The sequence below is a fragment of the Pelodiscus sinensis genome, chromosome 14 (genome assembly GCF_049634645.1).
Source record: "Pelodiscus sinensis isolate JC-2024 chromosome 14, ASM4963464v1, whole genome shotgun sequence".
Taxonomy (NCBI): Eukaryota; Metazoa; Chordata; order Testudines; family Trionychidae; genus Pelodiscus; species Pelodiscus sinensis.
This window is the reverse complement of record NC_134724.1, coordinates 39587059-39731237: the sequence shown is the minus strand read 5'-3', so window position 1 is coordinate 39731237 and position 144179 is coordinate 39587059. Positions and strand designations below refer to the sequence as shown.

At 45.8% G+C, this 144179-nt stretch overlaps 2 protein-coding genes across 2 annotated transcripts; both read left to right on the top strand.

Moving 5' to 3' along the window:
• The first annotated feature begins 18042 nt into the window (after nucleotides 1-18042).
• Nucleotides 18043-32716, top strand: CRABP1 (cellular retinoic acid binding protein 1). The gene is given in 4 exon segments (NM_001286888.1): nucleotides 18043-18163; nucleotides 18569-18747; nucleotides 21113-21226; nucleotides 32396-32716. Coding segments are annotated over 4 exon segments (414 nt in total). The 5' UTR covers nucleotides 18043-18093; the 3' UTR covers nucleotides 32447-32716.
• Nucleotides 32717-63961: 31245 nt separating this feature from the next.
• Nucleotides 63962-124012, top strand: IREB2 (iron responsive element binding protein 2). Its single transcript, XM_075897605.1, has 22 exons — nucleotides 63962-64086; nucleotides 67649-67738; nucleotides 72790-72955; nucleotides 74663-74800; nucleotides 79503-79724; nucleotides 82649-82718; nucleotides 85865-86048; nucleotides 87800-87939; nucleotides 90396-90567; nucleotides 93617-93717; nucleotides 94197-94313; nucleotides 98207-98366; nucleotides 100358-100493; nucleotides 102344-102428; nucleotides 104453-104609; nucleotides 105050-105174; nucleotides 105333-105437; nucleotides 105599-105741; nucleotides 108284-108431; nucleotides 111122-111244; nucleotides 120575-120760; nucleotides 123172-124012. The coding sequence occupies exons 1-22, from the start codon at nucleotides 63981-63983 to the stop codon at nucleotides 123280-123282; spliced, it is 2985 nt and encodes a 994-aa protein (XP_075753720.1). The 5' UTR covers nucleotides 63962-63980; the 3' UTR covers nucleotides 123283-124012.
• Nucleotides 124013-144179: the final 20167 nt, after the last annotated feature.

The window sequence follows — 144179 nt, the reverse complement described above, 5'->3', positions numbered from 1 at the left end:
TTATATTTTTCAAGACAGAATTAGGGAGGTAAATAGACTCACAGTCTGCAAAACAAAATGCTTTTGCTGACTAACTAAATGGGTCAGTGAGCTAAGACAGAATGTCTGAACTAATTAAGATCAGGGAAGAGAACACCCAGGGAACCTTTTACAAAGAACAAGATAAAATGAATAAGTTGGAAATGTAAAAATGAGGTAAAGAGTAGGTCAAACACATAGACCAGTGTTTCCTAAACTTTTTGAGAGCATGGAACACCAAACAATAGTATTTTTTTATGTGGAACACCTATGAAAATTTTCTTCAAAAAAAATTGTCGTCAGACAAAAAAAGACAAAACCAAAGTAACAAAAACAAAGAAGAGGTCGCAGCACACCTGCGAGTTGTTCACGGAATACTAGTGTTCTGCGGAACATAGTTTAAGAAACACTGGTGTAGACAAAGGATGCTGTATGGGGATTGACTCCTACAAAGTCTGTCCTCAGATGTAGAATGCAGTGTATAGTAATACAATAAGATATGTAAATGTGTGTAAAGGGAGAGGGTTTCTGTGTAACTTCAGATCTGTAATGTACCCTGCATCCACCACCTGCATCGAAGTCAAATCAGTTTAGCATAGCATTGCTGTATGCCAAATAAAAATACCTGAGTGACAAGTCTAGTGTCAGTTTGAGCACTTGTAAAGCTGAGTAAAATAAAGTCTCGGAAGCAATCCCAACATCAAAGTGCTGTGAATCAGCCCCAAAAGACAGATTTAATCAGAAAGCTATTTATCTTATAGTTCAGCTGTGTGAAATATTGATATTATTGTAAATATTTCAACAAAAACAAATGTGGTTCAGGTGAAGTTAAGGTCACATGCACATAATTTGCAGTTTGGGTGCATGTTACATTTTTAAAATGATGGAATTATCCCCTTTTACAAATATTGGGAATGCTAATTAAGATTGTACTTCAGACAAGGCACCAAAATAATCTTACCTTTGCCGCTGTAGAGATGTCTGCTTATCAGCTTCTCTTTACTTTCAGTATAGAAAATGTGCACCGTGGGACACTGGGTTTACAATCTGTTTTACATACAATTGTTTTCAGTAGCAGGTGTGGTAATTAGCACCATCTTGTCTGCCTTTTGTTCTTTTCCTTTAACGGCTCTAAGCATGTTATGTAAGCTTTTATATATACAGACATGTTAGCTCTTTAGCTAATGATAATTGAAGGATGGGCTGCCACATGTAATTTTTTAGGACTTGATGTTGAGAGGAGCAGAGCGTCATAGAATCATGGAATCATAGAATCTTAGGGCTGGAAGAGACCTCAGAAGGTCATTGAATCCAACCCCCATCATCCATAATGCACTGTGTTCCCCAATATCAAGGGTATTTGCAAATGCTGAGCATTCTGAAAATCAGAGCACTTTCATGTAAGGTGTAGCTGGAGTATTGTATCTAGTTCTGGATACCACATTTCAGGAAAGATGTGGAGAGATTGCAGAAGGTCCAGAGAAGAGCAACAAAAATGATTTAAGGTTTAGAAAACATGACCTATGAGGGAAGACTGAAATAATTGGGTTTGTTTTGTTTAGAAAAGAGAAGACTGAGAGGGGACATGAAAGCAGTTTTCAAGAACCTAAAGGAGTATTTTAAGGAACAACCCAGGAAACTACAGACCAGTTAGTTTAACTTCTGTGCCAGGGAAGATAATGGAGCAAGTAATTAAGGAAATCATCTGTAAACACTTGAAAAGTGGCTATGTTATAGGGAACAGCCAGCATAGATTTGTAAAGAACAAATCATGTCAAACCAATCTGATAGCTTTCTTTAATAGGATAACGAGTCTTGTGGATAAGGGAGAAGTGGTGGATGTGGTATACCTAGACTTTAGTAAGGTGTTTGATATGGTCTCGCATGATATTCTTATCAATAAGCTAGGTAAATACAACTTAGATGGGGCTACTATAAGGTGGGCGCATAACTGGCTGGATAACCATACTCAGAGAGTAGTTATTAATGGTTCACAATCCTGCTGGAAAGGCATAACAAGTGGGGTTCCGCAGGGGTCTGTTTTGGGATGGGCTCTGTTCAATATCTTCATCAACGATTTAGATATTGGTATAGAAAGTATGCTTATTAAGTTTGCAGATGATACCAAGCTGAGAGGGGTTGCGACTAATCTGAAGGATAGGGTCATAATTCAAAATGACCTGGACAAATTGGAGAAATGGTCTGAGGTAAATAGGATGAAGTTTAATAAAGACAAATGCAAAGTGCTCCACTTAGGAAGGAACAATCAGTATCATACATACAGAATGGGAAGCGACTGTCTGGGAAGGAGTATGGCAGAAAGGGATCTAGGGGTTATAGTGGACCACAAGCTGAATATGAGTCAGCAGTGTGATGCTGTTGCAAAGAAAGCAAACATGGGTGGGGGCGCTCCGTGTCTCCCTAGTCTGCTGGGGGGGGGGCACCCCAGCAGACCAGGGAGACACGGAGCAAAGCCATGGAGGACGTGGGCGGCAGGACCGCCGAGATGCGCCGGTCCCACCGCCCATGTCCTCCGTGGCTTTGCTCCGCGTCTCCCTGGTCTGCTGCCCCCTCCCCCCCCCCAGCAGACCAGGGAGATGCGGAGCGGCTTTTCTCGCTGCGGAGAACGCGGGCGGCGGGACCGCGGTGCGTCTGGGCGGTTCCGCTGCCCCCGTCCTCTGCGGCGAGAAAAGCCCCGTTCGTATGTAGGGATACGACATAAGTCGGATCCACATAACTAGGGGACTGCCTGTACATTACTTCTGAAGAAGTCCTGTGATTTCAATGAGAATACCTGAGGAACTGGGTACTTACTACCCGCTGTGAGTGAAGATGGGAGAATCTTGCCCTCTGTTGTTAAATTTAAAAATCCTCCAGATGAGCCCAATAGTACTGTTCTCAGATCAGTCTACTCTTTCAGAATAAAGTAACAGGAACAGATGTCAACTTATTAAAATCTGCTACAATTCAAGTATCTTGGAAAGAGCCAGTGAAGAGAAATCTTGACTTCCATTTCTTCCAGTTTCCTAATAACTTGGGTCAGCAAATTATCAGGTAGACAAATTATATTTGAGTTTATTTGAATATGTTTAGAGAAGATTGCAGTATTGTTCTGTAGCTGCTTTATTGTATGTTCAAAGCTAGTTCTTCTAAAGAGACCTAAGACCAGGTCTACACTAGGGGGCAATGTTGAACTAAGGTACACAACTCCAGCTACTCCACAACTCCAGCTGAAGTCAACATACCATAGTCTGAGTTACTGCAGTGTCCCCACTCCAGGAAGTTGACAGGAGAAACTCACGTTGACTCCCCTAACTCTTCTTGATCCGGTGGAGTACTGGAGCTAACAGGAGCAGATCATTGGTTGATTTAGTGGATTCTTTACTAGAGCCACTTAATTGACTACTGGAAGATTGATCTCTGCAATGCTGATCTCCCAATAAATGTAGACAAGGCTGAAATAGAGTACAGCTCTGCTGTTGGACCATTGCAGCAACAGCAAACAGCCTTTTAAATATATTATTCAGACCCATAATCCAAGGTAACTCCCAAGATGAGGCCCAGCTGGCTTTATACACTGTTTAAATTCCATGTTGTACATACATTTCAGAATTGCTAGACCATGGCTTAGATCTTCTTACCCAGCTGATAAGTTGGGGCAATGATGGGAACCCTTTTTTAATGCAAAATCCAAGCCAAATCGTTAGACTTATATGCTGCTGTATTATTTTTTGTTTTCTCTCCTTTCCATCTCACCCCATCTCTGTTTGGAGTGGCTAATAGTAATTGTTCATGATAATCTTAGAGCTGTCTCAAAAATGAACATTAATGAGCATTTAATTAAGTGCCATGAAATGAATTAGAAACAGTCATTGTGGCTCTAGCGAAGCAAACAAACGTTGAGAGATGATTGATAGTAGCTGTTTTACTGAATAAAAACATTTCCAATAAATCCATGATTTGGGATCTTTCTAGACTAGCAGCTGAAATGCATTGTTTTGATACTCTGCATGATGAGAAGGCGCTTTCTAGTGATGTGAAGTGAAAGACCGTTGCATGTAAAATCTGAGGTGCAAAAAGACACTTAAGTTCTTGGAATCTACTGAAAGTGCTATACGTAAATCACTACCCACTCATTCTGATCTCTTTGCCCTTTGAATATATTTCCCCCATTCTGGTTGTATTAGAAGTTCATTCAGTAATGGCTGCCTTCTTAAATTGGTGGGTGTAAAGGTCCACATCAGCAGGAGGCAGCGCTGACTCCAGCTATTGTCTGTTAAAGAGCAATTGCCATGTCCCAAGTCTATAAGTAAGCAGTTTATTAGGCCCAGCCCTGGGTCAGGCCGGGGCAGAAAGCCAACAGTTTACAAGGGGCGTTCAACAACAGTTCAAGGGTCCAGCTGAGTCCCAGCCAGGCGGGGGTCGGGTCTCCTAACTGGCGGAGAGCCAACAAGCGCAGGAGTTTTGTCTCTCAAGGGGGGAATGACATTGGCAGGGTGGCGGCCACTGGGTCGGCAGGGATCTGGCCTGCAACACGCCAGCCACATCTGAGGGTCAGTGGGAATCCAAGCTGCAATGCGCTGCCCACCCAATCTCCATCTCCTCAACCACCCCAGGGTCAGCAGTTCCCAGACCACTTCCCAGTTTGCCATGGGGGCCTACCTGGCTCAGGTGCTGCATCTTGGGGTCAGCCAGGGATGGAGGTTCTGGGAGTGTGTCCATTGATTCTGGCTCCAGCTCAGGCAGGGGCCCAGGGGGATCGGTCCAGTCATTGGAGCCCGGTGGGGATCCTTTCAGCAAGTCTTCGAGCTGTGGTAGTCTCTGTGGCCCGGGCAAATTGGCAGGGGCTGGTGTAATGTAGAAAGCTCCTACTTGAAAGATTGCGCTACTTACTTCCTGCTATTTTCTGAGCACTGAGCATGAGCAGACACACTGAGCATGCTCAGCAGTTCTCTTGCAGCCATTGCCCTTCTCTGTGCCCACACGAGCTGTAAGTTTTTGCTCACTGCATTTTAAAAGCATTTAAAAAGGAAGACAAGTGGCTCAACAGAGGAGATGACTTAACATTGACATGGCAAGGGGGTAAAGCAGATGCAGGCAAGGTTAGGATCTGTTCTGGGTAAACTCAGCTCTGATGGGGGGAAGGGGCGCCAGGTAAACTCCACAACACAGTGTGCAAAGCCCCCGCACAGGCAGGGCAGAGTGATAAAAACAGCCTCCCCAGTGGGAACGAGGCACAAGTCAAAGGGTGGCTGTGGCAAGGGGGCTTTTTTATTTGCGTAAACATATTTTTAATCATTTATTCACCTTGAAGGCACTGAGCATGCTCTGTAGTGCTGCAGACACCCCTGCACTTTGCCCTGCCCTCTCTATCTATATGTTTTTGCTCACTGCATTTTGAAGGAGGTTCAAAATGTAAGAAGGGTGCTAAAGACAAGACATGAAATTTCATAACATTTCTCACATTTCTCTTGTCTTATTCCTGGCGCTCTCTGAATTGCACTCCCATCTCTGCAACCCATTTTCATTATTTTGCTCCTTGCACATGTAATATCTTGTACTGTAATTACTCTGTGCAATGCACAGCGTTGGAGGAAAAGATACTAAAGTCAAAGTACTGCTACTTTGAAACAAATGTAAGTAGTAAAGTCAAAGCAACCTTCTATAAAACTACTTGAGTAAAAGTACAAAAGTATCACATCTTAATTGTGAGCTCATTTAAATCATCTGATATCATCACTGTGGGCAAACTTACCTTGTATGATTCTGTAAGAAGTGAAACTTCCTGCTTTGGGTATAGAACCCTGAGCTAAGACTGTGTCATCACTTAACATTTGGCTGTTGAATTGGGATTTGTTGTTGTTGTTGTTCTTAATTGGTGATAACTGACTTCAAAGGGAGCTGGAGGAGGCTCCCCCCAGTGACCCAAACCATTTTCACAAACCTAGAAGGATTCCTTCTGCCACCTGGAAGATAGCTAAAGTGACACCGGTATATAAAAAAGGGCTGTAGATGTGATCCTGGCAATTACAAACAGTTCTTGCACAAGAACCCTTGCACAGGATGTTCTTGCGCAAGAAGCTGCCAGTGTACACATAGCCAAAGTGTCCACAGCATTATGTGTTTCTACTGGTGGTGCACATCCACGCATGCTTTGGCGCACATAACAAAATGTACTCTGCACATAGATGAAAAAAATTAGAGGGAACATTGCTACAGACTGTAGCCAGACAGGAACCCTCCCTGTAACATCCATCTTTGCTTGCCTGGAAGCATACAGGGCACACAGAGCAGTAAAATCAGCATAGTCTTTGAAAGCCTTGACAGGAGGCCTAGATATGCCAGCTCACCCAGCCACCCAGTGCTGGCTATACTGGAGGAGCAGTGATAATGCATCTCAATGCCAATATATATGAAGAGAGCTGTAAGCAGAAATAAGAGGGTGGTCGAACTAATCGCTGACCAAGAGGCTGCCGAGGAGTGCCCTTGACTGAAACCCATATTGATACGATCACACACTCGTCCGGGGGAGGGGGGAGGAATCTCCCGCCCAGCAAAGAATGTCCAGTACTCCTAATTTAGTTATCTCTCTCCTATAAGTGTAAATTATTTGAAACTCCCTTGTAAGAACTGGCGCCACAAAAACGGACCAGTACAATTTGGTATCTTAGATAAGAAAGAGGATATGGGCCCCTAGGGGTATAAAAGATGGGTCCAGCAGCACACTCACTCTGAGCATCGATCTGCCATCTACCTGCTGGCCATGGGGATGCCCACCTCGTATTCGTCTTTCCGAGGAAGAGGGTAAAAATTGTACCTGTATATGTCCTTTTTTAAAGTATATACATAGTGTTAGAGCTCTTTAAAGATTAAGCTGTCACTTGGTACCATTATTTTCTATCTTCCTTTTTCCTTTGTAACCATTTTAAGATCTATATTTGCTAGCAGTTAAGAAGTAGAGCAATAGCCATTGTAACCACATGCTTTATAAGCCCTGTTAATAAACCTGTAACTGGTTAAGTTTTAACCTGACTCCTTCAGTTGGTGTAACAGAACCAAGCATAATTTAAAAGAACTCCAGCCAGTCATAAGGGACAGATACAGGCAGAGCTGGGCATTTGGATCGTGTGGCTTCCAGGGGACAGATCAGTAGGGGCATCTCTCAGCCTTCCCTAGGCTGCCCGCTGCAAAGGGATCATGTATCCTAGCAGTCAAAATCTGAGGTGTAATAAGCTCTCCCTGTAAACTCTGGGGCGTCTGTCAGCCTATTGGCTGCCCACCACGATGGGACCCCGGTCCTAGCGGTTAAAGACAGGAACGTTAAACTTTGGGGCATCTGTCAGCCTGTTGGCTGCCTGCTGCAGAGGGACCCTGGTCCTAGCGGCCAAAGACACGGACGTTAAACTTCTTGGGGTGCCCGTCAGCCTCCCTAGGCTACCCGCTGTGATGGGACCTTGCGTCCCAGCAGTTGAAGACTCGGGTGTAACACACACACACACACACACACACACTGCCCTGACCATCGGCTGACACAGACTCATCTGATGGTCTTTATGTTTTATGCACTCTCCCTCATGCTACATGGCCGAGATATTCATCTAGGGAGAAATTCACCCCTGGGAAGAAAGCTAGCACATGCACCATTTCAGACCCACATTACCCCAATAACTGGTGAACAAACCTTATGCTGGCTCTCTACAAGGGTGACTTTCACCCTCCAGCTATTCCTGAACAAGGATAGAAGGGAAGGTTCTTTCTTTTGTGTGCTGGGAGATTTTAAATTTAGAGGTGCACTTGAATCTTCCTTTGTTGGCCAGATAGACAGAAATAGTTCTTTTGGAACCTGGTGAGTCTGATCTCAGTGGTCTACTGATATAAGCTTTAAAAGGGCTTTCTACTGAAAATTTGTATTACATGTTGGTCATAAAGCAATAATTATGGCTCTTCATCAGCAGTTTGACTAAATCAAATACCTCAGCTGTTTCAAAGTACAGAATTCTGCTCCCCTATATGGGCCCCTTTTGACAAGTCCTTAGCCCTAGTGGTCAGTGTCTTTCTTCATGCTAGCCAACCCAACCTCTAACTTGAGGACACCTCACTCAGCATTGGTATTCTGGCTGTCACCTGGAATTGCTGGCTATACTGGCGGAGCAGTGATAATGCATCTCAATGCCAATATATATGAAGAGAGCTGGCAAAGGAAGTCTGTACAATGCCTGCAAGCATTAAGCTGGCTCTAGCCAATGTTATCAGTCCCTTATTGTCTTGGACTCAAAAACACACTAACTGCCCCTCCCTTTTTTAATGCACATTGTTTACCCAGCAGGTGGCTGTAGCCCCTGAGAAAGTCAGAGCAGGGGAATGGCAGAGCAGAGATCCCACTGAGCTGATGCCTTATCCCTGAGTTCACTGGAGAGCCCACTCTACCCCTTCAAGGGGTGGGGTCCCTTTTTTCTGCTTTCCAAATGCAAGAGAGCCAGCTCAATCCCTGGGGCAGCCTGTGTTGGCTGTCCAACCACTCCTAGAGTGGGTGGGACTTGAACCCACCACTCTGTCTTCTCCAGGCAAATTCTTTATCCCCTAGTCCACTGCAGGGTGGGTGGGATTTAGGCTGCTGGGAGAAGGGAAAGACCTCAAGCCCACCACCCTGTGCTCCCCAGACAAATCCAGAACCCACCCCCTTACCTTCAGGGCATCCCTTATCCTGCCTTCCTAATGCAGGAGCCAGCTCCATCCACGGGGCAACTGGTATTGGGTGCTAGGCTGCTGCTTGACTGGGGGCTGGGGGAGACTTGAGTCCACCATCTTGTGCTCCAGATGCTGATACCCTATCCCACTCCAGAACCCCCACCACCTCCCTGGGATAGCTCTCTGGCTGCTTTCAGGGTCAGTCTTGAACCCACCACCTCAGGCAAATGCCACTCAAGAACCCAGCCTACTGCCCTACCTTCAATGGGTCCCTTATCCTGCTTTCCTAATGTGGGAGCCAGCTCCATCCCTGGGCAGTCTGTGTTGGCTGTCCTGCCACTCCCAGGGTGGGTAGAGTTAGGGGAGGAACTTGAGCCCCCAACCCTGCACTCCCCAGGCAAATGCCCTATCCCTAGGCCACTCCAGAACCCACCCCACCTCAGAGTGTCCCCTACCACACTCTGAACCCCTTGGCCCAAGACCAGAGCCTTTACCCCAGCCTGGTGAAAGTGAATGAGATTCGGGGGAAGGGGGATGGGATGGAGTTAGCAGGGTGAGACCTCAGAGAAGGGGGGGAAGGAAGCAGGGCAAGGGTATTTGGGTATGAGGAGGATCTTACCTTGCACTTAACTAGAAAAAGTGATCTTGTGGTTAAAAAGGTTGGAGACCACTGTTTTACACTAAGGCTGCAGCTACTTTTGCGCAAAATCTTGCCGCCTGTCTACACTGGCCACGAGAATTTGCGCAAGAACACTGTGGTTCTTGCGCAAATACTCCGACGCTCCCGCTCAGAGATAAGCCCTCTTGCGCAAGAGGGCCAGTGTAGACAGCTAAGTTAATTTCTTGCACAAGAAAGACCGATGGCTAAAATGGCCATAGGAGCTTTCTTGCGCATGAGAGTGTCTACACTGGCATGGATGTCTTTTGCGCAAAAGCATCTGTGCCAGTATAGACACTTTCTTGCGCAAGTACTTTTAACGGAAAAACTTTTCCATTAAAGTATTTGCGCAAAATCTTGTCAGTCTAGACGCACCCTAATATAATTCCATTGACTTCAACTGATTTATTCTGATTATACTCTAATAAAGCACATGAGTGTATGACCAGCTCCATGGGACAGTTCATGCTTTAAGTTAAGCATGTGTTGAAGCTTTGCTGGATCACAGCTAGCATGCTCTGCCTCTTTTGAACCCAAGCACCAAGTGCAAAGACAATGAGGCTCTCTGTGCTTAAGGTTGAAAGACACAGTACACCTGTATTTTATTTTATAAACACATATGCAATTTCATTTTATTCCACTGGCACAAGAGGGAGTAGATTGAAGGAGCAGGTGATCAGTTTGAGGTTCGACTTCTGAGAGAATTGGGGTCAACTGCAGTCCTGTTGGAGGAGGAGGTGACATGGGGAGAATATTGGGAAGGCCACAGCCATGAGAGCAAATAATCACATTTATTTTTCCATTCATAGTGTAAGCTTATAATAGTATTTTCAACTGATAGACTTTCTACTGTTCAAACTCTAGCAGTGCAGTGATCCACCCACCTTTCGGCAATAAGCATTGTGGGTGGGGAGACTCTCTTGTATCCTATCAGCTGTTGCTAAACACAAAACGAATGATGCAGTGACATTTTAATGAAAGAGTAATATGCAATATAAGGCAGAACTGAAGAAATGCTTTTTAGTCTGCATATTACATTTCAACTATAGTCACACTTGGAGTCCCCAATGTAAATTAAGTTGGCACATAAATTTACGACAGCAATTTGCCTTCCAGATGTATAATTTATTCATGTCAGAAATAATGTATTATATACTCCCTCAGACCAATCTTTTTTTCCAGTGCCATCTTAGTAAATAAAATTTATCTTTTCTACTGAGCCTTATGTGACTTCTCAGTGGTAAGTCACTAATCACAGGGAGATAGTTTTGGTTATATTATTGGTCACTTATTTGGATGGATGATGGAGTACTGGCCCCATCTGTACATATATTGCTTTCTTTTGTCTTAGGGGCACTTTTGGAAAGATTAATTAGGTGCATCTGCAAGGAAAGCTCAGCTTTAGGGAATTCAGGTAGCTAAAAAAATGTCAATGTTGATAGTAACATTTTGAAAATCAAAGCTATTTTCCATGTCATTAATAGAGAAATATATCTACATAGATTGAAAGAAAAATCAATCTATGTTTCTTAATCAGAGTCATTTAACAGCAGCCATGATAAACACACTGTGCTAGGGTAAGGGTCTGTGCGCGTGATTAGAGTACTTCTCAGCTGGTATAAATCAGCATAGGTCTACACTATTGTCAGTGGAGCTACTCCCAGGCCACATCATCTGAGAATCTGAGCCATTACCTGTCAAAGACTGAATGTAAACCAATCAAGATCCTTATTTAGTATGAACTGAATGTAAAATACATTAAATTAGTTGCAACTTAAGTAATAGCTAACTGCATTGCTTGGTCAAATTCTGGAGCATCTAAACAACACGGAGGAAAAGGCAAAAGATAATTTTCCTCAGCAAGGATCAACTGTATTGTGGATTTTAGAATATGGTAAAATTGTTGTATTGTTTGAAGGACATTTTGTTAGAATGAAATAACTGTATTTTTACATTTGGGGCAGATTCTGCCCTCAGTTACTTTAATATTACTCCTATTGACTCTTAAGTGAATTAATGAAGGCAGAAGAATATGAAGAGGAGTTGATTAGAAAGGAGAGTGACAGAGAAAGGAAGAAAGTAAAGGAATTCAAAGGGAAAGGAAAAGCATGAAAGAAGCAAAGCAAAACAAACAGCAAGAAGGAAAGGGACAATTCCTGACAGCATTTAATTTCAGTGCTCCATCCACCTGGAGAATATTTGAGGAGGAGGATAAAATTTGCTGTGGAAATTCTGATGCCAGTCTCCCTCTCTGTGCTATGAACAAACCCTCCTCATTCTTAAATTTAGCCAATTCATAGGGTGTCTGCCTTTTCTACAAATGAGATGCTTGCCTTTGAATGTGTAGACCTTGCCACACAAAGCTAATTAGATAGTATATCTGGGTCTGAGGGAGTGAGAGGAGAGCCTGGCAGTGCAGGGGTTAAACAAAGCCTTTTTGCCCTATTAGCCCCACCACCTTTTACCTGCAGCCAATGCCAGGCCTGAAGGGAGGATAAAAGAGAGGAACCCCCCCCCCCCCAGCTAGGGGCTGACCAGTGAGGAGCCAAGAGTTGGTTCTGCTGTTTGCAGGACCTTAGCCAGAACCCTCTACTGGGTCAGCCACTGGACCATGTAAGCCTCCAGCCCTTCCCCTTGTTGCAAAGCCAGAGAACCTACAAGGAGCCTTCCCAGAGGAGGAAGAAATTGGATTCTTGGGGCCACACCCCAAACTTAAGAACCAGACTTAGATAAGTGGCTGGAATTCCTAAGCCTGGGGCCCCAGTGGCAGAGGCCTACACCCCTTTACTGCCTGCTAACTCTGGGATCTAACCACTAGACAACTCTGCTGCCCAGGAGACCTGGCCACACTGGGCTTTTTTTTTTTTTATGAACCACACTGTATAAATGCATAGGCACCCAGAAGCCTTACATAACATAAGAACGGCTGTACTGGGTCAGACCAAAGGTCCTTCTAGCCCAGTATCCTGTCTACCGACAGTGGCCAGCACCGGGTGCCCCAGAGAGGGTGGACCGAAGACAATGATCAAGCGATTTGTCTCCTGCCATCTCTCTCCAGCCTCTGAAAAACAGAGGCCAAGGACACCATTTTATCCCCTGGCTAATAGCCTTTTATAGACCTAACCTCCATGAAATTATCTAGCTTCTCTTTAAACTCTATTATAGTCCTAGCCTTCACAGCCTCCTCTGGCAAGGAATTCCAAAGGGTGACTACACGCTGTGTGAAGAAGAACTTTCTTTTATTAGTTTTAAACCTGCTCCCCATTCATTTCATTTGATGTCCTCTAGTTCTTCTATTTAGGGAACTAATTAATAACTTTTCTTTATCGGCCCTCTCCACACCACTCATGATTTTATATACCTCTATCATATCCCCCCTCAGTCTCCTCTTTTCTAAACTGAAAAGTCCCAGTCACTTTAACCTCTCCTCATATGGGACCTGTTCCAAACCCCTAATCATTTTAGTTGCCCTTTTCTGAACCCTTTCCCAAGGCCAAAATATCTTATTTGAGGTGAGGAGACCACATCTGTACACAGTATTCAAGATGTGGGCGTACCATAGTTTTATACAGGGGCAGTAAGATATTCTGTGTCTTATTTTCTATCCCTTTCCTAATAATTCCTAGCAACCTATTTGCCTTTTTGACTGCCGCTGCACACTGCGTGGATGTTTTCAGAGAACTGTCCACGATAACTCCAAGATCCCTTTCCTGATTTGTCGTAGCCAAATTAGCCCCCATCATACTGTACATATAGTTGGGGTTATTTTTCCCAATGTGCATTACTTTACACTTATCCCCATTAAATTTCATTTGCCATTTTGCTGCCCAATCACTGAGTTTGGTGAGATCTTTTTGGAGTCCCTCACAGTCTGCTTCTGTCTTGACTATCCTAAACAGTTTGGTATCATCTGCAAACTTTACTACCTCACTGCTTACCCCTTTCTCCAGATCATTTATGAATAAGTTGAAAAGGATTGGTCCCAGGACTGACCCTTGGGGGACACCACTAGTTACCCCTCTCCAATCTGAAAATTTACCATTTATTCCTACCCTTTGTTTCCTGTCTTTTAACCAGTTCGCAATCCAAGAAAGGACCTTCCCTCTTATCCCATGGCCATGTAATTTACACAAGAGCCTTTGGTGATGGACCTTGTCAAAGGCTTTCTGAAAATCCAAGTATACTATATCTACTGGATCCCCCTTATCCGCATGCTTGTTAACCCCTTCAAAGAACTCTAATAGATTAGTAAGACAGGATTTCCCTTTACAGAAACCATGTTGACTTATGTCCAACAAATTATGTTCTTCTACATGCTTCACAATTTTATTCTTTACTATTGTTTTGACTAATTTGCCCGGTACTGAAATTAGACTTACCGGTCTGTAATTGCCAGGATCGCCTCTAGAGCCCTTTTTAAATATTGGTGTCACGTTGGCTACCTTCCAGTCATTAGGTACGGAAGCCGATTTAAAGAATAGGTTACAAACCACAGATAATAGCTCAGCAATTTCCCATTTGAGTTCTTTTAGAACCCTTGGATGAATGCCATCCGGTCCCGGAGATTTGTTAACATTAAGTTTTTCAATTTGTTCCAAAACCTCCTCTAATGACACTTCAATCCGGGACAGTTCCTCCGATTCATCACCCAAAAAAGACGGTGCAGATTCGGGAATCTCCCCAACGTCCTCAGCCGTGAAGACTGAAGCAAAGAAATCATTTAGTTTCTCCGCAATGGCTTTATCGTCCTTGATTGCTCCTTTTATAGCTTGATCATCTAGGGGACCCATAGGTTTTTTAGCAGGCTTCCTGCTTCTAATGTACTTAAAAAACATTTTGTTATTTCTTTGAGTTTTTGGCTAGCTGTTCCTCAAAATCTTTTTTTGCTTTTCTTATTACATTTTTACACTTGATTTGACAGTGTTTATGTTCCTTTCTATTTATCTCACTAGGATTGGACTTCCAATTCTTAAAAGATACCTTTTTGTCCCTCACTGCTTCTTTTACTTGGCGGTTAAGCCACGGTGACACTGTTTTAGGTCTCTTGCTATGTTTTTTAATTTGGGGTATTCATTTAAGTTGGGCCTCTATTATGGTGTCTTTAAAAAGTTTCCATGCAGCTTTCAGGGATTTGGCTCTAGTCATGGTGCCTTTTAATTTCTGTTTAACTAACCTCCTCATTTTTGTGTAATTCCCCTTTTTGAAATTAAATGCCAGGGTGCTGGACTGCTGAGGTGTTCTTCCCACCACAGGAATGTTGAATGTTATTATATTATGGTCACTATTCCCAAGCGGTCCGGTAACAGTTATATCCCGGACCTGATCCTGCACTCCACTCAGGACTAAATCGAGAAAAGCTAAATGTACATAAATCCATGGGTCCGGACTTAATGCATCCGAGGGTACTGAGGGAGTTGGCAAATGTCACTGCCTGCAAATATCATTGAGGCGCCATGGCAAAGGGGGGGCCCCGCAGAATTATGCTGCCCGGGGCCCTGCAAAACGGTCATCTGCCCCTGGGCCCAGCCGCTGTGCTCCATGCCCCCTGGCCACTGGCCCCAGCAGGGCTACGCTGCCAAGTCCAGCCCCAGCCACCAGTCTCTGCACGCTTGACAGGACTGCACTGTTAGTCCAGCTGCAATAGAACAAGATATTTCTGAAGGAATGCAGGAGTGATGAAGCTGCCTGGCTGGCTCTAGCCACCGGGCTGCCTGCACCTGGGCTGACAGACCACAGATGTTGCCGTACCAAAGAGGTTCAACCAGTATCATCAGAAATTTCAATTATTGTATCATATATATTTCCAAGCTAATACTGAATAGGCTTTGAGGCATCAATTTAACTCTCTCATTCTGTTTGACCCAATGATTTCAAAGTTAGAGAACACACCTGGACACAAAGAATTTCCTAACAGTGTATTGAACTTGAAAAAAAACACATATATGAATTGCACCAGATCAAAGAAACTATTAGCCTCCAAACAACATCTGGCAGCAACATTGACAACCAAGTTGGAACGTGTACTGCAAGGAACAAAAAACACCCGAGGATTCATTTGTATCACTCTCTTTTGTAAACCTTTGTCTTTACCCTTCATATTAATTCCTTTTTCATAGCTTTAGCCATGTAAGTTCTCAATAGATAATGGCAGTCCTCCAAGCTCTGATAGAATACATTCACTCATAAGGGTCCCAGTCGTCTCCTTCAATGGTATAATCCCCTCAAAAATGTTCCTTTGCGATCACTTCAGCGTTATACTCAAGTGCAGATTTTGATGCATCAACAAAACAAATGATCATTGTCATCTGCTCGATATGACTCACATCTGGTATACAGTTCATAACTATTGAAAAGTATTTTGCAGAATGGTCAGCTGCTAAAAATTTCTCTTTAATAGCATTTGTTAGGAGTTGAATCAGCTCATTATGAAGAGTTTTTCCAAGGAATTGAATGTGAGTTTCATAGTCACTTATTTTACACAGCTGCTCCTTCATGACTGTATCAAACAAAGCTAGGTAATCAATACATTTTAAGAAGTTTCCATTACCTGCACTATATGAATTTTCATATATCCTGCAGAATGCCAGGTTTTGCCCACTGAGAACTCTCACTAAAGCAACCACAAATTATAATAAATACACAATCTTAATCTTAAGTACTTGTGATTCTCCTTTTGCATTCTTGTTAAAACATCTTACCAAATGTTTCAAGTACAACACATTACAAATTATTTGCAGGCACAGCATCTTTGGGGTCATGGTTCATAACATGGTAGATCAGCTACTGTGAGTTGCTGACTGGCCTTCACTATGTGGCAAGGAACACTGACTCAAGTGTATGATTGGCCTATACTGGTCTACTGAGAAAGTCTGACCTGCCAGACTCGATACCTACGCAGCAAACCCAGGTAGTGCTGTTCTGAAGCTATGTCATGGTGACACATTTTAACTGTATTTACATGCACAACCATGCTCCACAATCTGAAATAAACAATATAACTCAGCTTCTGACATAGCAATGATGCACTGTTTTACAAATACAATATTTGATACTTTTGTTTATAAAAGATAACATATTCATAAATTTTTAAACAGAGAAAAAATCACTTCTGTTTAATGTGGTGCCCCTTAAAACCAGGTGCCCTAGCCAACCTCCTCGTTCACCTATATGGTCAGGACGGTCCTGACCCCAAATAACCAAATTATCATTTGACTTTTTCAGAGTCAGAGTGGCTGTGAGTGTACCATAAAACAGATTCAGCCAAATGGTTTGCATGGATGTGGGTCAAACTTTAAGAGTCCTTTCTGCATGATTAGAATGTATTTTTATGAGAAAGGGGTCTGTAAATTTACAGCATATAGTCAAAAGGGGGGTGAGGTAATATCTTTTATTGGACCAATTTCTGTTGGTGAAAGAGACAAGCTTCCCAGCTTCTTCAGGTGTGGGTTCTGTAAGCTCCAAAGCTTATCTCTTTCACCAACAGAAACTGTGCTCACCTACCTTGTTTCTCACCTACCTTGTTTCTTCAATATCCTGGGATCCATATGGCTATAACCACAGTCCAATATTTCATTCATGTCAGTACTCCTGTTGCACTTATAAGGTGAGCAGGCTTTGATGTGGTATGAGAAAGAGAAATCTTTTGTTCTTTTGTTCTTGCTATTAAAAGCAGTGGCAATGGAGAAGGATCCATGAAAGACCCCAGAGAATGCTTATCTCCTGCATACTGTATGGACATACTACTGTACCAAACTCACTTTTCTTCCAAATGTCTGAGAAATATGTGCTTGTAGTGTTTTCTTTTTTCAAAATATGTGACTCTGCAATAGCCACTGCAGTTTCTGGTGTAGCCATATGGGAAGAAGAGATATGCCAGTGAGTAGAGGATTAATTTCAGTTGCTACCTTTGGCTAACTCAGTGTGTTAGGTGGGTAAGAGTGATTTGTTGCTTGATTATATGTAGTCTCATGAATGGGATGGGATTTTATTTCGACATGAGGGAATAAAGGATTTTTTTTCTGTTTAGGGACCAGCTGAAAAATCTGGAAGGAAATTGTCAGTTTGTTTTGAACTGAAACTGAATTTCATTAGTTCTCAGTGAAACAAAAAACTGGGGAAAATCCGTTTGTGTTTGACGTTTTGGGTTGTTTCTGAGGTGTGTTTAACCCTTTTCTTGGTTCTTTATATTTAGCTATGTTTCTAAATCAGGGCCCATTTCCATGTATAGGTTTTCTGGACCAGAAATATTGGGACAGGCTTTCCCATTACCCCAGGAATGTGCTTGGCCCACACACCAGCAAAATTATAAAGGGGCCTTTCCCCTTTTGCGAGGCTGAGGAGCTGTCACCGGAGGAAGTAATGTATCCCTGCTTACAATGCCCCAGTTAAAGTCCATCCTGAGCACTGTTCCTCTTCGGATCCCCTCTGCCACTTGCTCCTTTCATTAGCTTGTGAGTCTCCAGCCGGCTGGCAGCTGCAGGGCGAGTGACAGTTGGGGTCTCCCTTCGGGGGACCCCCCAGGAGCGGGAGGCAGGGCGGGATGATGGATGGCTGGGGGTGGGGAGTGGATGGCTGCTTGCGCCGCTGCTGCTGCCGAATCCCCCGGGAGGAGAGGTGGGGAGGGCGAGTGACAGTCCCACAGCCAGCGCCTCAGCCCGCCCGCTCACAAGGTGCCAGCGCCGGAGCCGAGAGCAGCCAGAGCCCGGGTCGCCCCTCCTGCCGCCTCCGACATGCCCAACTTCGCCGGCACCTGGAAAATGAAGAGCAGCGAGAACTTTGACGAGCTGCTGCGAGCGCTGGGTAAGGAGCGGGCTGCGGCGGGTCCCTCGGCAGCCGGGGCTCTGCGCTGGCGGTGCGGGGCCAGGTGCCCGCTGCCTTCTCCCCGCAGCACCAGACGCGCCCCCCGGAGAGCCCGCGGCAGCTCCAGGCGAGCCGATCGCCGCGGGCATGGCTCGGGGCGCAGCCTCCGCACCTGCCCCGGGCAAAGCCAGCGCGGCCCTGTAGCTCGCCCGCCTCGCCAGGGCAGAGCCGGCCCCCCTGCCCACAGCGCCGCGTGACCCAGGCCCAGCGCCCCCGGGCAAGGGGATGCAGCCCTGCTCGGCCCCGCTCTCCTGGGCGGTGCCCACGGGCCGCCAGCGCACCTGCCGCGAGCGGGGCCCGGCCCGCCGGCGAGTGGCTGCGTGAGGCTCTGCTCCCTTTGCCCAGGGGTCAACGCGATGCTCAGGAAGGTGGCAGTGGCAGCCGCGTCCAAGCCGCACGTGGAGATCCGCCAGGACGGGGACCAGTTCTACATCAAAACCTCCACCACAGTCCGCACCACGGAGATCAACTTCCAAGTAGGGGAGAGCTTCCAAGAGGAGACTGTGGATGGCCGAAAATGCAGGGTAAGGCGGAGTGGGTGAGTGTGTGTGTGAGCGTACAGAGCCTTGGCTGGTGGCGTGCTCCCAGCGAAACTCTACTCGGGTCCTGCTCTGGTGATGAGAGTGTTGTAAGAGGCTGAATAGGATACAGCAGACCAGAGGTCTGATCCAGCAACGAAACAGCTTCCCCTATGTCCTAGGAAAAGCCCGTTGCTCTCCCAGGTTGGATTTCTCCGAGATCTCTGCAGATACATTTCCACTGCTTGTATCTTGATGCATTGTGATGCTTAATTATGTGAGTGTAAACTTCCACAGCTGTCTATTCTGATTACACCACTTTCTTTGTTCAGTGTTCTCTCTGAGATGCCTCATCTGGTTGGGGTTTTTTTTTTTACACATTCTGCTGAGAAACTCTGGACCTGATGTTCCCATTGCTCTTTGCCTTTTATAGTCATTTGCACTTGTGCAAAGTGGGTGTACATTACTACATTCTGATTTAGTTACACCTACTTTGCATTGATATGAATACAAAAGGCATAAGGAAATAGAGAATTAGGACCTCTATGGTGGGAGGTGGGGGTTGTATGAAAAAGGTTCACAAAGGACCCGATTCTGATACCACAAGTAATTCCACACTGCTCATCAATGAAGGTGCTACTCAGTGTGAATGGTGGCATTGATATCAATGAAACAACTTTCAAAGTAAGGTGCAACGCAGTGCAAGTAAAGGATATCAGAACCATGCCCCAAACAAAGAATAATATTTAAAAAGGCAAAATAGAAGCAAAATATTTCTGATCATCCAGGACCAATTTCTGTGTTCATTTGCATTGACGAAAATCCAGAGTAATGTCATCAGGTTTAGTATAATTGTTATGGATTTAAACTGGTGTAACTGGGAGGCAGATCCTGGGAGATACTAAGCATCCTCAAATTGTTTTGAATCTCTAGGATTAACAAAATACATAGTTTAAAGGTTTATTCAAGAAATATCTCTTAGGCTTTGTTAATTTTTTTCTGTAAGGGAAAGTAAAACTGAATTTGATCATCCAGAATACGTAAGTATTTGACTCTATTTTAAATAGAAGTTTTTTGCTGTATCTGCAAAGACAATAATTATTGCTGTCTTCTTTGAAAACAGGCAAATTTGTAAAATTGAGTTTTGTGATGCAGTAATTTTTTTAAGTATGAAATTATGAGTAAATTATATTGCTGAGCTCACTATAAAATTGAGCTGTAACTATGATAAAGAGATGGACAGAAAAATGGCGTGTCATAATATTGTTTGCAATACCTGACAAAATAGCTGAATTTTTATAGATTCTGAAGCACTTTACAGGAAGAGGGATCTGACTTGATCTTTTTCACTGAAACAAGTAAAGAAGCACGATATTTGAAAAGAAAAGCATAACCTGTATAACAGTCATGTTGGTTTTAAAAGGCTATAATTTTGAAGGAAACATTTTTTTAAATAAAGGGAATAGCAAATGTTTATATTAAAAGATTTTCCTTTGGAAATTCAAAGGAGTGTTGACTTTATTTTTGTTTTATCATCACAGACTAATGAATGCTCCCCTTGTAAAGTGATTACTTGTACATTCATTATTGGGCATCCTTCTGCACAGCTGTTCCAATGCATGGTGGAATAATAATTTAGCTATAGGGAGAAAAGCAAGGGAGAGCCTGGACTTGCCTGATTGTTAAAACAATATGAAATTCCATGATTTCTTGCCCTGAAATAGCTTTATAGTAATAATTCTAAAGTGCTCTGAAAAAATATCTTAAGTGTATTTCAATTTCCAGGCCTCCTCCATCTTAATTTTAAAAAAACCTGAATGCATCCAAATTCTAGTATTATTACTGTTATTTAGCTGCTATGTATGCTGCTTGTTAGAAGCATCCATTGAACAAATAAGCAATCTGGAAAAGTGCCATATGGAATAAAGATTATGTGGCAAATATTGCATTATTTATTATTCCAAAATGTTACATTTGATTCTAGCTGCTTTTATGCCACGAGGTGGTAAATAACATGCCAGATCTTTATAAAGATGCTAAGTTATTACATATTAATCAAGTGAAGATTGTCACCAGTAAGATTTGTATGAGAATTAAAGGATTTATTTTGGACACTTGAAATAATCAAGTTACAATGAGAAATCAAATTTGCAATGATTCTTGTTTAAATGTATGGATCTCTAAAAGGGTCATTCACAACCTTCTTTTTGATTTTACCACTTTCTGTTTATATGCTTTTTTCCCTTGCTGTTATCTACCATGTGTTGCTCTTTTACAGCAGCAATTATTCTCTGAAGTGTTCATTGTTGTCTCTCTGCCTCATGCTGCCAGAGGCTATAATTAATGTTACTAATGGTTTTCTTGCCTGCAGAGTTTAGCCACTTGGGAGAATGAAAACAAGATCTATTGCAAACAAACTCTTATTGAGGGAGAGGGCCCTAAAACATATTGGACTCGGGAATTAGTTAACGATGAGCTGATTTTGGTAAGAACCTTTCACCCTTCCAGTGCATATATTGTACTAATAGGTTTGTTGCTGTGCAATTGGACTCTTAACTCTCCTAACTCTCTTCACTGCAATTCACACACAATGGCTTTTTTAAATGGTTACTCTCAAATAACTTACCAAATATATTATTTCTACTGTTTTAGCTGCCTCTAAACACTTAGTCATAAAATAACCATAATGGGCCAAATCCAGCTCTGTAAATGTAGAGTAATTCCAGAGGGTTGCAATTGTAGATTTTTATCAATCAGAACAGAAAACTGCTAGCTTTGATTTACCTGGAAAGGTATCCTTTTCCTCCTCTTTTTTTGCTTTGCGTGTAAAAAGTTGTATCTTATCACATGGTATGTAACAAAGTGGTGGCTGACATATACTGTTAGTACTATATAACCTCCCTCTAATAAGTAGGAACATATCACCCCATCCTCTGACACTTCTGAATCCCTGTTCATTTCTGAACTTTATTCAGAATTGCCCTGTTTTCAAGATTCTATGGGCTCACTCCTCCTTATCTACCCATGTCCAGATCCAATCTATCTGCTTTTTCAGTCCTTGCATTCCCTCTGTCCACTCCTATATAACACTCCAGACTCAGGCAGAAGAAGGTCACCAGTTCTGCCTCCAGTATCTGGAACTGGATCCTTCTACCTGAGCCAACAGGGCTGCATCCACACAGGATACACCAAAACCCATGGGCCAGCAGCTAACTATCAGCTGGTTTGGATTTACAGAGCTCATGCTGTGGGGCCAAAAATGCTGTGTAGATTTTCAAGCTCAAGATGGAGTATGAGCCTGGGGACCCTCCTTTCTCCCAGCAGGGGATAGTAGATGTACTCTCAGTCACATTCAGTCTATTAGTTTCTCCTGTAGTTATTATCGTGGTATTGACATTTCTTCTCTGAATCTTGCCTCAATGCCCAGACCTTCCACAACTGTAGCTGTAATCTGTACCTGACTAAAGATATTGTCACTTTAACCTGGTTACAAGTAGCACCATTAAGTTTGTGCCTTTCCCCCACCACAGCAGTTTGTACATCCAAAGCCACATTAAGTTATCTCATTCTACTCCTTCTTTTCTGAAAGGAAGAATTTTCCAGTGGTTAGAACACTAGTCTCCACTGTGGGAGATCCAGGGTTAGTTCCTGCTGTGCTACAGACATCCTGTGCAGCCCTGGGCAAATCACTTAGCCTCTCTATGCTTCAGTTACCTATCTATAAAATGGGGCTGCTAAGAATATTATGAGGATAAATACATTAAAATCTGTAAAGTACAGGCAGTCCCCGACTTACGCGGATCCGACTTATGTCGGATCCGCACTTACGAATGGGGCTTTTCTCGCCCCGGAGCTCACGGGCGGCGGGTCACCACCCGTGTCTTCCGGGGCGAGAAAAGCTTCTCCCGGTCTCCCTGGTCTGCTGGGGGGGGGGTCCAGCAAAGCCGCTGGACGCCCCCAGCAGACCAGGGACACCCGAGCAAAGCCGCGGCCTGGGCGGCTTTGCTCGTTTGCCCGGGAGCAAAGCCACCCAGGCGGCGGCTTTGCTCGGGTGTCCCTGGTCTGCTGGGGGGGTCCAGTGGCTTTGCTGGACCCCGCCAGCAGACCAGGGAGACAGGGAGCAAAGCCACAGAGCATGCCCGCAGGGGGACAGCTCAAGCGCACTTGGGCTATCCCGCTGCGGGCGTGCTCCGCGGCTTTGCTCCCCGTCTCCCTGGTCTGACCAGCAGACCAGGGAGATGGGGAGCAAAGCCTCGGAGCACGCCAGCAGTGGGACAGCCGCGGCGCGCCTGGACTGTCCCGCTGCCCGCGTGCTCTGCGGCTTTGCTCCGCGTCTCCCAGGTCAGCAGACCAGGGAGACGGAGCAAAGCCGTGGAGGACTTGGGCGGTCCGCCACCCCGGTCTCCCTGGTCTGCTGGGGGGGGGGGGTGCAGCTAGTGCCCCCCCCCCCTCCCAGCAGACCAGGCTTTTCTTGCCTACCCCTGGGGTAGAGCAGCTGGGGGCTGCCGGGTTGGTCCCACAGCGCCACTCAGGACCAACCCGGCAGCACCCCAGCTGCTCTGCCCCAGGCGTCCTGATTCAGCTGCTGCTGGTCAGTTTCAGCAGTGGCTGTATCAGGACGCCTGGGGCAGAGCAGCTGGGGTGCTGCTGGGTTGCTCCAGTAGCGCCAAGGAGCCGCGCTACTGGAGCAACCCAGCAGAACCCCAGCTGCTCTGCCCCAGGCGTCCCCAAGTCAGCCGCTGCTGAAACTGACCAGCGGCTGACTACAGGAAGCCCAAGGCAGAGTTGCTCTGCCCCGGGTTTCCTGGAATCAGCTGCTGATCAGTTTCAGCAGCAGCTGACTTGGGGACGCCTGGGTTTCTTAAGTTGAATCTGTATGTAAGTCAGAACTGGCGTCCAGATTCAGCCGCGGTTGAAACTGATCAGTTTCAGCAGCGGCTGACGCCAGTTCCGACTTACGTACAGATTCAACTTAAGAACAAACCTACAGTCTCTATCTTGTACGTAACCCGCGGACTGCCTGTACTCAGATTCTACAGCAGGGGTGGGCAAAAGGGCCTCCTCAGGCTGGATCCGGCGGCTGGATCCAGCCCGTGGAGGCCCTGCTACTTCCCCGCCCCCGGGCCAATTAGGGCCTGGGGTGGGGGAGCGGGCAAAGCCTCCTTCTGTCCTGCCAGGAGCATGAGGCACTTAGAAGCACCACACGCTACTCGCGGAGTGGGGGAGTGCAGAGGTGGTTTCGCGCACTCCCCCGCCTCCAGGCCTTATTTGGCCTAGGGGCAGGGGGCTGTGGGAAGTCTCCTCCCACACCAGGGGCATGGGTACATAAGGAGAACGTGGGGAGAGGGCAAAGGCGCTCCCTCACTCCCAGACCACTTATTATCTGGGGGTTGGGAACCAGGAAGTATCTTGTCCCTGACCCTTCCCATTCTATGTGGCCCAGAGCCACTTCAAAAATTTCTGAAGTGGCCCCCAGCAAAGAATTATTGCCACCCCTGTTCTACAGTTATGGGAGTCATATAAGTATCATTAAGTCTACATTGCACGTCTACACTGCACACTTATTTCAGAATAAGCTATTCTGGAAGAAATACTCGGAAATAGCTTATTTCAAAATAGTATGTCTACGCTTCAGGCTCACCTCAATTTAGAGACCCAGGAAGCACTAAGGAATAATTACTTTGAATGGCCCTGGGGAGGAGCTATTTCAAAATAGCAGCAGTGGAGCGTCCACACTATAGCTATTTCGAAATAACTATTTTGGAATAGGCGTTATTCCTCATGGAATGAGGTTTACAGAAGTCAGAATTAGCCATTCGTTACTTCAATATTATTTCAAAGTAATGGAATTGCTGTGCAGATGCTCACATTGTTATTTCAGAATAACAGCCCTTATTCCAAAATAGTGCTGCTGTGTAGATGCAGCCCTAGATAGAAAGACAGAATAGTGCCTCAGCCAGGGAATAAAGTGTCTGGAGAACATGCTGTCTGGGATGGAGGCAGTCAATTGACTTATAGCTCGCACAAAAATGGGGAGAGGATTTTTAGTCTAGAACACTGAGGCACTCTGCTCTTATGGAAGATACCAATACAACCTAACCTTCATGAACTGCAGGCACGAGCTCTGTTTTTTAAGGTCTCATCTGAAAGGGGGAAAATACCCTGATCTGAATGTTAATGCTATTATTTCAAACAGTGAGGAACAGTGCTCTCAGGAACAGCATGGTTGTTATTAGTGAAATCACACTGGTTTCCATAAATATGAGCACCCACATCATTGGTTTGTTCAGCCCTAGAAAGACTTTATGTTACTTTATGTTAGGAACCAGAAAGCTTTATCCGCTATTTCATGTCGTTTTTCTTTGGTTTTATTGATACAAGTGTCATTTTTCTCTCTCTCTAACAAAGCATTTATGGCTTTTGTTGTCTAAGCAACCTGATCGTGAGATGGCTACAAAACCAAGGCCAACTCTTCAGTACAAGCAGGAAATTGTATTGTAATGCTGTCACCTCCTGCACCCGTAACACAAACAGACCTAATTGGGAATGGAGAGTGAGGTTAGGGAATGCAAAATGGACTCATAGAAGGAACAATTGTACTCGGCTAGTCTAACCTCCTCTATAACCAGAGGCCATACTGCTTCCCAGAATTAATTCCTATTTCAATTAGAGCAGTGGTTTTCAATGTTTTTTATCATTTGTGGACCCCTACAATTTTTAATGGAGGTGCAGACCTCTTTGGAAATCTTAGTCTGCAGACCCCCTGGGGTCCACAGACTAGAACAGGGCTACTCAACACACGGCCCGTGGGCCTCATCCAGCCCACAGCCCGTTTGCAGCCCACGGTGTGGTTTGGGTTTATACGGGGCTCAACACACAGCCCGTGAGTGGGATCCTTTGAACATGGCCTCCACTGGGAACACGCTCCACAATGGTGAGGCATCTCCCAGGCAAGGTGAGCATTGAAAGACGCAAGCGGATGGGCTGGCTGGAACAGACAGGTACAGGGTGTCAGCGTTTCTAGCCTCCAGGGAGGAGGTGCCAGGAGCGCCAGGGTGTTTGTGTAAAAGAAGCTACTTGCATATATTTGCATATATATTTGCATTTATAGGCAACCACACTTAGCTGCAGCCCTCAGCATGTGCTATGAGTATCATTGTGGCCCCCGGGGCCTCTAAAGTTGAGTAGCCCTGGACTAGAGGTTAAATACCATTGAACTAAAGCATGTTTTTTGGGAAAACATCGAATCTTGATTTTAAAAGGTTTTCTCTCTTGAGGGTTTTTGCTTGGATCATGACTGGGAGTTGAAACTCACCCTGGTGTAATTTTCTGCATGCATCAGTTTACAGTTCCCCAGCTCTAAACTCCCTCCTCTTCAAGAAACACCTTCTCCTGTAACCCTTGCCATAGTTCCCCAGCCAGCTTACCTCTGCTGGAGGGAGCCTCACTCCTGTGCATCTTGGGGTCTCTGTAGCTGGGACAGCAGCCTTGCTCGGAGCAGAACCTGTGCTGTTGTGTATGAGCTCTGCAGGGCTGGTGTCTGATTGTCCAAGAAGAGACCATTGTGAGTTATTTCAGTTATTGCATGGGGGGGATGATTGCATCTGTGTTTTGTCTTCCCTAAAAATCATCTTTGCTCTTTGTTCATCTTCTGGGATAACTTGGGAAAGGTGTTTTTGGTATGTCAAGAATAAATCTTGTTTTTCTGTAGAGGCAGGATCAGGCCCATTTTGCAGAAAGGCATGTTAGTACTTTAACAAGAGATTTAAAGATGCTTTTTCTACTTTTATTTATAGTAATACCATTGGAAGTGTAGCAATGGAGCCTTCATATTTAATAGCATTATTATTCTCCATCACAGATTTGTTAGGATACTGATGCTCATAAATGTTAGGATGGGAGCAGGATAGGTAAAGAGGGTGTTAAGTCAGCTGCAGGTCCCACCAGTACTGATGGAGAGAGACAGAAAATATGGGACAATTTGCCCATTTTTAAGAAAAAGTCAGAACATCTGCAGGAGGGCTTAAACATGGGATTGTCCCTTTTAAAACTGGATTCTGGTCACCTTAAGACTAAACATCAGAACAATGCCTCTGCAGTTAAAAGTTTATTTCCAGTATGAATTTGTCCAGCTTCAACTTCCATTCACTGGATTTTTTGATATTGGGCTCTTCAAATAGCTTTCCCCCAGAAGGAACTTACAGACTGTGATCACATCACCCTTTCATCTTCTCTTTGTTAAGATAAGTAGATGGAGCTCCTGGAGTCTATCACTGTGTCACTAACATCGATTTCTGAATCCCTGCCTAAGCACTCTTAATTCAGACTAAGCTATTCAAAGATTGTGACTGTTTTCAAATATAAGCTTATTAGAGTCCAACGTCTCTTGCCAGTCCAATTATTTTTGAAAATCCTTGCTTCTTACAGTACAGTGCCCCCACCTTACAAGAATGGCCTACGTTCTTTGTTCCTAGATATATGGATTTACATTTGCCTGTATCAAAGTGTATATTGTTTGTTTGCTCCCAGTTTACCAGCCAAGCCAGATTGTTCTCTATCAGTGGACCTGTCCTCTGTATTATTCACCATTTATAATGCCCATCAAAGACAATGCTCAGTACTTCTCAAATTCAGACCACTTATTTGTGTGCCTACGTTTAGGGTGCCGAAGTCTGAAAATTGTTGACTGTGCAACTTGTCCAATGTCACACAGGAAGTGACAAAGGGAAAAATAGAAGCCAGGTCTCCTGGCTTGCAGTCCAATGGTCTAGCCAATGGCCAATTTTATCTCCTAACTTGTATTACTAAATTATGTATCAGTCAGTCATCTGTATTACAAATGGTATTGCAACTGGATGCATATTCAAATAATGCTTTAGGTGTCTCTAGTACTTAAACTTGTATAGATACTGGATTCTGGGCTTGATCTTGCTTTCATTGAAGCCATAGGAAAACTGCCATTGACTTTAGTGGGAGCAGCAATGCTTAATTTGTAATTAAAGAGGTGCTGGGGCTCAAGCAATCTTTTTTACTCTCATTACTAATGCAGCAAGCCCAGAGTTGCTGGAACTATGAACAGCCAAGCCTAGAGGTTCTGGGGCTCAGCCCTGGCACGGCCCTGCAAAAATTAAGCACTGGGGAGCCGATCCTCTACTTGAGTACTTTTTTAAAAAAAAGGAAGCATTAAACCTTTAAGTGGTTTGATTCTGTTCAAACCCCACTTTGGCACTCAGCTGTGCAGTCTCTCTCCCTCCCCAATCTGTGTTGGACCTGCCGTGTTTCATTTCAGAATCCAGAAATATCATTTAAAAAATGTTCAGTCATTCATCTATGCTGCACAGTTCACCAGTTCCATCAACTATGGCGTGGTTTTTCCAGGGAGAGGAAGGGGAATGGAAACCATGCTTCAGACTCCCACCAACTTCTGATCTCTGACCCTTGCTATAATTGATTCTGAGAATCCCTGTGTGACATGTGAACTGTGCAAAATGTAGTCTGACGCTGTTTTTTAGAGTCATGCTTCAGAAATCATCTATTATGTAGTATTCACAGTATAAAACATAGTAAACATTATAAGGGGCTGAGCAGTCATGAAGGAAGCAGCATCCAAAATACAGAAGATAAATCAGTCTAATTTGAACAGCAAACATTTGAAAGCAGCATCCTCTAATTCTGGGTCACTGCAGACCTTTTGTTTGCATGAGTGATTGACAGCTCATTAATGTCACAGAAAAAGTCCAACAGCAGCAAAAAAACAAAACAATAGAATCACAATTTGAGAGTAAGGGGGAAAGACCTACATTTTTAGATCTGCATATGAAACACATATGTTGGGTCACACTCTAATCCTGATTATACTGGTATAAATACAGAATAACTCCAGTGAATGGTGCTCTGGTGTAAATTAAATTAGAATACATAGACAGGGCCAGACTTCGATATTCTCAAGGTAAGAAATCTGAACTTTGACAAGTTCCCCTCTCGTTTCCCTTTTTGTTTACACATCCAATTTAACCCTTTACATCATTTTTTATTAAAAAGTATTTGAAAACCTTCCAAGGCTTCAATCTTAAAAAAACCCAAAGCCAAACACCCATCTGCCCTTGGTCCTGCTCAGGTTGCTCTGTCCCCAGCTGAGCCATCTCTCTGGTTGGGTTCCCTGAGCCCTGGTGCACAATGCATCTGTAGGGTTTAACCCCTTCCTACGTGCACTGTAGCTGGAGGCAACTGAGTTATGGCAGTGGCCAGCAGTAGCCTGGAGGTGTGAGCTGCCTTTTGACGCTGCACGGGAAGGAAAGGACAAGCTGCTTCTAGCCACACAGAGGAGGAGGGGGAAAGAGAAGCTCTGCAGACAGAGGCCAGGTCATCCCTTTCCTTCCCCTGCAGCGGGAAGCAACTCCTATCTCTTCCCTCCTGCACAGTGCTGAAAGGCTGCTACTGGGGGGCATGTGAGCTGTGTGTGCCTTCCCATGTGTTTTCTTGGGAAGACACCGCACCAGGGCCAGGAGAGGCAGATCCCACCCAGGGACCCAGCCAGCCATGGTGAACAGAGAGTTTTGAGCAGGGCGGGTCAACCCTCCCCCCATGTGAGAGGCTCAGAGTGTATGTGTGTCATGTCTCTCTGCATGAGCCCTAAAGCTTTAAAGGTAAGAACATAAATAAAAGGAGCCCAGCTATTCAATATTTCTTTTTAACAGGGGCTCAGTCAGCTCCTCATTAATGTGAATGGTTGTACTGTATAGGTTTGTTTGATTGCTATTGAACACACTTGACTAGGAGTAGTTTTACCAGGTGTCCCATGTTTAGCATAGGGAAATAAGGTCACTGTAGTTGATCTATGAATGACTGGGGTGGAATCTCCATCTCTTGCAGTTTAAAAATCAAAAAGGGATGTTTTATAAAAGATTTGCTCTAGTTTAAATAGGAATTGTGCTGGTGAAGTTGCACAGCCCACGTTATGCAGGAGGTCAGACTAAATGAGCATAGTGGTCCCTTCCAACCTAGGAGTCTATGTAAAAACTGGTTTACATGCAGACGTCTCTTGATTAAAGTACTGGGGACATGAGCTATTGTCCACTGATGTCAATGGGAGCCCATTAATTGACTCTGAAATGCACTGGATCAGGTCCCAGGTGAAACTGCAGAGTACGACCCATTCTGCCAGTAATCCAGGCCTGCAGCAAGCTATGGTCCAAGCAGCCTCATCACTACAGCAGGCCTGTGAAGCAAAGTCATGTGTAACTTCAAAGAAAGGGAGTGCAGCAAGTATGTCCTTCCAAGTTCCTCTGCTCAACAATATGTTTTAGTGACATTTCAGTAATAATGCTACTGTTTTAGTGCAGGCTTTTCAAAATTTTCCAACATGTGAGTTAACAATTTAAAGCCATACCTAAACCGTGGTCTGCACTAGGGAGTTATTTCAAAATAACAGGTGGAGTGTCCACAATACCAAATTTTGAAATAATGGGCTGGTTATTTTGAAATAATAACCCCTGCTTCCCAAAAGGAATAATGCTTATTTCAAAATAATTATATCAAAATAGCAGTAGTGTGGATGCTCCACTGCTGCTATTTTGAAATAACTACTCCCCAGAGTCATTCAAAGTAATTACTCCCCAAAGCTTCCTGGGGCTTTGAGTCAAGGTAGTGCGTTCACATTCTGGGAGCCTGACTTGGATTAATTTCAAGGCTTCCCTGTAGTGTGAACACACTATTTTGAAATAGTTATTTTGGGAGTTATTATTTCAAAATAAGTTATTTTGAAATAATTTTTTAGTGTAGACTTGCCCTAAATAAGTAGCTCTACTTTTAATGGGGCTGGAAATCAGGCCTATTATTTAGGTGGCTAACTTTAGGCACCTAAGTTTTAAAAATATGATTTTTACCTGTAAAATATAAAAGATCAAAGCTAAAAAATGCAATACACTCCTATAGCATCTATGAAGCCACATCATCTAGTCTGGCTCTTCAGAGAAGGAATAATTTATTTGAAAAGTGTTATCTCAATGGCACTTGATAGGTGACTATTGGCAATGAGTCTTGTAAATTCTGTGCAAACATGTGTTTGATCTCTTTGCATGTGTAGCTGGGGAAGAAGTCTATACTATTTTTGTCCCCTAACTCTTGCAGGAATCTGTGCACAGAGTCTGCTTTATTGTTTTTAATTTCTATGAGCATGATTTGTATTATAGAAGCACCTAGAGGCCTATTGTGTTGGCACTGTACAAACACAATAAAGTTGCTTCCTCGATATTATTATAATCAAAATAAAATGTCTTGAACCATCTCAGCTATAAAGCCCTTTGGGGGCACCATTCCGACACTCCTTTCTTTAGCATAGCTCCCGCTGAAGTTACTTGGCATATATGTATATTTTTGCAAATGTTATCAGGAAGCCATTCTAAGGTGGGGTAAATCTTTTGGTGTATGAATGAGTGATTCTGGAATTATATGGCAGTGGGAAACTGGATCCTTTAACTGTTCATCTCCAGACATTTAGGTTTTTTAAAGGGTATAAAGGTTTATATGAGAAGCTATTTATACAGACGAAAACGTTTTTCCCTCCTTGCTAACCCTCTACTTCCCCTTCCAAAAACCTATTAAATGGTCTTCCTCCTCATCGAAGACTACAGAATAAAAGCACTTCCAGCTTTTAGGCTGTACAGTCTTAAACTGATGACCAGCCAAAAAAAGCATTGGAAATTTATTTGTACTTTGAAAGTAAACCACAGCTAAATCTTCATAGCCCTTGATCTGAGCCTAATTGGTTAGCTTCAATGGAGCTAAATCAGTTTAAACCTCCTGAAGAACCTACCCCATAACTTGCTATATGTAGGCCTGAAAAATCTCCCAGTTCAGGTTACCAAGGGCATGTCTACATAGCAGGGCAAAAAGTCGAATTAAAATACGCAACTGCAGCTACGTGAGAGGCAACAGCACAGGGCAACAGGCAGCTGGTCTGTGAGGGGGGCTGTTTTTTAAACTGGCTCCCCTTGCGGACCAGCTCCTGCCTGGCCCCCATGCTTCTGCCTCTGATACAAAGGCAGCAGCACAGAGTGGCAGGGAGCTCCTCCGGAGTGGGGCCAGATCACACTGGCTGCCAGCCCGCCCCATCTCCACCGGGACTATAGAATAGTCGAGTAACCAATAAGAATTCATGAGGTTAATCGACTATTCAATTAAGTGATATTTAACATCCCTTGTCAAAGCAGTGCGGGGATACTTGGAAAAAGAGGATTTCATGTCTATTCTGTCAGCATCTTACATTCACAGGTTTTATATATGTAATATATATGGACCGGATCTTCAGCTGGTATAAATCAGCATTATTCCATTGACCTCCCTGGAGCTGCACTGATTTGAACCAGCTGAGAAACTGAGCATTTAAGCAGTTATTCTTGTACAAGCTAATCTGAATCCCAGCCTAAGCACCCTTACTTCAGACTAAGTCATTTAAAGATTGGGACTGTTTTCAAATATAAAAGTCTATTACAGTCCAAAGTCTCTTGCCAATCACAAATGCATGCCAAGAAACTGCAGAAAAATTATGAGGTTCTGGGCTATTTATCTCTATTGTCAAATTAATATACTCTTAAAATTGTATGTAATTTTTGCTTATTGCCTTTCTGCTGATTGATTTGTATTTCTTTTCAAGACTTTCGGTGCGGATGATGTTGTGTGCACAAGAATTTATGTAAGAGAATGAAGAACACCAATTGACTTGTCATCTAGGATGGAGTGGAGGATTTGGAAGCAGCTGTTGTGAGAAATCCTGCATAATTAATATCTGTGTGTACTGTTACTAATTCACCATTGTATGTGACCAAGTGAGGCATATCAGAATCCCTATCTGCTATTAGGTGTGTTTAGCTTTTGTTTTGATCCTTTTGACTCTTATGCCATCACTTTTCTGTCTGTTTTGTGTTTTGTAGTTACAAATTTGTATAGTTTGACCAGTTATTAAAAGTATTAGGCATAACTCACCACTGTTTTGTTAAGTATTTTTGATTGAAAGCCCAACAAGATCTCTATGGTAGGTCTGAGCTAATTGGGCACAGCCCCATATTTGGGGCAGTGAAGTGGCCTGCTGACTCTGGGAAGCACTGGAGGTGCTCTGCCTGGCTTCCATAGCTCCCCACTGTGTAAGGGTAGCCCACAAACTACTACCCCTTTTCAGAGATGCCGCATGCTCCCATAGAGCCATGGCTCAGCTTACTCTCTACCCCTCTATGCCCCTTTGGGGCACCCTGTGGGAACAATCTCTGTGCTGTTTTGAGTGGAGGGACTGCCACTCTGCCTCAATCCATGGCATGTGGGGATAGCTCTTACACAACATATGCACAAGATAGGTCAGTGGGAACTACCATTTTAACCAGGATTGGGCAATAATTTTTGCAAGGGGCCACTCCATAAATTTTGGAAAGTCGTCAGGGGCCAACTAGACCCCAGAAAGGATGGGACCTTAGGTGGAAGCAATGGAGCTGGAGACGAGAGAGAGAGAGAAGGAGACTGTGTATGTGTATGTATGTGACGAGAAGACTTTGTGACACAGATTGTGTGTGTGTGACTGAAACTTGGAGAGCATGCATGGCAATCGTGTGTGTGTACAGTGACTACGTGTGAGGGCAGAGAGATAGTGTGTGACATAGACTGTGTATGTGGCTCAGAGATTGTGTATGTGTGAGGCAGACACTAGGGATTTCACAGACTGTGGGGGTACGTCTACACTACAGCGCTAGTTCGAACTAACTTAGTTCGAATTAGTTAATTCGAACTAAGCTAGTTCGAACTAACGCATCTAGAACTAAAAACTAGTTCGAACTAGCGTTTTGCTAGTTCGAACTAGTAAGTCCACATTGAGTGGACTCTGAACAGGGCTTAAGGATGGCCGGAAGCAGTGCCGGCAGGGCATAAAAGGAGGACTTAGAGCATGGAGATACTGTCTCAGGCTAGCCGAGGGCTGCGCTTAAAGGGTCCCGACCCCCACCCCGGACACACAGTTCTAAGGGGTGCCCCGCTTGCAAAGAAGTTCTGGCTTGGAGTGCCCTGAGTGCCCACACTGGGCACATCACACCACTCGGCCATCAGCCCGGCTGCACTTGCCGCAGGCTGCCATCTGGGGAGAGGGAGTAATTGGGGGGCTGCAGGAGAGCTTCCACCCCCAGAAGCCCGCAGAGCCAGCCCAGTCCTCCCCATCGGGGGCTCGTACCCCATTCCTCCCTCACCTCCTTCCACTTGCCCTTCCCTAGCCCCCCTTCTTATTGATGTACAAAATAAAGATAACGTTTCTTCCAACATTGACTCTGTCTTTATTGAAAAAAACTGGGGGAGACTGGGAAAAGGAGGTGGGAGAGGGGAAGAGAAAGGCTGGGAGAGGGGAGGGCAACTAACATGATCAGGGGTTGGGAACAGGTCCCAGATGAAGAGAGGCTACAGAGACTGGGACTGTTCAGCTTAGAAAAGAGGAGACGGAGGGGGGACAGGATAGAGGTCTCTAAAAGCAGGGGTTGGGTGGAGAGGGTGCATTCAGAAAAGTTCTTCCTGAGTTCCCATAAAGAAGGACTAGAGGACACCAAAGGAAAGGAATGGGTAGCAGGCTTGAAACTAGTAAGAGAAAGTTGTTCTTCTTGACAAAGCAAATAGTTAACCTGTGGAACTCCTTGCTGCAGGAGGCTGTGAAGGCTACAACTAGAACAGAGTTTAAAGGGAAGTGAGATCAAGTCATGGAGGTTGGGTCCATGGAGTCCTATTAGCCAGAGGGTAGGAGTGGTGTCCCTGCCCAAAGTTTGTGGAAGGCTGGAGAGGGATGGCACGAGACAAATGGCTTGGTCATTGTCTTCGGTCCATCCCCTCCAGGGTCCCTAGGGTTGGCCGCTGTGGGCAGACAGGCTACTGGGCTAGATGGACCTTTGGTCTGACCCAGGACGGCCATTGTAAGCTCAGGGCTCAGTGTCGGGGGTCTCAGTGGACCCCCTTGATTTTCATGCACACCTGGTCCTGGGTGGCCAGGCTGGCAGCTCTCCTGCCCTAGACGGCCACTTTCCTGTGCCTAGTGCGGAGATCGTGGACGAGGTCCACGATGTCCGCACTAGCCCAGGAAGGTGCCCGCCTCTTGCGGTCCAGGGCAAGCTCCCGGGAGCCGCCAGCCTGGTCCCGGCAAGAGGGGGTGGGCTGGGGGGCATCGGGTGGGTGGCTCTGTGCCGTGCCAGGTGCAGGGTCTGCTAGCTGGGTGCTGGCAGGCTTGCACCTGGCACGGGCACCGTAGCCAGCCCGTGCCCCTTTAAGGGGTCCGGGGCCGGGAGGGGGGCATAGAGTTTCCCTGGTGTTGGCCAGAGTGGCCACCAGGGAAACCTGGGGAGGGCTAGCCTCCCACTAGTTCGAACTAAAGGGCTACACAGCCCTTAGTTCGAACTAGCTAGTTCGAACTAGGCGTTAGTCCTCGTAAAATGAGGTTTACCTAGTTCGAACTAAGCGCTCCGCTAGTTCGATTCAAATTCGAACTAGCGGAGCGCTAGTGTAGCGCATAGGAAAGTTAGTTCGAACTAACGTCCGTTAGTTCGAACTAACTTTGTAGTGTAGACATACCCTGGGTGTGGGTATGTGATACTGTGTGTCTGTGTGAGAGAGAGAGATAGAGAGAGAGAGAGAGACTGTGTGTGTATGTGACACAGAGACATTGTGACAAATACAGTATGGGTGTGCTTATACCTTCAGAAGGGAGCTTTTGACCCTATACTAGTGCGATGAACAAAATAAGCAATAGTGGCATTTTTTGTATTACTAGGGTGCTATGGCTCCTGCTTACTACACTCGCCAACCCCCCTCTCTCTGGAGGTAAGTGTCTGGCCAGGAGGAAGGGTGCAGGAGTGGGCGGGGGGCAGGGTGTCTGGCTGGGGGAGAGGGGACAGGAGTAGGCTGGGGGCGTGGGGTCTTGGTGGAAAGGTTGAGTGAGGGGCCTGAGGGTGCAGGGTCTCAGTGGAAGGGGACTGGGAGTGTGGGGTCTGGGCAGGGTGGTGACTGAAGGGGCTGGGAGTGCAGGGTCTCAGCTTGGGGAGATATGAGTGAACTCTCTACACACCACCAGCTGATGGTGGGAAAAGTGTGGTGCTGTGTGAGCAAGGACTGCAGCTGGTAGGACTATGGAGGAAGAGGCCAGTCAATGTGGAAGGGGGCTGAGGCCAGGGGGTGGGGGCAGGAGCTGGTGGTGGGTAACAAGAGAGGTTTCTACAGGCGTGTTAGCAATAAGAGGATGATCAGGGAGAGTGTGGGACCCTTACTGGATTAGGGAGGTAACATAGTGACAAATTAGGTGGAATAAGCTGAAATACTCAATGGCTACATCTAGATTGCATCCCTTTTTCGTAAAAGGGATGCAAATTAGACGTATCGCAATTGCTACTGAAGCAGGGATTTAAATCTCCCCCGCTTCGTTAGCATAAAAATGGCTGCCGCTTTTTTTCGGCACGGAGCTTTGCCGGAAAAAAGCGCCAGTCTAGACGCGGATCTTTCGGAAAATAAAGCCTGTTCCGAAAGATCCCCCAAGAGGGATAAGGGATCTTTCAGAAAAGGCTTTATTTTCCGAAAGAGCCGCATCTAGACTGGCGGTTTTTTCCAGCAAAGCTCCGTGCCGAAAAAAAGCGGCAGCCATTTTTATGCAAATGAAGCGGGGGGAGATTTAAATCCCCGTTTCAGTAGCAATTGCGATACGTCTAATTTGCATCCCTTTTACGAAAAAGGGATTCAATCTAGACATAGCCAGAGCTTTTTTTTGCCCCTGTCCTTGCAGACAAGGTCAGTTCCCATACTGCTGCACTTGGCAGAGCAGTATGGGGAGGAGGTGGGCAGCCATTGGTGGAGAAAGAACAGGTTAAGAACTATTTAGAAAAGCTAGACACACACAAATCCATGGGTCCGGATTTAATGCATCCGAAAGTACTGAGGGAGGTGGCAAATGTTATTGCAGAGCCTTTGGCCATTATCTTTGAAAACTTGTGAAATTACAGGAGAGGTCCCGGATGATTGGAGAAAGGCAAATGCAGTGCCCATCTTTAAAAAAGAGAAGGACAATCCAGGGAACCACAGACCAGTCAGCCTTACCTCAGTCCCCGGAAAAATCATGGGGGGAGAGGGGTCCTCAAGGAATCCATTTTGAAGCACCTGGAAGAGGGGAAAGTGATCAGGAATAGTCAACATGGATTCACCAAGGGCAAGTCATGCCTAACTAACCTGATTAGCTTCTGTGATGAGATAACTGGCTCTGTGGACTTGGGGAAGGTGGTGGATGCAATATACTTGTTTTTTAACAAAGATTTTGACACGGTCTCTCATAGTATGCTTGCCGGAAATTTAAAAAAGTATGAATGGACTATAAAGTGGATAGAAATCTGGCTAAATCATTGGGCTCTGGGGGCAGTGATCAATGGCTCAATGTCAGGTTGGCAGTCGGTTTCTAGCAGAGTACCCCAAGGATCAGTTCTAGGGCCAGTTTTGTTCAACATCTTTATTAATGGCCTGGATGAGGGGATGGATGTTTGCAGCAAGTTTGCAGATGACACTAAGATAGGGGGAGAGGTAGATACGTTGGAGAGTAGGGATAGGGTCCAGATTGACCTAGACAAATTGGAGGATTGGGCTAAAAGAAATCTGATGAGGTTCAACAAAGACAAGAGCAAAGTCCTGCACTTGGGACGGAAGAATCCCAAGCACTGTTACAGGCTGGGGACCAACTGGCTAAGCAGCAGTTCTGTAGAAAAGGACCTGGGGATTACAGTGGATGAGAAGCTGGATATGAGTCAACAGTGTGCCCTTGTAGCCAAGAGGATATTGCCATATTGGTGCTTTAGTAGGAACAGTGCCAGCATATCTAAGGAAGTGATTGTTTTCCTTTATTTGGCACTGGTGAGGCCACATCTGGATTATCAAGTCCAGTTCTGGGCCCCCATTACAGAAAGAATGTGGGCACATTGGAAAGAGTCCAGCGAAGGGCAACCAAAATGATTAGGGGGCTGGAGCACATGACTTACAAGGTGAGGCTGGGCGATTTGGGCTTATTTAGTCTACAGAAGAAAAGAGTGAGGGGGGATTTTGATAGCAGCCTTCAACTACCTGAAGGGAGGTTTCAAAGGGGAAGGAGAGAGGCTGTTCTCTGTTGTGATGGGTGGCAGAATAAGGAGCAATGGTCTCAAGTTGCAGTGTGAAAGATCTAGATTGGATATTAGGAAAAAATATTTTACCAGGAGGGTGGTGAAGCACTGGAATGGGTTACTGAGGTTGTGTCTATACTGTACTCATTGCTTGAAATAAGCTATGCAATTTGAGTTACATAAATTGCGTAGCTTATTTCGAGTCAATTTCAAAATAACTAATTTCATAAATGGCCCTGTCTACACACTGTCTTGTAATTTGGTGCTGCCTCGATGACCTCCTGAGGTCTCTTTTTAGCCCTATGGTTCTAAGATTTCTGTGCACTGCCTGCTACTCTAGGAAGCATATGGGTGAAGTGGAAGTGAATTAGGCTTTATTATTTGTATTATAGTACATCTTCTATTAATTGCTTTTGCATCGCTTTGTGCTTTGGGTGACCCTTTAAGCTGCCTTTCTAATGCAAGAGCCAGCTCCATGCCTGGGGCAACTGGTGTTAGCTGTCCCCAATGGAAATTATATGCATTTGGTGTTGTGGATATATTATCTATACAAAAAATCAGACTATAATATTTAGAAACACAAAAGGGTGTCATCTTGCTTGTGAACAGAAGTGGAGTTTATCATTTCTCCCACCGGGATTTTTTTTTCCTTCTTGATAAGTATTTGGGTGAAAAAAAAACAGCATTTTAGGAGCAGTTAGAATTCTGTGCAATAAATTAAAGGCCTGGGAAAGGCTCTGTTGAATGCCTTTAAATGACATCATCTAATAAACCATCTTGTTAGTCTTTAAAGTGCTACATAGTCCTATACATGTAACCAGAATGCTGGATAGCTCCCTAAACGGTTTGACATTTCCTCGTTAGGCAAACTGCTGCTTCATCTACTTTTGACCCTGATATCTTATGAAAGAGCAAGTTGCTCTTGACTAAGTCTAAACAATTGCATGTTCTAAATGCTTATAATAAGTGCAGTGGCCTGTTAAATGAAGTTTGAATTTATTCAGGATATGTTAATTTTATGAATACTTTTGAATAAGTAATTATGATCTTTTTGCTTGAAGCTTTTCATTGACTTGTCATAAGGTGCCACTTAGCTAGTTTATATTTGTGTGGCTACAGCACACCAAAGGGAAAGAGTAATGGCTAGGTGAGAAATATGCAGTTATATCCTGGGAACTTGGAGCTGAGAATTAGAAAACATTTTATCAGTAGGCAAAAGAGTGAATGAAATAAATTCCTGGAGCTAATTAAAGGAAGAGATGGTTGAAGAGTTCTGCTTGCTAAAAGCACTTATTGCAGCTGAGTGACCTGATGCCGAAGCACCAAGTAGAGTGGTTGGGATCAATTCTTTCATGTGGAATGGAGCATTACTGTCTCATGGTAGCTCACTGGCAGACATCTGGTAAACAGGAGAATTCACATGAGCTGGTCATAAGCCGATGAGATAAGCTCAATGCCTAGAGAAAAGGGTGAGAACCTGAAAATACTCTAATGCTCACTGGCTGAGAATGTCATTTACCTCCTTCCTTTATGACCAGTGCCAAGGTGTAGCTAATAAAACCTGACAGCCTATTTTTAACAAATGCTTGTTGATTTTTATTTTGTGCTGTAATAATTGAATTAGATCTCTTTCTCGAGCTTCCTTTGTCTATTAGCCATCTGACTAAGGCCTCTATCTAGCAGCCTTTTCAATGGGTATTCACACAAGAAGTTCCACAGTAGTAGAGTGATTTGCTCTATACCATTGAAGGTGAGTAAGCATTGCACAACGAGGACCTTATATTACTGAGGTGGGGGTCTTTCTGTTAAGAGTCCATTTGTAATGTTTGTAAAGTACCATGTGCATAGGGGGGGCTGACAAAAGTGATTGCCCCCTGAGCAAGGCGGGGGGACAGTTCTCTGCTCTCAAAAAGGGTGGGGTCTTGTGCAGAACAGGGAGGGGTTGTGGTGGGAAAGGGAGAGGGCTGGGAAGGGCATGGCAGGTGGCCTGTTGGGGAGGGCATTGGGAGAGTTACTGCGGTCCTTAAGAGTACCTCTTCCGCAGGCCCTCCCGGATGCACACCCTGGCTTGATGGGCATAGTGGATGGCAGCTGTCCCCGGTTGCTTGAATGCTTGACCCTTGTGGCCAGCATCTGCCCCCCATCCTGGGAGGAAGGCCTCCCTCTTCCTCTCCACAATGTGTGGGGGACACAATATGCCATTACCACCTCGGGGATGTTGTGCTCCCCCATGATGAGGTGGGTCAGCAGGCACCTGAAATGCGCCTTGAGGTGGCCGAAGGTGCACTCGACCTGGATCCGAGCATGGTTCAGGCGGGCATTAAATAGGTCCCTGCTGGGGTCCAGGTGTTCAGTATATGGCTTCATCAGCCATGGCATCGGGGATAGGCCGCATCCCTCATGATGCACAGTCTGCACCTCTCCAACGGCAAAGTCCCACTGCGGGGAGAATGTGCCCGCCTCCAGCTTGCAGTACAGGCTGGCATTTCTAAAGACTCGGGCATCTTGTGACCTGCCCAACCACCCAACAAAAATGTCTGTGAAGTGTCTACGGTATTGACCAGGGCCTGCACCACCATAGAAAAGTAGCCCTCGTGATTGATGTACCGGGCTGCTCAATGGTCCTGGGCGCAGATTAGGATGTGGGTCCCATCGATTGCTCCCACGCAGTTTCAGAACCCGAGGGTAGTGAATCCAGCCACGATTGGGTCCAGGTCTCCTAGATGAATGACCCTCTACAGCAGGAGTGAGTTGATGGCCCTCACCACCTACAGAAGGAGACAAAGAAACACACAAAACAGAGAGTTAGCGAAGGAGTGCCTGAGCCCTTGGGCAGTGCCTGACCCCCTCTCCTCTGCTCCCCTCCCTCAAATACCCCAGGAGCCACCCTCTATGAGGCTGCTCCCCAGCAGTAGGGCTGTGTGAGGGTGGGAAGGCACAACCACACAGGGATGGGGCTTTCCCCCAACCCCCATTTTACCCCCCACACCTCTCAAGCCCTCCTTTCCTGAGGGTCCCCCTTTAACAGGACTCCCTCCCCATGCAGAGACTGCAGCCAGAGAGTGCCTTACCTCCACAAGGAGGGGCCCTGACGGTGGACTTCCCCACGCCAAACTGATTGCCCACTGACCAGTAGCTGTCTGGGATGGCAAGCTTCCCCCCACTTCTCCAGGGGGATGGCAGGCCGCAGGTAGGTGTTGTGTCTCTGGAAGATGGAGGTGATCTAGGCACACAGCTCCAAAAAGGTGGCCTTCCACATGTGGAAGTTTTGGAGCCACTGCTGGTCATCCCACCGCTCCATGACCAGCCGGTCCCACCAGTCCAAACTGGTGTCCAGACTCCAAAAACGCTTTTCCACGGTGGGGTGTTGTCATAATCAGGAGTGCTGACCAGCACCCAGTGACTCAGGGGTTAACTAATATCTCCTGTACCTAGCCATGTATTGGGTGGTCAGCCAATAACAATGCAGGTAGGAATTCTCTCTCTGTTCTTTGTTTGAGAGGCAGAGTGTTTTTTCCAAGTACTGAGGGAGATGGGAGCCACTTCTCTCTCCAAGAATGGAATTCTTACAATGTGTAAATAGGGAAAAGTTTAGATAGTCCATCAGGAGTTGTTGTTTTCCTTGTTTGGGGATTTGGCTATAAGGTCTGAGCTGTTAACTGTGTTTTTTTCTTTTGTAACTAAGGGTATGTCTACACTACAAAGTTAATTCGAAATAACAGCCGTTATTTTGAATTAACTTTAATAGTGTCTACACAGCCAAACCGCTGTCGATAACTTATTTCAAATTTGGTAAACCTCATTCTACAAGGAATAACACCAAATTTGAAATAGCTAATTCAAAACAAGTGCTGTGTAGATATTTATTTCGAATTAGGTGTCCTCCAGCCCTTCCCAAGGAGCCTTGGTGGCCACTCTGGGCACAACCAGGAAAACTCGTCTGCTCCCCCCCATCCCCAGAGTCCTTAAAGGGGCAGACTCTGGCCACAGTGCCTGTGCCAGTTGCAAGCCTGCCAGCACACAGCCAGAAGACCGTGCACCTGGCACTGGATGAGGCAGCAACCCGCTGCCACCCAGCCCTCCACCGCTCCCCAGGACCAGGCTGGCAGCTTCCAGGATCCTGCCAGGGGCCGCAAAAGGCAGGTGCCCGCCTGGTCTAGTGCGGAGATCGTGGGCCTCATTGAGGTTTGGGGGGAGGCCTCCAATGCCCACGATCTCCACGTTAGGTGCAGGAATGTGGTCGTCTACAGCCACATGGCTGCCAGCCTGGCCACCAGGGGCCACATGCACAGCCAGGAGCAGGTGTGGAGTAAAATCAAGGAGCTGTGGCAGGCCTATGCCAGGGCCTTCCAATCAGGGTCTGACCCGGAGGCCTGCCCGCACTATGAGGCCCTGGACCACATCATGGGGGGGTCAGATGGTCCATGCCCTCATGGTCGTCATTGACCCTGGGGCAGAGGGGCCTGCCCCTGACACAGGGGAAGAGGAAGAAGAGGAGGAGGACGGCAGCCAGGAGCCTGCAGAGAGTGTGCCCTGCACCCAGGACCCCCAAGCTGAACCGGAGAGCCGGTCAGCAGCCTCATCCGAGGCCAGGGAGGCCTCCACATGTGAGTTCCATCATGGTCCCCTTATGCGGGGCGGGAGGGAAGGGGGAGCCCAGGGACCGTGCGCATGGGCCTTGCTGACCACGGATCAGGTGGCAACTTGTGCATCTGCTGTGCCAGCCAGGACATGTGGCCCCAGCTGGGTGCCATGCAGGGTCCCTGGCCTGTTCCCCACACACGTCTACGAAGGCACATGACAGGCTCCTGACCCCGGGGAGAGACACTGCACACTGTCCTCCCACCAGACACCCCCCTCTACACAGAGGCAGGGCTCATCTCCCCTCTCACCCCATACACACCACACTATAGGCAACACAGGGGCCGGGGTGCAGTCCTGGGCCAGCTCACACTCCCGGGGATACAGCCATGCAGGGCTCTGCATACTGGCCAGCCAGGCGGGAAGCCTCTGCCATCCAGGTTGGCAGGAAAGCCTGTCCCCTCCTCTCACATAAATTGTGGCACACACAGCATGCTGGCACCACGTACGGAATATTGTGCTGGGAGAGGTCAAGGTGGGTGAGGAGGCATCTAAATCATGCTTTCAGTCGGCCAAAGGTCCCCTCAACCACAGTGCGGGCCCTGCTGAGTCTGGCATTGAAGGCCTGCCAGGAGGGGTTGAGGTGTCCCGTGTAGGGCTTCATCAGCCAGGGCTGTAGGGGGTAGGCCCCATCCCCCAGCAGGCACACTGGCATGTCCACATCCCTGACCCTGATGTGGTGGTCAGGGAAAAAAGTCCCAGCGTGCAGCCTCTGGCACACAGAGGAGTTGCGGTACACCCACGCGTCATGTGCCTTACCGGACCAGCCCACACTGATGTCCGTGAACTGGCCCCAGTGGTCAGCCACGGCCTGCAGGATCACAGAGAAGTACCCCTTCCTGTTGATGTAGAGGGAGGCCTGGTGGTCTTGGGCACAGACGGGGATGTGCGTCCCATCGATTGCCGCCCCCCCCCCGCAGTTGGAGAAGCTCAGAGCGCCAAACCCCTGGATGACCGTGTCCAGGTTGGTGAGGCGGATGACTCTGTGGAGCAGCACCCTGTTGATGGTCTTGACCACCTGCAGAGAGAGACACAAAACCGAGGGTCACTGGGGTGGCTGGATGGCTGGGAGTGTTCGCTCCCCGCCACTGCCCCATGCCCCACTCCCAGGAGCAACCCCCGCTGCAATCCTGGCCACCGTGGGCAGTCTGTAACGTGGCTGGGACAGACCGAATCCTCCCAGGGAGGGCACTTACACCACCTCCCCCTCATTTTCCCTGGGGCAGCCCATGTCCTCTTTGCAGGCCCCCCTCCTGGCCCAGTGGCCAGTGGGTGCTGTAGGAGCATGTGCACTGCTCCGACGGTGGATCTCCCCACGCCAAAGTGGTTCCCCACGGATCGGTAGCTATCCGGCGTGGAGAGCTTCCATAGGGCGATGGCCACCCACTTGTGGAGAGGAATGGGCGGCCTCATGCGAGTGTCCCATCACCACAGAGCAGGGGCGAGCCACTCGCAGAGCTCCAGGAAGGTGTTCTTCTTCATCCTGAAGTTCTGGGTCCACTGTTGGTCTCCCCCAGCACTCCAGGACGATGTGATCTGACCAGTTGCTGCTGATGTCCAGACGCCGGATGCGGCAGAGCATGCTGGTGTTTGGGTGCCGCTCCTCAGGCTGAGAGAGGGCCAGGGGGCTGGCCTGCAGCAGAAGGTGCCAGGCAGCCTCCAGCAATTCTGCCAAGCTTACAGCAAGACGTTCAACATGAACACCAGAGTGCCCAGGGGTGGCTCTGGCTCCATGGTGCCGAGTGCTGTGGTCTCCCAAATGAGAGCGACCAAAGCAGGAGGAGAGGAAAATGCTTTGCTGTCCCTCAGCGAGGTAGGCAAGCAAGTGGGAAAGCTGAGAACCAGCTGTCCGGGGGGGGGGGGGGGTCCCTTTAAGCATGAGCCTCAGATAGCCTCAGACAGCAGCCACACAAAGCAACTACTGACCTGATGCCCTGCTGGAACCGGTTTCAGCTGCCCTTAAATGCGACCCAGCGTCCAATCAGTGTGGACGTGCTATTTCGAAATAGCAAAACGCTGTTTCGAATTAGATTTTGTGTCTAGATGCATTATTTCAAATTAGCTTAATTCGAATTAACTATTTCGAAGTAAGTTAATTCGAAATAGCGCTGTAGTATAGACATACCCTAAGTCTTTTAGCCCAGGGGGTTTCCCTGAGTATCTATATCAATTGGTGGCTCTTTCTATCTAGTCACTTTACTATGCTTGCAGCTGTAGTTTTGTTTTGATAATAAGGCTGTGTCTAGACTGGCCAGTTTTTCCGGACAATCAGCTGCTTTTCCGGAAAATCTTGCCAGCTGTCTACACTGGCCGCTTGAATTTCCGCAAAAGCACTGACTTCCTACTGTAAGAAATCAGTGCTTTTTGCGGAAATACTATGTTGCTCCCGTTTGGGCAAAAGTTCCTTTTGTGCAAAACTTTTGTGCAAAAGGGCCAGTGTAGACAGCTCAGATTTGTTTTCTGCAAAAAATCCCCAATCGCGAAAATGGCGATCGGGGCTTTTTTCCGGAAAAGCGCATCTAGATTGGCATGGACGCTTTTCCACAAAAAGTGCTTTTGCGGAAAAGCGTCCGTGCCAATCTAGACGCTCTGTTCCGAAAATGCCTTTAACGGAAGACTTTTCCGTTAAAAGCATTTGCGGAAAATCATGCCAGTCTAGACGTAGCCTAAAAGTTTGTTCTTTCTTCTAATTAACCAGTATTGGTTGATTGTTGTGTCTTCAAGACTCAGCGCCTAGATACAAGAGCATTGTTGTCTATGGATTCCCTCTGTTTTTCCCAACTCCAAGTAAAACAGAGGTTGGGGCAGAGGGAGAATTTTACCTTAGGGAGGCGATTTCCCAATTGGTCTCGTCTCTGGTTTTTTCTTGGAATTACTTGGGATTTCTGCAAAATCTGGGTATTAGGATTTTCTACCAGAGCCTGTCGAGGCAAGGTTTTGGAGTGCTCTTGTGGGCCCCCAACTCCTGCATTCATTGTGCCAGAGTAGGGAACTGCCTTGACAGGTGCGGTTGCCAGAATGTAGCTCCTGCTCCCAGGGAGAGGGTCCCCAAAATGAGCTCAGAGTCAAGTTCATGCAGGACCAGGAAGGTAGCTGGCACAAAGTGCTGCAAAAACTGTATCATGGCCGTGTGGGACCATCGTATGCCCAGGAGCAGCTCTGGCTCCATGGCTCAAAGGAAAAAGCTGTGGCATCCAGAAAACAACAGGGCAGCCACAGCAGGCACTGCGAGAGCTTTGTTGTCCCTCAAAGAGGTAGCAAGCACGCAGCAAAAGCAGAGAAACGGCTGTCCAGGGGGGTCCCTTTAAGCACGTGTTTCTGCAAGGCTCTGGCACCAGCACTCAGAAGCAACTGGTGACCTAAAGCCCTACGGTGGTTCCAGGTGGCCTTTTATGTGAAAGAGCGTCCAATCAGTCTGGTAAATGTAGGTACGATCAGTCTGGACACTCACGTTCGCAAAAGCGCATCGCTTTCGATGTGCGTTTGTGTGTGGATGCTCCCTTCCGAAAAAGCTTCTTCTGAAAGAAGCCTGAAGTCTAGACATAACCTTATTTCTGATATTCCTAGGCTTGAGGGGAAGCCATAGAAAAGTCTCACAGTTGAAGTAAACAGACTATTGTTAGATCATACAAACCACAGAAAATGGAGGAAGGAAATATCACAGGATAGCTGGTCCCCGTTCATAGACTAGGTCCAGCAGCCCTGCACCAGAACAAGTGAGTCTAACAAGTGAGCCAAGTGAAAAGGGCTGAGCAACACCTGGGCCCATAAAAGGCTTCTGGGGACAAGGATGAGGAGAGATAGTTCAAGACAGGTAACAGCTGAGGAGGAAAATCCACTGTGGAATAGCATGGAGTAATGTGCAGTGTTGTCTTGAGAAGGAGACCAAGTGCTGACTAGAATGCATCCCCAAAATTGCTGCCCCAGAGCAGTAAGTAAGAACTGAGTTAAAACTGTTTTACTGTTTGTTTGCTAGCTTTTGTTCAGAAAACAAACCTTCTTGCAGGACAGTGGGCATGACCGTGTATATTTTGGAGTAGGAAAGAAGCCCTGCCTGCTTATAAGAAACCTATACATTCCTAGTAGAGAAGTTAGCATATGTTTTGAGCCACAGAACTGATGGGTGCATGTGAATTTTCCAATCTTACAGTCCCTGCAAATCCAGAATAGAGTGTGGCTCTCATGAAACAAAAATGTCTGCAGTAGGGAAAATGATCTATTCCTTACAGAGCTTGCCAATCAATTAGTATCTTTTAATCAGGGCTTGACAAATCAGGCAATCTACTCGCCCGTGGTGACTAGATTTTAGCCCGGTGCGGCTGCGCAGCGTGGTCAGCGCATGCACATCGCCGTCTGTGCATTCGCAGCGTGCGCTTTCGCTCAGCTGGTGAGCAGGGCTTGCTGCCGCTTGGCGAGCCCTGCTTATAATTATCCCTTCCCAGCCACACGCTAAATTACAACCACCAATGAGACTATCTGTTTCATTTCTATGCCTCCCTTCTCAACTTTTCATATGGAGTGGTGTGACAAGGTATCTGCCCTGCACTGGCCCTTTAAGTGCAAAACCTAGCCCTGAGTGAGGGCTGCGAGCAAAGCCCCAGCTGAGGCAGTTATTGCTAATTTGAGCCCGCCTTGGGGCTATATAAAGAAGGGCTCCTGCAGGGCAAGAGGAGGACTTACTTGAGCTGGAGAGCATGAGGGACTTGGCTGTCTGGGAAGCAGCAGGTAGCATAGTGCTGAGGCAGGCGGGTGGGCGAAGCTCTGGCCATGCAAGCTCTGAGGCTACAGGGCCTGAAGCTAGACCTGAATGAAGGAGGGCTGCAAAGAGCCAGCTGAGGTAGGCAAAGGAAGCAAGTCCACACCCCCTTGCCAATGATGAGTGGCCATTACAGATGCAGTTTGTCCCTAGGGGCTAGATGAAGACTGGCAGTGGGTCACTGAGGCAAGGTGAGTATAGGGGAAGTGGGTGTTCCCTGGGAGGGGATTACCCTGGAATGCAGAGACTGATAAGCGTTCCCCCCAAAGGGTGTCAAGAGACACTGAAGTGGGCACTGCTGGAAGGCAGGGTCCCGACGAGGGCATCGTGGTCCAAAAATGACATGGGTCCGGGCTGGAGAGTGAAGTGAGGACACGGGGAACACACCAGCCAGAGAGGTGTGTGGTGAGCAGACACAAGCTAATTCCTAGTGCTGCTATCAGGAGGTGCCCTGGCAGTGAGTGCACCCCGTAACAAGCTGGGACTTCAGCCCATTAGTACCTCTTCCATTTTCTGGGTCTATAGACCTTGCCCATTCCATGCGATTGTTTGGGGTCTGAGCACGGTGCCTGCTTTGCATGGAAGGGAGCTACGCTTAGTTTTAAGTAATGCTGAGTGCATTCACCTAGTTCTGTGTGCTCTGGTTGGCTGAGTAGGTCTGCTGGGCTTCATGTAGTGGAAAACAAATGGCCCAAAGCGATAACTGGTGCTTTTTAATTGCCAGGCCATTTGAATCAATATGAAACATTGCATGTTAGAATCTGTAGTCTCTATGGATTTCAACCCCTTTATGAATTGTTGAGGGCAGCTGTGACCCTCCCTCTGTCCAGCCCTACCTCAATCAATACCTGGCAACATTTAAGCCCCAAAAGGTGTGATTAAGCTCCTGCTGCACCAAATTAGGATTCCCTTCTTTATATTATATGGGCTGTAATGAAATGACCTGAAAACCTTAGCTGGTCCCAGGAGGGTCAATGGCCAGATGTCCCTGGAAAAAAGCTCATTCTTCCTCCCCCTTCTCTTCTCTCTCCTTCCAACCCCCCCCCCCCCCCCCCGGGCTCCAATTGTTACTATAGCTGGTTTCCCTATGCCTTAGCAAGTTGCATTGAGCCCTCTTCTAGAGTAAGTTACTCTGCAGCAATAGACCCAATGAAGTTACATGCAGATGAAAAAGAAACTAGCATCCAGATCTTTATAGTGTAATATACACCTTTTGTGGATGCTCCTGGAGGCATCACATACCTTTTGAATTTGTAAGTACTCGAAAAATTGCCTGGGGTAGGGGGAACAGAAATATTTCTTTATTAATCCATGGGTAGGAACTCTGTTTTCCAAATCCATTTTCAACAGTATTCTCTCTAAGTCTAAGGAATGGGAGCTTGGGCTGTACCAACAAGTCTCTAAGGGTATGTCTACACTAGCCCCCTAGCTCGATCTAGGAAGTCTAATGTAGGCATTCAAAGTTGCAAATGAAGCCTGGGATTTAAATATCCTGGGCTTTATTTGCATCTTCCCGTCCGGGCGCCATTTTTAAATCCCCTTAGTCCGAACTAACTGCCCACGGCTACACGCGGTAGCCAAATGTTAAGTCCTTAGTTCAAGTTAACATTTGACTGCCACATGTAGCCATGGGCAGTTAGTTCAGACTAAGGGGATTTAAAAATGAAGATGCAAATAAAGCCCAGGATATTTAAATCCCGGGCTTCATTTGCAACTTCAAATACCTACATTAGCCTCCCTAGTTCGAACGAGGGGGCTAGTGAAGACATATCCTAACTGTGCTCTTCTCTCATGAGTCAAGATCTGGGAACTTGCAAGCTGAACATTCTCTGCTCATTCTCTAAAGAGGGGAACGAATGCTGTGGAAGGCAAGGAGGAAAGGCTCTGGGTTTACCATGGCAGACAAGATGGGAGGGACCCCAGACAGGTGAGGAGAAGGGTTGGTTTTGAAAAATGAATAAACAAACCACAAGTTGCAAGGTATGCTAAGTGCAGCTTGTAGTTGTAGTCCATTTAGATATGTTGAATACAGTACCTGCACATTCTTTCCAAAAAGCTGTTTCAAGATCATGATTTCTCCATGGGAATTAACAGACTGCATCAGGTTAAAATGTTTTTTTTCCATTATATTATCATCATCAATGATTGAGATCAAAGAGGCTTTGTGGATCCCAAAACCAAAGGAAGAGACTGAGTATTCTGCATGGTTAGTTTATTATTGACTATGTCATTCCACACAGAATGTGTGGCTGGATTGGTATATTGGTTAGCATAGGAAAGCTGGTGTGCATGGTAATTGCTGGAGCATGATTAACAACTAGATAAATGGCTTGCAGTTATTTGTTTTATTTTTTTACTTTATTAAAATTCTGGAAAGCTGGAAGAACTACATATACGTCAATAGTTCTGCAGCCAATGGCAGATATGATCTTGGAGAAAGAAAGGACCTATGAATATTATGGCTCAGCTCCATGACTTCTGCTTTGCATGTGAGTCTTTCTGCCTGCTGGTCAAAGACAGACACACATGCAAGGCAGAAATAAAATTCATGTGCAGATCAAGGAGTTTGGGGATGAATGCAAGCCAAGGTCAATCTGGCCAATAGTTAGGCTCTGAATTAGCTTCTCTTGAAATGCAATGAGAAATTATTTGCTGATAATATGTGGGAATGCTATCTAGGTCATGGCCCAAGAGAGAGAATATTTGAAGAAAAGAATGAAGGCAAAAGGAATTACATCAGATATCTGGAGAGGAGATTATATTCCGAGTCTAAGAACTCTTCAGTCTAGACACAGCCTATCGGAAAAAGATACGCCAATTGCGAACTGCAATTTTCGTATCTTTTCCTGTTTTTTTTTTTTTTTCCCAGAAGAGGCTCTTCCGACACAGGGCCAAATGTCAGAAAAACCTCCTCTTTTGGAACATACCTTACCTGTGGCCACATGCAAACTTGAACATGTTTGGTGAGCATCAAAAACAACACCTTTGAGGTGGCTGTCTGCCTTCTTTGGAAACAAATACTGTGGCACCTTAGGGTATGTCTACACTTGCACCCTCTTGTGATAGAGGGGAGCAAATGAAGACATTCGAAAGTGCAAATGAAGCTGGGATTTAAATATCCCATGCTTCATTTGCATATTCATGTTATGGAACTATTTCGAAATAGCGCTATTTCGAAATAACAGACGCTGTTAAGATTTGGTTATTTTGAGAGAACACTTCTTTTGAAATAACTGGTAAACCTCATGGTATGAGGAATAAGGGTTATTTTGAGAGAAGGGTTTTCTCTTGAAATAACTGCATCTGTTATTTCAAAATAGCGCTATTTTGAAATGGCGCCATAACGCAAATATGCAAATGAAGCATGGGATATTTAAATTCTGGCTTCATTTGCAATTTCAAATGTCTTCATTTGCATCCCTCTATCAAAAGAGGGTACAAGCGTAGATATACCCTTAGGTTGTGTCTAGACTGGCCAGTTTTTCCGGAAAATCAGCCGCTTTTCCGGAAAAACTTGCCAGCTGTCTACACTGGCTGCTTGAATTTCTTCAAAAGCACTGACTTCCTACTGTAAGAAATCAGTGCTTTTTGCGGAAATACAAAAGTTCAGGCAAAAGTGCCTTTTACACAAAACTTTTGCGCAAAAGGCCAGTGTAGACAGCTGAGATTTGTTTTGCGCAAAAAAGCTCCGATCGCAAAAATGGCGATTGGGTCTTTTTTGTGCAAAGGTGCGTCTAGATTGGCCACGGATGCTTTTCCGCAAAAAGTGCTTTTGTGGAAAAGCGTCCGTGCCAATCTAGACGCTCTTTTCCGAAAATGCTTTTAATGGAAAACTTTTCCGTTAAAAGCTTTTCCGGAAAATCATGCCAGTCTAGACGTAGCATTAGAGACTAACAAAAGCAGGTCAGATTAAGGTCCTCATAGGTCCTAGGCACTCTCATAATCATAGGCCTTTAAATTAGATTATATATAAGGGAGAAATGCCCTATTGCAGGAGTTCTCAAACTTTGTGATACTGCAACCCCCTTCTAAGTTGCTCGTGACTCCCCGGGAGGTCGGGACCCACAGTATGAGAAACGTAGCCCTATCGTCTATATGCCTAATAGTTATATATATGTTATAACTGTATATTGTTTGTTGACTAAAGATAGCAAATTATTACGTTTAATTTAGCAGGTTTTTTTGTCGTATTTTCAAGTCAATTATGAATTTTTTTAGGCCCTAAATTTTTTCATAGGCCGTACGCACTGTGCCTATTGTGCCTAATGCATAATCTGGCCCTGAACAAAAATATATATTATCCTGAGTTTTTGTGGGCAAAACCCACTTCATCAGGTGAGTAGCTGGGAGCAGATCGTGATGTGGTCCTTATCATTGACTACAACCCACCTCTAACATCACATATAACAAATGTAAAAGCAGTTCAAGTTTCTGACCAAACATTTAGCCAGTTTTCTTTTCTTCCACCACTGCTGTTAATTGGTTCTCTACATTTTTTTCAACTATTTATTATTTGCTAAACATACACACAAAATTTATTAGGGACTAGCAAAAACACTTTGAAGTTTCTAAAACTTAGATGTTTCAGTATTCATTTTAGGTTGATCCATTAGAGCCTTGCAAATCCATGGGTATCTGCACATATCTGCAGCTCATTATTATAAATTTTGTATCCACACAGTACTCTATTGATCATTGTTAATTATTTGACCATTGTCATTACATATATTATAGGAGATAAGGTGGGTATGGTAATATATTTTATTGGCTCAACTTAGAAGTTACCTCACCCACACCGTGTGTCTAATATTCTGCGACAGACATGGCTACAACATTGCTTATATTATAGTCACAGAACTCCCTCTTGTGGCCACCTGAATACACAGTTAGATCCTTACTGCTCTATGCTTGCTACTCACTCCACAAATCCTATAGTTCAAGTAAAACCCTGCCACCTTAACCTTTCAGCGCCTTCAAAAAAGAACAGAAACCATTGTGTTTTCATGTCTTCTAGCTACTTTTTGTCTGTTTGACTTTAAACAAACATAGTCTGTTAGGCTATGTCTACACTATAAGGTTTTTGCGGCAGAGAGTATACTAATGACGGACTCATTAGCATGAGTCACAATGTCATTAGCATATTTTCTGCAGATGCTTTTTGTGCAAGGAGTTTTTGCGCAAAAAGAAGCAATGTAGCTGCTTCCATTTGGTGCAGCCCCCCCCCTTTTGCGCATGATCCTTATGCCGCTCCCAGAACACTGCTTATTTTTGCGCAAAAACCCTTGCACAAAAAGCATCGGCAGAAAATATGCTAATGACATTGCAACTCATGCTAATGAGTGTCATTAGCATACCCTCTGCCACAAAAACTTGTAGTGTCGACAAAGCCTTACACACAGGCGATGTCCAGACTGCAAACCTCTTTCGAAAAAGCGCGTCTAGACTACAACCAGTACTTTCAAAAAATCAAGCCAATTTTTTGAAAGAGAGCACCCAGGCAGTCTGGATACTCTCTTTTGAAAAAGCCGTTTGCATTCCATAGCGCCTTTTTTCGAAAGAGCACTTTTGAAAAAAGGTGTTTATTCCTCGTAAAATGAGGTTTTCCACAGTCGAAAAAACTGACACGTTCTTTCAATTTACTTTTGAAAGAACGCAGTTGCAGTCTAGATGCAGGTGAAGTTTTTTCAAAAAAAGGCCACTTTTTTTCGAAAAAACCCTGTAGTTTAGACAAACCCACAGGGACAAGTATTACAGCCATGGAGTCATGCTGAAAACCTCTCTCTGAGTCTAACAGGTATTTTGTAAGGGCTAGTGTAGACCTGTGGCTTATCATGGAGAGACACCAAGACCAGCAGAGAACAACTTAGAGTAGCAGGGTGCTCACACAAATTTCCCACCTCCCATTCTTAACAACTGTGAGCAGGGTTCGACAAATAATACAATCTACTCGCCCAAGGCGAATGATCTGCACGTGTGCAGATCGCCAGACCGCGCGGCCGGAGCGTGGGGCTCGCCACGGTTCAGCAAGCCCTGACTGTGAGTATAGCCCCGCATCCATATCTGCAAAGATGAGCTGCAGAGATCTATATTCATAGAGGCTGATATGAAGTGGATAGCTATGGATTTGCAGGGCTCTAACTTTGAGTCCTACTGATGTGGAGAAAAGAAGCTTCTCAACAATTCCTTAGATCCTGGTCTAACCCTTCTGCCTAATGCAGGCATGTCCAAAGTCCAGCCCGCGGGCCAATTGCGGCCCGTGTTCCGATTTAATACGGCCCCCGCTTCCTACCCCTCTCCTGGCTCCCCGGCGCTCTTTTGAACTGGAGCGCCCAGCGCGCCGCTGCCGCCACCCATGGCCTATGCGGTCCTAGAGCCTGCCCTGTAGGGCACGTCCGCAGCCCCACTCCCCCGCGCAGGTGTGGGTTTGCCCTGCCCCCGGGCCGCCGTGAGGCCGGCGTGCCCTGCGCTCTCCGCCCGCCTCCGACCCTGCGGGCCCTCCACCTTGGGGCTGAGAGTGCGGGGACGGCCCTCACGCATGTTCACTTCTTCAAATCTGGCCCTCTTTGAAAAAAGTTTGGACACCCCTGGCCTAATGGAACCAACAGCAGCTAGGAATGGGTTCAATATCTAGGGGTTCCTCTCCATCCATGCAACGCAGAACTGGCTTGAGCCCCACACAGTAACCTGGGGAATTGACACGTCACCCCTGGATATATTCTGAGGGGCAATGCTTCTCCACTTACAAGCACAGTCTGAGTATAAAAAAGAAACTTTTAATAAAAGGAAGGGAAGTAGCTTGTCCTGATGAACTGGTGTTTTCCTAAATTAAACATAAACCATGAGAAAAAGTTCCACCCAAAGTAGGTCGGGCAGTATCCTTTCATCTCAGATTCTTAAGTCCAGCAGCGTAAGGGTGTTTCTAGACTACATAGCTCCGTCAACGGCCATGCCGCGCTGTGCTGACCAGCTGATTGTCAGCACAGCATGGTAGTCTAGACGGGGATCAGCCAACCCCAGATCCCTTTGTCATCAAATCCTTTATGTCTCATGAATGCTCGTGCCCCATTCCTCTCTCACCTCCTTCCACTTACCCCTCTCTAACCCCCCTTCCTGATGTACAAAATAAAGGACACGTGTGGTCAAAAATAGAAACTCTCTTTATTGAACAAAACTGGGGGAGACTGGGAAAAGGAGGTGGGAGAGGGGAAGAGAGAGGGTGGGAGTGGGGAGGGCAACTAAAATGATGAGGGGTTTGGAACAGGTCCCATATGAAGAGAGGCTAAAGAGACTGGGACTTTTCAGCTTAGAAAAGAGGAGACTGAGGGGGGATAGGATAGAGGCCTATAAAAGCATGAGTGGTGTGGAGAGGGTGCATAAAGAAAAGTTCTTCATTAGTTCCCATAGTAGAAGGACTAGAGGACACCAAATGAAATGAATGTGTAGCAGGCTTCAAACTAATAACAGAAAGAAGTTCTTCACAAAGCAAATAGTCAACCTGTGGAACTCCTTGCTGCAGGAGGCGGTGAAGGCTAGAACTAGAACAGAGTTTAAAGAGAAGTTAGATAAATTCATGGAGGCTGGGTCCATGGAGCGGTATTAGCCAGGGGGTAGAAATGGTGTCCCTGGCCTCTGTTTTGGAAGGCTGGAGATGGATGGCACGAGACAAATGTCTTGGACGTTGTCTTCGGTCCATCCCCTCCGGGGTAGCTGGTGTTGGCCGCTGTTGGCAGACAGGCTACGGGGCTAGATGGACCTTTTGTCTGACCCAGTACGGCCGTTCTAAGCTCAGGGTTGGGGTCTCACTGGACCACCTTGATTTTCATGCAAACCTGCTCCTGGGTGGCCAGGCTGGCAGCTATCCTGCCCTAGACGGCCACTTTCCTGTGCCTAGTGTGGAGGTCGTGGATGAGGTCCACGATGTCTGCACTAGACCAGGCGGGTGCCTGCCTCTTGCGGCCCCGGGCAGGCTTCTGGGAGCCACCAGCCTGGTCCCAGGAAGAGGCGGAGGGCTGGGTGGCAGCGGGTGGCTGGCTCGTGCCGTGCCAGGTGCAGGGTCTGCTGGCTGGGTGCTGGCAGGCTTGCACCTGGCACGGGCACCGTAGCCAGCCTGTGCCCCTTTAAGGGCTCCGGGGTTGGGAGGGGGGCAGAAGAGTTTCCCTGGTGGTGCCCAGAGTGGCCACCAGGGAAAGCTGGGGAGGGCTAGCCTCCCACTAGTTCGAATTAAGTGGCTACACAGCCCTTAATTCGAACTACTTAATTCGAACGAGGCGCTAGTCCTCGTGGAATGAGGTTTACCTAGTTCGAATTAAGCGCTCCGCTAGTTCAAATTAAGTTTGAACTAGTGGTTTGTATGTGTAGCGCCTATGAAAGTTAATTCAAACTAACGTCTGTTCCCTGTGGTAGGGGGATGGGGTGCATAGTCTGGAAGGATGCTTGGATGCAGGAGAAGATTCTGGCCTGGGGGAGGGATGTAGGAGGAGGCTCTGGGTCGGGGAGGGAGTTGTGACGTAAGGTAGGGAGGTGCAGAGGGTTTGGATGGTGACCTGGGGGAGGGAGCTGGGCTGTGGGAAGGGCAGGAGTGCCAGAGGCAGGCTCTAGCTGGGAAGTACTTACCTATGCATCTCCTGATCTGCAGCACCCCCCAGGCAAGCTGGGCTCCCTTCCTGCTGCAGCCCCAGACCGCTTGAAAATACAGGCTGTTCCCTCCATGTGGATCTCAACTGCAGGTTGGGAAAGAGGCTCGCGCTGCCCCCATATCCCAGGCCAATCTCTCCGCTCTGATTGGCTTGCTGTTTCCAGTCAATAGAAGGTGAGAGATTGGCTGAAGTCAGTTATCTGGCCAATAGGAGCTGAGGATTGGGCTGTGGGTGGGGAGATCACACAAATCAACCCCGCTCCCTGCAGCAGAGAAACATAGGACCTGTACTTTAAACTGCAGCAGCTGTGTGCCTAAGACTCCTGGCAGGGTGGTTCATGGGCTGGATCCAGCCCCTGGACAGTATTTCACTCAGCTCCAGGTTAACTGGCTAAACAATATAATTTTACCCATTTAATGGGGTAACTATTTTAACGGTTTGCCTTGACCCCCACTCCCCAGAAACTTTTCCACCTTACTTCTGCAGATATTATGGAGCAAACGCAAGCAGTTACAACAGTGGGAATGTGGCTTTCACTGAAGTCGAACTTAGTAAATAAACTTCAGTACCTTGTCTTGCATTCTGCATTTGTTCAGCCAGTAGTTCCACGTGCAGGGCCAGGTAGGCAGGCAGAACCTCAGAGTCTCCATGTGTTGATGAGACAACGGTATAAGGAGAAGGGGTTTAGATTTATTAGGAACTGGGGAAGCTTTTGGGAAAGAGGAATCCTCTACAGGAAGGATGGGCTCCACCTAAACCAAAATGGAGCCACACTGCTGGTACTTAACATTAAAAAAAGTCATAGAGGAGTTTTTAAATTAATGGCTGGGGGAAAGTGGAGGGGTGCGGAGAAGCACATGGATCAAACAGAGACATCTCTTGGGGAGGGTCTATTAATAGAGGAGGAGAGGATGGAAGATGATAAATTATGGGTAAAATCAGATGAGAAACAAACCAAAAAGAGTCTAACGCATCAGGAAATGGCACACAGATAAATAATGATACATTTTTAAGTACTTATACAAAAATGCTAGAAGTCTAAATAATACTGTAAGATGGGTGAATTAGAGTGCTTATTATAAAAGGAGGATATTGATATAATAGGTGTCATAGAAACTTGAGGGAATGAGGACAAGTCAATGAAACACTGTCACACCAGGGTACAAAATATATTGGAAGTACAGATCATGCTGGTGGGGGAATGGCACTATAAATAAGTGAAAGAAAATATAGAAACAAATGAAGTAAATAAACCAAAATGTTCCATAGAATCTCTATGGGTAGTAGTTCCGTGCTCTAATAATAAGAATATAGCAGTAGGGATATATTATCAACCCTCTGACTAGGACAGTGATAGTCAGGGCTCGACAATTAATGTAATCTACTCACCCGTGGCAAGTAGATTACAAGCCGGCACAGATGTGCAGCGCGATCTGCACATGCGCACCGTGCCGAACTGTGCGGCCGGCGAGTGGGGCTCGCCACGGTTTGGCGAGCCCTGGTGATAGTGACTATGAAATGCTAAGGGAGATTGGAGAAGCTATCAAAATAAACTCAGTATTAGTGGGGGATTTCAACAATCCCCATATTGACTGGGTTTATGACATCTAAAGACAGGATGCAAACATTAAAATGTCTTGATACCTTAAATGACTACTTCTTGGAGCAGCTAGTACAGGAACCCACAAGGGGAGAGGCAATTCTCGATTTAGTCCTAAATGAAGCACAGGATCTGGTCCAAGAGATAAATATAACTGAACCTCATGGAAATAGTGACTATAATGTAATAAAATGTAACATCCATTATTACAACATAATGTAATAAAATGGGAAAAACAGCACAGCAGCCCAACACTGTGGCACTGAATTTTAGAAAGGGGAACTACACAAAAACGAGGAAACTAGTTAAACAGAAATTAAAAGGTACAGTGACAAAAGAAAAATCCCTGAAATCTGCACGGAAAGTTTTCAAAGATACCATAATAGAGGCCCAACTTAAATGTATACCCCAAATTAAAAAAAACACAGTAAGATAACCAAAAAAGTGCCACTATGGCTTAACAGTGAACTAGAAGAAGCAGTGGGAGATAAAAAGGCATTGTTTAAAAAGTGGAAGTTAAATCCTAAGGAGGAAAATAGAAAGGAGCATAAACTCTAAGTTTAAAAATATGAGAAAATTCAAAAAGGAGTTTGAAGAACAACTAACCAAAAACTCAAAAAGTAATAGCAAAATATTTTTAAATGCATCAGAATCAGGAAACCCGCTAAACAACCATTCGGGCCCCTGGATGATTAAGACACTAAAGGATCACTAAGAGATGATAAAGTCATTCCAGAAAAACTAAATGAATTCATTGCTTCAATCTTCACAGCTGAGGACATTAGAGAGATTCCCAAACCTGAACCATTCTTTTTAGGTGACAAATCAGAGAAATTGTCACAGATTGAGGTGTCATAGGAGGAGGTTTTGGAACTAATTAATAAACCGAACAGTAACAAGTCACCGGGACCAGATGGCATTCACCCAAGAGTTCTAAAAGAACTCAAATGGGAAATTGTGGAACTATTAACTGGTTTGTAACCTATCGATTAAATCAGCTTCTGTACCTAATAGAAGATAGCTATTGTGAAGCCAATATTTAAAAAGGGCTCTGGAGGTGATCCTGCATAAATGGCCCACCTTGATAGAACCTGTAGGCTACTCATAGGGCCAGGGCAAGTCACCCCTTATGTCCCTAACTCCTCTTCTTTGAGGTGCAGCCCTTGTCTTGTGAAGTTGTGTCCAGAGCAAATCCAGTATCTACAGCAGGAGTAGACAAAACACCTCTCAGCAGGCTGGATCCAGCCCACCTAAGGCTTTGATCCAGCTCAGGCAGCAGTTGCAGGCCCTGCCTCCTGAGAGCTGGAGATGTGTGAGCCTTTTCAGCTGCTTCTATTTAAAGGGCTTGCACCGGCAGCCATGGGGAGGTCACAAGCCCTTTAAATAGGAGCAGCTGAAAGGGCTTGCATGTCCTGGTTCCCAGGCAAAGTGCTAGTTGCACCAGAGCTGCAAGCCCTTTAAATAGAAGTAGTTAACAGGGTTCCCCACTCCTAGGCTTTGTCTACACTGGCGGGTTCTTGTGCAAGATCTCTTGTGTAAGCAAACATCCACACTGGCCAGAACCGCATCGTAAGAACGCTGAGCTCTTGCACAAGAAAGCGTCCACGCTGGCGGGAAGCCCTTGCACAAGAACGTGTCTCTGGAAGAAATTTGGCCATGTCAAGAGGTCACCAGCAGTGCCTGTGGGCATGCGCCAGAGCCCCACTGGGAAAAGTACTTAAAGGGACTCCTGGACGGCTGTTTCCTTTGTGAGGGAGCGAAAGCCACAACAGCACCTGTCACCTCTGTTCCTAGAAAGTGCCCCTGGGCACCCTCACTGCCACCGTCACAACCATGGAGCCGAAGGAGGACCCCAGCCAGCAACATCCCCTCATGGCCATGAAAAAGACTGTGGAGCTCCTCCACCAGGGAGTCACATTGCTCCAGCAGGAGCTGGAGAGTGGGCAGCAGGTGCAGGACCTCGCCATGGCTGCAGCTGGGCTCGGACACCCGCACTCCACCACTGACAGGCGCCTCTGGAGCTACGACCCCAGTGGGAACTGGTGGGAGTGGCTGGTGCTGGGACAATGGGGTGACCAGCAATGGGTGCAGAACTTCCGGATGCGCAGGGGGACGTTCCATGAGCTCTGCACCTGGCTCACCCCTGCGCTCGGGAAGCAGGGCACCCGCCTGCGCCCCGCCATCCCCGTGGAGAAGAGGGTTGCGATTGCCCTCTTGGAAACTGGCCACCCCAGACAGCTACCGCTCAGTGGCGAACCAGTTCAGGGTGGGCGGGTCCACCGTCGGCACGGTCGTCCGGCAGGTAAGGCCCTCCGTGGACCACAGGCTCGTCCTGGGGGAGGGAAGGAGCCAGACCAGGCGGGGAGAGGCTGTAGGGGCAGGGGGAAGCCCCACACCCAGGGGGTCATCCTGTCCCTCCCCTGGGACCCTGAGGGGGGGAGGAAATCCCGGGGAGCAGAGGGCCCTGGCCTCCATGGGGGGAGGGGCCATCAAATGGAGGGTGAGCACACCCTAGGGGCCCATGTATGCACTGTGTCTCATTCCATGCATCCCCTGTGCTCCCAGGTGCCCCTCTGCAGGTTGTCCAAGCCATCAATGATGTGCTGCTACAGAGGGTGATCCGCCCCCATGATATGGACATCACCATTGCCGGCTTTGCCAGCCTTGGGTTCCCGAACTGTGGGGGAGCCATAGACAGAACCCACATCCTCATCCGGGCGCCAGAGCACCAAGCGGCCCAGTTCATAAACCGGAAGAGCTACTGCTCAGTGGTGCTCCAGACACTAGTGGACCACCAGGGCTGCTTCCAGGACATTTATGTGGGCTGGAGGCGGGCACCTACTTCCCCTAGTGGGAATTCACCATTGGAGATGCCAGTCTGCATCCTGGCTGATGCGGCCATACAGGCCACTTTCAACAGCCACCTGGACCGGGCCCGCAATCCTGTGGAGTGCACCTTTGGGCATCTGAAGGCACGGTTCAGATGTCTCCTGACCCGCCTGGACATGGGGGTGCAGCACATCCCGGAGGTCCTCTCGGCATGCTGCGTGCTCCATATTATTGAGGGGAAGAGGGAGGCCGCCTTCCCAGGCTGGATGGCAGGTGAGGGCCAGGCCTACCAACCACCATGGGGTGCGGGTCCAGGAAACCCTCCGGGTGATGCTGGATCAGGCCCCACAATAGGCCGCCCCTACACCTATGACCGCAGGGATGCCCCTGTGCCCCCAATTCCCACTCCCATCACCACCCCTTCCTGCCACCCTTCCCTCACCTTCCAATAAATAAAATGCACTGGCTTTAGATAAGGCACTTTTATTTACACAGGAAAGGGAGTGCACTGTGGGGAGGAGGGGACCCGGAACTGGGAGGAGGGGGGAAGAGAGGACCCTGAACTGGGAAGAGGGGGGAGGAGGGGACCCTGAACTAGGAGGAGGGGGGAAGAGAGGACCCTGAACTGGGAAGAGGGGGGAGGAGGGGACCCGGAACTGGTAGGGCCTCATGATTGTGAATGGAGGCCTCTCCCACCCCCATGGGTGCAGGGACACCTCTGCCCCTCATGCCGGGCTGGGGCAGGCTGCACCAGGAGGTGGCAAGGCAGGGAAGACCTCGGGAGGGGGCATGGGCAAGGCAGGGGGAGAAGCGGAGGAAGAGCTGAAGGTGGCATAGCGGGGCCTGGCAGCATTGGGCTGCTGCACAGGGTCGATCGGGTCTGCAATGGTGCCCAGGAGAGTGCACACATGGTCGCAGCACTCCAGGTACTGGCCCCACACCCGCTCCCGCCACTTCGCATCTGCGGATCTTCTCCATCAGAGCGTGCTCCATGAGTTCAATTGCGCAGACGTGGTGGCAGAGCAGCTGGTGGCGGTCCCGGGAGCGCTGCGATGGGCCCTGGATCCTTTGCGCCGGCGGGATGGGGCTGGAAGATCCCTCGCTGCCAGGGGGTCCCACTGCAGGAGAAGCAAAGGAGAGCAACATGGTCAGTGAGCCCTGCCCCAAATGGTGTTCCAGAGCCCCGTGCCCTCCTCCCAGCACGTCACGATGCCTGGGGACAGGTGTGGCTGGTGAGGGGGAATTCCCCTGGGGCAGCGTGAGGGGAGTCCCAAGGTGGCCCAGGAGCCCCCAGGGGGGCCGCATGTGCTTGGGGGAGCCTGTTGTCCCTTTCCCAGGGGAAGCTACAGTGTCCCAGGGGTGACCATGGATGTGTGCTGTGTGCAGCACCCTTTAGGCTGTGTGGGGTCAGGCCTGCAACCTTGGGCTGGCCTACTCCTGGTCAAACCCAACTGCCCCTCCCCCAGTCTGGTCGAGCGGAATCCCCGGGGTCCCAGGCGTGTGCTGGGGCGAGCTGCCACTTCTCTGTGCCACTCGGTCTGGCTGCACGTAGGATTGTCGGATGGTTTCAATAAAAATACCGGACACACTTGACGTTACATGACAGTCTACATTACACCTTAGTTAGAAAATCCCAGACATGTATATTTTCTCATTTATATCCCCTCAATTTGTTTCCCAAACAGAAAGCTCAAAGACTGGACTGTCCAGTTCAAAACTGGACACCTGGCAACCCTGGCTGCACAAGGTTGCACGTGCTGCATGCCTCTGCGCAGCATGTGGCCAGGCTGTGCCATGTACTGCTATCTCTCCCCCACCCCTTCTCCAACACACTTGCGAATGGTAGCCACTGCACTCACCAGACAATCCGTTGCCAGCTTCAGAGGATGCCCGGGACACATCCTGACTGATGGTGATGTCAGGATGGTGGGCCAGGATGGTGAGGTCTGGCTGCTGTCCTCTGCCACCTCCTCCTCCTCATCTGAGGACCAGTCTCCCTCCTTCTCCTCCTCCTCCTCCTCCGGTTGCCTACATCAGACCACTGGGGTGGCCACCGCTGTGTCCACGTGGGCCAGCAGGGGACTGGCCCCTTTGTCCAACAAGATCTGTTGCAGGCGGTGATAATGGGGACAGGCAGTGGCTTCGCCACCCCCACGCTCACTGGCCCGCACGTAGGTGAGGCGCAGGTCCTTCACCTTGGCCCACACCTGTTCCAGGTCCGGGCTGGGTGTCCCCGCACGGCCAGCGCCTGGGCCATCTGTGAGTATATGTGGGCATTCTTCCTCTGGGACTTGGGTTCCCGGAGGGCCTCCTCCTTTCCCCAGAGATCCAGGAGGTAGTCACCTCAGCGGTGCTCCAGCATGAAGCCCGCCACTTGGTGCCCCTTTGGGCCTGCTGGGTGCTCTGGGGTGGCTCCTTGGTGGGGGTCTGAGGGACCTGACTGAGGCTGGGCAGCTACCATTCCTCCCTCTGGCTGCTATCCGGGCCACACGTGGCAAATGGCTGTGCTGCATGCCTGTGCCTTTAAGGGGGGAGGCAATTGGGGGAACCGAGTGATGATTGTCTGTACGGAGTGTCAGAGAGGCCACCTGTGTTTTTGACTGGAGGCCAATTCTTGTGCAAGTACGCATTTGCCGAACGTTCACACTGCCCTCTTGCGCTAGAGCTTACACCTGATAGAAAACAGCGTAGCTCTTGCACACGGAGCCGTCTCTTATCACGCCATACTGTACATTTACTTGCACAAGAGCGGATGGGCAGTGTAGATGCTCTGCGGATTCGCAAGAAGCCGCAAGTGCAGACGTAGCCCTAGAGCACTGCCTGGGAGCCAGAACACACAAACCTTTCCAGCTGCTTCTATTTAAAAGGCTCGCACCTTTACAATGGACGCCAAACAACGTGTTGCCCAAAAGAGTTCTTGCGCAAAATCATGCCAGTGTAGACGTAGCCATGGTGTGAACCCTTCAAACAGAAGCAGTTAAAAGGGCTTGCAAGTCCTGTCACCCTAGCAATGCACTAGTGGTGGTGGGAGCTACCAGCCAACTTAACTGCTTCTATTTAAAGGGCTCACACGTTCCCCACAGATGCATTACCCGGCAGCCACTCAGCAGGTGCAAGCTCTTTAATAGAAGCTATTGAAAGGGCTCACTGCTCCCAACCCCATGCTAGTCCATTGCCTAGGAGCCAGGGATGCATGAACCCTTTCAACTGCTTCTATTTAAAGGACTGTCACCTTCCCCATAACTCTCAGGCAACAGCCCTGGGGAAGGGGCAGCCCTTTGGACAGAAGCAGCGGAAAGGGCTCTAGCATGCCTGGCTCCAGGCAATGCACCAGGAGCAAGGCCAGGAGCAGCAAGCCTTTGCAATAGCAGGGATTGAAAGGGCTCGCAGCTCCCCTGTTAATGTGATGCCAGGCCCCCTCACGCTCGCATCCAGGCCAGCCCAACCATAGACAAGCCACCACCCCCTCCTGGAGTGAGCCTGGAAGTATCGCGAGAGCTGCCTCGCTCCGTTCCCCCCCTCCCTCCGCCGTAGGTCTCGCGAGATCACCGCTGTTTTTCCTTTCTTGCCCTGACCCAAGGTGTTGCGCTCGCTGTCAGCTAATCAGATGGCCGGAATCCACGGGTAATCTCGCGATGTTTGCTGCTGGCGCCGCCCCCCTCCGCCTCCCCAGTCTTCCTCCGCGCCCCCCTCCCCACGTAGCGTTAATATGGTCGCTCGCGATGGACCCTGCACGGCCAGGTGAGTGCGAGCGGGGCTCGATCCCTCCGCCGACGGGCCCCGCGTAGCCGCGCCCCGATTCCCCGGTTCGCAGGCGCCTGCCCCGCTCGCCGCCCCTCCCCGATCCGCCGCCCTTTGTTCGGCCCCTCGCCGGTCACGGCTGAATCCCGTCTCCCCTGGGCGTGTAGATCTAACGGGGCTGCGTAGCGGGCGCACCCCGCCCTGGTAGCGCTCCGCCTGCGCGCTCCCGTCGCGGCTTGTCTGCGCGCCGGGCGGGGGCCGCCCCACAGCTCTCCCCCCCCACAAAATGGCCAAGCCCCGCCCTTGCGACACGGGCGGGGGGTGACCCCCTTAGCGAAGGGTGAGCTGAGCAGGGCCCATCACACACCTGCCAAGCATTCGTGCCGCGACACGGGCTGGTGGAGTCCCCACGAGCATGATGTACTGGGCCCCACGTTTCTCTGGGCAGGCATGTCTGTCACCGAGGGTACGTCTAGACTACCGCGTTTTGTCGACAAAACTTCCGTCGACAATTTGCGTCCAGACCCATGGAGTTCTGTCGACAAAGCAAGCCGCGACAGAACTCCGTAGTCTGGACGCAACGTTACAGGCAAGAAAGAACACCTTCTGTCGACAGAAGGTGTTTTGCCTCGTAAAATGAGGTATACCAGCGTCGACAAAACCGCGGAGTTCCGTCGACGTTATGTCGACAGAACTCCGCGGTAGTGTAGACGCTGGTATTGTTTTGTCGACAAAAGTCCACTTTTGTCGACAAAACTAGGTAGTCTAGACACACCCCAAGTCTCTCAGGGTGTGTCTAGGCTACCTAGTTTTGTCGCTTTGCAGTGTAGACAGAGCCTAGGAGAGCGAAAGAGGATTTTCTTCTCTTCAATTCTATCCCCACCTTTTGGACTTTTGTCGACAAAACTATACCAGTGTCTACACTACCGCTGAGTTCTGTTGACATAACGTCGACAGAACTCAGCCGTTTTGTCGACGCTGGTAAACCTCATTTTACGAGGCGTAACACCTTCTGTCGACAGAACTCTGTCGACAGAAGGTGTTATTGCCTGTAACATTGCGTCCAGACTACGGAGTTCTGTCGACAAAGCAGCTTGCTTTGTCGACAGAACTCAGTGTGTCTGGACGCTCTTTGTCGACGGAAGTTTTGTCGACAGTATCTGTCGACAAAACTTCCGTCGACAAAACGCGGTAGTCTAGACGTACCCTCAGTCTTTACCAAGCTCTTCCAAGTCCTGGGTTAACAACAGAAATGGGTTGAAAACAATGGATCTCCTGCTTGTTTTCTTTTTGAGTACCTTTGACAATGCTGCAAAAGCGACGAGGAGTCCTGTGGCATCTTATAGACTAACCGAAGTGTTGGAGCATAAGCTTTCATGGGCAAAGACCCACTTCGTCAGATGCAGTATTTGACAATCCTGTAGAGAAGCAAGGAACAGATAGGGCTTTAGTTTTTAACCTTGGGTTAAAAATCCCATCACTTAGATAATTGAGTGCCATGTCGATCATTACTTCAGAAGGTGGAAGGGCTGGTTCATGCAGTTACTATTTATTAAGCTGTCTCACTTCAAGTTGGGGGCCACTGATTCACAGAAAAATCAATTGGGGCTGCACACAAGTGAGAAGTGGCCCTCAACTGAGGAGAAAGACACTCCCTACATTCCCCTACTACACCAGAGCATAGGGAGGCTCAGCCTAATAGATTTTGTTGCTCCAGCCCCCAGGTGGGGCAGTGGGAGGGCTGGAGTACCAGTGCTGGCTCTCCAATGCTGGGGCGGCGGGCTTAAGCCTTGGGGGCCAGATCCTGGCAAGCCGGGGGCTGCCTCCAGCTCTGGGGGGTCTGAGCTTCCCCACCCCTGCTTTAAATGTTTGTGAATACCTATCTCACTAATCTTTTGATCTGAGGAAGTGGGTCTGGCCCACGAAAGCTCATCATCTAATAAACCATCTTGTTAGTCTTTAAAGTGCTACATAGTCCTGTATTTTATCTCCCTAAGTATCTCACTGTATTTTTTAAATGATTATGTCCACGTTCTTCTGTTATTGTTGACCATTTCCAGTTCCTTTTTAATTTCCTTATCCTGTAAATACATTTAGCAAGTGAGTAATGTGCTACTCAGGCATGTTTGCCTTTCAGAGTTAGGGTCTAAATGATCAGCTGTTAGTAGAACCTGTCATCATTGTATTAAATTATCATAAAAGTAAAATAATCTGTGAAGTGCCCATGATGCTGCATTTACATTATAGAGAAAATGTGACCAAAGAACCAAGGCAGATCACTAAAAAAGTTAAGCTTCTATTGCTGGTACAATCTTTTAAAATCAATGAAGTCCATTTTCGTGCAAACACTGAGGCTACGTCTACACTGGCCCCTTTTCCGGAAGGGGCATGTTAATTTCACCTATCGTAGTAGGGAAATCCGCGGGGGATTTAAATATCCCCCGCGGCATTTAAATAAAAATGTCCGCCGCTTTTTTGAAGTAGGAATAAGACCCTCCGGAAAAGGGCACTTTTTCCGGAGGATCGGGGCCAGTGTAGATGCTCTTTTCCGGCTTTTTTAAAAGCCGGAAAAAAGCGGCGGACATTTTTATTTAAATGCCGCGGGGGATATTTAAATCCCCCGCGGATTTCCCTACGACGACTGGTGAAATTTACATGCCCCTTCCGGAAAAGGGGCCAGTGAAGACGTAGCCTTATATTTAACTTTACTCACTGGAATTATTCCATTAATCCTTGTAAGGCTGGTTGTGGGTGGTATCAAGTTTTAACTTTTGTTTTTAAAACAAAATTGAATTTCTTATGTATGTTCTTTGGGCCTCCCTAAAACGTTATTAACATTTTTGTCCACTTACATTAATATCAATTGAGTGGCAATAAATATTATTTTTGTAAATACCATTCATATTGAAAACAATTTCAAATTAATATGCAGTTCTTTTCTACAGACTTTTTTCTCTTCCCTTGGTAAATAAGGTCTGTTAATAAAGTGGCTAGCTCAATGGTTTGAGCATTAGCCTACTAAACCCACAGTTGTGAGTTCAATCCCTGAGGGGGCCGTTCGGAATAGGAAGCCTAATCCGAACTACCTAGTTCGTGCCACGTGTAGCCGCGGGCACGGAGTCCGAACTAGCGGACATTTAAAAATGGCGGCGCCTGGCAAGATACAAATGAAGCTCGGGAAATTCAAATCCCGGGCTTCATTTGCAACTCTGGTTGCCTACATTAACCACCCTAGTTCGAACTAGGGTGGTAGTGTAGACATACCCTATATAGAGACTAGATGCCATATTTGTAATGGTATTTAGATATGTAGTGGGACTTACAAAGGTTTCTACATGTCTAACTCCTATTGAAAGCCTCATTCCTTAAGAGGTTTGAAAATCCTAGTTGGTACCTATTTAAGCACCTAAAGATCTGGCCCTGAGTGATTTGTCCAGCGTCACACAGTGACATCTCTGGTGAAACAGGGAATAGAACTGCATTCGTTTGAGTCCCAGGCTACTGCCTGAACCGCTGCACCATCTTTTCTTTCCACTTCATAATTTGCTGCATTATTTTTCAGAATTTCCGTTCCAGTACTTAATTGAAAGATTAAACGGCAACCCAGAAAAGAAGTTCTACAATATCCCTAAACTTGGAGGCACCAAGTATGGTAATACTACTTTTGAATAGCTTTTTATTCGTATGGTTCCACTGGTAAATATGTACCAGTTATGTGATGCAGGAGGAGGAGCTAAAAAGTTGAGTAGTAGCTTGTTGTGAGATGAAAGAAATGATGCTTCACCAAGCTTTTGTGCTATGAGAGCAGTGAGAGATGCTACTTGATCTTTATTTTGAATGCTTTCAGTAAGTCATAGAAAACATTTCCATTACAGAAAATCACTACTTCTGTTACAGAGTTAACAAGTGATGACAAAAACACAAACTCTGTGTTAGGGATGTTAAATGGAGTTTAATTTACTAATCAGTTAGTCGATAAGCGGAGGAAATCGCGGAGCTGCAACGGGGTTAGCTCCTGGCCCTGGGAGTTAACCTCTCCGCGGCTCTGCCTTTTACATGTATGAAGAGCTTGCCAGCTCTTCATACATTTAAAAAGCTGAAGCGCTGTGGGGGAGACCAGGCGCGAGCCGGAACAGCTTACATCCCTACTCTGTTACCTCTCTTGTAAATAAATGCACTGAAATGAATTTATGGTGTTATCACATAATTCTTCTACATTTGTGTATCACTGACCTATTTACTCTAAAGACACTCTCCTGTTTCTTTGAGGGTTTCCTTGTGTTACAGTTTAGAGCCAAATGCATTTCCCTTAAGTCAGTGGTCACTGACCAGTAGATCGCGATCTTGGAGCTTCTGTCAGATGATCCTGACTGGTTTGGCTAGGAAGTTATCAACAGTTAGCACTTCAGTTTCCCCTCCATCCACTGTCATGCTGCTCCACCCCTCTGCTTGGAGCTGCACCGTCCCTCCCCCCAAGAGCCTCCTGCTTGCTATGCAGGGTGTGGGAGGGGAAAGAGGGGGGCAGTGATATCAGGGTGTCTCCTCCCCTCTTATTCATGTACCCGATCTCCACACAGAGAGAAGGGAAGGGAGGGAACTTGGCAGTGTAAATATCTGTCACTCTCACACACTGTGTCTCTCTGTCAGTCTTACACTCACACACACTGTCCATCACTCTTGTCTCCCGACCCAACATATACGTGGGTTGTTGTTTTTACTTCTTTAACCGCTTATGAAGTGTGTTAGTTTTGGTTTGTGACTGGTCTGTGCATTTCATAAGTTTCATTTCTCTCTTATGCTTAAATTTAATTCTTTGAGTAGTGAGTTCTAAAATGCCTAACCTGTTGTGGCTGGGGTCATTATCTCTATGGTAATTGCTGCTTCTGGAAGTGGCTGGTGTGTTCCTGCAGCCACTGAGAAAGCATGTGGAGACCCCTTCTCTGCCTGTCTTTGCCTGCAGACACCACTCCTGCAGGTCCCATTGATCAGTAGTGGGGTTCTGTGACCGGTAGAAACTGTCGGCACATGGAGCCATTGCTGTACATGCCAGCTGCTTTCAGGAGTGGTGCAGGCTCACGACAGGGTAAGCCTGCTTTAACCCCACTGCTCCACACCCATAAGCCATCTCAATTATATAGTGCCCAGCCAGAGCCTGCTTCCTGAACCCCTGTCCCAGCCCTGACCCTCTATGGTAATTGCTGCTTCTGGAAGTGGCTGGTGTGTTCCTGCAGCCACTGAGAGAGGCAGAGCAGGGGGTACCCAAACTCCTTCCCAGAGCCTGCACCTCAGCCTCCTACCCCATGCTGGTGAAAGTGAGTGAAGATGGGGAAGAAAGGCGGATGGAGTGAGCAGGGTGAAGCCTCGGAGAAAGGGTAGAGCAGGGATGGGCCTTCAGAGTGGCGGGAAGGAATCAGGGTAGGGGTATTTGGGTTTGAGGTAGATCTTGTATTGCACATAAATAGAAAGTGATTTTTTGTTTAAAAAGGTTGGAGATCACTGCCCTAAGTGATGCAGCAAGGGTACTTGCTGTCAGGCTTCTAGCTCCCTTGGTGTTGCCTTACGTGTATGGAGACTTACTTTGATCTCCTTCCTAACTGGGTATTTCCTGGCTGAACAGTTCCCTGATTATACTATAAATCAGTGGTCCCCAACCTTTTGGAACTGCCGCGTGCCCGGGGGGCGGGGCCACACACGCGCTGGGTGCCCGGGGGAGGGGCCCCCCATGCGCTATGCGTCCAGGGGCGGGGTCGCCAATTCACTGCACACCCAGGGCCGGTACCCCCCATAGCCGCGTGCCCGGGAGTGGGGCCTCCAATTTGCCGCACGCCTGGGGCTGGCGCTCCCCATGCGCCGTGCATCCGGGCGCAGAGCCGCCCATTCCCCGCACGCCTGGGGGCGGGCCGCCCATTCGCTGCACACCCAGGACCGGTGCTCCCCAGGCACCACGCGCACGGGTGCGGGGCTGCCCATTCGCTGCGCGCCCGGGGCCGGTGCCACCCATGCGCAGTGCACCCAGGACCAGCCCCGAGCACTTGGCGAGTGCACATAAATACCCCAGCGGGCACCATGGCGCCCACAGGCACTGTGTTGGGGACCACTGCTATAAATTCACCATCGATGTCAGGCTGCATGCTTTGCTTTTTTCTTTTAGAGATAGTTAACAATGCAATTAACATAAGCACTCCCTATCCAAGTATATTTAATCATTAGGTATAAACAAAGAATACAGATAAAATATTAAACAATTCAAAGAACCTAATTACATACTAATAAGCTTACCAGAGGTCAGCCCCACTGTCTTTAGTATGGGCTCTGACCATACTAGTCCTTCAGCACTCCACCAAAGAAACTTCTATTGTGGTCACAAGATCATGCTATTCTTAGCTCAAAACTAGAGGGCTTATGGAAAAGATTAGATTATTTTTATAGTTTGGAGGTCTTTGAACTGGAATTTTTATGAGTAGCTAATCAATAGCTACTCATGAAATAGGTAATTGGTTTCTCTCTGCATGGCTTAGCTTCAAAAGGATGTATTCCTAGTGAGTCATTTGCATTTCCTTTGAAGGAGTAAAGTAATGACTCTCTTCAATAGTTAGAGTGCTAAGTTGGAAAAGGAAGAAAACCCTCTCTTCCAGTAAATATGAGGGACTTCAAAATTATCAAACATATATTTTGTATTATGTGTTCTGAAAGATGGGAGTTCCAAACCAGGGCCCTGAGACCGCATTTGGGTAGTTATCCTAGAACTTGTATCTTACCAAGTCATCCATCCTCCATCTCATTTGTGACTCTCTGTTCTACAGTTTAAATGGTCCATCAATTTTGTTGGTTCTAAATTGCTATAGAGAGTCTGGTTGTCATAATATTTGAAGTGGGAGCACAAGTATGAAGTTATGAAAAAATTGTACGTCCGTGACAGACTGAAAAATCTTCTGTCTTTTGGACTTTTGAACTATGTAACTAGAAAGGTAGTGCATTGAAATTCCTTTATTATTCATTAAAGAGAAGAATACAGTCGACAAGATAAGATTATTTTGTTCTGGTAATTTGAATGGTATGGTGACATCACATTTATTTTAATCAGATTTCTGTTCAATTTGCTTTTTATATGAATTATCTAATTAGAGAATTTCAGTGACTGCTTGGTAAAATGTATCTAATGTAACTGAAGCCACCAAACATTGATGCAATAGTTTGTAGGCAGACAAAGTCCATGGTCTCTGTTGAAACTAGGGATGTGAATAGTTAACCAATGGTAGCTGGAGCAGCTCTTATCCACAGCACACCTGGCCTGCACGCACAGCTAACGGGTGTTCCAGCCTGGTCAGAGCATTCCCCCCCTCTTACACCTTCCCATCAGTTTAATAAGTTAACTGGTTAAATTTAATGCTTAACCTGTTAACTAATTGAATGGGATTTTATATGCCTAGTTGAAACAGCCAAACTCATCTGTTAACATTATTCAGAGCTGAGCTTTGGTCTCTAGAGCTGAAACACTAATACATGAACCTGTTTGACCAGTTATCTACCACTCTTTATACTTCCCCTTATTATTGTATTATTTGACCACTTGAGTTGTGCGGAGTAGAATTATGTTTGTGAGTGAATGACCTGAAAATTGAGTACCTAAATGTTCTCCTTTTCTGCCTTCAGTGGTGATTGGCAGACCTTTCTTTTTTAGGCTGTCCCTCCTGTGTTTTCCATCCTTGAAAATTTCTCCCAGTCTTTAATGTAATCTAAAGTAATAGCAGAGTAGACAGTTTAAGTCTACATTTCTTCCACTTTTAGACCCCACACTGAAATTATTTCTTATTGCCACCTTTTTTCTATGAATGAGGGGGAAACTGCACAGAGCAATCCATATTCTGGCATTAAAGTCAATTCTAACTTGATATTGAAAAGTAATTAAATGCAAAAAATTGCCTGTATTATTAATAAACAGTGTAGTCTCATTGTGTCATTTCTTCTGATTTATCAGTGATACCAGCCTTAGCACTCCTTACAGTCATTTCTTCTACCAGCCTCTCCATGTCTTCTCTTTCATTCATTCTATATATGTGGTATCATTGCTTCTGTGTTCCATCAAGCCATTATTCTCTTCTATTCAAATCCTTCTTGAAAACCCACCTGTTCTGCAGTGCCTACAATAAGTGATTTACTATTTAGTGTTGATTTTATATATTTAAAACAACATCCCCAAACCTCTCAAATGAGCACGCTCCCAATTATATTGTTGTAGCCTTCATTTTTTTCATCCTACTCCACTGTTTGTCACCCTCACATATTTTGGTCTATTTGTAATAATGTCCTGACCCTGCAATGAGATCTGTACGATTGGACCCCTATACTTCGGTGGTATCCCAATGATTTCAGCGGAGCTCTGCCTGGGTTCACATATGCAAAGCTCATTGAAGGAACAAGGCCTTTTTTAAAAAAGCTTTCCATTCTAAAGACCAGGTCTTCCTCTTTTCTGTGAAACACAGTTGCATTCATTGGAGTGCTATAAAATAATAATAGAGAGAACAAATGCAGGTTGATTTAGCGTTTCCATGTAACTATATTGCATTCCTGTGCATTTGTGGGATTGGAATGAGTTTCACTGTATGGTTTGTCAAATCTCTTTAGTATAGTAAGGTGGTATTATTTAAAACAAATAGGTTAAAAGTGTTTCCTTGGTTGTGTCATTTACTCTCTCGTAACCAGATATTCTGCCTTATTGCATACGGGTACTGCTGGAAACTGCTGTCCGCAACTGTGACGGCTTCTTTGTAAAAAAGGAAGATGCTATGAACATTTTAGACTGGAAAACAAAACAGAATAATGTTGAAGTGCCCTTTTCTCCTGCCAGAGTCCTTCTTCAAGATTTTACGTGAGATATTTTCTCTTTTTATTATGTTTTTCTTTGTTTTCTAACTATGTCCTGGTTCACCATGCTCCGTGAGGTTACCTGTCTTGTCTCAGGCCTAAAAACAAAATGAGGTGGCCTTTGCAAAATTTAAGCATTCCATTAGTGAATGAAATTATATATATATATATATATATATATATATTTTTAGTGCACCTTTGATGTTCCTACATTTTATGCCAGTAAAGCCTGTGATCCTGCAAGTTGGTCCATGAAAGCAGATACCTGTGCCCTCATGGAACTATGCTAAATTCAGTGGGACACCATGAAGGGGAAGGTGTCTGTCTTCATGGTATAACTTGCAGAATAAAGGCCAAAGAATGAGTTTGGTGGTACTTAAACTATAGCAGGATTGGGTAATAATGCAGTGAAATGTTTAAAAATCCTATTTGTGATACCTAAGGTCAAATCCTGCTTATTTTACTGGTGCATATGGTCTGTTGAAGCCAGTTTGCCTACATACATAAATAAAAGCTCATTTTGTCCATTAGAATGTTACCTATAGATTATTGAGATATGAGGCAACTAAAAGGGTAATCCTTAAGCACCTACAAAATACTAATCTAAGATTTGATTTTTGCCAAGGTAGGCAGGTATTTATTTGTCAAATAGTCAAGCAGAACAGAGAAGAACTCAGTCTGTGCTCAAAAGCAAACAGAAGCAGGTCCAATAAAATATATTACTTTACCTAACTTATCTCTTGAAAAGTATCCTAGTAAAATAAAAATACTAAGGGGCTGCATCCTCTGCTCACCACACTCCCCCGACCCCCCTCTCTCTGGCTACTGTTTCTCCGCTGGGAGAGCCTGTTGATGACAATGATGATGTCGTTCTGTCGCCTGGCAGGAACATTCTGTGGTCCAGCCAGGAAAAAACCGTTTTTGAATATATAGAGAGAGATAGTAGTTAACAAATCAAATAAGATTTTCATAAAATAACAATTTACCTCCGTATTCTTCTCCTTTCCTTTAGTTTTGTATGTTGTCTTTGAAGAGCATACTTTCATCTCTGAAATGGGGATAATAGTACTTAACCACTTTTGTAATACGCTCTGAGATCCAGAAATGAATCATAGAACACTAGAACTGGAAGGGGCCTTGAGAGGTCATCGAATCCAGTCCCCTGCCCTCACGACAGGACCAAGCACCGTTTAGACTATACTGCTATAAGTGAATGAATACTGCTTATAATAAGTGAATACTTCTGTAATAAGTGAAAACTACAAATTGTAAAGTAGTATTAAAATATGTAACATAGGCATTTATTTGTGTAGCAAAGTGATGATGTACAGCGAGCATATATCTGAAAGTGGGTAGTATGCTAAGGTTTCCTCACTATTCAGGAGCCTAACAAGATAAAAGGAATATGCAAGTGTAATCAATTGGCCAAAGAATTTGCATGTTCATGTTGACATACAATCTTGAAATGTGGTGTTGATTATTTTTAGGATTAGAATTATTCAGTTTTTATTTAGATATATTTAAACAAACCCAACATATAAATGTTCCTTAAAACATGTTAGACAAAGAAAAACAAGCATTCTGTAATGGTATTCAAATAGATTGCTATGAATGGTAAATTTAAAAACAGATTTCCAAAGTTATCTTTATTTTACAGCGTTGCCAATGCATCGTCATACATGTAAAGTGTTATTTCTTTGTCCTGTGTTAGTGGAATTCCTGCAATGGTGGATTTTGCCGCCATGAGGGAAGCAGTGAAGAATCTTGGAGGAGATCCTATGAAAGTCCATCCTGCCTGCCCAACTGATCTTACTGTTGACCATTCTTTGCAGATTGACTTCAGTAAATGGTACTTAAACTACAAAATCTAGTTCTGTTTAGTGATTACATGTCAGGAGGCAGGAAATGTTTTTAATTGTGCTTTGTTCCTTTGGTAGAAGAGAAGTAGCCCATGTGATCATCATGGAGTTACTATGTAAAAATTCACGAATATAATACATTGATGTATGATTATAAAGAATTAATTCATGCAGGGATCAGTTGTGTGTAGGAAAGAGGACAATAGCTTGAGAGCGTACCCATTTACCCATATTTCAGGGATAATCTTAGACCCGTTTACTTCTAAACCCCATTCAAACCCATTTTGTTCTCCATAGACCAGTTTGTTGGATGGGTGAGGGATCACTGATTGTAGATACATGGGAACTTAAGACAAATGGCTTCTTGGGGGATAAAAGACATTCTCGAGGATAAGAGAATAGTTGTCAGCCTCTTACTCCTGAGCATTATCCATCCTTCTGACAGTGGCCAATGCCAGATGTTTGAGAGGGAATGAACAGAACAAATAATCAAGTAATCTATCTCTTGTTGCCCATTCTCAGCTTCTGGCAGACAAAGGCTAGGAACACTTCAGTGCATAGTTTTGCATTTCTGCCCATCCTAGCTAACAGCCATTGATGGATTTATTTTCCATGAACTTACCTAGTTCTCTTTTGAACCCTGTTATAGCCTTCGCAGCATTCCACAGGTTAACTGTACATTATGTAAAGAAATACCATATGATCCCCATGACAGCTGTGTGGTCCCTGTGTTAACTGCGCATCATACCTCCTGACCCGCAGACTTGCAGGTACCAAGCCCAGGTGGACATGCTGAAAAATCATGGTACCCTGCTTCCCAGGGGTGACAGTCTGAGTCCCAGCTGCCCATTTCCAATTTATCCAGTTTTTTTGCTTATCCTATCTGACCCCAGTTCCAATTAGATTGGATAATCAGGGTTTCACTGTATAGCTGTGAAATAAGGATGTTAAGAGGCGGGTAACTGGCTAATCATGTAGTTGATACAATTTGTATTGACTACACAATTAGTCTATAAAGAAAGGCACTCAGTCCTGGCTCATACCGGATCCAGGATCTACCTCTGCTGTGGCTCTGCAGCTTCAATGTAGTAGGAACCAGGCACCTCCCCCTGGCCCCCCCACACTGCTGTCCAGTGTTCCCTCTAAGGCTATGTCTACACTGCAAGATTTTTGCACAAAACCCGGCAGAGTGTCCACATCTCAAGTGCGTTTTTGCATGAAAAAATACAATAAATTGACAGGACAGAGGGCTTTTGCTGGTAGAGTTATTCCTCTCCCCATGAGGAATAACTCCTTTTTGCGCTACAGCTCTTGCGCAGAAAATCATGTGTGGACGCTCCGCAGGGGTTTCTTGCACAAAAAGAGCCTATCAGAAAAAGCACAGGTTCTCTGATGGCCATTCTGTTAATGGCCATCAGAGCTTTCTTGCGCAAGAGCATTCATGCAGTGTGGACACTCTCTTGAGCAAAAGCACATTGCTTTTGCGATGCGCTTTTGAGTTCTGGATGTGCTTTTGTGCAAGACGTTTTTGCAGAAGATCTCTTCCGCAAAAAGCTTTTTGCGCAAAAACCCTGCAGTGTAGACAAAGCCAATGATTTTCCATCCATGGGTGGACTGAGTTTTGTCTTGTACACCAATATTGAGGTCATGTGAGCTTGTTCGGATGTGTGCCACTGTTGTGCCCATCAGTTACTAACCCACAAGTTACTAACAAATATATTCACATTTTATTTTATGTATATCATCTTCGCATCTTTATTATTATGGCTGAACCTAAGTGCCAGTGTCCTGTATTTGTCCCGCAATCTGCTTATTGACCACCCCTGCACTATGTAACATAACTCGGGAGGCCTTACAGTCATTCTGAAGGAAATGGGTGCTTCCTAACAAATGATCCTATAAATAATGAATTGTGATGGTTGCAGCAGGTACAAGAACAATCCCATTTAAATTGTTTAACTATTATAAAAAAAAATAGTTAAGATCAGACAGCTGAAACATGGAAGGAAAAGATGGAGCTAAACATTGCTAAAATACAGTTATCAAAGAGATCTCAGCTGGAAAAAAAACAACTTTGGTCAAAGCTTAAATATAAAAATGAATAGCAATTTAGAAATATAAGCAACTTAAATGAGTCATTTGTTCATAACTTACAATTTATACACACACACCCAAAGCTCTTTGAAAGTCTAAAATAATTTTAAAAACAAAAAAGTTAAAAACTTCATCTAGTAAAAGGTAAGCCAAGAAAGTTTAAAGTATTTAGTCTTTCATAATAAATATAGCAAGGGATCTCAGATTTTCAAAAAATACTTTTAAAAAATATTATACATGTAAAATAAATCAGCTTTTTAAAAATTCCGCTAAAAATCCACTCAATTATTTTATTCATTTGCAAAACCGACATCTACTCTATCTGGTAGTGAGCATCTATTGACAGCCTTAACTTTGTTAGTTAACTCTTCCAAGTTTAACTTTTTTTCCTTAAGTGATTAATATTAAACATAAAATAAGTGAAAAGAAAAAGAGAAACCCAAAATAAACACCCTAAATTCCTTTGTCAATAATAAAGCAACTTAAAAAATTGTCATTTAAATAAAAATTTAAAAATAATTATAGGTATTCCTATAAAATACAAAAAAAATAGTTCTTAAAATCTTTAAAAAGCTCAAGAAAAACCACCAGCTGGGTGGTTTAAAAACAAAACCAATCGTACGCACGCAATATAAAACAATAAAGCCCAACTATTAAACTCCTATTCAAAATAGGGATTACTGGGTGATGATGCTTACTGCTTACAGCCAACCAGCGGGCTCACGTGCCACAGGCAGAGATGCTCCAGCCTGGAAGGATCAACTTCCATTTGTTGGGGCTGCTGGAACAGCTGCTACCCTCCATGGGGTTGCACACATGGTTCCGCCTCTGGCTCCGACAGCCACCCGCCATGTGGCTCCAGCTCTGGCCCTAACCAGGGCTGCTGGAGGAGCAGCTGCCTACATTTCAGCTTGTGCTCTGGCCCCAGCCAGGGCAGCTGGAGGAGCAGCTGCCCGCCGCGTGGCCCACAGCTCTAGCCCTGGGGAAGTGAGATGTGAGGCCCTTTTCCAAGATGTTGCATGTACTGCCTCTATGTAGCTTCCAGTTCACACTAGCCAAGGGATTGTGAACTGAGCTTAGACTGAGACAAAGTGCCCTGTTAGGTGGAATGGTATCCTGCCACTAAACAATTGAAATAAGGATGTTAAATTGCGGTTACCTAGCTAATTGTATATAGATGATACAATTTGTATAATCTATGCATTTAGAGGATAGGACTGCGCTGCAGGGGTAGCTCTAGAAGCCAGTTCAAGCTGGAACTGAGCAGTCCCAGCTCATGATGACTCTGGGAGCCACCCGCACTGCTGCTCTGCATTTTAAATGTATCAGAGGGGTAGCAGAGTTAGTCTGTAACAGAAAAAACGTAAAAAACAACAAATAGTCTAGTAGCACTTAAAGACTAACAAAACATGTTTATAGATGGTATCGTGAGCTTTCGTGGGCACAACCCACTTCTTCAGATGACACTAGATTAGCTACATTGAAAATCCAGAGCTGCAGCATCCCAGACCAGCATGAGCCGGTACTGCTTGATCCTGGCTCGTGCTGAGTCCAGCAGTCCCTGCCCATGGCTGCTGTGAACAGGGGCTGCTTGGCGGCAGCAGCAGCCCCTGTGCGTGGAGGAAGCAGGCAGCTTCGCAGCAGCCTCCCCTATGGCTCCCCCACACCCCACCCCGCTGTCTCTGATAGAGGCAGTGGGGGGCAGGGCAGGCGGCACCCCAGAGATGGGGGGAACTGGCTCCTTCTCCCCGACAGCCTCTGTCTGATAGAGGCAGCAAGGGTGAGGGAAGTGACCAGTCGAGTCACTACTCAGCTATCCAATAAGCTTATCCGATAGTCGACTAGTTGCTTACGTCCCTAAATGGAAGCTCTTTCTATTTCTAGAGCCGCAGAATCGTTGATAGAATCATTGATTTATCAATGTGACAAAAAAAGTCAGTCATCTTTCACGGTGGTTTTTCATGGTGTTGATGTTAAAGCTGAATGTGGTGTAAATAGTGTAATATGATATAAATGTAAAATTTAAAAATATTTGCCTACGGTGTTATATACACGTACTTATTGTTTTCTTGAGCCTTGTGTATAACAATTCTATGTTTTTTGTAATAAAATGTGTTTATTGCTTGAACCCTTAATTTAGAAACACAAATATAAAATCTCACAACTGCTGCCTTGAGTAAACTGTAGCAAGAGGCAATTCCCCAGGGATCTAAAAAAAAGTCAATAGTGCTGCAGTAGATATTAAAACCCAATAAATCTTCAGCCCTTCCCTGGGACAAGACTTTCCACACATCCCTTCCTTCAGATCTTGAGTAAACAGATGGTACTTGCACTGTGTCCTGTTAATAAATGTGGTCTTTGGCAGACCAACCAGGTGAGAGAGTAGTTTATAGAACAGTTAATATTCCTTTTAGAAAAGGTCAGTATAACTTCTTTATGTGTGCTGTGTTCTTTGATTAACTAAACATACCTAATGACACTTTATTTTGCTCTGGGTTGTAATAAAATTATGGATTTTTAGATGCGTTTGATCATTTGTTCAGGGTGGTTTTTGCAGTGTTTTTATGCATTTGTTTTATTTTCTGTTTTAAATGATAGTGCAATACAAAATGCTCCAAATCCCGGAGGTGGTGACTTACAGAGGCCATTGGCAAAGCTTTCTTCATCTCAAGTGCAAACTCGGAAGGTACTTTGCAGAGGCCAGGCTGTCTGTAAAGGGCCATGTGATGCTGGAGAATCAAGTCATAACTCAGGAAGATTTTCTGCGCAGATTGAGAATACCCCCATCCTCTGTCCTTTTCATCTTCAACCGGTGCCTGAGTATGAAATGCTTTTATTGCTTAGCCTTTAATTGTCAAATCCTTCTTTTGCTGGAGGGAACTATGATTGTATGTTGCTGATTGGAATGCAGGCCCTTATTGTGTGTTGTCTCCTAGTTCAGCACTTACTTCTGGTTTAAATTTAAGCTTGAGCAGAACAATTGTACCATGATATTAGGTGATGCAGTCTTGTTGAACAGCTTATCCAAAGGCTTGAACAACAGTACAGCTTTTAAAGTGTTGGCTTGTCTTGCGGAAGCTATTGCCTAATTGCAGTTAGCTTTTTGGAGTTCGTTGTAAAATTTAAATATTGCCTCCAAAATACAGAAAAGTAAGCTTTCTGTCTTCTGTTAAACAGGCAGTTTTGGGGCCTGTTAGTTGCCATCCAGAATTCCTGTAACTGCTGACAGAGATGCTGCTCTGTGCTAAATGTACCTTCCTGCATCTTTGGCCACTCGAGCCCAAAACAAATCTGAGCATTTAGGTTGATGTCTGAAACCACAGGTATTTGAACTGACATAAAACGGGAGTTGAACTTAGGTAAAATATGCTACAGAGGGTCATTCATGTGGTTGATAATTGTCTTTTTAAAATGTGCATTGGAGACTTGCCTTATTTCCTTGTAAGGGCAGTAATACATAGGAACAGTGCTCTATAAATTGGTTAATACTCTGGTTTAAATCTGAAAGTCCCTCTTGTTTTATATTTCATTTAAATGATTTACAGAAGATTTAACCCCGTTTGTTTCCTGATAAGAAATGAACATCCCCATATTGGCTAAGAAAGCGATCTATGTGTCATCCCCCTGGCCACTCTTTTAATCCACTTGTCACTGAGTTGAAATTGAGCATTACATTTTGGCTTTAAGTGACACCTCACAAAGGCCTCATCTGCTTGCCTTTTCCCAAGATTCATTTGTTTATAGGTCCTTTTGCAGCACTCAGTCTACATTACATATAATAACCCTCATCTCTCAACTGCCACCTGTCTTCTCAATCTCTGTATTTCTGTGGCTGACGTGCCTAGAATTTCAAATCTATATCAAAGAGGAGACCCACAATCATACAGTATTTTGATTGTGTTGCAAATTTTATTTGAAATATTTATTTCCATCCTTTTTTGCTTTTTTCCACACAGAAATAGGAAATGTGATGAGAAAAGTTAAGCATTTCCTGCAGTCTGGATGTTGCTGATACCAGCAGTGGCGTTCATTAATTTATAGTTTGATTGATGACTATCCCTTTGAGCTTTGCAAAACAGTATATGTCCTTTCTCTAGTGCAGAAGAGAAAGGGGGAAGTCTCGATGCAAAATGCAGCCCTAAAACATCATTTAGATAAAAGCTTTTATTCCTCTCTCTCAAAGAAAAGCTCCTAGAGAAGCAGTAGCTATTAAAACAATACAAAATGAATTTCACTTGGCTATTAAAATCATGCTTTTCATTACAGACACACATGAAATTTAGTAATCTGCCTTTATGTTCAGACATTGTGGTGTTGAGCACCATAGATCTACCTATACCTAAGTAAATGAATACAGTTCTTCATTTACAAATACATTATACAGTATAGGCAGTTATGAACGGGGTTTGCTCCGCGTCTCCCTGGTCTGCCTCTGTCCCGCTGCCGGCGTCCTCAGAGGCTTAGCTCCCCATCTCCCTGGTCTGCTGGTCTCCAGCAGACCAGGGAGACGCGGAGCAAAGCCACGGAGCACCCGGGTGGCAGGACCGCGGTGCGTCTCGGTCCGCCACCCGCGTCTCCCTGGTCTGCTAGTACGCCCGCCCCTCCCTCCCGCCCCCCAGCAGACCAGGCTTTTCTCCGGACGCCTGTGGTAGAGCAGCTGGGGCGCTGCCGGTTGGTCCCGCAGCGCCGCTCTGGGCGCTACTGGACCAACCCGGCAGCACCCCAGCTGCTCTGCCCCAGGCGTCCTGATTTAGCCGCTGCTGGTCAGTTTCAGCAGCGGCTGAATCAGGACGCCTGGGGTAGAGCAGCTGGGGTGCTGCTGGGTTGGTCCAGTAGCGCCGCTCCTCGGCGCTACTGGAGCAACCCAGCAGCACCCCAGCTGCTCTGCCCCAGGCGTCCCCAAGTTAGCCTCTGCTGAAACTGACCAGCGCTGACTACAGGAAGCCCGAGGCAGAGTTGCTCTGCCCCGGGCTTCCTGGAATCAGCCGCTGATCAGTTTCAGCAGCAGCTGACTTGGGGACGCTTGGGGTTCTTAAGTTGAATCTGTATGTAAGTCGGAACTGGCGTCCAGATTCAGCCTGTTGAAACTGATCAGAGGCTGATTCCAGGAAGCCCGGGGCAGAGCAACTCTGCCTCGGGCTTCCTGTAGTCAGCTGCTGGTCAGTTTCAGCAGCGGCTGAATCTGGACGCCAGTTCCGACTTTCATACAGATTCAACTTAAGAACAAACCTACAGTCCCTATCTTGTACGTAACCCGGGGACTGCCTGTATTCTATTTGAGTTCTTGTCAGCAAAGGACTAGAGTTGAAAACGAGTAGTTTTTTTGCCTGCAGTAACATAAACCAGACACCTTATTTCTTTCTCAACATCAAATTGCTTGAGGTAACCAATCCTTAAGATATTTTTTTATATCCATCCTTGTTTGACAGTGCAGTTATTTTAGTGCTTCACATGCTGTTACAGTATCATTTTCTAATGGAAGTTTTTTGAGATTACTTAAGGAAAACTAGAAGTTAGAATAACTAATTTATGCAATGTGTGATGAGAAGACCAGCCGTTTTCTCTGCTGTTTTCAGAGGGGATCTTCTTTCTTCACTTCCTTGTTTGGAAGAAATTGCCTCAGTTTTGTCTAGTAAATCATTTAAAAGAATACTGCTATATGCAGAAATATATTAGCATTCCAGGAAATCTCATTGTTTATCATTCAAAAATGTTATTATTTACCAATTAATTTTAATTTCTAGGCCTGAAACAGTGTTAAAAAACCAAGAAGTGGAATTTGGCAGAAATAGAGAGAGGCTTCAGTTTTTTAAGGTAGGCCCTTTTTTTTTTGCACAGCCCTCATATTATAGTCTTGATTTGAAAGATTGGCAAACCATCAAGTGGCCTTGGCAATTCATGATGGCAGGGGGAATTTATTGTATCACTTTCCAAACTTCAGGTTTTCAAGTCAGAATTTTTTAGTACATTTTAGTCCCGCTGATGAGTGTGCTACATGATGACAGGCATTGTAGAGCCCTAATTAAGATGTGTGGATTTTTTAATGGAGGAAAGATACAAAATATTAATAGAAATACAGTAAAAGCTTTGTTATCTGGTACTGTGTTAACTGAAAAACTCTATTAATTATGGGTATTAGAGTGTAACCGATTAACCGATAAGCATCTGCTTATCAGTTAATATTGTTAATGTCACCAGTTAATCACAGGCCACCTCCACCCATCCCCCCTGTGGCTCTGCCAGTATATTTGGAGCCAGCAGGCAGTGCATGCTGGAACAGAGCCTGCCAGCTCTTACTAAAGAGCCCACAGCGGGCTTATAGTAAAAATAACAGTTAATGGTGTAACCAACAGAATATTTAACAGTTACATGGTTACCATATTACATGATTTTTAACATCCCTACTATTAACTGGCATTGCACCCAGCTGCTTAACAAAGTTGTAATTTAACAGAGTGCTGGATGGGCTGCTGGCCCTGCTCCTGAGGAGGAGGAAGCCTCCTCCCTTGGAGAGAGGCAGGCAGCGGATTGGAGCCATCAAGGGCTGCTTTGTTATCCAACACGTTCAGTTAACCAGTGTCTGCCATTATTCCTGAGTGCTGGATAGGGATGTTAAGAAGTGGGTATTTCACTAATCGTATAGTTGATAAAATGTAGTGATAGAGGCAACAGCACGGGGGAGAGGTGGCACTGCGGAGATGATGGAACCAACTTTTAAGCTGGCTCCCGCCCCAACACTGGCTCCTGCACCTCCCCCTCTTCCTCTGCTGCCTCTGTATCAGAGGCAGCAAGGGGAGGAGGAAATGCAAGTAGTCAGCTCGATTATGACTACTCAAATCTCTAGTGCTGGATAACACAGTTTTCACTGTATTCAATAAGCTAATATTAACTGAATCACTATTTATTTTGATTTAAACATTTTCCAGGTGTTTATAATCCAAATATCAATAGTATCATATTCAAATTTGATAACCAGAAGTGATGCTAACTGGAAACAAAAGTGAAACTGACTAAACACTGAGGACTAGATACTTTGAGGTGCAAAGCATCCTAAATTTCCACTGAAATGAAAATGCATTGAAAGCACTCAGCTCTTCACAATTATCTGCTGCAAATTATTATCTGTGTGCCTCTCTACAGGTTAACTGCTTCACTAGTCCCTGATCCTAAAAAGTTCACCCTGCCTGCCATAAATAAACATTGGAATCTTTTGTGTTGGACATAAATTTATATTTTACTTAGTTTCTGAAACTTCATTTTAAATAAACATGAGAAAGTTGAAGAGTTTAATCTGTTTAATATTTCCTTTCTTCCTGGTTAAATTAAACTCTTCTCCCTAGCAAAATGGCTTGGGCATAATTATGTAATTAATTTCCATTAGCAACTGGTGGTCCACGGAAAGGTTTGCATTGAACCTGGTGGGTCACAGGCCAAAAAGTTTGAGAACCACTGCCCTAGCCAAAGCTTATGATCCTCCAAATCTTTGTTTTAAGACTGTAGTCTCATTTAAATTAGTGGGACTACTTCTGAATGGTATTTGGGTACTCTAGTAACAGCCAGCAGTTGTGGTGGGGTTGCTTTACTGATGTAAATCACTTCTCCATACTTCTGACTGTTAGGCTGTGTCTACATTGGCAAGATTTTGTGGAAAAGCGGCCGCTTTTGCGCAAAATCTTGTCACCTATCTACACTGGCTGCAAGTACTTGTGAAAGAACACTGACGTTCTAATGTAGGAAATCAGTGCTTCTTGCGCAAATACTCTGACACTCCCGCTCAGGGATAAGCCCTCTTGTGCAACTGTTCTTACGCAAGAGGTCAGTGTAGACAGCCAACGTTAATTTCTTGCGCAAGAAAGCCCGATAGCCATTTTAGCCATCGGAGCTTTCTTGCGCAAGAGAGTGTCTACACTGGCACGGATGCTTTTGCGCAAAAGCACATCTCTTGTGCAAAGGCACATGCCAGTGTAGAGGCTCTCTTGCGCAAATACTTTAACGCAAAAACTCTTGCGTTAAAAGTATTTGCGCAAAATCATGCCATTGTAGACGTAGTCTTAATGTTTGCTGCTAGCCTGGAAACTTGAGATCTGAACTCTGATTACTTAAGGCATTGTGATATGCTGCTATTGAATCAACAGACAGGATAACTATATATGTTGCTGACTTGCTAGAGCATTTTTCTTTTGTAATACCATTAAATATAATTAATTGATCATATAAACAACTAAAAAAGAAAGAAATTAACAATTAAAGTGCAACTGTACTCTGAAAAGTAACTGCAGAAATTGAATGTTCATGTTTGTGTGCTGAATTTGCAAGTACAGAGATGTTTTTCTAACTATCAGTTTTACAGTCAGCCAAATTTGTGGGAATCAAGCTGTATTTTTACCATCTCATGAAAACATAATCAGTACTGAAGGGTCTATTGGTCAAGTATTACCCATGGTTATATATTTGTGCTTCCCCATTGTCTTAGTTCAGTGACATCTGTGTGAATCCATTGCTTTTTATTAGGTTTGTACATAAAGTGATTAAGCCTCTCATTGGAATTTACTAAATAATTTTGTTAATAAACAAGAAGGAATAGAATCCAAATCAATATTGCATAGGTATGATGGCTTTGCAGTACTAACAGGAGTTTAAATCACAGCCAGAAATATCAAAATATATGTGTCTGTATACCCACAGGAAGCAGATATGTGGATTTTTACATAGACACTTTTCAGAGTAGAACCATATCTAAATGCTGAAATTGTGTATTTCCTAATTTGTAGTCAATTATAATTGATGAACAAGTACAGTACAATGACATGGTTCATATTTTTATTTTAGTTATTCTTTATCAGTTATGTGCCTTTGTCACTAAATAGAGTTTAGCACAGCTTCTTTACAAATGCAAAAAGTCATAGTTGATTTAAATATAACAAATACCCTTTTTTATTCTCTTTTTAAAAAAAATATAGTGGAGTTCAAAGGTTTTTAGGAATGTTGCTGTAATTCCACCTGAAATGGGAATGGCACACCAAGTGAACTTGGAATATTTATCAAGAGTTGTTTTTGAAGTTAAAGATTTCTTGTATCCCGACAGCGTAGTTGGCACAGATTCACATACAACTATGGTAAATGGTTTGGGGATCTTGGGATGGGGTAAGTATCATGTATATGACTTGATGATGTCAATTGCATTTGTAAGTTTTCTTACTATATGAATGGAAAATAATTAATTAGTATTTAATACTTTCTTCATATTGGATATTTCTCTGTTCCAAGTCTTAACAGCATTTAGAACCTGAAATTTTATTTAGGGAAAACATTTTGAGGTGAGTTTCATGACATGAATGATGGACTGAATTTGTTTGCGGTTCTTCTAAAAGAAATTAGAAAGATTTCATATAGTAAGGCCTGTTTCATTCCCAAGATAAATGGTTTACACCCTAAATAGTTGGGTTTTTAAGATATTTATATTGTGTACAGATGAGCATTTTTATGTTGTGATTGGAAATAAATTAGGAATTATGTATCCTGAGAAGGGATTTGAAGGAAACCATAATACTGCAAAGATCTTGTTGCTGTACCTCAGTGGTGGGCACCTGCAGATTCTACATATGACCCACGCCTCACCCTTCTGCCTCCTTTCCTCCCATCCCATCTCCTGGGGTCCTGACACTTATCTACTTCTTCCCCTCCCTCCCAGCACTTCAAGAGCACTATGAATCCACTGATTTGTGTTCCATCCCTGCTCTTCCCCCTCTCAGCTTTCAATCTCTGGGAGGATGTGGAGAAGTGGGAACAGGGTGCAAATCAGCCAATTCACAATGCTTGGGAAATGCTGGGAAAGAGAAGGAAGAGAAGGGAGGGGTCACGCTTTGTGGAGGATTCAAGCAAGAGGCTGGGTAGGGATTTGAGGGGAAGGGTATAGTGGGGATGGGACCTGCAGCAGAAGGGAGGATCGAGCAGCCACTGGCAAAATAAGCAACACATATTTAAAGCAATGATGCGAGTAAGGTCCATGCTGATTGCACATAACATTGTGAGAGCTGTGCTCTCCTGCTTCTGTGTTATGTTTGCCAGCAATGTAATTTGCCCCTAATAATGGATCACTTTGTGTTGAAAGGGCGCAATTAAGGACAGTCAAGTGCAATGTATTTAATCTAATTCTTGGGGTCATGGTTAGTGTACATGCCCAATTTAAATTTTGCAACCCACTGAGATGAAGGATGGCCACTCATGGCACACTCGCTAACCTTGGTTGCCCATCACTGCTGTAGCTAGATGCACATTGGCATGGCAGTATATGGAAGCTTCCATGGCTGTTGTTCATGCTGCATGTGTTCTCTGTATGAATAGAAAACTTCGATCCAACACTTTTCAGGAGTAATACGTTGCTTTTTTAAAATTTTCAAAGAAAAAATGACAAGGAAATGTTCAGATAAATACTGTTTGAATGTGTGGTGTGAAATTCAGATAAATATTAGCATAGTTGTTACATAAATGTGTAGTAGGTATGGTACACAATGCCAGCAGAATTAAAATGTTATAATTTGGTCAGTAGTTTTGCAAGATTCTTTCATGTCCATCTTTAGTCTCAGAGATGTAGCAATGTTGTCTGTAGTTTAAAAACTAATGGTCCTGTGGCACCTTAAAGACTAACAAAAAAAAAATAGTATCATGAGCTCATCATCTGAAGAAGTGGGTTTTTGCCCACAAAAGTTCATGATAGTATGTCTTTTAGTGGCACACATCTGTATTGTACATGCCCTTCAGTTGCAGTCAGATACAACTACCATAGTCTTTAACTTCAATAGGAGAAACTTTATTAGACTTTAACATGCACTTCAAAATATTTATTATGTGAATTACTTAACACAATTAAAAACAGTTTAATATTCTCCCTCCAGGTGTTGGTGGTATTGAAACAGAAGCAGTAATGCTGGGAATGCCAGTTACACTCACTTTGCCTGAGGTAGTTGGGTGTGAGCTGACTGGCTTAGCCAGCCCACTTGCTACATCCATAGATGTTGTCCTAAATATTACTAAGGTAATTTACAATTCTATTTAGACTTTCTTATTGTGGGAAATCTGCCACAAATGCTTGGGAAGGGAAATAAGCATGCAACTGCTCATTTAAGTCCCATTTATTTTCTTTTTACCAATGGTATCTTGTTTATAAGAACATAAGAATGGCCATACTGGGTCACACCAAAGGTCTGTCTAGCCCAGTATCCTGTCTGCTGTCAGTGACCAATACCAGATGCCCCAGGGGGAGGGAACATACAGGTAATCCTCATATGATCCCTCTCCAGTCACCCATTTCCGGACAAACAGAGGCTAGAGACACCATTTCTACCCATCCTGGCTAATGGCCAGTGTTGGACCTAACCTCAATGAATCTATCTAGCTCTTTTTTGAACCCTGTTGAAGTCCTAGTCTTCACTACATCCTCTGGCAAGGAGTTCCAGAGGTTGACCGTATGCTGAGTAAAGAGAATCTTCCTTTTGTTTGTTTTAAACCTGCTGCCTATTAATTTCATTTGGTGACTCCTAGGTCTTTCATTGTGGGAATAAGTAAATAACTTTTCCCTAGTCACCTTTTTTACACCACTCATGATTTTATAGACCTGTATCATATTCCACCTTAGTCTCCTCTTTTCTAATCTGAAAAGTCCAGATCTTTTTAATCTCTCTTTGTATGGGACCTGTTTCAAACCCTTTGTTGCCCTTTTCTGAACCAGTGCCAATATATCTTTTTTGATATGAGGTAACCACAACTGTACACAGTATTCAAGATGTGGGCATACCATGGTTTTATATAGAGGCAATAAGATATTCTCTGTCTTATTTTCTACCCCTTTTTAAATTATTCCTAACATTCTATTTGCTTTTTGACTGCCACTGCACATTGAATGGATGTTTTCAGAGAACTATCCACAATAACTCCAAGATCTCTCTTGAGTAGTTGTAGCTAAATTAGTCCCCATCATATTGCATGTATAGTTGGGATTATTTTTTCCGATGTGCATTACTTCACATTTATCAACATTACATTTCATTTTGTTGCCCAGTCACTTAGTTTGGTGAGATCTTTTTGAAGCTCTTCGTATTTTATTTGTGTAACTTATAAATAAATATGTTCTCTAGTGAGAGCATTTAGTTTCTGCAATGGAAAATGCCCTCCTGTTTGTCTCTTAACTCTAAATTATTCTTGCTTTTTTTCTCTCTCAATCTGAGGTAAATCAAGAATAACTTTACTGAAGTTGGTACTTTCAGTAATGTAACAGAAATGTAGTGAGAGTAGAATGTGACCTTGTCTCTCTGTATTTCCACTTTTTGGCTATGTGGCCTCTGTTGAAAGGTATCAGAGTGATCCATGTCGGTATGGTCAATTCTTCCATTCTGATCAAATCCTTAGCAAGATTTAATCAGTTTCTATTTTTTAGTTTTTCATGTACCTTGGAGTTTTGTCCTTTATAAAGGAGGACATATAAGAGGAAGTAAATGTCAATGAATCTCCACTCTCAGCCTAGTGAACTAGTGACAGTGGTTTGTACCATCACACAGAAAAGCCTTGTTAGATTTCTGTTCCCAGTTTCTTGTTCTCCTGGGTATCTTAGCTGTGAATGCAGCATGTTTGGCACCAAGGAATGAGGAAGTTGTAATGTTTTACACTGTTCAGGAGCATCTACTCTAGCCTAAGGAGGACAGGTGTTGCCATCTGTCTGGAAGGATTCATGATGTAGTATATAGTGCCCCAAAATGGAGTGGAGGGTTATTCCAGGGAAATTGGGGAACCATCAGGGATAAAAGTAGTGCTTAGGTTTTCAGTAACAGTACCCAACTAACCAGTAATGCCGCTTTGTTATCTTAACAGATACCTTTCCAACATGGTAGTTTTATTTTCAAAAGTAGTTCCAGTGACATAAGTTGCTACTTAGATGTTTATTAGTTTTCTCATCCTGACTTCTAAAAAAATCTTTTTCCCTCAAATTATCCCATTCTTGTCATTGCCATCCTCTGTTCTCTGAAATTCCATTGTCTTCACAGGTAGGGTACCTTGGGGAACAACAGAGGGTGAATAGTGTCTAACTAGGCTTTCCTTATGACAGTGCAAAGGACTGTCACTAGTTCCCTGGACTTAGAGAAGAGCTCTAAATTCCTTCTTTTGAATATTTATCACCTTGTCTACCAAACTATAAGCCACACATTGCCCTGTGCATCCTGACTCCTAGCAATATCTTTTATGAAACAGTCACTGCTTGAAAATTTGCAGAACTGAGCAGGTGAGAGAGATCTTGAGGGATTTTATCTCTGTCAGAGTCCAGTCTAAGTGTTAAAGTTTTGAAGTTTAATTTTGCTAATATGATTTTAGAGTTAAAGATGTTTCCTGCTGTATTTCACTTAGTAAAAGTAAAATTTCAAACTGTTGCACAAAACTTTCTTTGTAGTATACTGTCTTATGTTCCAGATGTCATATAGTTACGTATTTCATTTCAAACAGCAACTCAGGCAAGCAGGAGTGTCTGGAAAATTTGTTGAGTTTTTTGGAACTGGTGTGTCCCAGCTATCTATTGCTGATCGAACCACAATAGCAAATATGTGTCCCGAATATGGTGCTATTCTGAGCTTTTTCCCTGTTGATAATGTGACGCTCAAGCACTTAAAGCATACAGGTAAGGATGAAATTACAGTACATATGATTCAGCGTATTATAAACTCACATGGTAGATTTTTTTTTTTTATCTAAAATTGCATCATTATATTTGGACAGCATTTTTCTTCAGTGTTGTTATGCAGTGAAATTAGATATCATGGGGAACTACTTTGCAACTCTCTCCCATGAATAGCCTCATGGACACTATGAAATTTTAAATTTAATGAAAATTATACTACTGTAATGAATGTCATCTACCTTTCTCTGTAGAATTGGCCATTGGTCCTGAAGCTTATTAGCATGTAAATTTCCTTATGGCACTACATTTTAGTCATTACAGTTTTTCTCATTAAAATGGGAATTTTAAAAAAAATCTTGACAGATGAATAGCTGGCATGCCTCTCACGCTTGTACCAAATCTGGTTATTTTCTCTGCTTCCTGATCTGTCTAATCATTGCCATTACTGTCCCTGAGTCAACTTATTCTTGAGCATGCAGTGGTCAACTCTGTCAAGACAGACCATTTCCCTTCTCCTCTATGAATTATTCATAACAATTTGAAAACTATATCAGAGGGGTAGCCATGATGAGTACTCCTTTGGTATAGCAACTAACAAAAATGTATAGCATCATAAGCTGTTGTGGGTAAAACCCACTTTATCAGGTGAATTGGAGTGGAAATAACAGAAATCAAGGTTTTTATTTGTGTGTGCGCGCGCGTTAAAAGCATTTTCGGAAAATCATGCCAGTGCAGACATAACCTTCATGTTTCTATATATTTTTGTTAGTCTCTTGAGATGCATATGAAAAGTAAAATTCAGTTACTGGTCTTACCTAATTTGGCTTGGAGGAGCAAAAAGATTTTGGTGATGCTTCCCATAAACCAGGCCATAATGAGAAGGAGTCTGCTGAATTAATGTTCCTTTTCTGAGTTCCATCTTAGGCTGCAGTGAGGCAATCAGATGACGGTGAAAAGCTCTTAATTATGAACTAATTTGTACATAGCTTGCTGAAAGCATACTCAGTGTCTGTGGATTGGCAATCCTTGTATCAAGGATTGAAGTATTTCACTTTTAGACTTTGTATAGGCTTAAACTGCTACCAGAGGTAGAGTGTATAGGCAAGTTATATGTGGCAAGAAGACTGTTATTCAGGGCAGTAATAGAAATGTAGCCGTGTTAGTCTGGTGTAACTGAAGCAAAATACAGGACTACAGGCAGTCCCCGAGTTACGCAGATCCGACTTATGTCGGATCCGCAGTTACGAACGGGGATTTTCTCGCCCTGGAGGACTGGAGCGGCGGGACGCTTGGTCCCGCTGCCCGCCTCCTCCGGGGCGAGAAAAGCTGCTCCCCGTCTCCCTGGTCTGCTGGGGGAGCCAGCAGACCAGGGAGACGCTGAGCAAAGCCGCGGAGGACCCGGGCCGGACCCGCGGTGCTTCCAGCTGATCTGGAAGCGCCGCGGGTCCGGCCCGGGTCCTCCGCCGCTTTGCTCCGCGTCTCCCTGGTCTGCTGGGGGGGGGGGGGCAGCTAGTGCCCCCCCCCCAGCAGACCAGGGAGACGTGGATCAAAGCCCGGGGCCTGTGGTAGAGCAGGTGGGGCGCTGCCAGTTGGTTCTGCAGCACCGCTCCTTGGCGCTACTGGACCAACCCGGCAGCACCCCAGCTGCTCTGCCCCAGGAGTCCTGATTCAGCTGCTGCTGATCAGTTTCAGCAGCAGCTGAATCAGGACACCTGGGGTAGAGCAGCTGGGGTGCTGCTGGGTTGGTCCAGTAGCGCCGAGGAGCGGCCGCGCTACTGGACCAACCCAGCAGCACCCGAGCTGCTCTGCCCCAGGCTTCCTGGAATCAGCTGCTGATCAGTTTCAGCAGCAGCTGACTTGGGGACGCCTGGGGTTCTTAAGTTGAATCTGTATGTAAGTCGGAACTGGCGTCCAGATTCAGCCGTTGTTGAAACTGATCAGTTTCACCAGCGGCTGAATCTGGATGCCAGTTCCGACTTACATACAGATTCAATTTAAGTACAAACCTACAGTCCCTATCTTGTACGTAACCCGGGGACTGCCTGTATGTAGCACTTTAAAGACTAACAAGATGGTTTATTAGATGATGAGTTTTCGTGGGCCAGACCCACTTCCTCAGATCAAATAGTGGAAGAAAATAGTCACAACCATATATACCAAAGGATACAATTTTAAAAAATGAACACACATGAAAAGGACAAATCAAATTTCAGAACAGAAGGAGGATGGGGGGGGGGGGGGGGGGAGGCCCACAGACATTCACCTCCCCCCATCCTCCCCCCATCCCCCTTCTGTTCTGAAATTTGATTTGTCCTTTTCATATGTGTTCATTTTTTTAAATTGTATCCTTTGGTATATATGGTTGACTATTTTCTTCCACTGTTATTCAGGGCAGTTATTCAAGTGCAGAGTCAGAATTTCATGTAGATGAGTAGTGTTAGATTCATGGAATCTATGCGGTGGCACACAGATATTGTGACAAATTCACACAATTTACTTCTGAAAACCCTAGTCACAAGTAAGTTGTAGGGATGTTAAAATTGGGTTATTTTAATAATCCAATAGTTGATAGAATTTTTATCAACTAGTCAATTACTTGATAGGGGAAAGCAGCCAGCTCAGTCCTGGCTCATGCCGGGACCAAACCCCACTGTGGCTCTGCAATTTAAAAGGCAGTAGGAGCCAGACAGCCTGCCCCCTAGTACCTACTGTGTTTTAAAAATTGCAGAACCTCAGCGTGGTTTGGTCCATGAGCTGGCCGCCTGCCCAGCTGGTCCCAGCAGGAAGTTGGGATTCCCCGCAGACAGGTGCTGCTGCTGGGATCTGGCAACGGGAGGGGAGGAGGAGGCGGACACAGTGCTGAAGGGAACCAGATTTTAAGCTGGCTCCCCCCAGCATTGTCTCCTGCTCCCTCCTCCCCCCCACCCCGCTGCCTCTGATATAGAGGCGGCAATGGGGGGAATGTGGATAGTCGACTTATCAACTACTCTTTTATATCCCTAGTATGTTGTACCATACTTTTTTCTGTGTCTGGGAATATTTTCCATAGGGTTTGACAAGGCTAAGCTTGAGTCCATGGAAACATATCTTAAAGCTGTGAAGTTATTTCGAAATGATCAGATTTCTTTAGAGGAGCCTGAATATTCCCAGGTATTTATAAAATGACTTGTATTTTTGCAACTATTTGTATTCATTATTCATAAATTATTTTTATTCTGTTGTAATTATTGTTCCTTTTTAGTAGTTATTTCTACATGAATATCTTAACTAATTGCTTTGGGTAGTTAGATACTTTACAAAAAAACCTCACAACCTTAAGCGCTGTAATAAGTATAGGAAAGGCTGATGAATCCTTTTGTCAACCAGCTCTTTAAAGATACCATGTAACTTTGATTTCTGAATGAGTAGTTGTAGCAGCTTGTGTCAGAGCTCAGATAGCTCATGATAAAGGGGTTGTTAGTCATACTCCATCTTAAAAATGGAAGCCTCGCTTTTTACTGGAAAAAGTGATAGAATATTCAGATTACTAAACCGTATGGGCCCAGTTGCCTTGAATAACTAGGGGTTAATGCAGTTATGTATCAAGCAATGTTTCCTAGTGCATGTTACTATTTTTTTTTCTTTTCCAGATAATACAGATAGATCTGAGTTGTATAACGCCATATGTCAGTGGCCCAAAGAGGGCACAGGATAGGGTTTCTGTTACTAATATGAAAAGTGATTTCCAAGCCTGCCTAAATGAGAAGGTTGGTACAATTTTACAAAGATGTTTTTAGTGGTTTGGTAGATAAATGTAACTCACTATTTGGCATTCATACTGAACAAAATAAGTTTATAAAGTCATAATCAATAATCCATCTAAAGTATTTGTTTTATAAATACTCTCTGCCTCATAGCATCTCTTGTGCTAGCAGTGATAGGAATAGTCCTCAAACAGTTGAAAATGTGAATAAAAATTTGGAAAGAGTTTGATTAATTTTCTAAGAATCTACTAAGCAGAAAAGTTAAAGTTAAGTAATCAGATGTTCCAAACTTCTATAGTTTATCCAATTATTAATTGCAAAATTAGTTAGATATATGAATGGGGTTGTTGGGGTTTTTTTTGAGAATTTCTATTTTAAAACAAAATTGGGTTAAATTATTATAGTGTCATTTCTTATGAGTTAAAAATTCCTCCAAATCAGCTTCATTGTTTGAAATTGAAATGATTAATTTTATTGTTCTTAGGGAATAAATTCAGTTTAGTCTGTTTTAATATAACAATTGATATTAAAAAATTGTTAAATTAACCAAAACGTAAAAAAAGAAATGTGCCTTTCAGTGCTTTTGAATGGGAGCTGAATCTTCAATCCTAATGTGTTCAGGTATCAAAAACAGCTGGTTATAGCATTAAGTCTGAAATAGAATTGCATATAGCATAGAATCTGATTCAGAGGCCACTGCAATCTCTGAGCCTACTGATAAGACCCATAGTATGTAACTATCAGTTGTGGTAGGCTTGCCTAAGGCTTGCCTTATGTGGGAGACAAATCAAAGACCTAGTAGTGAGAACAATAGATGATCAAGAGAAAGCTATTTGGACTGATGCATGTCTGGGTAGGCCATGAAGACTTCTAGGAGATTAAATATTACAGACCCAGGCTCTGTTTATCTTTAATTCTCTCCCGGTCAAATTTGATTTGACATTCTCTATTAGATTAATTCATCTTTATTATATTTCAGACTGTTATAAAATAATGCTGAGGAAATGTAGGTAATTAGATTTAGAGAATGGAATATCTTGTACATGATGCAGGAGTTGTTGTTTTTAATGGATATTTATCCATTAAAAACAGAATCTGATTTAATAGAATCTGATTTCTATTAAAATAATTGAGCCTTACCACATGATACATGCACCTGAATAGTCTGAGAGGTAGCCATGTTAGTCTGTAACTTAAAAAAACTTTAAAAAGGAGTGGTCCTGTAGCACCTTAGAGACCCAGCCACCCCCCGCCCCCTCGCTGGCCTGTTAATCTTGCACAGATCCCAGCTGCTCTCTCCATGGCCCCAAGTCACTTGCACCCTTCTCCACTCTCACCCACCACACTCCTGAACCGGCCCCTCTATCCGAATGCTTTAGCCCATCCCTCCCACTTGTGCCCTTCAGTCGCCAGCCAGTACCCCCAACCCACATCCTTCATGTTCCTGCTCCACCTGCCAATAAAATAGTCCATGGTCCACAGCCCACCCCTCAGTCCTTCCATCCCTACCCCCCGTGTCCTCCATTCCTACACCCCCATTCTCCTGCCTCCATTCCTACACCCACCAACCTCCCTAACCCCTCCACATCGCCAGCCCGCCCACTTCCCTCCTTCCATCCCTACCCCACCTCCATTTCTACACCCACCCATCCTCCTCCTCCCCATCCTACCCCGCCTATCCCTACCCCAACCTCCTTCCTCCATATTCCTACACTCCCCATCCTTACCTAACCCTGCCCCCTACACCCCCCCATGCTGTCACAGCCAGTTGTTTTCTCCTCCCCCCCCCCCCCCCCCCCCCCCGCATGGAGCTGGCCGTGCTGTGCACAGGGGAAGGTGAGGAGATGGGCAAGGATGGTGAGGAGAGTATAATTTACCTTCGGGGTTTAGCTACTCAATCACCTCGGTCACAAGCTGGGGCTAGTAGCAGGAAAGAGGGAGGGAGGACGCCTGGTGGCTGAGGGAGGAGGGGCTGCAGGATGCAGAGTGATGTGATAACATCACTCTGTCATCCTGCAGGAAAAACTTTTTTTATATATCTAGAGAGATGAGCTTTCATGGGTACAACCCACTCATCTGAAGATGTGAATTGTGCCCATGAAAGCTCCTGATACTATGTATATGAAGGTTTTTGTTAGTCTCGAAGGTGCTATAGGACCATCTCTCTTTTTTTTTTTTTTTAAGTTTATGTACCTGCGTGAATGCTGCCTACTTTGAGTAAGGGTATGTCTACACTGCAACGTTAATTCGGAATAACAGCTGTTATTCCAAATTAACTTCCATAGCGTCTACACAAGCAAACCGCTATTTCGAATTACATTCAAAATAGCGGGGCACTTAATTCAAGTTGGTAAACCTCATTCTATGCGGAGTAACGCCAGACTCGAATTAGCTAATTCGGAATAAGCGCTGGGTACACACGTAGTCCGAATTAGCTGGCCTCCAGCCTTACCAGTTTTCCCTGGTGGCCACTCTGTGCCAAACCAGGAAAACTCTTCTCCCGGCCCAGAGCCAGCAGTGGCCCCAAAACATGAGCCAGCAAGCCACTGGCAGCCAGCTCTCCACTGCGCCTCAGGAGTCCAGTGTGGAGATCAGGGTGGACCGTACTCAGGTTTGTGGGGATGCCTCCAGTGTCCATGATCTCTGCACTAGACAGAGGAACGCAGCCGTCTATGGCAGGAAAGCTGCCAGCCTGGCCACCAAAGGCCACATGCGAACCCAGGAGCAGGTTTGCATGAAAATTAAGTTGGTCCGGCAAGACCCCCAACCCTGAACTTCTCCTCCCTCTTCCGCCCCTTGCCTCCTCTTTCCAGCTCCCTTCTCCCAGGTTTCCCCCTCCCCTCTCCCACCCTCATTCCCACCCCAGGTTCAGTCAATAAAGAGAGTTTGTTTTTGGCAAGAAATGTGTTTTTATTTGACATCAGGAGGGGGAGTTAGGGAGGGGTAAGTGGTAGAAGGGAGGAATGAGACACAAGCCTCCAGTGGGGCACACCAGGGAGGCTATTAGTGCTCCTCAGGGTGGAAGCTCTCCTGCAGGGCCTCCTGGATACTGACAGCCCCCCGATGGACCTCCGTGATGGCAGCCTGCAGAAAGTGCAGCCAGGCTCGCAGCAACACATCCATGAGAAGTACCAGAGTATCCAGGGGCAGCTCCGGCTCCATGTTGCAAAGTGCTGGGGGTCCTAAGTGAGGGCAACCAGAGCACGCAGAGACCCAAATGCTTTGCTGTCCCTCATCGAGGCAGGCAAGCAAGCAGGGGCACCTGAGAACCAGCTACCCAGAGGGCAGGAGGGTGTCCCTTCAAGCACAGGCATCGGATAGCTTCAGGCAGCTGCCATACACAGACACTCCTGACCTGATGCCCTGCCTGACCTGGTTCTGGCTGGCCTTAAATCTGAGTCTGTGTCCAGTCAGTGTGAATGCAGTATTTTGAATTAGCAAAATGCTAATTCGAACTGCATTTTTGTGTAGACGCGTTAATTCGAATTAGCTTAATTCGAATTAACTATTTCGAATTAAGATAACTCGAATTACCACTGTAGTGTAGACATACCCTATGAGAATTCCTCTAAAAGAAAGGGCGGGAGAAGATAAGGATTTGAGCTTGCTTTTAATATATAGGTACTCATTGCCATACATTTTGTACTATTAACAATGGCAATTATAAAGAAAGTTCATTTGAGGAAATGAGAACTTGCATTCATTTCTGAAGATTTCTTTGAAAGCCTGTTAGATTTTAGTCCACTCATATGACTGATAAGCACTTTCACGGAGCATGTGAGTCTTAAGTGATGGTCCAGATTATCCTCCTATGGTGAAGTACATATCTGTTCAACTCTGATCTATAGCTGTTGAACTGTCTATGTTTTTGACTTGTTATATATTTGGTCATCTAGATTGGCTTTAAAGGGTTTCAGATTGCTGCTGAGAAACAAAATGACATTGTGCCTGTTAAATATGAAGGAAATGAGTACAGATTGTCTCACGGATCTGTTGTCATTGCTGCAGTAATCAGTTGTACAAATAACTGCAATCCATCTGTCATGCTTGCTGCAGGTATGTTGTGACTGGTAACAACTAACCTATTTCAATCTGGTGTTTACATAGTCTTCATCAATTTTGACCTGAATTTTCAGTGTCCAGACTTGTTAGCTCAAAATTAGACAATTGATGGTATTTTTAGGCCTCAATTCCTGAGTTTAATGAGTACAGCTGCTCTCCAAGTTATGAACAAGTTACGGACCAACACTTGGTCCGTAACTCGAAGTGTTCGTAACTCAGATCCCATAGAGCCGTGGTCCCCAACCCGGTGCCTGCGGGCACCATGGCGCCCGCTGGGCCCTTTACATGCACTCGCGGAGCAATCTGGGCTTGCCCCGCCCCCGGGCGTGCGGCAGGTGCCAGCCTCGGGCACATGGCCGGCCCCGGGTGTGCCGCGCGTGCCCTTGCTGGCCCGGGCCCTGGCCCCGCCCCCGCCCTCGGGGGTGCCGTGCATGCCCTTGCCGGCCCCGGCGGTGCCGCGCCTGGCCCCAGCCCTGGCCCCGGGGGCGTCGTGCGGAACCTGGTCAGCCCCTGCCCGGGATCGCGGCACATGCCGCTGCCGGCCTCGGGCGTGCGGCGCATGCTTGGCCCCGCCCCTAGTCACGTGGCCTGTGAGTGGCCCCGCCCCCGTACGCGCAGTGCGTGACCGGCCCCGCCCCCAGGCGCCCGGCAGCCCCAAAAGTTTGGGGACCACTGCCATAGAGTTACATGGCGACTGCGCTGTTCGTAAGCACGGATCGCCGTTCGTAACTCGGATCTGCATTTATGACCGCTTTGGTCGTAAGTGGAGGTGGTCGTAATTCGGGGAGCGGCTGTAGTGGCTTTTATCGAACATAGTGCTGTACAATTATTCGCTGTGGTCTTGTGAGAACTACCTTCATAGGCATCTGATTTTATTAAGATTGTATTTGATAATTTCAGATGATAAATTAAACAATCTGTGATTGTGCGGGGGGCCCCCCCTCCCCAAGCTGCTGCCTCTGATGGAGGGAGGCAGACAGCGCGGGGGGAGCAGGTGGCTTTGCGGTAGCCAGTGCTCATGGGGAGCCAATTCAAAAGCTGGTTCCCACCTGCCCCTGCCCCCACACTGCTGCTTCTGATACAGAGGCAGCAGCGAGGGTGGGGAGAGGGCAGGGCAGGCGGGAACTGGTATGTATGAGGAGCCAGCTTTTAAGACAGCTCCCCATGAGCACCAGAGTTCCAAGGGGCACAGCAGCACAGCCCCTCAGCTGTTTAATGAGCCCCTCCCAGTCAGGGGCTCAGGGCTGCCCTGCACGGTGCTGCCTGGCAGGGGGAGGGGAACTTCTCCCTCAGCTACAGCAGCAGTTCCCTGCTGAGGACACAGCAGCAAGTCTCTCCCTCCAGTAGGGACACTGGCTGCTTAATGAGCCCCATCCAGCTTCAGGGCTGTGCTGCCGCCCAGCTTAGAGGGAACCCACCTCCCCCATAAGTAAACATGTAACTGCTGAAATTTCCGGCGGTTAAACATTTACCCGAATACATGCATTTTAACATCTATTTAGGGCTCCTTTCAAAAGGCTAGGGATCTCAACTTAACCATTGAGAGTGTCAGAAGATTTTGATCCCTGAATGGAAAGGTGATGTTTAGCCTGTAGTCAGATGCTACATGAGCTTTAACATCAGGAATTGAAAAGTCAGTGACAGAGATCAAAATAAAACCTAGCCCAGACCACCCTGCCATGCTCCAACCAGTAGACCATCCATTAGAATGTGGAAAAGAGATTTTCTTTCAGGTAAGCGCAAGAAAATGGACTTGATCTGATTAGGAAAACAAGTAGGACATATAAAAATGTTATTGTCTAAAGAATATTACAGATATATACTTCTTTTAAACCATTTCCTTAAGAAAAAGCAAATTGTGATTTGCCTTATCCTGCCCTTATAACAGTAATTTACCTACCTGACACTATTATGGTAGCGGTAAATTTCATGATTTTTCCAATACATATTCACAAGTTTTGTTTAACTGTTGTTTTGTTCGTTAGGTCTTTTGGCCAGAAAAGCTGTCTCAGCTGGACTGGTGGTTCAACCTTATATAAGAACAAGTTTATCTCCAGGTAGTGGGATGGTTACACATTACCTCAGTTCAAGTGGAGTGTTACCATACCTCAGTAAACTTGGGTAAGTTTAACTTCTTCAATCATACAGACAGAGAAAACTGGTGAATGTGGAAGTGGATTTATTTATAGTCCTTAGATATGGCCCCAGTTCAGCAAGGTGCCTCACATTAAGCATCTGACTAGTCCCATTGTCTGTGAGACTGCTCTTTTCATTGTACACACAATAAAAATCTAACTAATGCAAAACAAAAACAAACAAATTCCCAAACCCTTAACTTCAAATGTTTCACTAACACTTGTTCTTTGAGTACTAGTTCATATGTATTCCAGTTGAGGGGTGCATGTGCTGTGTGCACGACTGTCAGAAAGTTTTACCCTAGCATAGAGTCTGTTTGTTTGTTCCCCACACTGCCCAAGCTCCACACAGTTCGCTTGCCTGCCCCACCCTGGTCAGCCTGCTGTGGTTTTTGCTCTGTCTTCCCAGCAACTGCTTTTCCCCTGCCTCATCTCTTACCCACCCAGCATTTACTCCCTTTGCCCTCTGCCATTGCCCAGTGCGCCCTGGTCCCCTCCTCGAGCACTTGTGTCCCTTCCCTCCCCTTTTAGTTAGCCCCCACATACACTGCATCCTCCATGCTAGCCCCATAGTTTCCTCCTGCCCCAGTGCAGCTGGAGGAGCCAGCACCCCCGCTGTGTACCCACCACCTTGTCCCCTATCCCATCCTGCTAGTGCAGTGGTCCCCAACCTTTTTGTGTGGCGGGTGCCGCACCGGTGGATGATGTCATCCTGCTGCATCATCCGGCCAGCTGGCCCTGTGCCAAGTGTGCCTGCGCCGGTGCCAGACCCCCCTCCGCCCCCCCCACTATGGCCATTTCGCTGCTCTGGACCAGCCGCCCTGCTTCCGCGGCTTCCCCGCCGCGCTCCCCGGCAGGTTCTCCCACCACCGGCGCTTTCCCATGCCCTGTCACGGCATGAGTTCGGCCCCGCAGCGCGTGCGGCCCATCCTCCCCTGGCCGTCCCACGTCGCGACCCTGACTAGGCTTCCTCTGCAGGGCGATGGAGCACATCTAGAGGGACTGGCCTGGTCTGAGGAGGCGTCCAGACCCCCTGGGGCCCAGGAGAGCGCTGGCCCTAACACCGCCAGCCCCCCCAGCAATCCAGCCTCTGCAGCTGCCCCTCCTCCTATTACCAACAGCTCCCTTCAGGCACTGGAGGCACCCCTTTCCTGGTGTGCATGGGTGAGCAGGCAGGCCCTGCCTCGGTGCAACCAGATTTGGCAGGGCCCGAGGAGCAGAGGGTGGCACAGTTGCCACTGGCTGAAGGAGAGGACTTACCCAGGGGGACATTTCCCTGCCTGTCCCTGTTCCTCCCTTGCCTCCTAGATCCCACTATTGTGCATCAGTCCAGAAGAGATGTGGCCTTCGGGGCTGTGGTACTTGAGTCTCTGACCCCTCCTCCTGGCTAAGGCTTGTGATACACTTCAATTGGAATACATATGAACAAGCACTTGAAGAAAAAAAATTACTCAGCTCTGTACCTGTCGTTTGAGATGTGTGGTCATATCTACTCCATACCCACCCTCCTTTCCCAGTATCGGAGTAGTCGTCAAGAAGGAACTGAAGGGTAGTCGGGTTGGCAAGGTCAGATAAGTGTGCTGCACTGTTGCCACTCTAGGGGTGCTCCACAGCTGATCTGATGGATGGCAGCTAAAGTAAAACTTTCCAGCAGTTGTGCACGTGGTGCGCACGCACTACAATTGGAGAAGATGTGAGCAACACATCTCGAACAACAGTTAAAAAACTGAGTAACCATTTGTGGGTTGAGTTGGGTGGGGATCTTTTTTGTTTGTTTTTGTATTTTGTTTTGTTTTAATAATGGAATGTGCTACTCACTCCAGTTTTTCAATTCAGGTTTGAGGTTGTTGGATATGGTTGTTCAACATGTGTTGGAAACACTGCTCCCTTGCCAGAAGCCATTCGGAATGCAATAAAACAGGTACAGCTTTAAGATTCTGACAGTGCATATACAAAGTAGCAGATGCTTGTATATTCAAAAGGTCAGGAAATAAAACCATCTATATGAAGTAATATACTTTGTCCTTAGCAGGAATTTTGCAGTACATTTGGAGATATGTTTTTGCATGCCCAGTGGGGTATATAAAGTGACAAATTTGGTGTCTGTAATAATAATAAAGTAGTAGTGAAAACAACTTTATATTACTCAGATCTCAGCTGTAAGACGAGGTTTGTATATTATTGAAAAATTAGTCATGTTGTGTGTAATATATACATATACTGAATTTCTGACCGGTCCCAGAGGAGGGATTTTGCCAGACCAGTAAAGGTCATTTCTAGGCCCCATGTCACCAGCTCCTCTAGCTGCGGACTCACTGCCAACTACCCAGCCAGCTTCCCCCTGCCGCTGGCCCCTCTGCTTTGCAGGGCTCTTGACTCCAACATGGCAGCCTGCTGTATCCACATTCCCAGGTTCCTCTCCCACCTTCCCTCCCTCCCCCTCCACCACCACCCCAGCATCCTCATGGTTGGGCTCCTGGCTCCAAGGAGTAGCTTCGCTGCCTCCTAGTCCCGCCATGTTGCTGAGCTGCCCAACAGCCATGCTGCCAGGCTCCTGGCCGCATCACAGGACAACCCCACTGCCTCCTGGTCTTGTCGGGCAGTTTTGCCACTGGGTTCTAGCCCTGCTGCTGGACTCCTGCTCCTTCTGCCTCCCCTGCTGTTTTGCCACTGGGTAGCAGTCCTGCTCCTGGGCTCCTGGTTTCTTTGCCACAAGGTAGACCCATTACTGAACTCCAGCCCTGCTTTAGGGCTCCCAGCCACCAGCCCTCCATGGGACTCTGGTCCTTCCAAACCAGGGATGTTGCTGGACCAGAGAGTCCTGGTTAAGAGAGGTTCAACCTGTAGAAGATTTACACAGTGTTGCTTGGTTCCTTAACTGAATTAATTTTTGTTTTTTGGAAAAGTACATGCTTCATTTAAATTATTGCTGTGGGGTGGGGCTGGGGATGAGGGGTTCAGTATGCAGGCTGTCCCAAGGTGAGAAGACTACCCCAGTCCTCTCTCACCACAGCAGCTAGTGGCCAGGTGAGAAGCACCTCTCTATGGCTGCTGCAGTTCCAGCAGGCACAGCTCAGGGAGGGATGCATGTACCCCAGCTGGGACAGGTCTAGATTCATCTGCCCCCTGCTCTCCCCAGCCAGAGTGAGGAATGCAGGAAACTGTGCACTTCCCCTTGCTCCCTGACAAAGGGGGAATTGCGGGGGTGAAGGGTGAGGGGAGCTTCAGTCTTCCCTCCCTAAAGGGTGCCTGGGGGCTGAGAGGCAATCCTGGATGGTGGAGGAGGGGCTTTGGTTGTGCCTCTAGCCACCCCTTTCACCTGCTTAGTGATTCTGTCTCTCGTCTATATGGTTTTCTGAGAAGCAATCCCGTTCCAAGCACATTCCATTTTCTTGGTACAACCAAATCTTTACCTTGATTTAAGTTAGAAGAGGAAGCTGTATACTGAATTTGGTGATCCTAGCTTTTACCATTTAGGAGGAGTTCTTAAACAGATAGTCACACAGACACACACATTCTCAAATATATATAGTAGATCTAGTAACTCTCTGAAGCACAAATGTGTTCTGGATTATTAACAAAATGTCACGAGAGTGAGCAACTTATAGACAAGTAAATGGTAAGCTGCTGTTAGCCATGTCAGTGCTAAAAGCTGCTCAGCCCTTAAGACTGCCATGAGCAGTAAAGGAGTAATTGAGGCACTAGCCTGGGAAAAATCAATGATAAGAGGTAGGAGAAGGGAGGGGAGAACTAGTCCAATTGGCTAAGAGGAGACATGAGGGGACGAAGAGTGAATAGTGGGAATGAGCAAAATACCTTTCCTGTTTAAGACTTCCATTAGTAATAAAGGGGGCCTTTAAACTTTTTTTAAAAAAAGAAAAGACAACAGAAATTAAACAAACTGTCGTTAATGCACCTATAAAAATACTTATTTCTACCTTTCAGGGTGAATTAGTCGCTTGTGGAGTTTTGTCTGGAAACAAAAACTTTGAAGGCCGTCTCTGCGATTGTGTCCGTGCCAACTACCTTGCTTCTCCACCTTTAGTAGTTGCTTATGCTATAGCAGGCACTGTTAATATAGATTTCAGTACTGAGCCTTTAGGTAACAATTTCTTTATATCTCTTGTTTCAGAGTAGTACTGGGTTTTCTTTGGGTGCTTTGCTCTACAATCTGTGCCTTTCGGAGGGTTGAAATTTTTGCATTTTCTGTTTGGAAACAGAGCTATCAGCCTCAGACCTTTTCATCTCTTCTTTTATTTTTTTCTCGGCTATTTCATCTTGTGAGAGAAAGGGGAAACTATATTTTATTTCCCCAATTTTTTCACAAGGCTTTTGTTTCATTTAAGTAACATTTGAGCATGCAGGAAATACCACGTTGTTCTAGTACTAGACAAAGAATGATCATGCTTTTCATTACTAGCAGCTAAGAAATAAATTGTTTAGCTGATTATTTCTTTGGGGTTTGCTGTAGCTTCTTTGAATAAATTCAAGTTTTATTTGCTTGGTTGGTGTTTCTTGCTTACAAAAAACCCTTTTACATAGGCATTGATCCTAATGGCAAAAATATCTACCTGCGTGATGTTTGGCCTACTCGAGAAGAACTTCAGCAAGTTGAGGAGGAATATGTGATATCATCCATATTTAAAGAATTGAAAGAAAAAATGGAGGTAAGATACATCTGTCATTTTAAATGGTTTAGAAAACAGTGCATTTCAGCATACCTTTACTGTATCTTCTGGTTGAAAGAGCAGCTGTAATTCTGATACCATGAACTAAGATTTTTTTTCTGATAGTCTTATTGACTAACACCACACTCCTTTTACAGAAAGGAAATAAACGATGGAATTTTCTGGAAGCCCCGGAGTCTGTTTTGTTTCCATGGGATTTGAAGTCCACATACATCCGATGTCCTCCTTTTTTTGATAAGCTTGTAAGTATAACTGGTGTTCGCCCCATTGGAATGAATGGAGCTCATAGATGGATGGATGCTCCATTTTTGTTGTAAACACACCTCTTTAAATATGATTTGTGCTAGGAATCCTGAGGGAGGGGGAATTATGAATTTCTTTTTTTTTCTTCCTTTCCCAACAGGTCAAAGAACCAGTTTCACTACAATCAATTGAAAATGCCCATGTTTTGCTTTATTTGGGAGATTCTATAACTACAGACCACATATCACCTGCTGGAAGTATTGCAAGGAATAGCGCTGCTGCTAAGTATCTGACAAACAAAGGGTATGGACTGTAACATATATTTAAGCCCCTTTGTTTTCATTTTAAACCAATTTTTACCAAAAGTTCCTGGGTTTTACAAAAAGAGTTCTTCCATTTTTTTCTAATTTTCACTCTACTTTTGTATCATTCAAATATAAAACAAGGATTTTTTAAAATATTAGGAAAACACAGCCCATTACATCTGCATTTCTCAAACTGTGGGTCCCGACTGCCCAGGAGGCCGCGAGCAATGTAGAGGGGGGTGGAGTATCACAAACTTTGAGAACCCCTGCATTACATTATGTATATGTAATTACAGTAATACCTTAGTCCGTGTGTGTGTATGCAAAGCTGCCTGTTGAAATAAGGCTATGTAGTATTCTAGATCAGTGGTGCGCAACCCATAGGTTGCGACCCCCAGGGGGGTCACGGATGTCTTCCTCGGGGGTCGCTGTGCCACCTCCAACAGCTGGGCCCAGCCTCTAGCTTCCTGGGCCTAAGTGCCATGCTGTATGGCCACCAATGGCCGCGCCCAGCCCCTGGCCATCCAGGTCTAATTGCCACGCGGCAGCCAATGGCTGGGCCCAGCCCCGTGCGGCCCAGATCTGAGCCCCATGTTGCGCGGCTCCTAACGGCTGGGCCCAGCCCCCAGCCACCTGGGTCTAAGCGCCGCGCAGCCACCAACGGCTGTGCCCAGCCCCTGACCACCTGAATCTGAGCCCCGTGCCAAATGGCCACCAACGGCTGGGACCAGCCATGGGGTTCGTGGTGGAAAAAAGGTTGTGCACCACTGTTCTAGATGACACACAATGAACAAACTGGCACATATGCAAGCTCTGAAGTGTGTGTACATCTGAACATACCGATGAATCCTACGCCCACCATTTACACATTTCAAGCTGTTAGCTGATAACAGTTTAAAGATTTGACATACTAAGATGGGGGGGAGCTTCAGAAACAAGTGGTCCGGTAGCATCTTAAAGACTAACAAAAATATAGATAGCATCATGAGCTTTTGTGGGCATAACCCACTTCTTCAAATGGCAAATATCGTAGGATGGGAAGAAAATGAAATTTTTATTTCATTTCAGGGAAGTATTTGAAAGGAGAAAAGGGTGAAGTATGTATGTGCTGCAAATGGTGTCACCCAGTTATTAAATGTAAATATTTATAGATTAATAGATGTAAGTCTACAACCGTACACTGTTTATTCAAATGAAAAGTTTTATTTGGGAATTAGAGATGTATTGTTTACTTAGAGATATATTGTTTTTTTTTAACTCAGAACTGGCATTGTGTTTTGAATTCTGTTTTAATTCTGCAGCAAACTGTATTAATGAACAGAATTCAAAGGATTATTCTACAGAATAGTTGCTTTTTCTTGTCTTTCTCGCCACCAAAATAAACCCGAACATTTATTAAAAAAAAATTAATAACATATGCAATAATTTTTCATCTGCTTTTGTTCTTTTCATAATAAACACTGCATTTTCTGGGAAAAAATAAATAAAATAAAAACTGAAAGCAAAGGACCCTATGTATATTTTATTAAACTAATGAATCTGTTGAAATAACTGATCATCAAACAATATTTTGTTCTGTAAATGCCATTGTGCATTAGAGAAATAAGTTGATATATCCTGATTAAAGTATAAACTGGTCATAGCTATGATTGTAGATGATCAGAAGTGTATTTGAAATCTCTCTTGCCTTGTGAACTGCTGAAAGCTTTTAAAAGATCACATTAGTGAGATAGACTATTGTAAAAGGATAATGATCTGCGGCCAAAGCCATCTCAAAACAAAGATGAATTGTTAATTTAGAATTAGATAGCATTAATCTTGAGCTAAATCTCTGTTCTACTCCATTAATTTTACTTAAGAAATTAGACTGTTGATGTTTGATGGGTGTTGAACACAGTATAGGGATAATTGTTTACTCCATGGCTGTTGCAAAATTATTGTCCTTGGCAAAAAGCGCAAACTGGCACAGAACACATCAGAGATCAGCTTGTTCATAAACATGCCTCTTTTCAAGGCTGAATTGCTTCTCAAATCAAGAATTCCAGATTCAATATAGTGAGTTGAGCTCCCAATGAAGACTGAGGGTACTCAGCTCTTCACAGGAGGTGCACAGCTCCTCTCAGAATCAGACCTTCTATTTGGTAGCATTTTACATGGTCTAATTGTGCTATACTGTACCAATAAACCCCAGTTTGATATCAGCAAAGTATATCAAAATAATGGCTCCTGGTACCCACTGTTTGCCCATGACTATCTCAAACTAAATGAATTCACTCTCACCGCCAAGTCAGCTCTCTCACTCTTGAAAATAGAACTTGCAGATATTGCACATAATTATTTCATATATAGACTGTTTAACGCACATTTGTTAGAAAAATAGTCCTCCTGATGGTCACCAAATAGTCTCTTTAAAACGCAGGTCAGTTATAGTTGTTATGTTCATTAGCTTGTGCTCAATAACACCTAATGGTAAAAACTCTCCAAAACAATATCAGTAGTCTTTTGGTTGAATATTAAATATTGTCTTATGCTATTTGTAGCCTCACACCTCGTGAATTCAACTCATATGGAGCTCGAAGAGGTAATGATGCTGTGATGACCAGAGGTACCTTTGCAAATATTAAGCTTTTGAATAAATTCATAGGAAAGCCAGCTCCGAAAACAGTTCATTTCCCATCAGGACAAACGGTGAGCATGGATTTGGTGGTGATGGGGAACTTAAACTATTCAGACATATGTTGGGAAACTAACACAGTGGGATACAGACAATCCAAGAAGTTATTGGACTGCATTGAAGACAGTTTTTTTTAATTTCAGAAGGTTGAACAAGCTACTGGGGGGAAGCTGTTCTAGATTTGATTTTAACAAATAGAGGAACTGGTTGAGAAATTGAATGTGGAAGGCAGCTTGGGTGAAAGTGATTGTGAAATCACAGAGTTCACAATTCTAAGGAAGGGGTAGAAGGAAGAACAGCAAAATAGAGACAATGGATTTCAGGAAGGCAGATTTTGGTAAACTCAAAGAGCTGGTAGGTAAGGTCTCATGGGAAGCAAAACTAAGAGGAAAAACAACTGAAGAGAGCTGGCAGTTTTTCAAAGGGACATTATGAAGGGCCCAAAGGCAAGCTATTCTGCTGCGTAGGAAAGATAGAAAGTATGGCCAAAAGAACGCCTTGGCTTAACCAGGGGATCTTGCATGATCTCAAAATAAAAAAAGTGGAAACTAAGACAAATTACTAAGGATAAATATAAACAAACAATACATGTATGTAGGGGCAGGATTAGAAAGGCAAAGAAACAAAATGAGCTCAAACTAGCTACAGACATAAAGGTTAACAAGAAGACATTCCATACATATATTAGAAGCAAGAGGAAAACCAAGGACAGGTTGGGGCCACTGCTCAGTGAGATGGGAGAAAAACAATAACAGGGAAACTTGGAAATGGCAGAGGTGCTTAATGACTTCTTTGTTTCAGTTTTCACCAAGAAGTCTGATGATGAAGGAATATCTAACATAATAAATGCTAGTGGGAAGGGGGACGGATTAGAAGATAAAATTAAAAAATAACATGCTAAAGATTTCTTAGAAAAGTTAGATATCTGCAAGTCACCAGGGCCTGATGAAGTGTATCCTAGAATACTCAAGGAGCTGATAGAGGAGGTATCCAAGCCTTTAGCTATCACCTTTGAAAAATCATGGAATATGGGAGAGATTCCAGAAAACTGGAAAAGGGCAAATATAGTGCCCATCTATAAAAAGGGAAATAGAAACAGCCCAGGAAACTACAGACCAGTCAGTTTAAGGAAAGATAATAGAGCAAGTAATTTAGGAAATTCATCTGCATATATCTGGAAGAAAATAATACGATAGGTAACAGCAACCATGGATTTGTAAGAACAAATCATGTCAAACCAATCTGATAGCTTTCTTTGATAGGATAACAAGTCTTGGGGATGAGGGAGAAGGGGTGGACATGGTTTACCTTAACTTCAGTAAGGCATTTGATACGGTCTCACATTACCACCTTATCAATAAACTAGGCAACTACAACTTAGATGGGGCTACTATAAGGTGGGTGCATAACTAGCTGGATAACCGTTCTCAGAGAGTAGTTATTAACGGTTCACAATCCTGCTGGAAGGGCATAACAAGTGTGGTTCTGCAGGGGTCTGTTTTGGGACTGGTTCTGTTCAATATCTTCATCAACAATTTAGATATTGGCATAGAGAGTACGCTTATTAAGTCTGCAGATGATATCAAGCTGGGAGGGGTTGCAGTTGCTTTGGAGAATAGGGTCATAATTCAAAATGATCTGGAGAAACTGGAAAAATGGCCTGAGGTAACTAGGATGAACTTATATAAGAACAAATGCAAAGTACTCCACTTAGGAAGGAACAATCAGTTTCACACAGGGCCAGTCCTAACCAATTGGCGGCCTCAGGCAAGCACCCTGCTCGCCTGTAGGGTTGCCAGATGGTTTCAAAAAAACTGTTGGGGAAAAGTTGTCATGGGGGGGAAAAAGGGGGGGTGGGGGGATGTCGGGGAGTAACTAGGGAAACCTGCAGGAAGGATTTGGGAGGTCGGCCCAAAATGCAGTCTCAGCCCGCCCCTAAGACCGGCTCTGGTTTCACACACACAGAATGGGAAGCAACTGTTGAGGAAGGGATGCTGCAGAAAGGGATCTAGGGATCATAGTGGACCAGAAGCTAAATATGAGCTAACAGTGTGATGCTGTTGTGCAAAAAAAGCAAACCCGATTCTGGGATGCATTAACAGGTGTGTTGTGAGCAGGACACAAGAAATCATTCTTCTGAGTATTATGTCCAGTTCTGGGCACCACATTGCAAGAAAGATGTGGTGAAATTGGAGAAGGTCTAGAGAAGAGCAGCAAAAATGATTAGAAGTATAGAGAACATGAGCTATGAGTGATGACTGAAGGAATTGGGCTTGTTTAGCTTAGAAAAGAAAAGACTGAGAGGGGACATATAGCTGTTTTCAAGTACCGAAAAGAGTGTTAAAAGGAGAAGGGAGAAAAATTGTTCTCCTTGGCCTCTGAGGATAGGACAAGAAGCAATGGGCTTAAATTGCAGCAAAGGAGGTTTAGGTTGGACATCAGGAACAACTTCCTAACTGTCAGGGTAGTTAAACACTGGAATAAATTGTCTAGGGGGGTTGTGGAATCTCCATCTCTGGAGATATTTAAAAGCAGGGATGGTCTAGACCATACTTCGTGATGCCATGAGGGCAGAGGACTGGACTCAATTACCTCCTGAGGTCCCTTCCAGTTCTAGTGTTCTCTGATTCTATGATTTGTTCAAATGGCTGTTAGTTAAGAACTGTGGATTACAGCTTGTCTAATGTTTTCTTTTTTCCTGCAGCTAGATGTGTTTGAAGCAGCAGAGTTGTACCAGAAAGAGGGCATTCCTTTGATTATTTTAGCAGGGAAGAAGTATGGACTGGGTAGCTCAAGAGACTGGACTGCGAAGGGGCCTTTTTTACTGGTACAGTTGTATTCTGATAAAGTTACTTTCAAATATTGTGTTTTAAAATATGTTTTTAAGCATCAATTCATGTTAGAACCTGTCTTTTAGTTAAAATTCAAATATTTCTGTTGCACTTCCTCAGTCCTGCTGAGGAACGAACCTGGACATAGCGTGGGCTAGAGCAGTATTGCTTTTGGGGTTGTTTATTGGTACAGAGTCTTAAGAATAAGGTGATACTCACACACTTGTGTCACATTCATGCTGGCAGTTTGGAGGCAGGCTGCAAGTGTGGTGTATATGACTTTTGATTTCACTGGTGGCTGGAGTGCTGGCCAAGCGTCAGCTTCCCAGAGACACGACTATGATGTTCCTTGGGAGATCCCTTCAGATCTGCAGGAGTCTTTATTTTCTCTGGGCCAGTCCCTGGTTTCTACTGTGATGTTATATTTTGTCCGAGAGAGAGAGAAATTTTCTGGCCACTTCTCAGTTAATTTATCTTCTTGTCTGCCTTAAAAGGTCACAGATCCTAAACTGCCTTTGACTGTTTCTAATTCACACCTCACACACATTCCACAGGTTACATACATATTCGTAAGCAATACGATTTCTAGGTAAAATTCAGCTTTATGGCCTTAAGTAACCAGAAGCCTACCATAAATTGAATTACTTGACATACGAAAAGGACCTAACATAAATAATATGAGTTAATATACCAAAGGCATGATACAGAGCTTAACATAAATTGTAACTAAGAGAGGTAGGGTCAAGGAAAAAAAAGGAAAGCTGAGGAGTGTATGTCCAGTGGAGAGGACGGGGGGGGGAGAGGGGCGTGTTCTTGAAAATAGTGATAGAAATGTAGCCATGTTAGTCTGGTGTAGCTGAAACAAAATACAGGACTATGTAGCACTTTAAAGACTAACAAGATGGTTTATTAGATGATGAGCTTTCGTGAGCCAGACCCACTTCCTCAGATCTGGGTATCTTACCCATTACAAAGATAGCTTCCCCAATTATCACCTCTAATACCATTAGCTCACAGACATCTACCCCCCCCCCCCCCCGTATTCCCCCTCTGTTCTGAAATTTGATTTGTCCTTTTCATATGTGTTCATTTTTTTTAACTGTATCCTTTGGTATATATGGTTGTGACTATTTTCTTCCACTATTTGATCTGAGGAAGTGGGTCTGGCCCATGAAAGCTCATCATCTAATAAACCATCTTGTTAGTCTTTAAAGTGTTACATAGTTCTGTATTTCGTTTCTTGAAAATAATTTTTCTTCTTTGAATGATTGCTCATGTCCATTCCATGTAGGTGTGTATGTGCAGTGTGCACGCATTGTCAGAGATTTTTTTCCCTCAGCAGTACCCGTTGGGTCAGCAGGGAGCCCCTTGGAGTGGCGCCAGTATACTGGCTGATATATACCCCTGCTGGCCCCCCACCCTCTCTGTTCCTTGTTACCACCGAAACGGTTGTTGGAATGTTCCTCAGCTCCTTCTTAGCAAGCGCCTTACTGGTACTCGATGTTTGATCTCGTTGTTCCTGTTATCAGTTAATTAGTTGTTAGGTTAAGAGTTGTTGTCTGCCGTAAGTGTGCTGCTGCGGCACACCAGGCGCGCACGGCAGGGCATGCCCAGGCCTCAAGGCTTTAAGCATTGCAAGAAGTGCCAACGTCCCATGCCCTGTAGTGATCCACACTCGGCCTGTCTTAAGTGCCTGGGAGAAGCCCGCCTCTCTGAAGCCTGCAAAATTTGCAAGGCATTTAATCCGCGTACAAAGCAAGAGAGAATCGCATCTCAAAATCATACCGATGGAGAGAGCCTTATGACCAGCACTGGCGTCAGACCCGGCACTGGCATCCCAGAGAGCACCGGCCTTGGTGTGGGAGGTGTCGGGACACTTGCACACCTCCCCAGCACCATGCAGGCTTCGGCACTGGTCACAGCCCCAGTGCCTCAGAAGAAGAAGAGGCCTAACAGGAGCAGGTCGCCCCCATGGTACGTGCCTTCCATGCATTCTCACGGTTGGGCGAATGTTTATCCCTGCACCGGGAGCCTAGCCTGTTGGGGGACTTTCCAGAGCCCTCCACCTCAGAGGCCTTCGAGGCAACCAGGGACTTGATTGAGTCGTCCCCGACACCGACACCTGTCAGGGGAGCAGCCAGCACTGAGCGGCGATTAGGGTGCCCAACAATGCAATTCAAGAGGGTGAGGAAACACCACTCGGTCTACCCTACAGCTCCGTCACCGGGCTCAGCATCGATGGCAGTCTCAGCCCCAGCACAGGACATGGCTCGGGACATGGCACCAGAGTCATCACCGGGACGATGCCCCCGGGCGGTACCTGCTACGGCACCGAGCTCCATGACTACCACTCCCAGCCAGAGCTCACTGGGTATGAGCACAGACATGCCACCCCCTCCGCCTCTCCCCTGGCACCGTGGCTAACCTGAATTGATGGCCAGACATGCATCAGCGGTGGCGCTACCAACAGAGCCCCCAACAACCACCCTGGTTAGCTTCGGAATACTCAACCTACTCAGAGGCAGAGTCAACTTGTCATTGAGAGGCTCCAGATCTCGGTTCTGGCACTGATCATGGCACCTCCTCTACTCATCACCGACAATAGCACTGGGCACAGCCAGTCCCGGTACCAGTCCTGGCCTCCACAACCATCTAACCAGTGGCCGTTCTGGACCCCCGGGCCTACCACCAGAGCCAGGGTGCGAGACCCTCCAGACCGGGATCGGTCATCACAGTGCCTCGGGCTCCCCCATCAGCGACACCACTGGCTCAATCCCCTACTACGGGACAGTCACTCCCACCGGGCCAGGTGTCCCTGTGGCCATCCAGGAGTGACACTCCAGCATACCAGCCACCAACAGCAACCAGTAGCCACTGTGGAAGTGGGCAAAAAGGGGACCTCGTTGTTCTCTCTGGATGAGGCCTTAGGAGACACCCTTCCTTCCATGCCCTCTACAGACTCTAGTGCCCATCAAGACCGGCCCAGAGCCTGGGGGTCCAAGCTAAGATGTCTGAGGATTCTGATCCCACAGTTGACATCCTTCAGCCTCATGTCCCTACCAGAGTGTCCCCGCCTATTAACAAAACAATGACCAAATTCTCAAATGCCCTCTGACAAACTCCGGCCTCCATACTACCAACAAACAAGAAGGCCGAGCTTCGATATTTCATGCCTCAACAAGGCAAAGAATACCTGTTCTCTCATCTGCCTCCTGGATCGCTAGTCGTGCTGTGAGCGGTAAATCAAAGAGAACGACAGGGGCAGCCGAGTGCCAGCCCCAAGAACGGGGATGTCAAAAGATCTGACCTTCTGGACAGGAAGGCCTATGCGCCTGGAGGCCTCCAGTTCCATATTGCAAACCAGCAGGTCCTGCTGTCGCGATATGCTTACAACACCTGGGTCTCCATGGACAAATTCACAGAACTACTTCCTAAAGACTCGTGGCCCGAATTCAGAGCCCTCTATGATCTCCATGGTGGCACTCCAGGCAGCCCTCGACATAGCTGACACAGCTGCCCGTGCCATGGCCACAGGCATAGTCCTACGCTGCAGCTCCTGGATGCAAAGGTCTGGGGTGCCCCCTGAACTTCAAAGCACCATCCAGGACCTTCCATCGAGGGTCCCTCTCTGTTCTCAGAACAGACAGACCAGCACCTCCACAGACTTAAGGACACCCGTACCACACTGAAATCCCTGGAAACTGGCTACCCAAAGACCATCATTCTTGGGCAGGAACACCCTCAGACCACCCCAACAGGCCCCACCTCCTGACTTCTCCACCGCAGGGGTAGGAATGGTAGTGGGAGGAACAGCAGACACCGCCTCCGACCTTCCCAGGACCAAGGCCAGGGACCACTTAACAAACCCTCAGGACCACACCAAGGATTTTGAGGGTGCGCCTGAGGGCAACATACCAGTCTCACCCTTCCCCTTCTGGGACCCCTTCTGGACCAAACCACACAACGTCCTTGCGGGCATACTCTTCCACTGACCCCAGTTGTCAAAGCAGATAACTACAGATGCTTCCTTCACTGGCGGGGGCACCCACATGGACTATATGATGGTTCAAGGCCACTGGTCCACTTTGGAGGCAGCCCTTCATATAAAACTCCTCGAGCTCAGAGCAGTTGGCAATCCTTGCATCTACTTCCAGAGCTACATATCCAGTACAACCATCAGAACACCGACAATATTGCGACTACCGTGAATTGCCAAGATAGTGCTCGGTCCTGATCACTTTGCACAGAGGCAGTTCACCTATGGAACTAGTGCATCCACCACAACATCATACTGGTAGCGTCTTACTTACCTGGTACCAGCAATGCCATAGCAGACTTGTTGAGCAGGCACTTTCCCCATGACCACAGGTGGGAAATACGCAGTGGCACTCTGCACAGTGTCTTCCGTTGTTGGGGGTTTCCATCAATAGACCTCTTTGCCACACACAAGAACGCGAAGTGTCACCTTTATTGTTCCACGGCCGGCATTGGACAAGTGTCCTTGGGGGATGCCTTTCTGCTCCACTGGGAGAATTCTCTATTCTGCACGTTCCCTCCAGTCGTTCCAATAACCAGGGTCTTAGAGAAGATCAAGGCCAATGGAACCAGAGTCATCCTCATAGCCCCTGCCTGGCCACGTCAACCATGATACCCGTTCCTCCATTGAATGTCTCTGCCACATCCATACACTTTTCCTCTCCTACCAAGCCTACTCACTCAGGACAATGGCTGTCTTGTTCACCCAGACCCTGAGTTGTTACACCTGGCCACCTGGTTCCTATCTGGTTTAACAAGGCCGAACAGGTGAAGCAGTAAGAGGAACGGTACCAGAACTACTTACATAGCAAAATTACACAGATTTGCAACCTGGTGCTTGGCGAATCATATTGATCCATTTATGTCATTGCTACACCAAATTCTCGACTACCCTCTCTATCTCAAGCAGTTGGGCTTGTCAGCCACTTTGCTACAGATACATCTTGCAGCAGTTATGGCCTTCCACAGCTCTATAGATGGCATGTTGGTGTTCGCCCATCTGATGACAAAGAGGTTCCTAAAAAGGCTCTCAAACCTCAATTCCTCTCACAAGCCTAAGTTGGAATTTAGATTTGGTGCTGGACACCTTGACTCGTCCCCCCTTTGAGCCTCTGGCTACCATCCCACTTGATAGGCTAGCACTTAAGTTAGTATTATTGTTAGCCATAATTTCGGCCTGTAGGGTTAGTGAGCTGGCAGCTCTTACGTCTGAACCACCGTACACAAGGTTCACTGTAGAATCAGTGTCATTGCGCCCTCATCCGGCGTTTATCCCCAAAGTATCTACTGACTTTCATATTAACAAGCCAATTGTGCTTCCAACATTCTATTCCAAACCACATTGGTCACACGAAGAGGCATCTCTCCACACTCTCAATGTCCATCGAGTGCTAGCCTTTTACATTGAAAGGACACGCAGCTGGCGGAAAACGAACCATTTATTGATTTCTCTTGCTGAACGATCTAGAGGTCAAGTACTGTCTTCCCAACGGCTTGTTAGACTTATAGTTTCATGTATCACCACATGTTATTCTGTTCACAACAAAATACTACCTTCCCAACCAAAGGCCCATTCCACTAGAGTGATGGCCAAATCTACTGCCTTCCTACGAGGAGTACCCCTCCGTGATATTTGTCGAGCGGCCACGTGGTCCTCCAGTGCTATGTTCATGAAGCACTATGCAATCTTACCACACCTTGCGACAGACTCCTCAGTAGCCACTGCTGTACTTTCATGCCAGAGCAGACCATGATTCTGGGGCCCACCAACCAGACAGGCTGGATACTGCTCTGGAGTCACCTACAGTGGAGCACCCACAGGGACACTACTTGAAGAAGAAGTAGTTACTCACCTTGGTGTAGTAACGATTGTTCTTTGAGATGTGTGACCCTGTGGGTGCTCCAATACCCACCCTCCTCTCCGCTTCAGAATCTTGTGTTCAGTTTCTCGTTTCAGATGACTGAACGGGTGAGAGGAACTGGCGGGAGCCGGACTGTGCGATGATCAAAGGGCGCAAACGGTGCGAAATGCTGGCCGTGCATGTACGGTCCAGCTGACTACGGCTCTTGAAAATCTCCACTCTGCGGCGCCAGGATGAGCCTGACACCTACAGTGGAGTACCCACGGGGACACACATCTTGAAAGAACCATCGTTACTGCACCAAGGTGAGTAACTTCTTCAGCCTGGATCTGAGACCTCAATTCCTTTATTGTCAAAACCAAATTCAAGACCCTGGCATCTGTAATCCTTTCTCTAGCCCTTGGAAACTGGTACGCTGCCCTACATCTAAAAGACGCCTACTTCCATATTTGTATTGCTCCCTGCCACCAGCAGTTTCTCTGCTTTATGGTGGGCAGGGACCACTACCAATTTACAAACTGGCCCTTCCCTTTGGTATTTCTACAGGTTCCCCCGCCCTCCGCTCCCCCCCCCGGTCTTCACGAAATGCATGGCAGTCGTTGCTGCTGCTCTAAGGAGAAGGGCGTCCAGGTGTCCCCCTATGTGGACAACTGGCTCCTGAGAGGCTGGTCCAAAGACCCGGTGTGAGCTCATATCACTGTGGTCCAGAATCACTTCGGGGACCTGGGCCTACTTCTGAATGTGGCCAAATCGACCCTAACGCCTACACCAGTAATAGAATTCGTAGGCACCAAGCTGGACTCAACAACGGAGAAGGCCTCCCTCCGCAGATCTCACTTTTTTGGTGATCGAGTCTGTGGTCCGGGGATTGCAAGCTTTCCCAGTGATGACGGCCAGGGCCTGCATGCACCTCCTGGGCCTAATAGCTGTATGTACCTACATTGTGCAGCATGCCAGACTTCGCATGTGCCCACTACAGATGTGGCTAGCGTGAGTCCACAACCGGGCCTTCCCCCCATGGGACCAAGGAAGTGACAGTTCCTGACACTGTCCTCCGTTCGTTGGACTGGTGGACGCAGCAGGAGGAGGTCTGTGCCAGAGTCCCATTCTCCAGACCCGTACCGCCCACCTGACTCGTGATGGACACATCAGACACCGGTTGGAGAGCACATCTGGGGAATATGTGGACTCAAGGTATGCGGTCCCAGGACGATCTCTCCAGGCATATAAATGTCAGGAAACTCTGGGCAGTCTGTCTAGCCTGTGTGTAGGTTGGTCCTTATCCTGTCAGACAACACAATGGCAGTCTCATATATCAACAGACAGGGCGAGGCTCACTCTCCCCTCCTGTGTCAGGAAGCGATCCGCTTGTGGAACCTCTGCATCAGGACAGATATTTACCCGATGGCCTCTTACCTCCCCGGATCCCAGAATGCCCTGGCAGAGTAATTGAACAGGGCCTTCTCTGTCTACAAGTGGTCCCTCAGAAGGGACACGCTTCTTCTGTCTTTCGCAAGAGGGTGTTTCCCCATCTAGACCTGTTCACCACAAGACAGAACAAGATGTATCGGAGGTTCTGCTCCCTCATGGGGCTGGGGAGGGACTATCTGGGAGACGTGCTACTCTGCCCCTGGCCCAGGGGTCTACTATACGCCTTACCACCATTCTCACTAGTTCACAGGGTCCTTCTGCAAGTGCAGGAGCTCAGGGCATCCCTAATTCTTATCGCCCCGGCGTGGCCCAAACTACATTGGTTCTCCACCTCGGACCCTTCCTATACCGTTTCTTCAAGGATAAGGTCAGGCTATGCCCCCACCCTGCCTTCCTACCTAAGGTGATATTGAACTTTCACGTGTCTCAGGACCTCTTCCTGCCTATGTTTTAACCCAAACCTCATGCGTCAGGAAAGGAACAGGCACTACACACCCCGGATATCAGGAGGGCCTTGGCCTTTTATTTAGGAAGGACAAAGCCCTTCCACAAATCGCTGCAGCTTTTTGTGGCCGTTGCAGAACAGTTAAGAGGTCAGCCGGTCTCAACACAGAGGCTATCCTCCTGGATCATAGCATGCATCAGGGAGTGCTACAGTCTGGCAGGGGGGCCCAGCCCAGCCCAGCCCCTCACGGCATGCTCTACGAGGGCAGTGGCTTCCTCTACAGTCTTCATGGCCCAGGTCCCAATCCTGGACATCTGCAGGGCCACCACCTCGTTCTCCAGCCACACATTTGCAAACTACTATGTGTTGTCACATCAGGCTAGAGGGAACGCTGCCCTGGGTAGAGCGGTCCTTCATTTGGTGGAAGGTTAGAACTCCGACCCCACCTCCTCAGGTTGTGCTTTGGAGTCACCTACATGGAATGGACATGAGCAGTCACTCGAAGAAGAAAAAATGGTTACTTACCTCGTAACTGTTGTTTTTTGAGATGTGTTGCTCATGTCCATTCCAAATCCCACCTGCCTCCCCTTCTTCGGAGTACTCTGGTAAGAAGGAACTGAGAGGGTAGGGGCCAGAAGGGGTCATTATCGGCCGGTATACCGGCGCCACTCCAAGGGGATTGACGGGTACTGCTGAGGGAAAAATCTGAGACAACGCGTGCACACTGCGCGTACACACCTACATAGAATGGACATGAGCAACACATCTTGAAGAACGGTAGTTACAAGGTAAGTAACCGTTCTTTCCTTGGTTAAATCTGCATAGAACACGACAGGTGATTGTAGGGGCAGTTTCTTGAATTTCAATAATGTGTAAGCAATCAGATTTGGCCCACAAAATGGGGATTCAATATAAGAGATTCCAGACTTTTAGCTAGTTAAATGACAGACACCCATACTATTGGTCCAGGCCCCAGGAATGTGTACCTTCCCACACATGCACTAAGGATGCAAAAGCATATTCATTTAAAAAGTTGGCCAGTGAGCCTTGGGCTCCATCGATTAGTCTTCACAGTTACATACCAGGCTTCCCTCCTCACCTCACCCCCAGCTGATACAGAGGCAGCAGGAGTAGTGGGGAGCACGTGAGTGTCAGTGCTTGTAGTCCCATGGAGCCTCCTCTTCCCCTTCCCACCCCCCGCCACGTTAAACCTGTAACTATTGAAAATTTCAGCCGTTATACATTTACCGAAACCCCCCCACAAAAACACTTTTTAACATCCCTACCCAACACCTCTCATAGGGGTTAGTGGGAATGGAGGGCAGACTTATAGTAAGTAATGTTGAAGCCAAACAGTAACTAATTATCCTTTACCTTTTATGTTGTTTCTTAAATTTAGTTTAAATTTTTGAAAATTTCATTCTCTCCCATCGCTTCCCCAGAATCATCTTTTCTGTCTTTTGCCTCCTCAGTCTAGAGACGATTTGATGTTTCATGGTTGTGTGTGTTAAACTTCATCATTATGCACCAATTATTTTATTTACGATTTATAGGGTGTTAAGGCAGTGATAGCAGAAAGCTATGAGAAGATTCATAAAGGTCACTTAATTGGAATTGGCATTGCTCCACTTCAGTTCCTTCCTGGGGAAAACGCAAACATTTTGGGCCTCACTGGAAAAGAACAGTTTTCTATATCATTTCCTCAAGAGCTATTTCCAGGAATCACATTGGATATTAAGGTATTTTTGAAGTATATCGTCTCTATTTCAATGTGCAGACAATTGGAATTCCTCAAAGCAAACATTTTGGCTTCTGGTTAAACTGCCAGTATATCTTGAAAGTACATATACTGTAATTTTAATTGCCTTGTTGTTCTGTTGCTTGTCTCTGCACGTGACACCCCAATCACTTCTGTTTTTCCCTCAACATGGAAACTTTGTTGCAGACCTATTACGGTTGGGTCAAATCCCACTAACATGACCTGCCATTTCCTTGCTTCTGAGGGGTTAAGGCCGTGGCGTCCAACACGCTAGCCACTATTTCGCTGGTTGAATGTGGCTAGTTGAATTGAACAATGTGGCTATTTGGATGGTTGAGTGTGGCTAGTTCACTATAGTGGCTACTGCCACTGGGAGTAGCAACCTTTTCAAACCAAAAAGCAGAACTACATCAAAATTCAGAACAAGTGGTCAACAAAGAGCCCATTGACATGACTGAAAATATACAGCTTAATATTATTGAACATTGTGTTCAAACTTTATTTAATGGGACTTCTGCTGCTGGGGGTGTAGTTTGTGCATGTGGAGATGTAGGAGTCGCGATTAGGGTGCATGAGGGGCTCAGGGTAGGGAGTTGGGGTATGTGGGAGGAGCAGGAGTCAGGGCAGGACACTGGGGTGGGAAGTAAAGTATGTGGGGGGGGGGGTGATCCTGGGACCGGATTACTTTACCTGGCAAGGGTTGGGCTGCTGCTCCCGGGAGCAGTTGCTGAACAAAGGGCCACGCCAGGATCACCACAGCCAGATCGTGGCCTACTCTCTAACCTGTGCCACAGTAGGAGGGGAGTCGTCACCAGCCCTTCCTTTGGCCAGGTGGGAGCCAGACTGCAGGGCTGTTCCAGGATTGGGGCTGAGTGTTAGAGTTAGGGTCATTTTGCTAGTGCTAGGGAGAACAGTTTAATTTAACCAGTAAGACAGGAAATATTAATCAAAATAATTAAACAGATTTAAGCACTTTAACTTTCTCATGTTAGTTCAGACTTCATTTTTATAAAGTAAAATGTCCAATACAAAAGGTTTCAACATTGTCTTTATTTGTGGCAGGAGTGAAGAACTTTTTGGGGTCAGGGGCCACTGACCCACAGAAAAATCAGTTTGGGAACCACACAAGTGCAAAGCAAAAAAAAAAACCTCCAAAACCCCCCAACCCTCACTGATGTGGCCCCCAACTAAGACACCTAACTCCTCTGGTGCTCCAACCCCATCAGGGGGAGAGGCAGGGAGGACTAAAGTTCAAGGCCTCAGGCTAGATTAACTGTTCTGGGATTCCAGGGTTAGTGGATTTTGTGGTCTCCCCTAGGCTCTGGGGTAGGGCCGAAAATGAGGGGTTCAGTGTGTAGGACAGATCCCATTCACTGGCAACTAGAGAAGGGGGTGCAGGATCTGGGCAGGACATGGGATGAAGAAAGGGGGTGAGGATGCGAGATCTGGGTGGGAGATAGGATGCAAGAGCAGGCTGGGAGTAGGGTGTCTGGCCAAGGGGAAGGGGCAGGAGCAAGAGAGAGTGCAGAGTCTGGCCAGGAGGGATGGGGCAGGAACAGGCTGTGGGTGGGTGTTTGGCCAGGAGGTGGGGGCAGGAGCAAGCGGGGGGCAGGGTCTGGGCATGAGGGAAAGAGGTGGTGGAGAACACTTACTTGTTTTCACACCTTGCGCTGCTCCCAGCACTGTGTGGAAGGCACGGCCTCCCGCTGCTCCCATTGGCTGGATTCCCACGAATGGGAGCAGCTGCAAAAAGTTTCCAGGCAGCACATCCATCCTTATGCTGCTGCTCCCCTTCCCTTGACTGGGGGAGCAGCAGTTCGTGGAGCTGCTTGTGGCTCCACTTCTTCTCCAATCACACAGTGAGGCTTGGGGCTTTCTCACCCCTCTGCCGCAGGAAACTGGCACTCCAGTCTTGTGGGTGGGAGGGGACACAAGGCTGGAGCACTAGTGCGAGCTCCCCGTTACAAGGATAGCATGAGGGGGGCTGAGCTCAAGCTGGGAGCCATATTTGGCTTAGTACTGAGCTATATTTGCTTGCTGACTCCTGGGCTATTGCTTCAGGACTGGTTGGACACCATGGGATTAAGGCAATAGGCTGCCCAATTCCTTTCCACCTAGACATCCACTTCATTGCCAACAATGACACACTCTGCACATCCACGTGGAAATCACTCTTACTTCCAGTGTATAATGCAGCACAATATGCTCCCCAAAATTATCTAAAATTGTGCACTATCATAAAATATAATCCGGGCCTTAGCAGTGCGAACATCTAGAAGGATTGGCATATGCAGACTGAGTTATTTCATTTATGGTTTCTATGTTGAGTATAAGTTCAAAAATCAGAGACAAGTTTTAAAAAGTAATTAACACTTTTTTTTTTCTTTGAAGACTAACACTGGCAAAATGTTCCGTGTGATTGCTTCGTTTGAAAATGATGTGGAAACAACAATTTATAAACATGGTGGAATTCTAAACTATGTGGCTCGAAGATTGTTATAGGAACTCCTGACTGTGGATAACTTGTATAACTGGTATTTCTGAAAATGCCTTGTGTGAACCCAGGAATCCATACTATGGAACTGCAAACAGTCCCAGTTCACTCAAAGTTATTTTGTCCATGGATGTAGAAAATTGTGAATCATCGTAGTGACCACAACAAGATCTTTCCTGATTTTAAATAATATTCAAATGGTGCTATTCACATTGCTAAAATCCACATACGTGTTTTGTGGCAGAGAGCTGTAAGTATGGGGGATATTTTATCACATCATTTTGTAAATAAAGGAAGTGAAATCCAAAACTGAATTGTGCTGAAGATTATTCTTTAAGAAGATACTTCCTGCAGTTGTTTTAACTTTGTTTTGCCCCTGTAAATCTGTGTACTGCTGTGTTGGTTTAAAGGTAGCAGATGGTATGGAATGTTAGAGGCAAGACAGGCAAGCTACTTCCATTGGAGTAGCAAAGAATCCAGATCCAAAGGTTTGAATTTATTATCCTTTAAATTGTCATTTAACCAAAAGAAGATCCACACAAAGCGCACAGAATTCTGTTAAATAGGCTGTGGCTTTCTTTACCTTCAGCGTGGAGATGGTGTGCTCCATTTGATCCAGATCAAACATCACTCAGAATAAGATGTAATATTGTATGCTGAGGATGTGAAGGCTCCAGGAGCCACTTTTCTGTACTTAATAATGAGAATGGCTGCAATAAATTATATTTCATGAAAATACGATGCTGCTTTGAGTAAATACTGTGTCCATTATGTGGGCAGTTTGGCCATCTTTGTTGTAACTGGAGCAGCAAGGTTGTCCCGCTGGTGTGACACTGGGAGTTAATGTGTATTGTTTGCAATGTGGCTAACCAAAATACTAACTGAAAACTGAGTTGTGAAAACCCACTTTTAAAAAATGTACTAAGATTTTACATTTTCTTCTCTTTGCTTTTAAGTATGGTCAACAATTACTATGTTTTCATCTTAAATGACATTGTAAAACATTACATGGCTGAGGTAACATATTATCTTGTGAAACTTCTGATTTGTCCTCAGAATTTTCTTCTCTTCCCATTCTGCTAGAACTCTGCATTTAAGATCCCAGTTCTCTAACCAAAGTTAGTTATTATGGCATTCCCATTTTTGGTTGTGATAGCATTCCATGAATACAAACCTCTTTTCAATGAGGTTGCAATTGGAACTCACTTTCTCAGAACAAGTATCAGAGGGGTAGCCGTGTTAGTCTGAATCTGCAAAAGCGACGAGGAGTCCTGTGGCACCTTATAGACTAACTGAAGTGTAGGAGCATAAGCTTTCGTGGGCAAAGACATGCATCTGACGAAGTGGGTCTTTGCCCACGAAAGCTTATGCTCCTACACTTCAGTTAGTCTATAAGGTGCCACAGGACTCCTCGTCGCTTTCTCAGAACAGGAACTTACTTGGTTGTATTAGTTTAAAAAAAAGTTTTACAGCTTTTTAGTTAATGATTTTTAAATCACTTGTACGTCAGAAATTTTTTGTCCTCTTGTAATCTGAAAAAAGCTTCATTTTAAAAATTGGCTTGCAGTTTACCTATTAAGTGGGTTACAGTTCCTTTTGGGAGAGAGAGAACTTTTTACCATTTAAATATTAGCTTGTCCAGTGTAGGGATATAAAATCATGCTTAATCTGTTATCCAGTTAAACATTAGGTTAACCTAACATTTAACCAGTTAGCTGGAGCCATCCTCAACCCGCTGGACTCCCACTCTCAGCCCCTGTTTTGGGACTGGGGCTGTACTGGCCCCCAGCCCCCACCAGAGGTAGCCCCTGTTCTCAGTGGGCCGGGCTCCTCGCTGACCAGACAGCTCTGGATGCCAAAGCAGCCCCTACAGGTTAATTTTTCACATCCCTAGTCCACTGCACATCCCCAGTAAATTATTTTCATAGTTATGCTTCAGGATTTCTATTGCAAATAACAGATATCAAAACTGTTAAGAGAACATTTCCAACTTTATTATATAGATAGGGGTTGCATTTTAATATAAACTACTAACTCATGCTCAGGCAATGGACATTAAAGGTGTTTCAGACAAAAAAAATAGAAGGCTTAAAAATACCTTTCAAGTTTTACATGAAAATGTAATTCTAAAATATCCCATTTAGATCATGTAACAGTTGTGACAAAGTCCTGAAAAGGCATGGTTACAACGGTCAAACTTACAGCATTTTCAGGTGATATTTCACATCATGAAAATTAATAACAGAACTGTCAAAGTGAACTTTGCATTCCTTAGCTACTTCAGTTTGTCACAACACTAATGGCATTTAAATACCCTTGTGTATAGTATGCTTTTTGAAGAAGGAAATATACAAATCTCAAAATTTTGTGTAATCTTTTCCTGCATTTTACAAGGGACACTGTGCTTTCTTTTAGAAGAGATTGAAAACCATTGACAGTTGCCACTGGGTAGTGTATCGAAGACACAGCTGAGTAGATTTTATGACTGCTGTATGATGAAGTATTCAACTCTCCATTTCTGTCTTGTATGTATATAATGACAGTTATTGAGGAGCAAAACTGGCCTATCTTAATCTCACTGTTTTTCAGCTGAATGGTTTATTCTCTCAGTGTTCAAGCGAAGGAAATGTGTGTTCATTATTGGGGAGCTCACAGTTATGCTAGCCACTAATGATATCCCCAGCAGATTACTCTAAATGGAAATCTTGCTGTTTGGCATGACCATGTTTAGTTTAAACATCTCTTGTCCAAGTACCACTCAGCACTCAACTTCTTCATCTTAACCATACAACACTTGTTGCTGTAGCAGTAAAATGCTCAAGAGAAGTGATTTAAGACACATAAGAAATAAATCAATATTGTGAAATTCACCGCAATTTAAAGAGACCTGTATCAACCTACAGTTTGTCCACCTTTTAGAACTAGTAAGTTCTGCTGAGGCATTCCAATGTCATTTCTATAGCGATGTCTTTATTTCTGCTGCTCTTATGCTTTAAAATCAGTGAAAGAATATTATGAATTCCTCAAAGTAAGCTTATGTTTAGGTCCTGCCATTGCTATTTCGCTAGGACCAATCCAAAGCCCATTGAAGTCACTGGGGGTATGTCTACACTACAAAGTTAGTTCGAACTAACGGACGTTAGTTCGAACTAACTTTAATAGGCGCTACACTAGCGCTCCGCTAGTTCGAATTTGAATCGAACTAGCGGAGCGCTTAGTTCGAACTAGGAAAACCTCATTTTACGAGGACTAACGCCTAGTTCGAACTAGCTAGTTCGAACTAAGGGCTGTGTAGCCCTTTAGTTCGAACTAGTGGGAGGCTAGCCCTCCCCAGGTTTCCCTGGTGGCCACTCTGGCCAACACCAGGGAAACTCTATGCCCCCCTCCCGGCCCCGGACCCCTTAAAGGGGCACGGGCTGGCTACGGTGCCCGTGCCAGGTGCAAGCCTGCCAGCACCCAGCTAGCAGACCCTGCACCTGGCACGGCACAGAGCCACCCACCCGATGCCCCCCAGCCCACCCCCTCTTGCCGGGACCAGGCTGGTGGCTCCCGGGAGCTTGCCCTGGACCGCAAGAGGCGGGCACCTTCCTGGGCTAGTGCGGACATCGTGGACCTCGTCCACGATCTCCTCACTAGGCACAGGAAAGTGGCCGTCTAGGGCAGGAGAGCTGCCAGCCTGGCCACCCAGGACCAGGTGTGCATGAAAATCAAGGGGGTCCACTGAGACCCCCGACCCTGAGCCCTGAGCTTACAATGGCCGTACTGGGTCAGACCAAAGGTCCATCTAGCCCAGTAGCCTGTCTGCCAACAGCGGCCAACCCTAGGGACCCTGGAGGGGATGGACCGAAGACAATGACCAAGCCATTTGTCTCGTGCCATCCCTCTCCAGCCTTCCACAAACTTTGGGCAGGGACACCACTCCTACCCTCTGGCTAATAGGACTCCATGGACCCAACCTCCATCACTTTATCTCACTTCCCTTTAAACTCTGTTCTAGTTGTAGCCTTCACAGCCTCCTGCAGCAAGGAGTTCCGCAGGTTAACTATTTGCTTTGGGAAGAAGAACAACTTTCTCTTACTAGTTTCAAGCCTGCTACCCATTCCTTTCCTTTGGTGTCCTCTAGTCCTTCTTTATGGGAACTAATGAAGAGCTTTTCTGTATGCACCCTCTCCACCCAACTCCTGCTTTTAGAGCCCTCTATCCTGTCCCCCCTCCGTCTCCTCTTTTCTAAGCTGAGAAGTCCCAGTCTCTGTAGCCTCTCTTCATATGGGACCTGTTCCCAACCCCTGATCATGTTAGTTGCCCTCCCCTCTCCCAGCCTTTCTCTTCCCCTCTCCCACCTCCTTTTCCCAGTCTCCCCCAGTTTTTTTTCAATAAAGACAGAGTCAATGTTGGAAGAAACGTTATCTTTATTTTGTACATCAATAAGAAGGGGGGCTAAGGAAGGGTAAGTGGAAGGAGGTGAGGGAGGAATGGGGTACGAGCCCCCGATGGGGAGGACTGGGCTGGCTCTGCGGGCTTCTGGGGGTGGAAGCTCTCCTGCAGCCCCCCAATTACTCCCTCTCCGCAGATGGCAGCCTGCGGCAAGTGCAGCCGGGCTGATGGCCGAGTGCTGTGATGTGCCCAGTGTGGGCACTCAGGGCACTCCAAGCCAGAACTTCTTTGCAAGCGGGGCACCCCTTAGAACTGTGTGTCCGGGGTGGGGGTCGGGACCCTTTAAGCGCAGCCCTCGGCTAGCCTGAGACAGCATCTCCATGCTCTAAGTCCTCCTTTTATGCCCTGCCGGCACTGCTTCCGGCCATCCTTAAGCCCTGTTCAGAGTCCACTCAATGTGGACTTACTAGTTCGAACTAGCAAAACGCTAGTTCGAACTAGTTTTTAGTTCTAGATGCGTTAGTTCGAACTAGCTTAGTTCGAATTAACTAATTCGAACTAAGTTAGTTCGAACTAGCGCTGTAGTGTAGACGTACCCTGGGAATCTTTTCATAGGTTTCAGTTGACTTTTGGATCAGCTCCTCATTGCCCACAAGTTTAAAGTATGTTGAATGCTGAAACATCACCAGAAATGTACCTGTCTGTTTTGCTTGTCACAATTTAGCAAACTGCTGTGGAAATGAAGTAACTTGCTTAGCTGTCTTCCCCCATCCCCCTTTCACATGCAATATACAGCAGGGGAAACCAGTTAACTTTGATGTAGTGCTAGCATCTCATAGTTGGAGATGTGATCACCTGATTAAATAACATCCATCTTACAGCTGGGACAAGATACAGTCCATGTAGAGGATTTCTTTGAACATGTAAAATACAATGTTCAATAACTTTCCTATATTTTAAAGCCTAGGATGGGGGGTAAAACTGACCAAAGTAATTCTCACAGTATTAGATATATTTAACGAAGAATTTTCTTCTCAGTTTGATTTGGAAAAAGAACATTCTTCTGATTTTTTTTCCTAAATGTTTTCCCCTCAGACTTTGGGTTAGAGTTGATACATTTACAGATATGTACAGGGACATAAAACACAATATATATTAATCACATTTAAGCAACTGCAAATCAGTGTCTGCTGCTTAAGCCAACAAAACAGTATAGCAGTTTTAAGTTCCATATTAAGTATTGTATAGAAATATCTTGATAAAGTTCATTTGCTGACAATTGTGCATAGAATGTCACTGATGTTGTAAATTATTTTTAATAAAGAAAATTGTATTGCACTATTTTTATGCAGCCATCTGTTTTCAAACAAATCACACATATTGGCATTTAAAACACATTGTAATTCCTTATAAAAAGTGGAGGCAAGGGATATTTCTCTTCAAATTTGGGAGCCATTATGCATTAAATCACTGGCAATGCAAACTGAGATTTAATATTAATGCCCTTAATATTAAAAATAACAGTATTAAAAGAAAACTCTTAAAATATGGTTTACTTCAGATAATTCAGGCTTTTTATTTGGGGGGGAAGGGAGTTGCATTTCTCCCTATAAGTCCTTCTCACTCTTGTTTCTGTTTACCTTCACTTGTTCTCACAAATGCAATGCTACAACATTGATGTAAATATTTCATGGAATTTATTTTGTTTTCCTTTAAGACTTCATAAGCAAAAATATCCATTTTCAGGGGGAGAGTCTGGTATGTAAATAAAATTGTATAATATTGTTAAAGCTTGTTTTCACAAAACCTATATGTGGGGTCAGATTTGACCAGTGTCACTTGAACTAGACTAGATGTGTACTAGGGATGTAAGAGTTTAACCGGTTAACTGATACGCTGCTGCTTATTGGTTCTAGTTCACTGTTAAACTCCCATGGGGTCAGCAGACTGCAGGACTGGGAGACCACAGAGCCTGCTTAACTGTATAACAGATGGTATTGTAATTGGTTACAGTTTGCCCCCCCCCCCTTTTTTTAAGCATGTTTACATCCCTAATGTGTATTCTGAATTAGGGCTGTTAAATATCAGTTAATTGAATAGTCAATTAAACTCATGAATTCTTATCGGTTACTTGACTCTTCTATAGTCCCCGGGGGTAGGGCCAGTAGCCAGTGCACCCCAAATAGCCTTCTGCCCCTCCATGCTGCTGTGGGTGCCAAGTCGGAGCTGGTCTGCGAGGGGAGCCAGTTTAAAAACCAGCTCCCTTCACAGACTGGCTGCCATCACCCTGCGCTACTGCCTCTGATACAGACGCATCAGCGTGGGGTGGCAGCAGCCCCGTCCCCAGGGGTGGGTTGGCTGACCTCCCAGATCCAGCATGAGCCAGAACTGAGCCAGGCTGCCTGCCTGTCTGGCTCCTAACACTTATTAAATGCAGAGCCACAGCAGGCGTAAGTTGCAGACCCAGTGCAAGCCAGGGCTGAGCCAGGCTGCTGTCCAGCCTGCTAAAAAATGTACTGGAGGCGGAGTGGGGGAGATGCACGTACTCTATAGCATTAACCTATAAACTTTTGCTAATCGGTTAATCGACTATACTATTACATCCCTACTCTAAATTTGAACACTCTAGAGTGCTTAAGGACGCGTTCCAGATATGCAAGATACCTCGTGTTCATTGTTAGAAGATTTATCTAGAGTAGCTCAGGTCCTTAGTTCTATTAATTTTTGGTTTGTGGAAAATAAAATAAACTGAAAATGCTTCATTTAAATCATTGCTCTGGGATGGGATGTGGGGCTCAGTATGCAGGCTGTCCCAGGGTGAGAAGACTACCCAAGCCCTCACTCATCACAACAGATTGGGACCTCTCCATGGCTGCTGCAGCTCCAAAGAGCACAGCTAGGGGAGGGGTGCATGTCCCCTGGCTGGGGCAGGTTCAGGTTTGTCTGCCTGTCCAGCCAGAGTGAGGAATGCAGCAAACTGCACTTAATTCCCTCACACCCAGACAAAGTGGAACAGCCAGCAATTTCCCTGTACAAATCAGGCAGGAGAAACTTCAGCCCTCTCTAAAGGTTGCCTGGAGGGTGGGAGGCTCGGGCCTAAGGCAGTCGCAGACGGGGTAGTCTAGTGAGTGTCTCTTCTCTGTATGGTTTTATGAGAAGCAATCCCATTCTGGGCACAGCCAAACCCTACCTTGGTAACAGGTGGTGGTTACTGAAAGATACACAGACAAACTCAAATATTTTGTAGATTTATGGGTTTTATTAGCCACACTATAATTTGAGAATATAAAAAATTACAGGAAAAAAAAGTAATGATGCCTATAAAGTTTAAAACTATTAAACTCAGTATGTGAATGCATAGTAACAACTATAAAACATGTATTTTAATATCTGTTAATTATTGATTGGGAGTGACCTTGATTGCATTCCTATTAAAAATAGTATTGTTCAAGCAACTTAAAGTAACATGGTAATAACATGGTAATTTAAAGTTGCTTTGGCACAGAAACTTCCTCAAATGTGAAAGCACAATTGTAGGTCACTTACTAGCTAGATCATGTTTCTTATCTCTCTTTACGGGCTAATACATCAATATATGTATTAGATATAACTATTAGCCTGTTTTACCATACCCTCAATTACTGAATACATCCTCAGAAAGAGGGGGTGGAAAGTAATCCATAGTGCTGCTGTATCACATCACAATAATGTGGTTGGTTTATGTTCCTACCTACTTAATGAGTTCCTGGCTTGTTAGGGTTACTAGCAAAATTATCAGTATTCTGCCTGACACTTTTAGAAATTTGGGCCTCAGGTAGGCCCAAGACTACTGGCAAGTACAGTGTTACTAATCACTAAGGCTGTGTCTAGACTGGCCATTTTCGCAATTGGGGCTTTTTTGCGGAAAACAAATCTGAGCTGTCTACACTGGCCGCTTGAATTTCCGCAAAAGCACTGACTTCCTACTGTCTGAAATCAGTGCTTCTTGCGGAAATACTATGCTGCTCCTGTTCAGGCAAAAGTCCCTTTTGCACAAAGCTTTTGCGCAAAAGGGCCAGTGTAGACAGCTCAGATTTGTTTTCCGCAAAAAAGCCCCGATCGGGAAAATGGCGATCGGGGCTTCTTGTGGAAAAGCGCGTCTAGATTGGCATGGACACTTTTCCGCAAAAAGTGCTTTTGCGGAAAAGCGTCCGTACCAATCTAGAGACACTGTTCTGAAAATGCTTTTAACGGAAAACTTCCATTAAAAGCATTTCCGGAAAATCATGCCAATCTAGCCTAAGTCTGTATTCTATGCTGGCAACATCACAACTGGTGGGTTGTCTTAAAATATATCTATACTATGAACTTAGATCGAATTTATTAAGGTTGGCTTTTTAGCACCCTGATTTCCAAAGTCAAAAGTGCATATCCTCATTTGGGTACATGAGGTCAGTGGAGTACATCCCCAATAGCGTGGCTACCTTTAACAGGGATGCATTGTGGGGAGCCATCCCACCGTTCCTGCTGCCCTTTTGCATTCTGTGTTAGACTCCCAGTATCTAATGGGACAAAAACATTACAGCTAGTGGTTCTGGGTACATGTGGTCAGTGTCCCATAATGCTCTTATCTCCTCCCTCCCTCCCTTTTTCCCTGGTTATCTGTGCAGATGCCATAGCACGACAAGCATGAACCACACTCAGCTGCAAACTATTGTGGCAAGGATAGGAAACACTGCGCGCATCATGCTGCAATTTGTCCAGAAGCTGCTGGAGCAAGGACTAATGTGAGGCCATGAACAGACATGCATGAAATCACTAAGTAGAGCAGTTAGCATATTCTGGCTGCAGTCAATCCTGTTGATGCAGTGGAATGGTGATTCTGGTCCCATAAGACAAGCACAGATTGATAGGACCACCTAGTTCTTCGAAGAGCATCCCTGTGAGCACTCCACTGTAGGGCTATGTCTACACTCGTGGCTTCTTGTGCAAGTAATATGCAAATGAGGCTAAGCGTGGAATATCGCCAAACCTCATTTGCATACCTAATGAGCCACCATTTTTTTCAGAAGAGGCTCTTGCGTAAGAAGGAGCGTCTACACTGCCCCTTCTTGCACAAGAAAGACCCTCTTGCGCAATGCCGTTCTTCCTGAAAAGTAATAGGTGTAACAGCATTGCGCAAGAGGGTTTTTATTGCGCAAGAAGGGGCAGTATAGATGCTCCTTCTTGCGCAAGAGCCTCTTCTGAAAAAATGGTGGCTCATTAGGTATGCAAATGAGGCTCGGCGATATTCATGCTTAGCCTAATTTGCATATTACTCGTGCAAGAAGCTGCGAGTGTAGACATAGCCTAGGGCTGTGTCTAGACTGGCATGATTTCGCACAAATACTTTTAACGGAAAAGCTTTTCCATTAAAAGTATTTGCGCAAGAGCGCGTCTACACTGGCATGTGCTTTTGCGCAAAAGATTTGCTTTTGGGCAAAAGTATCCGTGCCAGTGTAGACGCTGTCTTGTGCAAGAAAGCTCCAATGGCCATTTTAGCCATCAGGTTTTCTTGCGCAAGAAATTAACTTGGCTGTCTACACTGGCCCTCTTGCTCAAGAATACTTGCACAAGAGGGCTTATCCCTGAGCGGGAGCGTCGGAGTATTTGCGCAAGAACCACTGATTTTGTACAGTACAAAGTCAGTGTTCTTGCGCAAATACTCACGGCCAGTGTAGACTGGTGGCAAGATTTTGCGCAAAAGCAACCACTTTTGCACAAAATCTTGCCAGTCTAGATGCACCCTAGGTGTCTTGGCACTCCTGCGCTTGGAATTGGAACTACTATTTCAGGTGATGTCCATGTGGGTGCTCCATGTAAGGTGACGGGTCATCCCTGAAGCTGCAGAATCAGTCTTTTTCTTAGCAATTGGCCATGCGTGCGCCGCAGGTGCCTCATGCTGCTGACAGTTTAGTACTTTGCCCATGGCCTGACTCCCCGCTTCAGTTCCTCTTCTACCACTTCAGGCATTCCTCTCCTCACAGAGACTTTCACTTTCCCCTGTTGACCTTGCTTCTTTTAGTTACAAATTACCTCTTGTTACATTTTTGCCGCTCTGGTTTTTAAAAACAAAAAGAGAAAGAAAACAAGCTGTTCCCTCAGCACTGGTCCACACGGACTGCTTCAGCAGCAGTGGCTCTGAACTCCTACAGCCAGCCACACTCCTTTAAAAAAAAAAACGTAAACCAAGACGACAGCAAGTCTTACCACACAGGCTTGCCAAGGGTTCAAGCAAGAAACACCATCCCCCCATTCAGCCTTGAACATTAACGGCTCCTGGTATGTTGGGATCACAGGGCTTTAAAAAGTTCTGCAGCTGCAATGAGTCAATGCTGGCCTCTGATGGCCATAGCTGCTGCATTCCATGTCTGGGGGAGTCGCACACACCACAGAAGTGTGACCATTGTCTCAGTTTAAGTGCCAGGGCATGAGCAGTTAAACTGCTTAGGCTCCTCATGACCCTCCTTGAGAAGGCTTTGCAGCCTATGGAGGAACCTCCATTTAGTAAAGCGGCAGACCCTGTGAAACACAGATCTGCCTCCCCAATGCCACAGAGGCACCGGAAGAGGAGGTTGTCACCAGCCAGATTGCTGGCTGATGTTGCTACCCAATCCATCCCCCAGCCTGAGCAGGAGACACGTGCCAGGCACCTCCGGCATCTCGATGCTGAGAGCTGGCCTAAGCCCCGTGGCTGCTGTACCCAGCCAGAACATGGCACCTGTCCACTCCTCCGCACTGGGGAGAGAGCACTGACAAGCCATGGTGATGAAACAAGCGCTTTAAGGGATGGTACTGGTGAAGAATGCAGAGCCAGCTTCAAAGCGGCCCTGCAAATCCCCAGCACGGCCTCCCAGCGTGCCAGCTTCTCCAATGCCTCAGTCCAGGGAGGCTGATGTCAATATGCAGCCTGCCCAGGCTGTCTGCAATGAAGCAGTTAAAAACGAGAGAGATTTAATAGAAACTGAAGGTGGAGAGAGGCACCCCTCCCTACCCTTATCGCGGGAACAATCGCCAGAGCCCTTTTCATCGTGCCCATCTCCAGGTTATAGGAGATCTCCACATTTATATGAACACCCTGAGGAGACTGACTATGAACAGAGGAGCGTGTTCTCTTCACACCATTCATCTCCCACCATGTCCCCACAATACCATTGTTATAGGGAACACCCATGCCACTCGCTCCCACGCTACCTCCCTCATTGGGCACCCTGGGACTACTGGGGACGGCAAAGAGACACCAGTCAGTCGGCCCATCTCCTTCACCAAAAAGGTTTCCACCAGCCTCACCACATCACACCCTGACAACCATGCCAGAGTCAGAAGAAGAGGAGGGCCAGCTCAGGTGGTGATGACAACGTCCAGCCACTACACGACAATTCATCTTCCTCCCGTGCAGAGACGATAGTCCCTGAGGATGTATATACCGCCAATGACTTAAACCAGTTCCAAGGGTACTTTTCAAGAGGGTAGCCACTATTCAGGAAGTAAAGCTTCAGGAGCTCCTCACAATGGAGAAGGTAGAGAGACCAGCTTCAGAACTGACACCCTAAACTTCCGTTGCCCTGACCTCACCCATGGCCACTTTGGCTCAAGGACCCTCGGCATCGAAGAAGGCCCCAGCCAAGAAAACAGCCAAAAGAAAACATTATTCGCTTTCAGCAGAGAGGGCACTGAAGAGATCATCTCCCTAGCACAAGCCTCTGTTGCCTAAGGGGAAGGCTACTGGGGATGCGCAGGTACCGGGAAAGTCTGGTACAGAAAAATCCCGAGGGGAAGAAAACTGCCAATACGCCGTCGGTACCAAACTTGGCAGTACTGACAAAAACGGTGCCCAAACTGCCTCAGTGCAGACGGACAAGGGCTGCCCAGAACCACCGGTACAGGCACCAGCCAAATCAGTACCATCTCGAATCCTGAAGTTTCCTCAGTATCGACGATATCTAGGCCACAGGCAGACTCTTTAACACAGAGACAGCAATCCTCTGCACCAGTGGTATTGACCTTCACTCTGCCAAGGCCTCTGACTACCCACCAAGATCATCTAGCAATAGCATCAGTACCGGACACACTGTTATTTGGTACCGATGCCACATCAATGCTGGAGGGACCAAGCAGGCTTGCCATGCCATCAAGCTCACTCTCTCCCCACCCCTTCTCCAGTGACAATGTGATGGGAATGTGATCACATCCTCACCACAACATTCATCACCAAAGCCAGCTGCACAGATACAACAGCAGCAGCAGTTGGCTCAACCCTTGCCATGGCTCCCTCAGTTCACTGATTAAATGGGATTTTACATCCCTCTCCTACAAACCTCCTGGAATGAGGTTTACCAGCTAATTCAAATTAAGGGCTTTACTTTGAACTCCCATTTCACTGCTGCGTGTAGATGCAGGCAGTTATTCCGGGCTAGTCAATTTCCAAAATGGCGACTGCCCAGGAACATGCTTCATTTGCAATTTCGGTCGCCCTCATTAGCCTCCCTAGTAGGGGGCTAGTGTAGACATACCCTAAGGTACTGCAAGACTATTCATTATTTTTTAATTTTTTTCCGTTAGGGTACGTCTACACTACAGCATAAATTCGAGTTATATTAATTCAAATTAGTTAATCCAAATTAAGCTTATTCGGATTAACACATCTACACACAAAATGCAGTTCAAATTAGTGTTTTGCTAATTCAAACTACCGTGTCCACACAGAGTCGACACTGAATCGGATTTTAGGCCAGCCGGACCCAGGTCAGGCAGGGCATCAGATCAGGAGTGTCTGTGTGTGGCTGTTGCCTGAGGTCCATCGGGGAGCTGTCAGTATCCAGGAGGCCCTGTGGGAACGCTTCCTCCCTTTAAGATACCTGAAAACTGCTATCATGTCCCCACTCAAGCTTCTCTTTTCTAAACTAAACAAACCCAGTTCTTTCAGCCTTCCTTCATAGGTCATGTATCTAGACCTTTAATCGTTCTTGTTGCTCTTCTCTGGACCTTCTCCAATTTCTCCACATCTTTCTTGAAATGTCGAGCCCAGACCTGGACACAATACTCCAACTGAGGCCTAATCAGTGAAGAATAGAGAGGAAGAATGACTTCTCATGTCTTGCTCACAACAAACCTGTTAATGCATCCCAGAATCATGTTTTCTTTTTCTGCAACAGCATCACACTGTTGACTCATATTTAGCTTGTGGTCCACTATGACCCCAAAATCCCTTTCTTCCATACTCCTTCCTAGACAGTAGCTTCCCATCTATATGTGTGAGACTGTTCCTTCCTAAGTGGAGCACTTTGCATTTGTCTTTATTAAACTTCATCCTATTTACCTCCGACCATTTCTCCAGTTTGTCCAAATCATTTTGAATTATGACCCTATCCTCCAAAGCAGTTGCAACCCCTCCCAGCTTCATATCATCTGCAGATTTAATAAGCATACTCTCTATGCCAATATCAAAATTGTTGACCATATTGAACAGAACCGGTCCCAAAACAGACCCCTGCAGAACCCCACTTGTTATGTCTTTCCAGCAGGATTGTGAACCATTAATAACTACTCTCTGAGTATGGTTATCCAGCCAGTTATGCACCCACCTTATAGTAGCCCCATATAAGTTGTATTTGCCTAGTTTATTGATAAAGAATGTCATGCAAGAGCCTATCAAATGCCTTACTAAAGTCTAGGTATGCCACGTCCACCGCTTCTCCCTTATCCATGAGATTCGTTATGCTATCAAAGAAAGCTATCAGATTGGTTTGACAAGATTTGTTCTTTACAAATCCATGCTGGCTCTTACCTATCACCTTATTATCTTCCACGTGTTTGGAGATGAATTCCTTAATTTCTTGCTCCATTATCTTCCCTGGCACAGAAGTTAAACTGACTGATCTGTAGTTTCCTGGGTTGTTCTTATTTCCCTTTTTATCGATGTGCACTATATTTCCCATTTTCCAGTCTTCTGAACTCTCTCCCATATTTATGATTTTCCAAAGAGGATAGCTAAAGGCTCAGATACCTCCTCTATCAGCTCCTTAAGTATTCTAGGATGCATTTCATCAGGCCCTGGTGACTTAGACATCTAACTTTTCTAAATGATTTTTAACTTGTTCTTTTTAATTTTATCTTCTAAACCAACCCCCTTCCCACTAGCATTCACTATGTTAGGTAGTAATAGAAATGTAGCCGTGTTAGTCTGGTGTAGCTGAAGCAAAATACAGGACTATGTAGCACTTTAAAGACTAACAAGATGGTTTATTAGATGATGAGTTTTCATGGGCAAGACCCACTTCCTCAGATCAAATAGGGTCTGGCCCACGAAAGCTCATCATCTAATAAACCATCTTGTTAGTCTTTAAAGTGCTACATAGTCCTGTATTTTGCTTCAACTATGTTAGGTATTCCTTCATTAGACTTCTTGGTGAAGACTGAAACAAAGAAGTCATTAAACATCTCTGCCATTTCCAAGTTTCCTGTTACTGTTTCTCCCTCCTCACTGAGCAGTGTGCCTACCCTGTCCTTGGTCTTCCTCTTGCTTCTAATATATTTATAGAATGTCTTTTTGTTTCCCTTAATGTCTGCAGCTAGTCTGAGCTTGTTTTGTGCCTTTGCCTTTCTCATCTTGCCCCTGCATACCTGTATTATTTGCTTATATTCATTCTTTGTAATTTGTCCTAGTTTCCACTTTTTATATGACTCCTTTTTTATTTTTAGATCATGCAAGATCTCCTGGTTAAGCCAGGGCATTTTTTTACCATACTAGAAAGTTTTCCTACGCAGCGGAATAGCTTGCTTTTGGGCCCTTCATAATGTCCCTTTGAAAAACTGCCAGCTCTCTTCAGTTGTTTTTCCCCTTAGTTTTGCATCTCATAGGACCTTACCTACCAGCTCTCTGAGCTTACCAAAATCTGCCTTCCTGAAATCCATTGTCTCTATTTTGCTGTTCTCTCTTCTACCATTCCTTAGAATCATGAACTTTATGATTATATGATCACTTTTACCTAAGCAGCCTTCCACTTTCAAATTCTGAACCAGTTCCTCCCTATTTGTTTAAATGAAATCTAGAACAGCTTCCCCCCAGTAGTTTTTTCAACCTTCTGAAATAAAAAATTGTCTCCAATGCAGTCCAAGAACGTATTGGATAGTCTGTGCCCCGCTGTGTTAGTTTTCCTAACATATGTCTAGATAGTTGAAGTCCCCCATCACCACCAAATCCTGAGCTTTGGATGATTTTGTTGTTTAAAAAAAGCCTCATTCGCCTGGGTAGGTGGCCTATAGTAGACCTCTAGCGTGACATCACCCTTGTTTCTTACCCCTTTTAGCCTAACCTAGAGACTCTCAACACATCTGTCTCCAACCTCTATCTCCACCTCAGTCCAAGTGTATACATTTTTAATATATAAGGCAACACCTCCTCCCTTTTTTTCCCCTGCCTATCCTTCCTGAGTAAGCTGTACCCTTCTAGACCAATATTCTAATCATGTGTATTATCCCACCAAGTCTCTGTGATACTGAGGCAGGGTCAGGCTTAGTCCTTCCTCATCCCTCCCCGACCTTCAGTCTGTTCCCCTTTGTCCGGGCCCTCAACTGCGGCCCCCTTACAGTCTTGGGGGGGTGGTTTGCGGAGTCGCTCCTCGCTCCAGCTCTCGTGGCCTCAGGGTCCTGGCCCTTGCTCTGCCTGCTCATCCACAAGTTGCCGGCTTCCCTCACCCAGCTCCCGGAGGTGCCCCTCCGCCGTAGGCCTCATCAGCTCAGGTGTCCTCAATGCCTAGCGCTCTCCGGCCCCCGGGTTCCGGTTCACCGCCTGTGGGGTTCAAGAGCACAGCCAGCCAGCCAGCTCCTGCTCTCCCCCCCCCCCCGCTCTGCTCTGCCACCTCCCTCTTGTATGTAACGCCCCCGCCCAACATGCGTGTCGGCTGCCCAGGACCTACCGTGCATGAGCCCTTGGCACCCTGCCCGCCACTCGCGGAAGTGGTGGCGCTGCCGCTGGGGTGCCGGTCTCCGCTGGCAAGCGGGTGTAAATGTGGGGAGTGGTTTCCCCATCACAGATACCAACGATGTCATAATTGTATTTATTTATTAGCACATCCTGCTTATTATCCATACTTCCTGCATTTGTATATAGGCATCTAAGATACTGATTTGATCTTGCCTCCCAGTTCTGCCCTGTCCCTCCCTTTTCTTTGCTATTATAGCCCACGCTCCCTCCCATTTCCAACCCATCTCCCAGGTCTCCATGTTCATCACTTACCTGTAGGCTTTGATCACCTGACCCTGTTGAACCTAGTTTAAATCCCTCCTCACTAGATTAGCCAGTCTGTATCCAAATACGGTCTCCCCCTTCCTCGAAAGGTGAACGCCATCCCTGCTTCGCAGTCCTTCTTGGACTGCATTCTGTGGATGAGGAAGCCAAAGCCCTCCTGGCAACACCATCTTCACAGCCAGGCATTCACCTCCAGGATGCACCTGTCTCTGCCTGGGCCCCTACCTTTGACAGGAAGGACTGAAGAGAATACCACCCGCGCTCCAAATTCCTTCACCTGTTCTCCCAGAGCCCTGTAGTCCAGGGTTGGCCAACCTGTGGCTCTCAAGCCACATGGGACTCTTTGATTAAGGAAATGTGGCTCCTGCTGCTTCTGAACCACGTGTCCGGACTGCTCATGGCTGGCCACTCTATACCCTCACCCAGCGCCTTGAGGGAGAAGCACATGGCAGTGGCTCTGGGACCCAGGCATTGGGTTGGAGGTGTGTGCCTGACTCTGGGGGAGGGGAGGAGGATTAGGTTAGAGTGGGGGGGGTGCCTTGCTCTGAGGGAGAGGTGGGGCATTGGGTTAGAATGGGAGGCTGGGGGTGCCTGCCTCTGGGGGAATGGAGGGAGATTGGGTTAGAACAGTGTTAGCCGGTGGCCGGGGTAATGAGTGGTCTGTGAGCCCTATCACACCCGAGTCTTTGACTGCTAGGACAGAGTCCCTTCACAGCGGGCAGCCAGGGAGGCTGACAGGTGCCCCAAGGTGGTGCAGAGAGAGCTCGTTACACCCGAGACTTTGACTGCTAGGACAAAAGTCCCTTTGCAGCGGGCAGCCAGGGAGGCTGACGGGCGCCCCAAGAGTCTGCCCCGTGGAGGCGGCACGACTCAACACTCAGCTCTTACTGCGTTTACCCCTGACCGGCTATGGTTCTTTTTTATTGTGTTTGGTTCTGTTACAGCAACAGGAGGAGTCAGGTTAAAAGCTTAAACAGTTACTATTTTATTGTTACAAGGCAAGCTTAGCTGTTAAATGTTACTGCTGTGTTACAGATAACACAGTCACTACAAAGACAATACAATAACAATAACTTAAAGGTATCATGGAACCCTTTTGGTTCCCTGAGCTCTTATTGAATGCACGCAAAAATAGACACCTAGCAGATGTATTCTCATCCTTACTCCGGCGAAGCCAATGTTTCTCTCAATCCCAATGGGAAGCAGTCGATACGAGACGAAGGCGTCTCTAAAGTCTCAGGGGTCCAAGACCGCTTGACCAGCAGGTATATGGGTGGATCTCCAACTAGAGTGAGGCACAGGGCCCCACTTTATACCCCTGTGGTCACGTAGAAGCTTCTCTTGTCATTAAAATGCCAATTAAGTTGGAACATCTTTGTGACGCTCATTCCCATAGGGGGCCCAAAGCTTAATTTGCACCTGTGAGGTGGAGGTAACTAAATCATTAGGGCCGGACAGTCTTTCTGATGGGGCATCAGATTCCTCTTCTGGGATGGTGTGTGTAGGCATATCAATTACTGGTACCAGCCAAGGGCAGCTCGAGGCCCCGATCGCCTGCTGGACCAATTGCCGCTGTTATCTGGTTCCGTCTAGCATCCAGGGCCATTGTTATTCCATCACCTCTGGAGGCCCTGGAGCCTTTGAAGACAGAGTTTCACTCTCAAGTATTCTCTCTCCCAAGGATGTCAGCGGGAGGGCGGGGAGAGTTCTGTCTGGCTACAAACGGGGAGCGGGGGCTGGGAATGCCTGGCTCTGGGTGGAGGGGTAGGACATTGGGTTGGAGCGGGGGGTGGGCAGAGGGCTGAAGCACCTTTAACTCAAAGTCTTCATGGATGCAGAATAAAGCAGCCAACACAGATGTCATATTTAAATTCCAGGGCAAAAAAAGAATCAGCATGTACCTGGTTTACACTGTGTTTCTTTAAAGAAAATTCAGAGGCTATTGTTTGCCAGGCTGAAGCAATTATTCTGAGATATGAGTCTCTTCCTTATTGTTTTTGAACCTCTCATATTGGCAGTCTGGGACAGACCTGAATTGTTATGGCTTTTTTATAGTTCTAATCTTCATAAATAAGAAAAATGAGGAAACCATACCAGAGATCAACAAGCTGGAATGAAACAGGCACTTCAAATTGTGCTAATTTACTTCTCAGTTCAGTTTAATTTTAAAAAACTCACAGGACATAATAGGGCAGTAGTGCTAAATTTAAAATACATCGTGGGAATGCTTTTTTTTATTGTGAGAATATTACTGTATTTTTTAAGTTTTTTTTAAGTTTTATGTTTGTCCCTTGTCAAGTTCTCTGAAGATCTATGGATGGCCATGAATTTTTTAAGTGACTAGAGACTTTATTGGTTTTTGTCTGAAATGTCCTGTCATGTTATTTTTATCACTACATTTTGTGTACTATATCTATCTATTGATAGATAAAAATAAATATATAATACATGGCTCTCCACGCTCTATCCACCACTATTTTGGCTCTTCATCTCTAACTGGTTGGGCCACTCCTGCGGTAGTGACTCTTGATCTGCTCACTAGTGCCCACATGGATGAGTAGCATGGGGTAGTAATCAGAGGGCCGGGTAATCCTTGACAATGCTGCTGTAACGTCTTGGATAAGGGCCTCCAGCGGGCAGCATACCTCCCGAGATGACAAGTCAGGGCGACAGATGGGCGCCTCCATCCCCCTCAGAAGAGAGTCTCTGACCACCACTACCCTACGTTTCCTCCTCACAGTGGTGGCAGCAGACCTCCCAGCCTTGGGGGAACAAGGCTTCTCCTCCTCTGCTGTAGGGGGTGATTACTCATCTCTTGTATCAAGAAGAGTATAACGGTTTCCTAGCACCACGTTGGGAGGGATGGGAGCAGGAGTGGAGCACTGCCTGCTGCTAGAAGTAACCAGCTGCCTGTGTCCTCCCTGAGCCATCTCCTCCTCCACCAGTGGTGTGGCAGCAGTCTTATGTTCTGGGACAGCTACCTCAGCTGTATTCACATAAATATTGTCCAGGAATTGCTTGTGGATTGGGATGCTCCTCAACCTAGTCCCCTCCTCCTGTAGCTCTCCCACCTGCTGCCTGAGAGATTCCACCAGCAGGCACCTTTCACCCTGGATGGTCCACCCTATCAGTAAGTGGGAATTGCAAGCCACAGTCACTGCAAATCCACACCAGGATCTGGGTAGAGGCATCCATGGATGAGTAGCCTGGGGTAGTAGTGGTCTGTCTGGATACAAGCACAGGCAGAGGAGACAGCAGCAGTGCTGGCACAGGTGTTGTGGGTCTTCCTGACCATCGTAGGCCTCGCTCTTTCAAACTCCCTCTTAAATTCCCCTGTCCGCTTCGCTCCCTTGGTCGTTCTGCCTCTGGCTTTTAAAGCCTGTTCGCCTAAGTCAGGTCTACCCCCTCTTTAGTCACAGAGGAGGTAGGCAAAATCACAGGAGAGGAAGTAGAGAACTTCCCTTTCTATAATATCCCGATCTTTAATGTAGTTGTCCTCAGAATGCCCCTGGGTGATAGTGATAGAGATGCAGCCTAGTTTGTACAACTTATACCTCCAGATCAGCAGCACAGCCATGGGTACCTGCATGGCCCCATGCAGTACGCTAACATCTTTATGGCTGACTTAGAACAATGTTTCCTCAGATCCCATCCTCTTTTACCCCTTATCTACTTATGCTATATAGATGACATCTTTATGATCTGGACCCATGGCCAAGAAACATTGGATGCATTCCACAGAGACTTTAACAATCTACACCCCACCATCAATCTCAGCCTGGACCATTCTACACGAGAGATCTATTTCCTGGACACAACAGTACAAATCACCAATGGTAAATTAGACACCACTCTCTACAGAAAACCCACTGACTCCTACAGTTACCTACATGCCTCCAGCTCCCATCCAGGACACACCATACGATCCATCGTCTATAGCCAAGCCCTTAGATACAGCCGCATCTGCTCTAATCCCACTTGCAGAGACCAGAAACTTCAGGATCTCTACCAAGCATTTATAAACCTCAATTACCCACCCAGAGAAATTTAAAAAAAATGGAAAGAGCCAGACAAATACCCAGAAACCATCTACTTCAAGATAGACCCAAGAAAACCAACAATAGAACACCACGTGTCATCTATAGCCCCCAACTTAAGCCCATCCAACGCATTATCAATAAACTACAACCTATACTGAATCAGGATACTACCCTCCGAAAGGCTCTGGGAGACAGACCCATAGTCTCCTATAGACAACCACCT

What these genes read in the sequence shown, in the direction of transcription:
- IREB2 (XM_075897605.1), top strand. Translation starts at nt 63,981, where the DNA reads ATGTTTGCTGCTGGCGCCGCCCCCCTCCGCCTCCCCAGTCTTCCTCCG. An exon ending in AGAGGCTTCAGTTTTTTAAG is followed by an intron (nt 82,719 to 85,864) that starts GTAGGCCCTTTT and finishes AAAAAAATATAG; the next exon opens with TGGAGTTCAAAGGTTTTTAG. An exon ending in AAGTATCTGACAAACAAAGG is followed by an intron (nt 105,742 to 108,283) that starts GTATGGACTGTA and finishes TGCTATTTGTAG; the next exon opens with CCTCACACCTCGTGAATTCA.